Here is a 124,801-nt window from a genome sequence, read left to right as displayed (position 1 = left end):
ACCATCTGAACTCAGGAGATGCAGCTGGTCCAGCTGCACTGTGGACATCCAGCGACAGCCGGACCAGGTCCCTCTACCGAACGCTCTCAAGTTTCTCTGGAAGGAGAAGGGGAGCCCTCGGGTGGATAAACAGCTGGTCAAAAGGGGAAGAGGACCGCCGGAAGGCCACTGTCTCAGTGAAGGAGGTCACCAAGGCAGTGCCAAGAAGCTGGTGCTGGGAGCTGTGCTCCTCCGGACACCCATGCCTGGTCTGAGCCAGGGGCAAGCGGTGGGGCGATGGCTTCGGCAGGGAGCACTACACTGCCGAGGGCATCAGTCCTGGGCACCTGCGGGGCAGAGCTGCCCAGCCTCCTGGGATGAGCAGCTGGGCCGAGGAGGAGTGCTGGGATTCAAGGACGGCCATGCCCATCGATTCCAGGACGAGGACCCTGACTTCACAAGCAAAACGTGAGTGCCGAGCCAGCTATTCCTGCCCAGGCATGGAGCCCTCAGCTGCGATGGGCAGCTCGGCCACAGTCAGACGTGTAATGGCACGGAGGAGGAAGAACAGGGAATGAGACAGAGAGCACCATTACAGCACTGTATAAAATCCATGCTTTATACCCACCCTGAACACCGTGTTCTGGTCCCCAACTCAGTACAGACACGAAGAGCTTCAATGAAACGAAAAGAGAAGGATCTGCCAGCCTAAGGAGGCAGCCGAGGCGGGTGAGACTCCCAGTCTACAGCTGGATCTCCAGAGCACTGCACAGGTGAGTAAGAAACAGTATCTTCCAAGAGAAGAGCTGGGGAAAGTCAGATTAAACTGGTGAGTTTCGAAACAAAGCGAGGCACTTCTTGACATACCGTGCCATCAGCCTGCAGACTCCCTGCCACAGGAGGTTGTGGATACCCAAAGCTGACCCAGTTCCCAAGCAACTAAATGAAATCACAGAAGAAAATCTAACCAGCATTATTAAATCTGCAGACACTACCACTGGCACAGGAGTCCCTCAGCCATATACCACTAGATGCTGGGTCAACCAGGGAAATATTACTATATGCTCCTCTTGGTTTCATCCGATTCCCGAGGCATTTGCTTTCAGCCATCTTCTAAGAAGATACTGGGCTAAACCAAACTTTGGTCTGAATCAGCACAACCTTCCTCAAACGGACCCTCTGACCACCCTCATAACCCATTTCTGCTCCTGTGTCCATCAAAGTCCTCTTCCCCACAGCAGGCATCGTCCAAAGCCTCCTGGAGGAAATCTCAGTCATGCCTTACACAAGGACACTGCTGTTTTCATGTCACATATTCTCCCTATGTAGCGCAGGATTGCACTTGCCATTTTGATGGATACGCCACTCTAAGTCTCTTGCTCCAAGAAATGCCACAGCCTAAACCAACCCAGGCTATGACTTCAGAGTGAAGAGTGCAGCACGACTTCAAGGGAAAATAATACCAAGTAAGCCAAACTCCCATTGCAGTTTATTAGCCTGGAGCTGTAAGTGCACTTTCTCCGCAATCCTGGGAGTCTCAGACCCAGCAGCTACCAGGTAATGAGTTCCTCAGATCCCTCCAGCCCTGGGGATCACCCTGCCCTCACGGTAGCATAAGTTGGATCTGGGCTTTCCAGGAGAGACAGACCAGAGAGGGGCCCAGCAGGAACGTGCCCAGGAAGACGGAGACCACCGGCTGACCAGGGCCATGGACTGTCCAGAGCAGAGGGGAGGAGAAGGCCGGGAAGCCCATCGATCCTCACCCGAGCAGGGCTGCAGAACCAGAGGCTGCAGGAGAGTGGTGCCCGTCGGACAAGGACGATGCGCTCCAGCACTGCACCAGCACAGACCTGTCCCCACAGCCCGGCCAGCCGAGGAGCTCCCCATCTGCTGCTGCTCGGCCAGGGCCCCCTCCGGCAGATGGGGTCCCCAGTCACCCTCGGACCACCCCATCCACAAGCATCTCCCAGCGTCACTCCCAGCTGTCACCCAGGATGGGGAAGTTGAGGAGACCCGAAATCCAGAAGCCGAGCGGTGGTTTCTGGGCAGGGCCCTCCCCTGTGCCTGAGTGAGGCTGGGCTGCCGAAATCCTGCGACCCCCAGGGAAGGGCTGGGGAAGCCCCGGCTCCACGGCAGCTGGGCTCTCCCACGGACGCGTGCCGGGCGCCCCGTGCCAGCGGAGCCTGGCGAGACTCAGACCCCAACGGCAGCGCCCTGCGAGCCTTGTAACAGCGAGACCACGGTGGCTTTTTGAAGGACATCGGAGGGCAGCCGGCACCCTGCTGCTGTTTGTGGCCGGCAGTGAGAAGAGGCGATAAAACACGGGACTAAACACTTATTTAGCTATGCTTTATTTTTTAATCCCGCTTTTACTGTAATCACGATCAGAGTTTTTAATTAAAATGTTTATAATGTCAGTTTGTGAGCGGACACTGACAGCACTCAAGAGCTAACAATTGTTTTGCAGATCAACTCCTGGGGTCTCAGGAATGACCAGTAACAACTCAAACTGTTCCAGATCCTGCACCGTTGCTCCAAGAATGGGAAGAATAACCCTGCTTTCTGGCCAAATTCTAGCTTGTTAATTAAGCCTTCTTCTGCAGGGGCAACTAGCCCAGCCTTTCACGCACTGTCCTCACTGCTTAACGGTTTCCAGCCCCGAAGCAGCTCTCTTCCCAGCCAACTAAACAAATACAGCAAAAACACCACCAGTGTGCCCGAAGCAAGAAAGCATCCAGCATGAGTCTCACCCCAAAGCCACAAGCCATGCTTCAGAGACCCACCGAGCGCCAGGACACTGCCAAGGGCCTTCATGCCTTTCTTTCCGTGGGGCATCAGTGGGGATGGAGGGGACGTGCAGATGGGGCAGAGGCTGCTGAGGAGCAGCATGGCACAGCTCTGTAACAAACAGCAAGCAGCTCAGGAAGACAAGCAGCCTCCCAGGCTCTCTGCTCTGCTCTGGCCTGGCAGCCAAAAAGCTCCCACGACAGCTGGGAGAGCTGCGAACACGAATGCCTCGAGAACAGCTTAGAGCAGATGTGCTCACCCCTTGACACCCTGCAACACCGCAGACCAAGGGGTGTGAGACCCGGCTCACCACCAGCAACCATCAGGAGCCGAGGCAAGACGGGGCAAGCCTCACATAACAGACAGCTTTCCCTTGACCCTGCCCTGGCTGCCGACCTCCTGCAGGGCCCCAAAAACTGGCCCTGCTGTCAGAGAGAGGGAGAGAGAAGCTGCCCCATGCCTCGGTGGGAAGGATCTCCTGCGGGGACCCTGGCAGCGCCCACCATGAGGGGCAGGGAGAGAGGTGGGCTCGGCAGGTCCGGGCAGAGCTGCCCCAGCCAAGGCCAGCCCCACAAGGAACCCGACTTACCCACGCAGAACGGTGCTACCAGCTGCTGGGACCCCCACCCACCAACAGGGCTGGCGAGGGTGGAAATCACCAGAGACTGAGAAGGGAGCTGGGACACCAGGAATATCATTCAACCCTCACCTGCCTGCTCACCAGCCGATCTGCAAACCCACCCTTGTCCTAAGGGACTGCTGTGTCACCCAAACAAAATGCATCCAGCACTACAGGGGATGATCTAACCACCTGAAAGCAGACAGCTGGGAGGCGAGGAAAGGGGTGCAGCCCTCCCCGCCAACTCCAGAGCCCCTTCCCACCCTGGTACAGCACCGCACTGACCTGCCGATAACCGCTGCAGGGCTGGCCGGAGGGGACCCTGCAGATGTTGCTGCAGATGGGCTGAGCAGGGCCGTCCACAGTTTTATTCTGAGCTTATGATAATCCTTAATCACCCGCAGGCTGTAATGCAGCAGCAAGAGAGGAGCTCTGCATCCTTATGCTGACAGAACACTTGGGAGCCGGACACCATAGCCAGCGGACGAGCAAGGGGCTACTGCAGGCAGCCCTCCGGAGAGGGGAGAAGGGGCTCATTCGGGTGGTCAAGCCCCAGTTCCCAGGAGTCAAAAGCGGTGAAGAGAAACACCCTGAAAAAACTCCTTCCTCAAAGACCAAAAGGGGTTACCAAAGGCCCTCCAGTTCTCAGAGGTGAGCTCCCTTCATACCAGCTCATTTCTGGTACAGCTTAGACAGGTGCATTGGAAGATAATTCAGATTCAAGGGGAAGCACTCACGAGCAAGCAGTGCCAGCCCTCCCGTTGCCCATATGACATTACCTCAGGCCTGCATGCACGTGATTTCATCCCGAGTAAGGCAATGCTTTGTGGAAAATATACAAGCACTTAATTAAAGGCTGCATCAAAACTCACATGCAAAAGAGCCCAAATGAGGACATAAAGGCAAATGTAAATTTTCACAAGGTTAGCTTTCGGAACCAAAATAATGTTTGTTTCATTTTAGTGCAGTTTTCCTCTGAGCCATTTCTTATGACTTCTCTCTTTATGTAAAAAAACAAAGTTTCATCTAACTCTGCCAACCCATTTCGCATAATCCAGAGAGCTTGAACTACAAAACTGTGGTACCGTGGTACAGCTGCTGCCAGCTGAGCTGCAGATTTGGATGCTCTCATCAGATGGGGATTGCGACCCAGGAAAAATGGCCATACTGCCAGAGCCCCCAGGCTAGTGTGCTCTTCCTTAATTCCCCCGTACACACACCAGCCCCATCAGCCCCAGTGCGCAAGGCTGTCCTGGAGGAATTCCACCCAAGCGCCTTTACTCCACCGCCTGCATCCCTGCTCTGCAGCAGCAGTGCTCCTGCACGACACAGGGTGTCCGGCGTGGGCTCCCGGGGCAGGAGAGGCTCTGCAGCGTGGGTGGCCAGGCAGGGCGCTCGGCAGGAGGGGAAGGGAAGATGAGGGAAAGCAGACCCCTCCAGCAGCCTCACCACGCGGTCTGTCTCCATCCATGCAGGCCATCACACGCACCAGCACCTGGGCGAGAAGAGCTCTGTCAAACACAGGCATTTTGGGTTTCTCCCCAAGGCCTCTGCACAAAGACCAAACCATCAACCAGATGGGAAAAAAAAAAAAGAAAAAGAAAACGAAAAAAACCCAAGCCACACACAGCAGAAGGTACTGGCCTCCCACCTGCATTCTCATGTTCTCACAGTCCCCCAGAGGCTCCTGCAGCAACCACAGATGCCTCAGCCTGCGGATGGCTCATCCTCCCGAAAGGGAACGTGTGCCGCATCCCACCCACCGGTTCCCTGGGAGGGAGCAGCCTCTGTGCCGCTCTGCCCCGTCCCACACCCCTCTGCCATGCTGACCCTCGCCGCTCTCGGCGTCTCCCCGCCAACGCAAAGTCCCAGCGGAGCCTGACGAGTCCCCGCTGCCTGACCGCAGAGACGTGCAGAGGAAGACTTCAACCACACCGGCACTGATATGAACTTCCCGTGCGGTCAGGGCAGGAGGCGACAGCTTCAGTCGCCGCTCACCACCCCGAAACCAGCTGCTCTTTAGCAGGCAGGACAAGGCAGACATCTTCAGAGCTGAGCTGCTGGGGGGAGCCAGGGGGATGCCGGGATCACCAGCCGTACCGAACCATTCTTCAGGCCAGCAAGAAGACCTTTGTGAGAAGAGCTGTCACCAGCCTGTCCCCCAGCGCACAGACGCGCGTGAGGAGGTTTCCCCCGTTTGCTGCAGAGCGGCTGGTGACTGACAGGCTGTGTGCTGGTGCAGGACAGAAGGGCGTCCACCCGTCCCTCCTTCACACCAAAGTTCAAGGGCTGCTTCTCCTCGGCCCAGAACTGGAGTGCTCCACCAGCACGGGCAGGCACAGAGGGTGCCCACCTGCAAGGGAGGAGGACGACATCTCCCCTCCTCACTTCCCAGCAGTGCCGGGCTGTGCAAACCCGGAGCTGTAACTGCAATGTAATTGCTGCCTGGGCACAGTGAAGATCCTGCCTGCAGCCCAGCCGAGGGGCAGCGGCAGAGGGGGATCGGCGTTATCTCCTTCCGAGCGCCCTGGCGACCTGGAGCTGGGGCAGGCAGCAGACAGCTGCTGCTCCCAGAGCGGCACAAGGCCATTCAGGAAAGATTGAACCCCCATGAGCATCTGCCCTGGCCAGCTCTGCCGCCCCGCACAGCCCCTCACGCAGCCCGGCAGCGCCAGATACTCCCTGGCATCTCCTTCCAGCCGTGCCAGGCGAGCGGCTCCGGCTGCAAACAGCTCCCGCTCCCTCGGCTGGGCTGAGCACCGGGCAGCGTCGCCTCACGGCTCGGCGAAGGAGCGGGAATGGTGGCTCCGTCATGGACCGCCATCCTGCGAACCACACTGGAAGGAGCATTCATTTACGCTCTCCCCAGAGCCAGTCTCTCAAGCTCCCACTAATACACACATCTTCTGAGAGACCCCTGTGCCCAAATCCCCTTCTCTGGACCAGCGCCTGCCCCAAGACCACAGGGCCTCCCAGCCAAATCCTGCTGACTTATCTTTAGAAAATCCCATTTGAGATCCCTCTTTGTCCATGCACCCCATGCTGCTGGTGCCTGGTGAGTCCCACACCAGCCACCCAAAACACCCCTGGCACCCCTGCCACAAGTGGCACACGGGACATCATCTGCCCGCTCACCTCCCACCGTCCCGCTCCGGGGACTGGAGGAAAGAGGTGACCTTCGTATGCCCCCCTCGCCCCTGAATTACTGCCCTCACCTCTTCAAAACACCGGCCTTATTTACAGATGGCATCTTTCAGCTTCAGCCTCTAATCACCCTTTTGTCTGCAAAACAAAGGGACAGCTATCAAAATCCTGCTTCCTTAAAGATATTTGTAAGTCTGATCAAATAGCTTCTCAACCGTCTCTATGATACAGCAGGGCTACTCAATTCCCCTTCTATGGCTACATCCTGCAGTCTGGCCATTAATCCACCAGTCTTTCTGAATTCTCCCTAGTTTCCCAGTGCTTTTCTTCCGCTATAGACACAGCAGAACCAGGCACTGTCCCAGCAGGGATCACCCCGGTGCCACACCTCCTTCTCTCCCGCCGTGTTCCCTGCAGATAACCACACACAGAGAGAATCCACACTACCCCTTCTGTCCTCAGCACTGCACTGGAAACTCATTTTCCATTGATAAAAGAGCATAGTTCCTCAAGTCTTCCCAGTCTCTGGCTCTCCAGACACTGCCCCCCACTCTCCCACCTCACTGCTTGGATTCCTCCCACTTTTGTCAGTTTATATAATCTTTATTAATTCAATCACCATTCTTGATTATTTTTTTCCCAGCAATTGATACAAATGCTAAATGCTACAAGGTGAAGAACAGATCCCACAAAACCCACTGCAAACCTAGCTGCTCAAATACAATTTTTATTTACAACTACGTACTGAGGTCCTAATTCTTACTCCATTTGATGTTTCACGTTGGCCATAGACTCTTCCTAGTTCCTTCATCAGAAGGCCACTCTGTCCTAAACCAAATATCATAAAGAAGTCTAAACTTGTTATTTAATCATTAACACCTGTACCTAAACACTCTGCTCAGGAGTTGTGATCAGCGTTATGGAAAACAGATCTCATCAAACCATGTTACTTGGCACTCATTTCCCCTCCTTTAATTCTTCAGTAATTCAGATTACGTCAGCCACTCCGCTGCTTTCCCAGGGATCGATATCAGGCTAACTGTATCATAAATACCTGAGTCATCCCATTTATCCTATTAAAGGCTGGCACAGTGTTAGCCTGCTCCAGTCTCAGTCATCCTCTCATTTGGGAGCCACCAAGAGGCCAGTGATCAGACAGCTCCACCGCCAGCTCCCCAAGGGCTGCTGGGTTGCAAGCTACCCAAAGCTGGGAATCTTAAAATACCTGATTTTGGTAGCTGCTGTTCAACAGTGAACAACCATTCAAGGGCAAGTATTTCATCTCCTCAAGCATGGGATGGAAATGCTTATTCTGCATGGTTACCGACAACCCGTGCATTTTAGTCAGCCATGGACCAACACTGTAGTTAAAAAACGTTCCTGTTCCTAATAAACCTCACAATTCCTGATTGCCACCACCCAAGCTGGATACAGACTGCTACTTGTGTCTTATTCGTTCAGTTTGCTCACTTTCAGTCTTGGTTTATGTTCTGTAATACCAACTTTTTCTCTGTTAACAATTAATAGATGTGCCACCTCTTTTGTATGCCAGGCTGAATTTTGAAATAGTGCAGCCTTCTTCATTAATTGTGGGATTTGGGTGTTTTGGGCACAAACAAGACATTCTTTAGAAATGAGTAATTATTGCTTGCATTTTTTATTTATCTTCTTTCTCCTAAGTACTTCAGCTCATAATTTTTTTTTCGGCTTTGTGACATCAACCCTTCTAAAACAAATAGTAACAGGCAAGTGTCGCACAACACCATCACCGGAAAGAGCACTGCATCACTACCCAGCCTTTCAGGGAGAAAGAGTCGTGGAGTTACAGAGGGCTGTAAGGCGAAGGGGAACATCCTGCCCTCCTTTCCCCATCCACAGATGATCTGGTACTGAGGAAGGGGCTGGGATGGCTCCCAAGAGATCCTTCTGGTGGAGGTATAGCCGGAAACACTGCTGGGAACCTGCCCCAGGGATGCCCAAGGCTGGCACCATAGTGGTACCACTGGTAATGCCACAACACCAGACCCAATAACTTTGGCATTCACTGTGCGATGCTGCTCACATCTAAAATCAGCGTATGACCAGAGCACCAGAATAGTGTCTGGCACGAGCACCAAGCAGATGCAATGGCGGTTCACACCTCCACCTGATCTCTTTATCTCTTTTGATGTGGTTGGTTCTGTGCTGTGCTGGGGACAAGGTGGGAATGAACAGCACTGAGCCATCAGGGCTGGAGGGAGAGCGCTACCGGGGAGCGAGTGCAACCACCGCCCCACGAACAAAACACTTCTGGACAGCACATGGGGAGGTTTCGTGGGGGGAACGAGGATGCCCAGGGCTGGGGTGCTCACCCTGGAGGAGAGCCTGAGGGAATGGCGCTTGCTCAGCCCAGAGGAGAGCTGCTTTCAGCTCCCCATCACCTACTGGGGTCCTCGAGGTGGACTGAGCCCTGATTTGCACAGGCAGTCAGACTAACGTAGGCATCTAGGAAGAGCTGGCATCGCATTAAATACTGCTGGGCTGCTCAAGGGCCACAGTGAGCTGTGCTTCAAGAGCTGAGTCCCCTCCACCATCTGCATCTGCCCACAGCTACCTTCCAGCTTTCCAGCACTATGGGTGACAAGTGAGCGAGCACACCAGCTCTCTGCTGCCTGGAGAGCTTACTGCAAAACTCGGGAGTTCCAGGTACTGAAGCACTTAGGAAGGCAGGTCTGGATCCCTGCGCTGAAGTCGTCAGAGCAAACACACACACAACTACAACATTCACTCCATCTTTAAACATCTTTGACATCCAAGGCACCCCTGGCCAAACCACAAATCCTCCCTGAGCCGGTGAGCGGCACCGCAGGCTCTGATGCAGGCTGGGAAGTCCTTAAAGCAGGAGAGATGTTCCGCACGGAGCTGTGCGCCAGCACCGCTCAGCTCTTCCCGTGCCTCTGCCACCGAAACCTCACTGTGCCACTCACGCCAGGGAACAGCAGCACCAGAGACCATGGCGTGCTCCCCAGGACCAAGGCTTCCCTCCCTGGGAGAAATCTGCACTGAAAGGAGGCGGCTGCACAGCTCTTGGAGAGGGAACATAAAAGCCGCTGCAAAGGAACCGCAGTGGCGGCGGCACCTCCCAGGACCGGGATCCAGCCCGCAAGCAGGAGCCAGCTGCAGGTCCCATGGCACGGCACGCCGCACTGCCGGAAGGCCAGCAAACAGGAAACCTGCCCGGGCCTCGGACACACAGAGGAACGGCCAGCTGGTTGAAAGGAACTTCAGAGAAAGAATAAATTAAATCAGGCTCAGACAAAAGACTCTGGTTCACAGAGAAACTTTTGCCCAGCCGGATGGACAGAGCGAGTCTCTCAGCAGGCAGCACGTCCTCATTCTGCTGCAGCTCAAGCTGTGGCAGCCCCAGAGCTTCAGGAGGAGGAAGGTGCTAGAACAAGTGCAGTGTTTGCAGGCAAGCACAAAAAGAACCAGGAGAAAAAAAAAAGAAAAAAAAATCAGATCAGCTCCAAAGCATTAGTCAGGATAGCAGAAACAAAGACAAAGCTTTATGAAAGGACCTTAAAATCCTGAGTAACCGGGTGACAGAACAGTAGTTGATCGATGTAAAGTGGCATGCTCAGAAAAAAAATTATTCCACATAAACAATAATGAGCTCCAACTTCTTACCACTCAAATGAAATCTTGAGGTTATTCTAAACAACTCTATGAAAACATCAGTTCGCTGCTCAGCAGCAATCAAAGAGGAAACACAGTACTAGCAATTACTAGGAAAAGGATGAAGCACAAAACTGGGAACATCACGATGCTGTCGCACCGATCCATGGTTTGAAGGCTGTGCACTGCTCGAGTGCCGTTCCTTACCCTCCCCAGCGCTTCTGACCCAGATCTCAAAAACAGATAGAAGGGAACTAGAAAAGGTACTGAAAAGGGCAGGAGATGATCAAAAGGACAGAACAGCTTCTGTACAAGGAACCTGAAAATGAAGATGGCAGAGGGGGAATGAAGTCTTCCATGTCAGGAGAAGAAAGGAGAAGGCCACTAGGGAACAATTTGTTCACTGTTTCTTCCAAAACACAAACGAGGGGACATCAAATCCAATTAATCAGGAGGCAGGTTCAAAACAGAAAGAGATCTCTTCATATAAAACATGGCTAAGCTGTACAATGCCCTGTCAAGAGATGTGGTGGATGCCAAGCTAACACACACTCAGATGATGATTAAGCAAATTCAAGGAGGAATGCTCCATGCAGAACTATGGAAACACGGAGATGCTGCTTTGGGCTCGGGAAATCAGTGACCGACTAATGGCTCCATGCTGGGAGAACAAACAGCCCGCAGTCCGGCTCGTGTCCCAGCCCCCAGGCACAGGCTGGGTGACAGCAGAGGCCAGGGCGATGGGCTGAAGAGCCCACGGAGCCCCTTTTGCGATGGCATGGAGGGCGGACTCGTCTCTCCTCTCCCCTGAGGGCCTCTGCGTGTGCAGGCAGAGCTGCTGGCAGTATCTGTGGTTTAGGTTGTCAAATAGTCACTGCAGCAGCTGAGAATCAGGGCCTTCAAACTTTGCCAAACTAACTATTCGAGCTGAAATTTTCCATGCTTGCTCTCTGTGTTAGGCTGGTATTTTTAGAAGTTTCAGCAAAAGCAACTCAGACATTTCCAAAAATGAGGTTAGGGAAAAATAAGGTAGCTTTGCCAAAGTTGTACATTTTTCCAGCTTTGAGTTACTTGAAGAGCTAATCGACCTCCACAGTTCACAGCTGGAACCGAGGGGCTGGCTTGGGGTCATCCTTCGTTCAAGGAGATGATTTTTGCTGTCTGTAAAGGCACATCCGAACCTGGGGGGGAAACAACCCCTCTGAGAGTTGCTGTTCACACTTCTCAGTTTATGTTGCTGGATGCAAAAGAGACCCCTTGCTCTTAATTCAAACTAATACAGAAGGAACCGGCACACCAGGGAGGCAACTCAGCCTTTGGCTTCCACACGTCAACGACTCAAGCTGAAGATGCACAACAGCCTAAACGTTAGGTTGTGCTACACCAAGATACAGGCTGCACCAGAACAGTTTCTATCTCAATCTGCTCGATGGCTTCCTTGCTGACAGCCTAAAAAAAAGAATTTAAAAATACAAAGAAATACAAAGGCACTTTTGATTTTTAGCACCTCAATTTTTGAGTGCTTGATTTATAATTTTATCGCCATTGCTTAAGTTTATTTGAATGCAATCAGTTGTATTACATACACAGTCAGGCTTTTCAGCTGAGATCGAGGACGACTCCTACTGAATCCTGTATATTTTGTCACTGATAACAGATTACAAAGAGAGCAGAGATCATCCCTGTGCCATTCAGTTGCACTTGCTGCACAGCACAGGTTAGAAAAAAACCCTCAATAAATTCAGCATCAAAATCATCTCTTATACCTGAGCTAGCACAGACTTTTACCTGCAAAGAAACACCAGGCTTTGATTTGAGGCCTTGCAAGTATTTACTGCATCTCTAGCAAAGTTATTGCAATGGTTAGACACTCTCTGACAAAAATGAGTACTTTAAAGCTGAATCTGTGTAGCTTCGGGCTCTGCCCAGTGGGTTACATTCTGTCTTCAGCTTCTAAATTGACCTGATTGTTTTTAAGCCCCTTACTGTATATACTATTAGCCATTTTCCCCAGGCTTTAAATGATTTTATGGCTCTTTTTGTAACTATTCACATTTTTTAAACAATAAAAAAATTATAGGCATCAAAACCACATATAGTACCTGGTGATGGTCTTGTCAAAACCATATAAATGTTAGCCCTCCCTTCCACGTCTGCTAGACAAGTTCCAAGTCATGTCAAAAGCTTGCGTAGCAGCATCCCGCAGAGGGCTTCTCCCAAACTAACACAACCGGGATGTTGCACAATCGAAACACGGCCAAACTCAAATGCATCTTCTACTGGACTATAAATGATCTATCATTTTATGTAATGCCTGGGATGAGTTGGAAGCTAGCAAGGTATGTGTTTAATAACTTCCTTATATTGTATGATGCATAAAATATTGTGCCAGCTTTAAAACTGCTGTGCCTTACAGGAAAGCCAGGAAAGGTAGAAATACAGACAAACTAATTAAGGAACTGAGAGTTTACACGGAAGAGTTTATGCCGAAGTTACACTTCTTACATTTGTGTGATGTCTCAGTGCCCAAAAGACAATGGAGCAAGTCCCAGGAAGGAATGGACTCCTCTTCCCTTCTGACCTTCCACCACAACATAGTCTTCCAAAGTCAGCAAGATGCTATGGCTTAATCTGCAAGCCAAGCAGTAAAGCTCTCTCAAGACAGCAAACAGACCAGTAGGCTCTCTGTGATTCGTGTTTCATGGGACTGAATCCCCCTCCACCCACAGGAGACCATGGTGGCTGTGAGATTTCACTCCATGTCAGCCCAGAGCATTACCTTAGACACGGAAACAGGAGAAACGCCAAGGCCAGGGCACTTGGCGAGGCAAGGCAGCTGGAGGACAGGGAGGGATGGGCTGAAGGTAGCAGCTCTCCAAGCCACCTGAGAATGGGTCTGCTCTGGAGACGCTGGTTTCCATGGGGCAGCTCTGCAGGGAGATGCTCTGCTGAAGCCCACCAGCCCGAGTGCCCCTTCTGCACTAACACCCCGCTCAGGAAGCTATCATAAAAAAAAGTGGGTCCCATCACATCTTTTCCTCCTCCTCTTTTCAAGTTGAACTCAGAGCCATCTGTGTTTTTAGACATCTACATCTGATCTAGTCACCCTCAGCTCTCCTACAGCCAATGGAGAAAAATAAGCACTTTTAGTGCACAAGTCATCCAACCTACTTTGCACTCCTACTTCAGCCCGAGACTGACTACAGAGGAGCCTGGGGGAACTGACTCAGTTGGTGTCACCTCCATCACTGCCACCTAACGCTGAGTTAGATGACTCCCCCAGCTTCTGGATCCCACACCTCCCTTCGATTCCAGCCTGCTTAGCCAACGTGGCATGAGCAACACCATCCCTTGAGGCACCTGAAGATGTTTCTGTCAGGATCCTCGGGGACTAGGCAGGGTTTTCTGGACCACCTTTCTGAAAGCAGGTATCCTTATTTCTGCGTAAGGGCAGGTTTGCGTCTCCCCTCGGGGTCCAGTCAGACAAACACGCACACCGTACTTCGGAGCAGCCATCATGGGAATGAAGCAAGGGCCTGCGGCTCCAAAGGACCAGAGTGCTTGCCACCTCAGCCTTATGTCTTAATCACAAGATCGTTCTATTTCCATGGAAACAGCAGAATTAGAGACTTCAGTTTAAAGACAATTACCAACATCAGCTATTTAACTATTAAACCTGTCAGCTCTCCCGTCTCCAATGCCAGGAAAGGAGACACTGCTTCCCCGCACCACCGCCCCGCTGCAGCCCTGCCGAAGGCTGCGCGGTGGCAACATGGCTGAGCCGCTCTCCGGCCCCACCACCGCGTCTGGCCATGCTCAGGTAGCTCCACCGAGGGCAGGACCATCCCATCTGTATTTACTCTTGCTTCACTTACCAGTCAATTAGGCTTCCAGAGAGCTTACCCTGCATCAGTACATTAGGAGATGGAAGTTCCTGACTGATGGTGGTTGAATCCAGTGCTTGCTTGTACGTCGGCAACTGATCTTGGACGATGTACAGCAACCCTGCTGACCAAGGCTTCCCTGATGCTTCAGCTTTCTGTACTTGTGAGTCACTCAGCGAGTTACTGGATGGCTTCAGGCACTAACATGAGTATCAGCCAGCACAAGAAGAGGCTAATGCCTCCTCTTTCACCTGACACAGCAAAGCACTACAATTGTTATGGTCAACCTGAAGAAAGAGCAGTGCGGAGCCAAGGTGCTAATTACTATCGCTAGCAGAGGGTTACCCTGTCCAACCCTACTGTCGTCACTCCACCTTGCAGCCACAAGCCTTTCTTGAAACCAAAGCTGAGAAGGACCCAGGCAACATCACAAGCCTTCTGAAACAAGTACCTTGGGTTTGCAAAACACAACAATGCAAGCTACGATACTGGTAGCATTATCAAGGCTGTTGAGCTAGATCAGGAGAGCTACCTGCACCCAGGAAGCACTCGGGTAACATGGAGGCATCTCCCATGAGAAGAGCAGAGCTGCCCCTCTGTCTTCTGCCCAGCCAGGGGTCCACTTCAAGGGGTCACCGCCCCAAAATCCCCTCTTGGTGCTCTGATGCCTTGGCATCACTGTGGTCAGCATGACCATTAGCAAACGGGTCCAGGGAGTCTTGCACGAGCCTCTCTCCTCCTGGCCGTTACATCCGAGTCCAAGGACCAAAATTGCTCAGTTCAGCCGTGATCATGTGCCGCCACACACACAAACAGGCAGACAGTGGGTAACAGATGCTAATGGAGACTAACTTTCCATAGCACATGCTATCTGCTGCCTTGCCAATGCCTGGAAGGCACTGGAAACCTGGCCACGAGCCAAATTCCTGCCATGATTATAACCACACTCCTTAAGCCCTTCCTACTGGGTCAGGACAGCAATGTCCCAACCTCTAGGAAAGCAACTTCTCACCCACAGAAATCCTAACCCTGCTCCAAGACAGAGAGCTCAGAATTGGAGAAGACGGAGGGAAGTCATCTTCTACGGCAGAGTCTGTGGGACATGGCAAGCCCGACCTGCTCCAGTGAGAGCTCACACGGAGCCATCTCCACCCTCATGCTGGCAAAGCTCCATATCAAGACACACAAGCATGGCTGAAAAATACATCTACAGCTATCTACCATGAAAGCTGGGTGTGCTTTAGGCCAGGCTCTCCTTCAGCCTCCGGAGAGAACTCCCCAGGGTACAGTTACAGATGCCTGCCAGCCCAAAACTACCTGTAAGGACAAATACGGCAATGGGAAGAGCCTCTCTGACCTCCGGTCCATGCCTGCTGCTCCCAGCACGGAGCACTTGAGCATCCTGCACCCTGCAGTCACCCGAGCTCCTTGTGTCGTACGGGAGGCCCAGCCTGCTTCTCCGCAAAGCCACCACACGTGGGACTGGGGTGCTGATGCGGAGGAGACATGCTGTCAGGACACTCGGCAAGACCACATCTACCCCCGGGGGTCCCCCCGCGTGTACGCCCTCTCCTCCCCACCCCAAGGCTTCAGCAGCCAAGCTGCCGGGCTGCCTCGGTGTACGGTTCCTCGCTCCCTGCTGCTTTGCTCTCCCGCCTGCAGCCTGCCCATCCTCCTCTCTCCCCCTCGTCTGGACGGCCGGGGCTGACACCCCCTCGGTTGGCAGAGGGGAGCAGGCGGCGGGTGCTGCGGCGGGTGCCTCTGCCTGGCAGCGGCAGTGAGTCAGGCGCAGGCAGCACGGCACGTGGGAGTCTGCCGGCTGAGTCACCCAGCGCGGAGACGGGCTGACTCACCCTCAGACACAGCGCTGCGGGACGGATGGATGCTGGCCGGCTGGCCAGCAGATGCTGTCACTGCAGCTCCAGGTGCAGGTTTCCTCCTCGCCGAGCTGTGCCCTTCTGCTGCCAGCGGTTCCCCAAGGACCGCGGCGCCGGGCAAAGCGCCGAACCAGCAGCGCCCTGGGCAGGAGGTCTCCTGGGCCACCAGCGGTGCTCCAGGGACCGCTGACCGGGGGGCCCTGCCTGTTCCCAGACACACGCCAGCGTCCCCACGGTCCAAGGCACGCCGCCCACCCTGCACCCCACGCGCCTCTCCGCCGCCCACCCGCTCCTCGGCCTCCATGCACGCTGCATGGGGCATCCCGACGGCCAGGCTGTGCCAGCAGCGCGGCCTGTCCACGGCATCTTCCCCGGCCCAGGCGGCTGGCAGCGCCAGGGCACGGGGATGTGCCCCTCGAGGCGGGGTGACTGGGGGGACCTCACCTGCCCGGTCCCTCTGACCACCACCACCCTCTTTGGCTAGAGAAAACTGTCCACCACCCACTTCAGCAATAAAGGAACCCAAAATCTCATTAACTGTGCATTTATTTTAGTGTGCCACCTAAATCCAGCACCCGCTGCTGCGGTTTGGGACCGGCACAATTAGCTCAAGGAGAGGAGGGGACATGGGGCTGGGGTCAGCGCTGCTGAGGAGCCCGGCGGACCCGGCGCTGCCGGCAACGGGACAGCCCCAGGCACACAAGATAGCCTGAGACAACAGGGAGAGCGGTGGCACGATGCACCTCTCAAAAAGAAAAGCGGGCACCAGGGTGCAGCAGCGGGGGCTTCGCTCACTGACACGGCCCCAGTCAAACCGCGTGAAGGAGGAAGGGGGACAGCGACGACCCCTTCCTACACCCCATCACCAGCGGTGGGACTGAGGCTGTGGGCGCAAGAGCAGCTTCTTCCCGTTTAACCCAGAGAACAGACGGCAGCAGCGGATGCAGCCAGCTTTCTGAAGGCTGCCAGGCACTGCCCAGGACCGAGGGGCCGTCGGAAGCAGAGCCCACACAGCTCGCAGTTTCAGCTCCAGCGCAGCTCACGGCTGCAAACTCTGAGCCCGCTGGACCTTCACAGGGGCTGCCAAAGCCAGAGCCCGGCCAGGGTCTCTTCCAGACCACCCCACCGACCAGGACAGGCAGGAGCTGCTCCTCAGCTCTGCAGGCACCTCTGTCTGGGCAATGTGCCCGACAGCGGGACTCCAACCAAGGCTGCCTTCCAGCGAGCGCTCTTCACGGAGAGACAGCTTCACCGGGCCGGGAGCCCGCGGGTGCTCAGGGGTCCCTATCCACACGGCAGCAACCTCCAGCAACAGCTCAGCAGCAGCGTGCGCACCTCCTGCAGCAAGCAAGCGGCTGCTCTTTTCCGGTCGTCTTGGATAATGAAAGCACTCGTGAGAAAATTTTACAGAGAAAATGGGGTTTGGCATGCTGCATCTGAAGGGGCTTTATTTGGTTTTTCATTTGTTTGGGCTTTTTGTTGTTGTTTAGGTTTTTTATGTTTTCATGACAATTTATCAGACAGCCAAAAAGCCAATACTCTATAAGAAAAATAAAGACGACAATTTGGCTAAAAGACCTGAACTAGCTTAGAGGCTAGTAACGTCCAAAATACCCAAAAAAGGGTAAGAAGTGGGAAGAAAGAAGAGGAAACAGATGTCAATAAGATCTTGAACACAGGAAGTATCAAAAATTGGTATAGGAAGCTGAAGACTTCAGGAAAAAAAGTTTTTCAACAATGCTAAGTACAACAGGAAGCAGCTTTGCAAAATACGGTACCTCCACACAGCTCCTGCGGGACAGACACAGCAGAAAATCTCTGCAGCAGATATCAGAGAGCAGAAGTGGTCTGTCAGTCCTCACACCAATGCCATTAAAGGAGCAGACTGAAATACTTGTAAAGAGTAAACGCAAAATGTAAAGACAAATGCATAATTTCAAAACCATTAGCAAAAAAACCAAAAAAAAAAGCCATTAAAACAATATAATTTTAAACTAAAAGGCCCAAACAACTTGAATGTAATGGTCTTAGAAAAAGCAAGTTCACAGAAAGGGTCACTTTCCTGCTTATGCTAATTTTCGATAAATATTGAAATAATGGTGATATTCAGGAGTGACTAAAACAGAATGAAGTTACCTCAGTATCCAGAAAAGAGCACACAGACTCCCCCAAGTAACCATCAGCTATCTGGCTTGACATCAGTCCCCCACAAAGTAAGGAGAAGGATTAAATGGAACCGATTTTTTTTAAAACAGAAATTCAAGTTACAGATCTGATTTCATCTTCCAGGTGTTTAAAGCGTTGCTGATAAAGATAATTCTGTCTATATTTTCATGAAAATGTGACTTATTACCATACAATATTCCTATTATAAATTAACCCTTTGCAAAGTCATTAATGATAAATGCAGTAAGAACTGGCTGAATGACTAGTCTCAAAAAACAGCCAGGGAGACTTCACGCTAACGGATAAGAGGATATCTAGTGACACTCTGGAGCCATCCTAGTGATGAGGGGAAGCTCCAGACAACTGGAAAAATGCTCTTGCTATGCCCATCTCTAGGATACCCAAGGTGGCAAATGCCAGAAACGCCCGGACAGCCAGCTCCACCCCAGCACCACCCCCCCCACCAAGGACCACGGAGCACACATCCTTTTGGAGGCCATTTCCAAACACATGAGGAACAAGCGGGTAACCAGGAACCATCGGTATGGATTTACCACGGCAGATCATTCACGATCGACCCGACTGCCTCACGAAATGGGTGGGCTGAGGAAACGCAGGCTGGACAACCAGAGTAAGGATGGGCAGAAACTGCCTGCACCACCAGGCTGAGGGCAGCAATCAACGGCTCAATAACCAGCTGTCAGCCAGTAATGCGCAGAGCAGCCCGTGGGTCAATACTGGGCTGATATTGTGCCATACCTTCATCGGACATCCATGTAATGGCAGAGTGCACCCCAAGCAATCTGCAAATAACACTAACCCAGTAGGGGGCAGGTGGATATGCTGAACAAGAGCTTTAATGCACAAGTTCGTGATAAACTTGGACTGGGTGATGGGAAACCTCATGAAGCTCAGCATGGAGACATGCAGATGTCTGTGTTTGGGACAGAAGGACTGCCGTGCGGCAGTGCCAGCTGGGAAGCTGCTGCCAGAGAAGAGCCCGGGGTCAAGGCGCATGCCAGGTTGAGTACGAGCCAACAGCACGTGCTCACAGCGAGGAAGGCAGACTGCATCCCGGTCACATCAGGAGAAGCACGGTCAGCAGACTGAGGGAGTCTATCTTGTCTCTCTACTCAACACTGGTGAGGCTGCACCAGTTTGGGGCTCCCCAGTTCAAGAGGGATGTTGAAAAACTGGTGAGGGTCCAACAGATGTCTACCAAGCAGTGAGGGGCTTGATTTACATGGTGACACTGAGGAGATGGGCTTCCTCAACCTAGCAAAGTGGAGTCAAAGGGGCAATCTAATAGTGGCCTTCAGCTACACGAAAGATATAGCTGAACCTTTCTAGAACAGCAACAGCAGACAGTGCAACAAGGGATACAAGCCACATCTCATGGCTTTAGACCACAAAGGCTGAATATTAGAAAAACTTCTCCGCTAAGGGAGCAGCACCTGCAGAGACATGGTATAATTTCCATTCTGAAGAGTCTTCTAGACTCAGCCAGAGAAAGTCACAGCCGACTGATATAGTGTTGGTGAGAGTCTGACTTTGAGCAGGCTGGACCAGAGATTTCCAGAGATGCAGACAACACTTCTCAGATGGTACAAACGAATCGGTACCAGACCTGATGCTATTCAATGCCTTCTCTATGTGATGCAATAATTCAAGTAAAAGTAAGATCATGGTTGAAAAACATCTGGTTGATGCTGTAACTTGGAGAATCGGACTAGGATGCGACCGAGTGATCCAATTCATTTTGCAAGCTGAGCCCATTCAGCTAAAGCACCTTTATGTACTGCCCAGCGCAAGGTGTTTTGACCAAGGGTTACCAGCCATCCCCATGGGATGGGGGCTCAAATCCTGGGAAAGGTTGAAAGGTTCGAGCAGATGAGCAGTTCACCATTAGTCCTCAATGCAATGCTGAAGCAAAAGAGCTAAATGATCCTCAGATACTTAAAAAGAACAATCAATAGAGAAAGGAGATGGATTTACAGTAAATGTAGCTGTGGCTGAGACAAATAACAGCATGTTGCCTATAGTCTGACTTTTTTTATTTTAAGAACATTGGGTAATGAAGAGCCATAAAAATTCTTTGAAGGCCACAATAAATGAACTCACAAAGAGACATTTAATGAGCATTATGTGATTAACTTTCCAAAAAGAACATCAAGAGATAATTGATTATAAAGTAAAAGTAAACTTTTCAGGGAATAACGTTCAGGTAACAAAGTTTTATTTAGTCCGATCTAGAGTAAAAAAAAATGGAACTTTAAACCAGATGAATGCAAATTAGAAATTAAATGCTAACTACTAGTAGCTAGAGGAATTAACAACTGGAACAACCAACTGAAGGAAGCAGTGGATTGGGCACCATTGCAACGTGTTGCCCAGGGAGGCTGTGGAACCCCCATCCCTGGAGGTTTTCAACACCTTTTCAGCTGGACAAAGCCCTTTGCAACCTGCTTGGCTGGCAATGCCGACCTCATGTTGAGCAGGACTGCTTGTTGCACCAAGTGACCTCCCAAGGTCCCTTCCAACAGGGACGGGTCTGCCATTCTCCACCTCTTGATGTTTTTCATTCCAACCTACATGTTTGTCCGGGAAATGCTTCAGCCAAACAATTTATTAAGCTAAATAGCGGGGTAATAACGCGAGTTTTATTAGCTCACAATACACGGCAAAATAATTGAACAGACACTCCAGTACTGAATTCTGTGTTTAAAAAACAAAACCCACAAAACCCAGTTGACTGAGCTCAACATACTTTTAGGCATTTTCTCCTCGCAAGAGGAATATACTTTAGTCTCACCCCTCTCACCATCACAATTTCCTCATGCTCTTCCATCCCAAGCTCACTGAACGTCTCATCGCAGCCACATTGCACAATCCTCTCTCCAACAACCCACTTTCAAGCCTGGGCTCCTGAGCAGAAGGGGTTGGGCAGATTCTCCCACACCCATTTCTTACTTGCACCAGGCCACGTGCCATCTTGTCCTCCAATTTTATCTTAGACTCTCTCCAACTTAATTTCCACATCTTACAGTCTACCAAAGTATCCTTCACCAAATCCTCTGAAGAAAGCTGTCAGGAGGAGGCAGAGCAGAAAAAAGACTGTCCACAAGTTCTCATGAGGTATCGGAGGAAGGACAGCAAACTATAAACAAGAGACTCCACCAAGGCAGACATTACTAAACTCCATAGGCAAGATCTTACTGGAGGCAAATCCACAAGGGAAAAAAAAAAAAAAAAATATTACAGAAAGCTGGCAAGTCCTCAAAGCAATGGTACTAATGGCACAAACAGAAATTATCCCAGTGCAAAGCAGTAACAAGTGTGGTAGGATGGTAGGAGACCAACTTGGCTAACTCACATGAGCTCCTCATTGGTCTCAGGCACAGGAAGGCACGCATGTGGAAAGTGGAAATTAGGTCAGATTAATAAGGATAAATACAAAAGAGTGGCATCAGCACAACAGACTGAACTCCAAACAGCTACACAAAGAGTAAGAGGCAACTAGCAAAAAACAGCAAAGACAAGAAGCAATTCTCATGTACATTAGTAATCAACGTAACAACATATTGGTCTGTTACTCAGGGGACAGAAAAAGCAATTGAGAAATTATACTGAGGACAAAGTGGTTTATGCCTTTTTGCATAAGTCTTCACTATAAACAGCAAAGAGGTGTCTAGCACAAAAAGTAGTGGCCAAAGAGTATACCTAAGCTTTCAATAAAAAAATGCAATGTCAGATTTTGATTAAATTGACTCTGGAATGCTTAATTGTCTGGAGCAACCATGGAAGAGCTCAAGCCCTGAGAGCTCTCAGCTGATGGAAGGCAACTGCACTGAAAAAGGGAAGAGTAGTGCCCACCTCTAAAAACAAACAGAGAAGCTAAGAACTCACAGATCACTCTGATTCAAAACATTAAAAAAAGCAACAACAGCAACAACCTGTAAGTCCCTGCAAGACAAGGCAAGCATTAGTACATATGGACTAACTAGGAACAAATGGTGTCTAACCAATGTCAGTTCCTTCTGCAATAGGGTAACAGACCTTCAGCACAGCAGAGAAGCAGATGTTAAGCATCATACATTAAGTAATGTTCCTGACTCTGTTTCACATGGTATTTTCAAAATTAATTTAAGGAGGGATAAACCTAGTACAGGCTCAGAACAATACTGATTTGATAACTGTTCTGAGAATATTTATCAAAGATAACCATACAAATTGAAATGAGTATCAACTTGGATTGGGCAAGGTTTCTCCTAGGTTCAGCTCTGTTCAATATTCTTATTAACCAACCAGATGACGGAAGAAAGTATGCTTATTAAAATTGCAGGTGGCATGAAACTAAGAGTAACTGCAAGGATTAGAATCCTAAATGGCTTTGTCAAATTTGTCTAAAAAGGATTAAATTCCAGATGGGCAGTTGTGAGGGTCTGCACTTATGCAGCATTAATTCTTTGCCCAAGAACATGGCAGAGAGCTGTAGAATAGTTAGCAACTCTTCAGAAAAGGATCTGGGAGTCAAAGCAGATCACAAAACCAACAGGAGTCAGCAATACCGTATTTCTAAGAAAAGGCAACCACTGTGTTGAATCATATGAACAGAGACAAGCCTGCAGAAGTCCTGCTTTGCGCTTTTCTTCCAGCACTGGCTCAGTGCTGCATCCAGCCTTGGGTACCACTTTTCAAGGGGGACGTGATCAAGGGGAGAGAGTCCAGAGGAGCATGAAGATGAACAGAGGACCAGAAAATGTCATGGACAAAGAGCTGAAGTTATTAACCCTGAAGAAGAGGATTCTGCCACAGTTTTCAAGTATGGAAAGAGGCTGCTGCAAAAAGGAAGGGAACGATCTGTTCCCTTTGTCCTCGGTAAGTGGCTGAAATTGGGAGCAAAAAAGATTCAGGTTAAACTTTCTAAGGAAAAAGACAGTTAAACACTGGAAGAGATTTCACAGAATCCTAGAATAGTCTGGGTTGGAAGGGACCTTCAAAGATCATCCAGTCCAACCCTCCTGCCACGGGCAGGGACACCTTTCACTATATCAGGTTGCTCAAAGCCCCATCCAACCTGGTCTTGAACACTTCCAGGGATGGGGCATCCACAACCTCTCTGGGCAACCTGTTCCAGTGCTTCACCACCCTCATTGTACAACATTTCTTCCTTACGTCCAATCTAAACCTACCGTCTTTCCATTTAAAACTGTTGTCCCTTGTCCTGTCACTACAGGACCTGGTAAAAAAGTCTCTCCCCATCTTTCCTGTAGGCCCCCTTTAAGTACTGAAAGGCCACAATAAGGTCTCCCTGGAGCCTTCTCTTCTCCAGGCTGAACAACCCCAACTCTCTCAGCCTGTCCTCACAGCAGAGATGCTCCAGCCCTCTGATCATCTTTGTGGCCTCCTTTGAACCCACTCCAACAGGTCCATGTCTGTCTTGCCCTGTGGACCCCGCAGCTGGACACAGTGCTCCAGATGGTGTCTCAGGAGAGCAGAGTAAAGGGGCACAATCCCTTCCCTCAACCTGCTGGCCACACTGCTTTCGATACAGTCCAGGATACAATCGGCTTTCTGGGCTGCAAGCACACATTACCAGCTCATGTCTAATTTTTCATCTACCAGTATCCCCAAGTCCTTCTCTGCAGAGCTGCTCTCAACCCATTCATCCCCCACTCTGCACTGGTACTGGTGATTGCCTTGACCCATGTGCAGGACCTTGCACTTGGCCTTGTTGAACTTCATGAGGTTCACACGGGCCCACCTCTCAAGCCTGTCAGGGTCCCTCTGGATGGCATCCCTTCCCTCCAGCCTGTCAACTGCACCACTCAGCTTGATGTCACCTGCAAACTTGTTGAGGGTGCACTCAATCCCACTATCGGTGTCATTAATAAAGATATTAAATAGTATTGGTCCCAGTGGGACACCACTCGTTACTGGTTCACATTTGGACATTGAGCTGTTGACTGTAACTCTTTGAATGCAGCCATCCAGCCAATTCCTTACCTACCTAATAGTCCATTCATCAAATCCATCTCTCTCCAGTCTCCTGGGAAGGCTTCAGATGTACTGTCACTGACAGTCTTTTAAAAGCTGGTTAGACAAACATTTCTCAGGAAGGACAGACATCTTGACCCTAGGCAGGAAGGTCGGTAAATGATCTCCCATTGCCCTTTCCCATCTCACCGGGGGATTGCACAAGGTTGTTCCTGCCTCACATGCAGATTCTGGGCTCTTCTGCACGCTGCCAGCTACTTCTTCAAGAACCTAACTGGCCACAACACCTTGTCCTTGTTGGTCCCAGCAATTCTTTTATTCTCTTGGTTCTCCCGCTACTTCTCTACTGGTTCTTTCACCAGCCTCCAAAAAATCGTCCTCACCCCTCACCTTCAGTTTTCCTATGTTTTTCATGTGTCTCACATGGCTCTGCCCATAGCACCTTCTTTTCTCCCTTCATGCTTCTTCTAGCTAGCCTTATGTTTTAATTTAATACCATCTCTCAGCTCTATGTTGATGATTCATAGTTCTGCCTTTCTATTCCTGGACTGTCTACTGTCCAAAATGAAGTCTCAGCTTATTTTCCCCTCCAGCATTTCAAGTGTGTACCCACAAGGCCAAGCTCAACATGATTAAAGAGAGCTGTTACTAATCCCAGCTTTGTCCCCTCTTCCCCCAAGTCCTTGCTGCTCGATGCCTGGGGACATCACTTAGATCCTGTCTGAGAGTTGAGGACACAATTCAGACAGGGAACAGAGTTCACGGACCTAACTCTCCTCTTCTCTCCATATCCTTGTTGCCCCTAAACCCCTACAGAGCTATACAAGTTATAGTCCCTGAAATATAGCCTTTATCACCTGGCCGCACAGTCAAAGACCCCAGGCTTCCACTCTACATCAATCACTATTGCACCCTTCCCCCCAAAATTGTCTACAACACGTAAAATCGTGCCTCATCCATATTCAGTCAGAATGCTGCTGCTAAAATTATTTTCTTAACCTCTCTTTTTTAAGCAGGCCAACCCTCCCTTTGAATCCCCCCTCCAGGTCCTCCTCTTCTGTCACGTCAACTGCAAACTGCTTGTCTTCACCCTCCCAAACTACTCATACCTTAACAACTATCCTTCCTTTGCTGCTGAAGAGCTGACTGTTCTCCCTCCCAAACTATGACAGCAATCTCCACTTCCCAGCTGCTAAATTTCAAGCAAACACCTCTCTATTTTCTCCCATTTGTACTTCATGTTTGAAAAAGAGCTCTCTGTAAACAACCTGAAATCCGCTTTATTACCCTCTTTCAAATTGCTCCTTAAAGCTCTCCTGTGCCTCTGTACTCACCAGAAACATCAAAAACAACACAGGTTAGATGACTGCCATGTTAAGACCATGCCCACAATGCAGGCCATGCTGTCCCACTGTCTCTGTGCGCTCCCCACTTGGTGTCATCTGCATCTGCCCCTCATTTTTAAATAAACTACAAGATCTCTGCGGCAGGGTTCTTTGTCCTGTGTTCTCACAGCATCTTCTGCAGGAGGAACCTGATCAGATAAGGCTCCAGGGTGTGACTGTAATGAAAAAACCAGTAACAGAAGCAGCAGACTCACACCTAACCGTTCCCACACAGAAGAGCCATAGTGCTTTCAACCCTGCAGCACCCATCACCCACCTGAGACAGCACCAGCCCCGGCCACCCGCCCGCCAGCCAGCAGCGCTGCTTCGTTCATGGATTTGCGCTCCATTCGCCCCTGTTCACTCATCTGGAGACTGGGGAAGGGACATGCACTTGCTCGAGGCTGATCTGAAGGTCAAAACCCTTTCCATTAAGCACAGGAGCCACTGCTGGGCTAAATATCAAAAGCTGTCCAAAAAACAACAGCAGGAGGCAACTGAGCGACAAACATGCTATAGGGAGCAAGTGTCAGGGGCTGACAGCCCCTGTTATCCATTGCAGCAAGTTGAGACACGAGATGACGAACCCGAAGCCGGTGGCTCCCAACCCTCCAGGACTACAGCATCAGCACGACAGGACCGGGATTTCGGACGCAGCAGCCAGCAACCAGTTAGCTGTAACTGAGGCGCAGTGCCCTTGATGACTGAGTGGATTTCATCACCACACAGATCACATGGAAGGAACAAGATCTCACACATAACCCCGGGCAAGAACTTCCAGAGTGACTCACGCAAGCCAGAGGTTCCAGTGCTGAGATGCAGCCCCACGGCAGCGAGCCACTGAGGACAGATGTAAACGTCCCTTTCCGTCCATGTGGCACAAGCTGAGTCGCTCTGCTCTGTCTAGATATCTATTTCCTTGGGATTTGTAGGAATTCCGAAGCAGCAAGGGTTTGCCAGGTTTGGCTGAAACTGGACAGCAGGTCTGAAAGTTACTGGGGCAGGAGAGGCAAGCAGACACAGAAGGACACGCCTTAATCATATGAACCTCCTTTCAGTAGGGAAGCAGGCTAAAATTATCTTGATTTTTAGCCTTCCTGCCTCAGAAGACTCCTTGCTCTCACTACAACACTCCAGAAAATCCATTTGAATAGGCACACCCCAGCTTCAGTGCTGCTAGTGATGCCCCGAGCATTGCAGGAGGAGGTAGAAGGAAATAAGACCACAGTTGCCTTTTTCATGCAGGACACTGTAGGCAGAAATAAAACTGATGTGGTTTGTTCACTCCGTGCAGCTGCTATACAGGAGACTCTGGCTCACAGAAAGTCCTGGAGGAGGGTTTAAAAAAATCAGACACCAAAGTAGGAAGGTAGGATCATGAAGAGAAAAGGACTCCTTCTGCCCAGGGAGGGATGCAATAGAAGCATGATGGTATTACTGAGGTGCTCGTCAAGCTTAAAAGCTCTGACCATAGGCACGTTGCTGGGGCAGCTCTTGCATCCCTTAATTTCTAGCAGTTAGGCTTTTGTTTCAGCCCATTGCTGCTTGTTTGAACTCACGGCCATTGCCCACACCCCTCTCCCATTCACCACCAGCTAAGAGAGTGACTGGGATTTCAGCTCAAGGGCTGGCACCCCATCGCCCAGGGGCACCAGGAACACCCAGTCTTCCCCAGGGTTATCTTCTGATGAGGAGAAAAGGTGGGACCCATTTCGTGTCAGCCAGCCCATCTGGAAACACAGCTTAAGGTCCAGATCAGACATAATCTAAACCTAGTTTGGCCACCCAAATTAACCAAAAGTCCTGTCACCAGCTTTGAACAGCCAGCCTGGATGCACAAACGCCTTTAATCCTCATCTTGGTGAAACTCCAGAGGAGGCGAGAACCCAGCGCTGCCCAAGACTTGAAGGTGTCTGCACAGAAAGCGGACACGCTCCGTCAGTTAGCTATTCACAGAGCAATTGCCAAAAACTAACCACACTCAAATTTCTCCTACTGGGTCCTCACCAAACAAAGCCACGGCCACTCCAGACCAAGCACAGAAGGAAAGCGCAAGCGACAATCCCGGCCACAAACCGAGGTCTCGCCCTGCACCAAACGCAGAGGCAGCTCCCGGGGACAGGGTCCCCCCAGCCATCCCTATTCCGACAGAGGCCCGGGCAGCTGCCGGTCAGCAGGACGTCGCTGCTTGGAGCGCCGGTCGGGTGCAGGACTGTCCCTGAACAAGCAAAAGACTCTGTGCAAGCAAACTGCAAAACTGCCTGCTGGGAGAACTCATGAGAGCTACGAGTTTATGTTGGGTCAAGGAAGACTGAACAAGCCAAGGGAAGAGAGCCACCAAGGACTAAACAACACACAGAAACCACACCGAGCTCAGGAAGACCTGCCGACGTCTGGCAAAACACTTGGAGAAAGCATCCCTTAAACAGGCACTGGTTCCCACACTCCTCCCCAGGCGTTTGACTTGTGCTGCTGTCATGGTCAGGATATTCAGCAAACAGACCTTTGCTGTAAGCTGTCTCACACAAGCTCAGAATCAGCAAAATATAGGTCCATTTTGCCTTCCCCCCCAGCCCTGACTATGCATTACTGCCTCCTCGCCTGTGCGCACACTCACATTCATACAGTCGCACCATGCGCCCAGTGAGCAACTGAAAACTGGTCCAACCAAACCCCAGTGCAAAGCTCAGTTTCTACCAGAGCAGTTCCCTGATCCAGCCCACCATGAGCAACCCGTGCTGGCAAAAGGGAGGGCAGGCAAGGAGCTGCCAGGTGGGAAATGTTGCATTGCCCCTTCTAGCAGCAACCACCCTTGTGTCAGATTGAGGTAATTGTGAAACCGCAGCCACAGAAATCTCCGATGCTCTCACCGAGACCACATCCAAATCCCGTTCTTTCCCTGCGGCGTACCTCCATGTCCTCATCTTTTCCTCTTTAGCCACAATGTCAGAGTTCTTGCCCCCGCAGCACCAGAAACCTTCTCTTCCCTCACCATGGCACCTGCAACTTCATCCTTCTCAGTCTTCAGCTATTAAGACCATCTGCCAGTCTTCCTGCTCCAGCTTCATCATCTCCCCCAACTCCTGTCAATCACAGCATCAAGCAGCTTCTTTTTTTGATTTTCCGACTCTCCCACAAGACTTTGTTCTTGAGTTGTAAGCTCTACGAGGTAAGAGCTGCATCTGGCAAAGGTGGCTCCAGATGATTGGGGCCACAATGTAAAACTTCATAAAAACAGTGGATGTATTTGTCCAAGCATGCTACAGGCCTCCTCCAGCCGTGTTTCTGCTCTGCCCATCACTCTCTCAGGGCCAAGGTCTCCCCTCGCACCAGGACCTGCTCCAGGACTCTCCCCATGCACATCTTTCTACTTGTGCCACTCACGCTGGGCATCGGCTCTGGGAGATGCTGAGCAGCATCAGCCCTGCCGACCCCTCTGCCAGGCAAGGACACACACTGTGTTAGAGGACCCAAGGCTTTTCCTTGCCAGCACGTAAGGCAGGCAGCTCAAGAAGCGCTTCCAAGTACCCTCAGGAGTCTCTCCTACGAGTCTTTGCCCTGAGACCCCAGCACCCCCCATCCAAACAAAACAAAGCCTGTGATCAGAACATTTGCCTGATCTCTCATTTTTGTGTTCTTTTAACCACCTTTGCACTTAATTTCCAGCAAAGCTCGAGGCTACAGTGACAGAGGAGTCCTGCCCCGATCCAGCACGCAGAAGGGGCAGCACGTCAGAAGACGCGCAGCCCCCCAGGATGCCCAGCTCCAGCCCCGGGAGCAGAGAAGCGCTGATGGCTCTGAGGTTTTCTGCTCTTGGAGGAGACGGAGCACAGCTCCTCCCACCACACCCCACCACCATTCCCTGTGGTTTCCAAGCCTTCGGGAACTTACAGGCGCACATAAACAGGGCAATTCTGCAGAGGTCATGGAATTAGCAGGAAAAAGCTAGCTAAGCAGAACACTCTCCTTCCCAAAGGGTGTAATTTACTTGAGGCTGATTCAGCTGAGCAAGGACATGCCGGCAAACCCTATGCGCGGCCTGGCAGCACGGGGCTCCCCAGAACCGAGGCAGGATGCTGGGAGGACTCCAGTGAGCTTCATTCTTGTCTTCCTCAAGAAGATACTGCATCAATAGCAACTCCTGCCTCCGATTTTGCTTTGTGAATCAAAGTGACCTCATTAATTGGTACAAGCGGCTTTAAAAACAAAAATACCCAGTATCAAAGGACTACTTACTCTTAGAAAGAAAAAAAAAAAAAAAAAAATCCAGAACGTTGGAGATGCCTGTTGAAAAAAATTACACTAATTATTAACAGCGAGATGGCTAATAATGCAGAAAAACTCCTAGCAAGGCCCTAGACTGTAACTGTATCTCAAAGATATGCCTTAACCAGATGCCTTAGATCTAGCTGATTGGGAAAAGGCTAAAATTCTGGGGTGAAAGTGTTCCTACCAAGTGACCCAACAGTCCATTCTGGTCTTAAACCCACCAAAACAGCTGGGACCTGGAGCAATGCAAAGCCAACATTCAAAGGCAACTCCTGCCCAGCAAAAGCCAGATGCAGAGCCACAGTTAACTGCCAGTCTGCTATCAGCAGATCATTCTCCTGGGCTTTTTTCATCCTGTGCCTCTGCCAGAGAAGCAACAGCTGAAAAATGTAGAGGAAAGCTTTTCCAAACTAATCTCACTTCTTAAAATGCAGAAAGGAACCAAAGCGAGTTTAGAAGTGTGTTGGAGGGGTGTGAAAGGACAATAAATGGAAAAAACACACACTCCGGGTAAATCTCTGACTACCCTCATTCAAACAGGGAGATTCTTGCTCCTGCTATCTGGCCACCAACTCCTCTCACCATGGCTGACAACTTTCTCCAAGCTCTTCCTGAGAGTTGAGCCTTTAGGGGGGCTGCAAGACATGTGCACGACAGCTAACGTCAAGAAAAAATTCCTATCATCTGACAAAAGCTCTGTTGAGGGATCTCACCTACTTCTCCTCACCTATCTTCCACGTCCTCTCTCCTGGCCTTTGTTACTTTATGCACACAGAAGACCTCAGCGTAACCATCTTCTCAGCCCCACACCATGATCCTCCTTCCGCATCTCCACCTTCCCGGCTCACTCTCTCCTGTGTGTCCATGGATCCACGCTGGCTCCTGCTGCCCCATGTAACTCGCAGTCCCTGTCCTGCGCATCCCTCAGGTAATTCTCTGCACCATCGGCATCATTCTCCCTGCCTAGAACCCGCGTTTTGGTCACTTCTATGAAAGAAATTAAGTGCTGTGCAATTACTGTTCTAATTACAAATTCTATTAATATAATTCTGTATATAGTCTGTTCCAGACTAACACAGTTAGAGGTCACATTTATTACAAGCAGGGGTTGTACCAACCTCAGAACTAAAGTTGCGTATCATTTTCCTTTATGCACATATAAAATCTTTTACAGAGCTCAGCAGCTTGCAGCAGTCTCTGAAATTTGGCAAAGAAACAAGCCTGGGATGAGGGAAACGCTTTTTGCTAGCCCCCTGAAAATCTGTCCAAATTTGGCGGTTAGAAACTACTGAAAACCACCGGGTCTTGCCTGTGATTCAGCTGACGCTGGCCACCAGCCAAACCCACCGCCTTCCCCAGCCCTGGGTGCCCAACAGCCCTCTCTCCTGCCACAGCCTCTAAGCGAAGCTCCAGCTACAAGGAGGAGACCAAAATAAAGCAGATTTCCCTTTCCTCCCGCAGCGACACTCTGAACAACACCTCCGTCCGGGCCCGGGAGAGGCTGACTGGCGAGCAGCCGCAGGCTCCGTCCGCACACCGGTTTTGCCCGGTGTTTGACTCCAAGCTCTTCTTGTTCCTCCTCGGGAAAAGGCTCCTTCCCCTCAACCCGGCAGGGCTACCAGGGCTCTCGGCTGCAGCAGCCTACCCGACACCCGCTCTGTCTCCCTCCTTGGCAATGCTGTCTGCAGCATGAGCCACAAAACCACAAGGTTTCTGTACAACACGCCTTCTGCTAACGCCTCCCTCTCCTACCCGCCAACACTGCTCCAAAGGTGAAAACCTGCACGGAAGCGATGGCAACCCCAACTCTGGCCGGAGGGTGGATGGCTCGGGCACACCACTACCGCTGCGGAAAGGAACTGGCCCCTGCCTTTTTCCCTTTTAAAAATAAAGGAATTGCCTGCAGAAAAAGAATCTGGTAAGAGGACGTGAGCAAGTCTTGCAATATCCTGCACTCAGTGTTAGGAAGTTGAATTTGGGATTTCACTGGCAACTTCCATAACAGATTTTAGGACCAGAAGCAGTCGTTACGGTCACACAGTCTAATCTTTGAATCCAGAACATAAACAAACCAACAAATGAAAACCCTCTTCCAGCAATTTCTGTATCAAGCCCAAAACACGCAGTTTAGAAGGATATTCCCTTCCAGACTCAGGCGCTTCAAGAAACGATAACTTCTCCAGCAAAACTCTTCCAGTGGTTAATTACCCCCACCGTTAATGCAGTCTCTCACACACACCTGGTAACGTATTGCCTGTAACTGCACAATCACAGCGCACTTTTCACCAGGATCACGATTTAACCCTGTGCCTAGCAGGTAAGCGGGGAATGCAGCCAAGATAAGGAAATCTGTGGGATTCCCGCTCCGCCAAATCCACAGCTGGAAAGAAAGGAGGGAGGAGGCAGGGAAGGGCCAGAAGAGACAGGACGGGTCTGTGGCTGGAGCAGGCAAAGCCCCTGAGGAGACCTGGCCTCCAGCCCCGTCACACAGCCCTGCATGATGCCAAGCAAGCTCCGCCATGGCCGCCCGCTAGTGTGCTGGTCACTCTTCACGCCTCATCTTCGGGTTAAACGAGACAGCTGCCGTCCAGCTTTGGGAAGCCCTGACCGCTTGCAGCTGCGTGTGAAAGAATTTTGTTTTCACGCCTGCCTTTGAGCAGCAGGAGAAAACACGCACCACGAGTGACGTTGCTAAGAGACGCACCTAAACGCCAACGTACTCCCCATCAGCTTACCCGTGCTCACGTGGCGCAGGACGGGGCGCGGGTGGGCAGCGGCAGGGGAGGACAGACAGCGGCTGGGGAGGGACACACGCACCCGACACCCAGAGGAGCGGCTCTACGTCCCCGCCGTAGAGGGAGGGAGACGAGGTGCGAGGGGCAGGGACGCAGGGAGCCCAGGAGGGTTGGCCAGCCACGCTCTGCCTGCGGAGGTGGCCCTATGAGCGACTCAGGAGTAACAGCCAGGTTTCCTACAGCAGTATTTCAGTTGGTAGCTTCTCTGTCCCACAACACGGGAATCACAAGGAGGATCAGACCACGTCATCACAATTACCAGTCCCTCGGGTCTTCCACTGCAGCCGGCATCAGAGGCACAAACAAGGAAGAGCTGCAGGAGCCCCATGGGAACAGATGCGCGATGGCCTTCCCCCACCAGGACCACCCCGACCTCCCCAGCCAGAGGCTGGCTGGAGCCTGGGTGCGCAGGGCTGAGGCACTGCCATGGCCTGTGCAGCCCTGGGCACTCCCACTGATCTCCAGGACAAATCCTTTCCCTCTTCACTTCATTAAATTCCATTAATTCAATGGCATTCTGTGGCAGGAGACCTCACAGAGCAGTCAGAGAAGTGGAAAAAAGCCTCCTCCTTTTATTGGTTTTACATTTGCCCGGTTCACGATCCCACCGAGCGCCCTTTGTCCTTGCACCGCAAGACCGATGAAACAAATTCTGGAACTTACATTCCCTCGACCATGCAGTCTTTTAGACTTTTGTCACAGTCCCTCTTACTTTTCTTCTTTCCAAAGAAACCACCCCCAAAGACTGAAGCGGGACGCAGGCGCCTCAAGAAGAGCTCCAGGGAAGCCATCCGGCCCAGAATGCCACCCCCGTGCAGCGTCACCTGCCGCGGAGGCCGGTACCACCCGCGTGCTCCCTCCCTGCACCCGCTCTCCAAAACCGGTCCTGCGTGCCACCCGCAGCGACGTTCCTGGCGTGAGTTAGCGGGAGCGGACCTGAGCACCCTGCCAAAATCGAGACGAGACAACAAAAACCACGGCAGGGAAACAGCAACACTCAACAAGCCACCAAGCCAAATCGGGATGCCTCGCACAGACCAAATGGCAGACGTGGCCCCAAGGCTTTCTCTGCTAAGGGGCAAGGCCCGGCTGCAAAAGCCTGAAGGTTTAGGATCACCAAAGCCAGCCAGAGGGACCCTTCGGCCGGGCCGTGGGCCGCCTAGCACCGACCTCAGGGCAGAGCCGTGAATCCTTCCCCCTTCCCTCCTCCATCCCCTCGCTCGGCTCCAGCTCAGCCTTTCAGCTCCGAGTTCCTTGGGCCGGGACTGCAGTTTTCTGCATTTTTAATTTCAGCCGGCTTCGGCGCGTCACGCGCCCCGCCGGATTCCGTTGCCCGCCGATGCCAAGGGCAGGTCCCCTCGCACGCAGAGCTCGGCTCCCCAGCCCGCGGCTCCCCACTGGGAAGGGCGAAGGCGACCGTCCTCCCGCCCTGCGCGGGCTGCCGGGCCGCGACCACCGCCGCTGCAGGCCGCGGCGCCGGGTCGGGACCCCCGGGGCCGGGGGGGGGCGGCTGCGGAGTGCACCGCCCCCCCACCCACCCACCCACCACCACCACCACCTCCCGCCCGGCGCCTGCAGCCCCCCGGGCCCGAGCCCAGCCGGGCCCCGAACGGCTCCCGGCAGCGGGGGCGGGGGGACACGCCGCGCCCCGCAGGCCCCGGCCCGCCTCGGCGCAGGCCGCGGCCCGGCCCCGCCGCCGGCTCCGGCCACCCCCGCGGGCCGGCGCTGCCGCTTCCCACCGCTGCTGCGGGGGGCCCGCCGGGCAGCGCGGCCGGGCCCGGCCCGGCGAGCTGCGGGGCGGGCAGGGCTCCAGCCGGGCCCCGCGGGCAGGCAGCGGGCGAGGCCCGCCGCCCCCGGCGGGCACCGGGAGCAGGTGCAAGGGCCGGCGGGGGACAATGGGCAGCGGCGACGATCCGGCCCGGCCCGGCCGGGTTCGGCGCGGCGCGGTCGGGGCCGGCGCGGCCCCGCTTGGCCCGGCGCGGCCCGTCCCGGTTCGGTTCGCCCCGTCCCGGTTCGGTTCGGTTGGCCCCGGTTCGGCCCGTCCGCCTCACCCTCGATGGAGATGACGTGCTCGCGGATCTGGCTCTGCAGCGCCAGGTCCTCCACGCGCTCGATGAGGTCGTAGATGGCGTAGATGTTGGGGTGCACCGACTCGAAGCGCCCGATCTCGGCCCGGATCGCCGCCGAGTTGGAGAGCCCGAACTGGGGCGGCGGCGGCCCGCCGGGCTGCGGGCCCGAGGGGCCGGGCACCGGCACCGGCACCGGCCCGCCCGGCGCCGCCAGGCTCTGCTGCTGCGGGCTCTGCCCAGGCCCGCCCTGGAAGTTCATGGCGGCGGCGGCGGGGCCGGCGGTCAGCGGCGCGGAGCCGCCGGCAGCCGCTGCATGGCCGCGCTCTGCGGGCTCCGCCGCTCTGCGGGCTCTGCCGCCCCCGCCCCGCCGCCCGCTCCGCTCCGCGCCGCGCCGCCGGCAGCGCGCCCCGCGTCACGCACCGCCCCCGCCCCGCCCGCGCCCGCGTCACGCCGGCGGGAGCGGGACCGGCCCCGGGGCGGGGCGGGGGGGGGGGGGGCTGCGCCGCCGGCGGGCGGGGGGGGGGGGGACGGGACACGACCCCCCCCCCCCCCCCCCCCCCCCCGGCACGGCCCCCTGCCCGCCCGGCCCCACGCGTGGCCCCGTGCCCGCGGCCCCACGTAGTCCTCGCCCCCGGCTCTGCCCGCCGGGCAGCGGTGCTCGGCCCCCGCCCGCTCCCCGGCCCGGCCCCCTCCCACACAGGCGCTGGCGGACACCCGCCCGCCCCACGGGACGGGACGACGCGGCTCCCCGCACCCCCACACACCCCCGGCACCCCTGGCCGTCCCGCAGGCCCCCCCCCCCCCCGGCAGGGCTGCCCCCACCGCCGCGCCGGCATGGAGCTGCCTCCCCTGCCCGCGTGCCCCCCGGGCAGACCCCTCGGCAGCCCACGGGGCGCCGGGCCGGTGCCCCCCAGCCCGGCCTGGGGACCCCTCCGTGCGCCGGCCCCGTTGCCAGCCCACCCACACCCCCTCCAATATGTCGGAGGTAATTTCGTCCTTACGCATGCCATGCCGAGGTCGTTAATGAAGCTGTGAAACACACCTGGTCCCTGGCTGATCGCCAAGCCCTGCCCCGCCGTGGTGGGGGTCCCCTCTCCGGTTGCCCCCTGCCCACAGGGCCCCGCTGCCTCAGAGACCGTGCAGCTGCCGCGGGCAGGACACGAGAGGGGTTGGGGGGTCCCTCTAACGAAGCCGTGGGCGGTCGCACTGGTCGGGCTCTCCGCAGCGGCGACCGTCAGGCTGCCAGCTCCGTCGCTCCTGTTGGGCAGGGCCCGATGAAGCCCACCTCGGCTGTGCTCACCCCAAAAACGGCCTGCAAGGGGTGACCGGGAGAACGGAGAGGCTCTGGCAGGGCACCACGCTGGCAGCACCCGGGGCATGTGCACCCCGGGCATGTGCATCCCGGCCTGCAGGCAGCTGAGCTGCTGGGGAGGTTGAAGGAAACGAGAGAGCATCTTCCGAGAAGCTGAGAAATGAAGAAAACGGGATCGTAAACCCTGGCAGATTAAATGAGAAAGTCTAATTAGGGAGATGAAGAAAGGACTGACAAACGGCCAGCTGAGAGGATCAAGATCCCAATGAATTTCTCCCTCGGTCCCATTGGGACCAAAGCCCCGTGGGGCGGTGATGCCCCAGTGCCCAGGCAGGCCTGGGCCCTGCTGGGGGCAGCTGGGGGCTGGCTCCCACCCACAGCCCTTCTCGGAGGTGATGGTGGGAAGGGCTGGAGGAGGAGGAGGAGGAGGAGGAGGAGAGGGCTCTGCAGGGTTTCTAACCAGAAAGGCCTCCCCGGGCTCAGGAATCCTGCAGGATGCAGGCAGCCGGATGCTGGGGGGGGGGGGGGGGGAAGAAGCACACCCCTGCCCTCCTTGTGTCCCTCTCTTGGACTGCCGGGATTCCTCAGGAGCACGTCCCTGCAGCCCGCACCATGAGAAGGGGTTTGTTAGAAAAAAACTTTGGTGAGGGTTGAGAGCTTTTAGAAAATCCACGTCTGTTACAGTGCCTGCATCAACTTCCCCTGTATGCTCACTGACGCTTTCAAAGACCTCTTAATGGATTTGTGAGTCATAAGTTCGTGCTACAGAAGCCAGGCTGGCTCTTCCCTAGTATGTCAGATGGAACCGGGTCTGCATCTGTTGGGTACTGCAGGCTCTGCTGATGCAGCGGGCGCACAAGTTGCACACCCTGGTCCGCAGTGCCTCGGCTGTGCCCGGACCCTTTTTTGAAGACTGTTTTTTTTATTTTTGTCTTTCTGTTCTTGTTCATGGCAGCTAACTGGAATGGCTGGCTGCAGAGGCCGCCCAGCAGTCCGAGGGTCCCCAGTCCAAATCCCTCCGGAGGTGCTGGGTGGGGGCCTCTGCCCCCGTCAGCCTGTCCCGGAGCAATGACTGTTTTCTGTGTCCTCTCCCACGGACACTTCAGTCTGAGACGTTTCCTTGGGTGTATTGACCATATAAAATGGCTTCACGCACAGTGCCACCAAAGTGGTTGGGTTCGTTTCTTCAGAAAGCTCCTTTGGTATTGCATGCTGAGGGTTTTCCAGTCAACCTAGGCGTGAGGAGACAGAGCAATCTGGCAAGGTTGCCTTGCAGGTATCTCCCAGTTCCTCTAGCATTAAGAACATTTATTTCATCATCTCTGAATGAGACAACCACTTTGATGGTTTGTCTGTCCAAAACAACTGTCTTGGGGCCTTTTTCTCGGTCTCCTGTTTCCTCAGAGGGGAGAGCCAGTGAAAGGCTGCAGGTCCTGGATGTTTCTGAAACGCCTGTGTGGTCCTGCACCATCACCCCATGAAGGCTCCTGGGCAAACGGCCGCATTTTCATTAAGTTAGCACCTGGAAAGCATGAGCTATTGCAGCCTCAGGAATTTCCAGAGGTCCATGGGGAGATTCCTATATTTCTGAAAGGTCTGTGGAGCCCAGGCAGCAGGATTAGTCTTTATTTAATAAATATACGTACATACATACATACACACACACGTGTATATGTTCCAGTATTTTCCCTTTCTTGGAAAAGGAACAAGAGAAAAAAAAGAAAAAAATTCCATGCTTCTGCTTTTCTCCTTATCTTTATGCACCAGCGGAGCACTGAAAGTGAATGCTAACCAAAGCTGGATGAAAAATGAAACCTGAAAAGATGAACCTAAGCAGCCACATTCATCCTGCAGCCCACAGACACCAGTGGGTCTGTTTAAGAAGCAGGCGCCTCGTCAAGCCTACAGGGAGCTGCTCAGCCTGAAACAGCTGCCTTCAGAGCGGGGTCAGAGCACCAATCGATATCGCGGCTGTAGATCTCATGCTGCCCCTCGGTTTGCGTTTGCCTTTGAGGTCAGGATCCTGAGTGAACCCTGTGATTGATGGTCTGAACTGGACGGGTGCTGGTATAATCCGTGAGCGGTCGTCCTACAGTTAGTGATCATAATGGGATTGCAATCAATCCAGACAAATAGGTGATAATCCCAGCCAATAACATGTTTACGCAGTGCTTCAAAAAGCTTAATTTCCTTGAACAGAGGAAAGTCAAGTGAAATCACTGAAAAGGAAAGATTAGACTAAAAAATATAAATTTAAATGCAAATCCCAAGCAGAATTTCTTGGATGACCAAGAAAAAGGGACAGATTTGAAAATCCATCTTGAAAGGACTGGCGTCAGAAGTCTAATTTTGGGCTGTCTGTGTGATGGGCTTGTTTCAGGCAGTGTTTCCCTCTGCTCATCACAGTGGAGATGCGGGCTGTTCTGTGATAGCCAGATTGCTGAGGTCAGCAGAACGTCTCCTGCCCAAGACACGGTGTCACATCAAATTTATTTTCTTCCAGCTTTGCTCCATCATTTCCCCAACTAAATTTAAATGTCAAGGATAATACCCACAGGCTCTTTTTCTGAGTACAGCATCAGTCCAGTGCCACTCTTCCCGAACAACAGCTGCCCCATACCTGGCGCCGCGTCCCCTTCTCCACAGAGTTACGGGACACACCGACTCGAGGGCACTGTGGGATCCCATTCTGCGCTTCACCGGCTGTGAAATCTCACCCAGTGACCTCTGTGGTGAGACCGGTAACTTTTTTTGATTGAAGCACAGACAATGTTTGGCTAAAGCAGGAATTCCCTGGAGGTGCCTGACCAAGACCCACAGGCATCAGGAGGCAGAGAATGGACCAGCACCCCACTGCAGCAGCGCGCCGCGCTGCTACATGTGATGCTCTCGGACGTGTCTTTAGTAAAGCATGGGAAAGAGAGGGGGGGCTGAAGTCTTGTCAGCCTTCTCCCAGCCATAGCAGCCGGCCCAGGAAGGGCAACGCTCCCTCCCCAAACCCTGCCTGCCCCACGCTCTGCCCAAACCCCTGCAGCGCTGATACCCCACCAGCTCTTGTCACAGAACCATACGGTTTGGCATTAGAAACTGACGTTAGTACATCCGCTAGGGAGCTCAGGTGATCAAGTGAATGTAAGCTAATTCTAATAAACATTTTAAACTGATTTTGAATTCTTCAGTCCCTGTGAATATATCCCAAAATTGAGGTTTGTTCTTTTTGCAAGTGACTTAATTAGCACATGTCCCTGTCCCGCTGTTGCCCACCTGGATCCTTCACTGTAGTGATGCTGTCCATAATCCCACATTGCTCTTCCTTCTCTTCTATTTGGGAATTTCTTGCCTGTGGATGTTGCACTTGTCACCAGTCAAAATACCAGGTAGAACTAATTCCCCAACTCTTCTGAGATGTCAGGTGAGGGAGAACCTCACTGCCCTTTGCTGGTGAGATATCAATAAGGTATCTCTGAGACCAGTTTACCAGCAGCTTTGCACCTCCTTCCCAGTGCTGACACCCAAGCCACCTTCTCTCCCTAGAAAGGTGTTTGGGCACCATAATCAAGTCACCACTCAACCTCTGCTCTGACACGATTGTAAGGCTTAGAAAGATCAAAGTAAGGTTTTTTCTCCAAACCTCAGTTAATTTTCATGTTTCTTTTCTGAATCGTCTCAGATGTCTTGATAACTTTTCAAAATACAAAACTTTGGATGCCCTTTTCCAGCACTGTTCTCACCTCTGCCGAATGCCGCAACGCAGTCTCAGTGCTGCCCCTGCGACGCCTTCGCCTCCGCCTTGCACATGCGTCTGGGGGGGGGGGGTCACCTACACCACTGCCTTGCACACGCATCTGGGCGGGTTCCTTGCCTATCTGTGATCCCCCATCTGTGATATAGCTGTAGGTCATCCACATATTTTCAACACCCATGTTTTCTTGCTGCTTTTAGACCACTGAGTAAGATGCTGAATGCCACCAGCACCAGCAGAGGTCTTTTAGGGACCTTTCTAGGAACACACAGAGCCAGAAAAGAAATTCCTGTTGACAAACAGATTTTAAATTCATCAGTGAGGCTTTTAGAGTCATTTAATAGTTCTTTATTAGCACTGTACACTGCTAAGCTTTTAAACCAAAATGTCCCATGACACTAAGTCAATTTTCTTACCAAAGCAGAGCATGTTACATCTGCACTTACCTTTTCAGCACAGTCTTCAAAAACAGAAGACGGGGTTGTTTGAGAGGACCATTCCCAGCAGGTGAGCTCTCAGAAGCAAGCAGAGAGTTGTTCCTGCAAAGCAAAATGGTGTGTTCTTGATTACAAACTGGAGATAGAATTACCGAAAGAGGAAATGAATCACCCCAGTGCAGTCACCGTGGGTCCTGGGCACCAAAGCCCTCTCCCTGTCCCAGTGTTCGGTACTGGGGCACGGTTGTGCCACGGGAAGTGACCCGGCCATGGCCAAGGCTGCTGCCACGTGCCCCACAGTAAGTGCAAGGGAAAGCCCAGCTGGGGGTCCCGGCCCCACACTGCTGGGGCTGCTTGGGACTTACTGGGACCCTCATCCTGCTGCAGCAGGACGTGTCCCCCCAGCTTTGCCTTTGTCCTTGAGTTCACACAGGTGCTCAATGCAGAGGAGCAAGCTGGACCCTGCCCCTGCCCCAGGCTCTTCCCCAGCCCCTTCCCTTTCCCCTTCCCCTTCCCCTTCCCCTGCCCTGCCCCTGCCCCTTCCCCTGCCCCTGCCCCTGCCCCTGGCCCAGCCCCAGCCCCTTCCCCTGTCAGCCACAGGGCTCCCAGCACAGGCTGCTCGTGGCTACTGGACCCACACTCTCCCTCCGGCTTAGGCCACTTGCCCACTGACGACCCTGTTTTCCAGCCTGCTGCAATATTCTGTAAATCAGCAGTGATGCCGATGGCACAGCTCTGTCACTTGAACAGGCCCCAGCTCTTCTTGGAAACTGCATATCATTAATAACACAGAAAACGGCCTCGGCATTTACAGTGCTTCATGTGGCTGCCCCTCTTCTCTGCCGCTCGACAGCTTCAGCCGTTCCTGGCACCTCGTCACCATTGTCAGCCCCACGAGTGGGCTGGGGGTCTGCCCTGGGCTGGGGGGGAGCAGCCAGCCCCTCAGGTGCTAACATGCCCCGCAGCACCCGTCTGCCGGCACGGCAGCCACTCTGGCAGACACGGCGTGGATAGGCGCCGTTATCCCACGGCTCCCGGGCAGCTCCTGCGCGGCCGTTGCCGCTTCCCTGAGGAACTGCAGCGTCAGCAGGCACGTCATCCGCTGTGTGGAAAATGAGTCCATCACTCTGCTGCCTTCCAGCGCAGAGGAGAAACATAAAACTCTTCTCCCGTTTCACAGCCCATTTACAGCATCGGTGCAGAGCCGGACAGGCACACTGCTATTGACAGCTCTCCTGTTCCTAACACGTTCTTACATCTCCCCGCTGTCCTTGGCAGGACCCGACCTTGGTTTCTTCTTGACGCCTCTCACTTCCCTTACCTTTTTCCACTTACCATAAATTCTCATTTACCACGATTTCTGTTTCCTATTAGCTCCATTCATTATGCATTGCTTTGTGTCCCGAGTTCCTAAGGAAACAAGTTACAGATACTGCAGTGGGGATTATCCAAGCGTCCGCCTCTAACGAAGCTCTAATGAGCCTCCAACACGCATTCGGGGGAGTTCACACAGCGACTTCACCTCTGCAGCTCCTCCGTGGGGGCCCGAATCCTCCTGCTCTCCCCACAGCGCTGGCTGCACCCCAAAGGCTGCTTCCTGTGGCAGTGGAGAAGGCAGTGCCTCAAAGATGGCTCCGATGGAGCTGTTCATGCCAAATTTAGGCTCCACCAAAGAACAAGGTCCTACGATGCCTGAAAATAGCGGATTGCTTCAGAAACCTTTCTACAACCTGGTGGAAAGACCAAAGTCCTTCTTTAAGATGGTGTAAATCCAAAATACCTACCGAGTGGACTTTAAGCAACCTGAAAGAGAGACCTGGCTTTTTGTCATCGTTTGCTTTAATTCTGGGAAGAAATCTCACACTTCCATTACAGAAGTAAGCAGAGGAGCCATCACCAGGCTGGATGCCACAGACGCCAGCCAGCCAGGCTGACGGGGCCTCAGGGGACTCTGCTCCAACCTCCAGCTCAAAACCTCACAGTCCTTCAGCCGATCACCTTCTGCATTACACCAGACATCCCGCAAAGCAAAGCAGCTGCCTTACACTTTCAGGACGGACCCCCGTCTCCAGCATAGGCAGCACAGGCAGCTGGTCCCAGGGTGACAGATTTTATCGAAAGTCACCGCAAGGAAACCTGCAGAGGCGGCAGGAGTTTGTGCCTCCGGGCATGGGAAGCCCTGCCATAGGTGCTGCCTGCAGCACACCTGGGCCCACAGGACCAGCAGTGTCTCATCCCAGCCGAAAAGCACTTTGCGTAAAAGGCAAGTCGGAGAAAACGTGTAAATGAGCTTTCCTGAGCTTGGAATTAAAATCAGCATAAGGAAAATGCGAGCTTGGAAGGAGAAACTCTGGCAGATTAGTGGGCTTCTCGAGGAAGGAAATGGATTTCAGGGGTCCCCGGGGGCAGAGCGCGAAGAGGACGACATTGTTCTCCTGGTGGGGACACAGCACTCGGAGGGGCTGCTATCGCCATGGCGGGGGGAGAGTCACCCCACTTCGCGGGGCAGTGGCTCCAGAGGTTCGGTTGCCGGGGGGCTGGATGGATGCCCCTGCACCAGGACACAGGTCAGACGCCTCGAAGCAGGGACAAGCTTGGTCGATTATGGTGGCTGCTGGGGTGGCACACGCTTCGTCGGCCAAGCATCTGATGGGGATCCCTGTGATGGGTGATGGCTGGGAGCATTTTTTGCAAAACCTGGAAATCCCCAGAGGAGGGCTCTGGCCCAGCACTAATCCTGACCACCTGCAAAGCGCAAAGGCTTTGACACCGGTGCCGCAGGGGCACAGACCAAGTGTCAGGATGCCGGGCTCTCTCTCAGGCAGCTGGGGATGCAAAGAGTTTACCTGTGTTCAGGACATGGCCCCGCAAACGGCTGCCAGCTGCAGGGGCACCCCCCGGCACCCAGTGAGCCGCCTCACCACTGGCCTTGAGCACGGGACCGTGCTGTGGGACAGCATCACCATACACGTGCCACCTTCTCCCATGTGGCCACGGGCACAGCTGCCCCACTGCTGGAGACCTGGTGGGGGGACAGATACGTCTGTCCCGGCTCTGCTCATCCTACGCCTTGTGCCTCCCAGGTCGGGAGATGTGAGCCAGCTGGTCTGCTGGAGCACCGATCCCCGATGCCTCGCTGCTGTGCGAAACCCGGATTTCCAGGTAGAGGAACTCAGATGTAGTTTAAAATGCATCAGCCTTTCCCAGTCACTGGTGAAGCTTGAGTTCCCCTTCCTTGTGTCACTCCTTTTGGAAATGCTGACACCTCTTCTGCAGGCAAGTTCTTCATGAGACGGGTACCCGAGGAGAGAGTGGGAAAGTCTGGACCATGACGTGCACCACCCGCTTGTCAGCGCTTGCAGACAGCAAAGCCCAGAGAGCATTCAAAGTTAGCCCAGAAAAAGTGCTGAGCTGGGGAGAAATGCGGGGAAAATGGAGTTGCAGTTCCCTGTCCTTTGTGCTGTCTGCGGCTTAAACAAGGAGACCGAGAATGGGAGAAAACTGAGCAAGGCAGAACTTCTCTTGGAAGGGGAATTTGGGATGCCTCAAAACCACTGGACTTCCTCCTCAAAGGAAGCATTTCGTCAGTCCAATACCAAAAACATCCTGAGCCACAGACTGTCAGCAGGGAAACCCAGGGACTGCAGGCAGCGTGTCCTCTACCACCTCTGGCGTGGCGGCTGAGCGGACACCCAGCCCGGCAGCACCCCGAGGCGCCCGTACAGCACGTTTTGGTGCCAGCTGACTTTGTGAGGGTGAGGGACCACAAGCAGAAACCCAACATCTGCATCTGTCCGAGCACTTTGAGTACAGTTGGATGCCCAAACTTGCAATCTAACCGGGAAAACGTTTTCCAGTGACACTGTAACCGTGGCTGAAGTTGTCTGTTGAGGGAACCATCTTGGTCGTCTTCCTTCAGTTACAGCAATGCCGCCGGTGAGGGGGGTGAGGCACAGGCATGGCGTGGTACCCCATGGGAATGTGGGGTCCCTGCTGGTCTTGAGGAGATCTTGAGGTGCTGCAAAATACCCGTGAGGCCACACTTGCTGCAGGAGCGCGCGGGAGAGACCGTTCCCGCAGGACAGGCAGGCGCTGCCCATAGCCCCCAGCTTGGCTGGACTGGGGCCGGCTGTGAGGGGCCGAGCATCCCGGCCAGCGGGTGAAGGTGACAAAGCTGGGAGAGATGCCCCTTTTCACACGTTAATCCAACATGGGGCAAACTGCCAGTGGGGGCTGCGGAGGGACACGGCGGGAAGCAATTCCGGCCCATCGCTCACAGCGTCCCGTCAGCCTGGGGCTGTGGGGACCCCCCAGTGCGTCCCTTGCAGAGCCGGGGGAGAGCAGACGTCTTGGCTCTGCCGGCATGGCGGGGGCAGCCGCGGCGGTCTGCAGTCACCGTCGTGGTGCGGACGTGCATGGAGACAGGCGCTCAGCACAGCGGTGCCGGGGAGGTGCCTCCACCCATCCTCGGGCCTGATCCAGCCCACAGCAACATCCCAGTCTTGTGCAACTGCTCATTAGCGCACACCTTCCAGACCTTGTAATTTATTTTATCGGCACCCTCAGAGGAAGCAGGGATATCTTCAGCATAGGTGCCTACGTCCTGCGCTTTTATCTGAGGCAGCCCTCTCCAGCAAGCCCTGAACAGCCACATTACCTTCCCAGCCATGGAAATCACCCCGATTCACTGCCACCACTTGCATCGTCTTACTCATTTCTGACAGAAACCTTCATCCCCCCTGCTCGCCCCCGGGTCCCAGGGATGTGCAGTACCGGGACTGTGAGCTGTGCCGAGATCGGCACAGCCAGGGTGGCACAAAGAGTGCTGGGGTGTGCCAACATCACCCCTGTACATCCATTTTCATTTGTACTTACACACTGGTTTCCACGTCCTTAAGCTCAGAGCGGATTCACGTGACACTGAGAAACTTTTTGTGTCATTAGTGTTTAAGCTCTTTTATTTATAACGTCTTGCAACAGCCCTGAAAGCGACGCGACTGGCAAAAAGAGCATTTACACTCGAAGGAACGGGCTGAGCAGAAAGTGGCACTGCTCAGTGAAAAGTGGCTGGATTCAGCCCAGTCCAGAGCGGGGAGAGAGCCCTGGCAGGGACTGGCCTGTCACGAGCAGCTGTGACTTGTGATAATGATTGATAAAATCCCCCTTGTTATAAAAGCTACAGCCAATGGGATGTGTCACCCCGCAGCCTCCCCCACACCCCAGGCACTGACCCCCCCAGCCTGTCCCAGAACTTCTCCCAGTGTCCCCTCCCGACGGGTGTCACCCCTGGCTGGGGGCTGTGGCTCCCTGGGACGACCCAGGGGGGTCTGGAAGGGGGGGTCCATAATCCGGCTGCCCACCTGCTGTTGTGCCCCTGTGGTCCCCTGGTTGGGTGGAGATGGGCTGGGACGGGCTGTGGCTGCCGGACAGGGGGGTGTAATTTGGCTTGTCCCTCCATTGCTTCTCGGTGGGTGTGCAGAGGGGGGTTTATCACTGAAAAGCAGAATCAAACTTCCTTCAAATGCTCGTCTGCCATAGCTGGAGTGTTCCCCCAGCAGTGCCGCAGACCCCAGATGCTGAAAGCTTTGACCCAGCGTGCAGAGGGACTGCAAATTCATAAGATGAGAGGGTTTCCTCATCAGAGTCCAGGCTACCCTTGGTGCCGCACCTGCGCTTGGCCGTCTCGTCTGGGGCATGGGGCGGCAGCTGGAGCCAGGACTGAGCAAGACCTCCGCGGCATCAAGGATGTTCTTCCCACCACGCTGGATGTGCTTCTCACCGTGCTGGATGTGCTTCTCACCGTGCTGGATGTGCTTCCAACTATGCTGGATGTGCTTCCCACCATGTTGGATGTGCTTTCCACCGCACTGGATGTGCTTCCCACCCTGATCCCAGGCCAGGCGATGAGGGGGGCTACGTGCAGGGAAAGCTGCCCGGCAGGTGTTTGCCTGCACCCCGACAGCAGAAGCAGCAGACTGGGAAGATGCTGTTCCCCCCCCCAAGACTGTTGACACCTGTCCCTGCGCCGCAGAGCAGTGCCCGGTGCGTTAGGGAGCCTGCTTCACCCATCTTTCTTCACCAGGCAGAGGTGCCACTGCTATTTTGAGGCCGTGAGTGCAGCTGAGGAAACAGGTCAAACTTCAGACTTTCCTTTGGTGCTTTCTGCTTATTTTGAATAACGCAGCTGAGGACACAGCAACTGAATACAAGCCCCGGCACAAATAGGAGCTGTTCACAGACATGCATTTGCTGGACTCCTAAGGAGGACCGCTGCTGGGAGGACAGCCTTGCCTGCAAAGTGAACGCAGGAAAGCCAGTCTAACCAGCATTCCCATGGTAGAGATCTGCAGGCAGAGATAATGCTGAACCAAGACACCTTGACTGCCAAAGCCAGAGCCAAAGACCAAAGCTCCAGAAAGCAAGGTGGGAGGATGTGAAGGCAGGGATTCAGAGCGGAGGATGCAGTGGACTCATCTCACCCAGCTTTGGATGCCTGCAGAGGAGATGACTGCGCTGGTGATGCCTTCTCCACCATGGGCAGAGGGTGAGCCCCTGTGGCCAGGGCGGCCAGAGACGGGGTGACCCTCATGCCGAGCGTGACAGCCCTGAGGGAGAAGCTGGGGTCGGCCAACGCTCGTGATGCAAAACCAAGTCAGGGCAGCAAAGGCTGAGAAGGGACCTGCTGCGGGAGCTCAGCGTGGGGCAGGAACGACCCCACCTTGGCAGGCTGCTGCAGCCCCCCACCCAGGGCAGGGGGGGCACCGGCCCCCATGCTGTGGGCCAGCCACGGAGCACCCGGCCCCCAATGGCGGGAGGCGAAGGGGAGTCAAGCAGAGGGCACCCACCCGAGCCCGGAGCAGCGTCTGGCACGGGCCAACATGGTGCCAAGGCGACAGCGGCAGTTTGGCCTCGCAAAGCCCCCCAAAACCTCGGTGCTCCGACACAGGGGGGACGCGAGAGCAGAACCTCTGCACAGACAGCGGGGAGGGACCAGCGTTAAAGTACGCTGAGCGACAGCCCATCACCCAAACCGCGGTGCACCGTGGGGTTCCTGTGCAAAGCGTGTGGCGAAGCCGAGGGCGTCAGCCTGTTGATGTGGACATAGGGGACATACGTACGACAGATCTCCCGGGCTGATCTGCCCATTTCAGTATCGCTTTAAAACATGACACAAACAGGGAAAAACACGTGCGAAGGCTGAGCCGGGAAGACAGACGTGATGAGCGAGGCTGGAGAGGAAGGGGAGCAGTGAGCGGCTCCTGCCCGATGCAGGATCCCCCAGCACCACGACAGACCCTACGGGGCCAGAACTCCTCGGGATGGGGTAGCGCAGCGGGGGCTCCCGTGGCAGCAGGGAGAGGCAGCGGTGTCCCGGGCTGTCCGTGACGCGGGAGCAGGAGCCCCACGGCCACGGGACACCCGAGCACAGTGGTCCCCGCCGCAGCAGGAGCCCCGGAGCTGGTGACAGCAACTGGGGGAGCCCCGTTATCGAGGCCTGTCCAGATCCCCATGCTCTTGCCTGCTGCTCCTCTGTTTCCATTATTGCAGGGTGTGTTTGTACCCTTAGCACATGAGATGAGAGCTCATTCCTATTCACCTCTTAAATCTTGTCTGGTAAGACATCATCTGAGAGTGATCATGAAATCACTGCTGATAAAATTGGTGGACTTCACAAAAAAGGAGTGGATGAACAGCAGCTATAGAGCAGACACAGAGAGATCCAGCTAACTTGGCAAGCTGGTCCCACTCAAAGAACATATATTTAAATAGTCAAAAATAATCATCTCCCTGGTAATAAAAACTGTAGCCCCAAGCCGAAGAAACAAGGTCTTTGCTCTAGGAAGGAAAACATCCGAGAAGGATTCAGGGATCACACGGTAACCAAAGACGGTGCAAAACTGCCCTGAGAGGGGCCAGTGCAACCGCTGAGGGTTTAAAGGAGGATGCGATGAAGAGGTATGGCCGCAGAAGATGGATCTTTCCTCCAGCCACGGCACCAGCAAGATCTGCACCGACACAACACCTCCGGCTCCGGTGGAGACACTCTGAAGGACGGAGAGGCTGCACAGAAGGGAATTTTTGCACCACAGAGCTGGAAAAGGATTTTCAGCTCGTGACTGAAAAAATCTGTGCCTGCGTAGCTTGTCAGAAAGGTTCAAGGACTGGCAATTATGGCAGACAAGCACATTCAGGAGAGAAAATACCGAGATCTAAGGATTCCTCCTTTCAGAAGAACAACAAGAACTGCTGGCTGCTGTGGAAACGGCACAAACACAAATAAGCAGCAAGACATATTTTTAGTAGTGGTTTAGGAAGGTTTGCTATCAGAACATCCTCAATGCGTATAAAACCAAGCGGAGCTTTTCTGGAAGGCAAGACTCATCTGAAGGACAATTCGAAATCTCGTTTCAGTGCCAGGAGGGACCCTGGCTGTGCTATCCAGGCCCTGACTCCGGGCTCCTCCAACACTTCACCACCTCCTTGTGGCCAAGCAGCTCCTCCCGTGCCAGGACACTGCTTGTCCTCCGCTCGCCACTTCCTTCCTCTCCCTCCTGCTTTGCCACCCTCTGTGGCATCCCAGGACAAGGTCAAGGGCACAGTCCCCATCGTCCAGGACAGGTGGCCTCTATCCAGGACCTCTTACAGAAGAAAAGCATCAAGGACCAGAGTTACAGCTGCAATACACCATTTTTGTGCAACCGAACTTTTCCCCATAACAGCTCCCTGAGCAGCTTTGCCTGGGGCTGATCTAAAAAATGCATATAAAAATGTACAGGAATTGTACAACATTAACAGCTCAGCCCATGGCTGTCACTGAACTGTGGCTGTCACCTCTGCTTGTCTCCCACCTTCTCTATCCTGCCTTGGCCAAGATAAACAGATTTGCATACTTACATTAATTTTAAAAATAAACTAGTAAAATACTTCTTAGAGAAGAATGAAAAATAAGAAGGAACTAGACAAAGGTGCTGGAAAGGGCTGCAAAAGGCCGTTTTTGTTCACCCCTTTGTCCCAGGCCAGGCTCCGTTACCTGACAGGGTTCCTGAGAATATTTAGCCTGCCCTTACAAACTGCCAGGGGCGGAGATCTGACAACTTTTGCTCTATTCCTGGTGCTCAATTATTCTTAGAAAATCATCAAACTTTGAGTTTCCTTTCTGGAGCTTCAGCAGATGATTCCTTTTCCCTTCTAAATTATTCCCTCCCTCTTTTCATCAGTTTTCTCCATATTTCAATGCATGCAAAGTCATTGCAATTGACTCCTTTCTCAGCTGAAACAAGCCCAAGCTTTCAAGCTTTTCTCATGAACCAGGAGCTCGTGGCCTCTGACCAGTTTGGCTGATCTTGTATGGACTCTCCCATTTCTCCAGATCCTCCTTGTCACACAGGGTCCCACTCTCCCGGTGACACCTTCTTCATACTGTTGAACCTTACCCAACGAGACTCCTGCTTATGCAGCCCCACAGCGGGTTTGTGGTTCAGCCTCCAACATGCCGTTGGTGCCTTGTGATCAGCTCTGACTGGTGAGCTCCGGTAAAGCCCCACCAGTCGTTTGTCTATAAACATTTATAAATCGCCTCCATTTCAGACCCTTTTGATGTATCAACATCCCAAGTGCTTGCAGCCCCCCTCCACGGCATCACTTTCTGTCCAGTCCCGGTACGGGTGTCCTCGCCCCGACCCAAGCCGGCGGGGAAGGGCACAGCAGCACCCGGCTGGGCTCTGTGCCGACGCGGCAGGCTTGGCTCCCCCGGTGCACGCACCCAGGCTGGCGGCCAGGTCCGGCACCCTCCATGCAGGTGGCACCCGGCCCTTCCCTGCACCCTCTGCACAGCCCGTTCACCAGCACCCACGGGTGGCTGCCGAGACGTGACGAGAGACAGCGTCGGGATTTATCCTCGGCAAGCGATGGGACGTCCTTCATTCCTCCTTCACCCCCTCGCCTGGCCAAGAAGCCAGCTGAGATGGTTTGATGTGACTTTCTCCTGACAAATGGGCATTCACCGCCCCCACCTTACCTGCTGCTCGCACCGTCTTGCTTTCCACACACTCACAGAAAGTTTCTTGGTTGTTTATGGCGTTTTCTGGACTGGAGGTTGGGCTGGCCTGTATGGTCCCAGCTGGCCTACCGCTCTTCCTGTAGAGACATACCACGCTCGCCCCTCAGCAGCCCCTGCGGAGCGGGACCCCGCAGCCGCCCACCACCACCCCGCGCCATGGTGCAGTCAGGACAGCTACGGCACCGGTTCCCATGGTGCTGCCGGCGCTACAAAATCAGAGCCCAAAGTTACTGCAAAGGCAGACGAGATCAGGGAGAGAGGAGCCCACGTTAATTGCGGGCAAACAGATGGAGCTGGTACTTATCACAGATAAGGAAGAAAAAAATCATGAGAGAACTTAAATGTACCGAGAGGCCGCATCGCATGACTTCAGAACAGGGGAAGTGGGGGAGGAAGGCGAGAGCTTGCGGGGGGAGATGAGCCCGGGGCTTTCTGGAATAAAAATGCACTCAAGGATGGTCAGATGGACGCTTTCTGTGGACAGTGGCCATGGGGAAATGGAAACCGTTTTTTTAGGGTGAATTTCACGCTCAGAACCCCAACTTTCTCAGCTCAGAGGCGCTCTCCATCTGCAGCACTTCCATCTGATGCTGCCGTTCGCAAGTGCCTCAAACTGGCACCGCTGCCAAGAGGAGAGATGCCTCCTCCTCCTCCTCCTCCTCTTCCTCCTCCTCCTCCTCCTCCTCCCACTGCTCCCACCCCCAGACCAGCCGCTCCAGCTCCTCGGAGGCTGTGGACCGAACTGGCTGGAAACCGCCCCGGCAGAAGGGTTGGCTCAACATCAGCTTGGCCAGCACTGGACCCAGCTCGCCACGTGGCTGCTGCCGGAGCAGGGAGGGAGCCCACCGCCTGCCCCGTGGGGCCACGGGCCCTACATGGACACGGGACGGTGCCGCAGCCTGCGTGGGGCGTCAGGAGGGTCCCCACCACCCCAGAGCTCCTCGCGAGCATCGATCCAGATGGGACGGGAGCAGGGGACTCGCTGCTCTCTTCCGAACCCGGCTGGTGGCGGGGAAGCTGCCAGATCTGGCGTGCTGGGAGGCGGCCCTGGCAGCCGGGGGGGTGAAGCAGAAGACAGTCATCTGCTGCCAGCCCAGCAGGCAGAGCAGAGTCTTTTTCCAGCCCCCAGCCTGCTGCGGGTAACAGTCCCCACCGACAGGCAGGAGGGGATGGTTGAGGGGGATGCAGCGGTGCGGGGCCCTTCCAGGGGTCCAGGCTGGAGCAGAAGGAGCCAGGGATGGAGAAAAGCCACCGGGAACAGACCCCCAGGGTCCACCCAGGATGCGGGGCTGGAGAGCAGCACCCCCACAACAGCTGGTGACGGCTGAGGCCCAGGGCTGAGCTTAAACGGGTGTCCTGGCCCCGTGGGCTGAGGGTATGGGTACCCAGCCAGCTCACCAAGGGCTTTAAGGCTTCTTGGTGCACTTGGGACCCTGGGGTGCTTAATCACGCTTGCTGTTAAAAACTGGCGCTTCATTCCTGCAGGGATGTCTCTGTGCCGGAGAGCTGGCTTGTGCAGGGCATGGCTGGGAGACACCTCGTCTTTCCAGGGACCAAAGGGGGAGCAGGAAACCTTGTCCCCTGCTCAGGCTGCCCTGTCCTCCTCGCACACCCTGTAGGGTTAGCGGCTCCTTTTCCCAAACCCATCAAGACTTTCCTCTGCTGTGGCTCCTGCTAGAAAGCAAGCAGTTAGCGGCAGTAGCTTGGTGAGGAGGGAGGTGTTTAATAAAGAGATGTCACCTTCGAGTCACAGTAACTGTTCTCTTTGGGCTGGGGATCAGCTTTTCCCCAGAATAGCTGCAGCTCTTTAATCTTACTCTGGAGCTTGGAGGTAACTGCATGTATTAATCCCATCCATATCTGTGCAAAGTATGGTTGTCAGGCAGCAGGCAAACTGCAAATCCAAAATACATAGTTCAGCATATGAAGCTGTTTCACTCTGAGACCTGCATAGAGCCTTAGAGGTGAGAAAAAGCATTTACCATCGCTGTGCTAATGATTTGCTAATGCTTTATTTAAGCACAGGAGATGGCCACCAGCCTGGCAAGGCCACAGTAGTATTTGCAGAGTGCTAAGGACAAGCCCCGACCCAGTGAGAAGCTGAGACTAGAGGGGTGCAGGGTGAAGGAGCCCCCCGAGCCTGGCAAGGGGGTGTCTGGTGCTGGTGGCACGCTCCCACCCCACTCCCTGCACGGGGCCATGCCGGGAAAGGCTCCCTGCGTTCGGGCAGCGTGGCCGTGGGTGAGCACATGCAGGCTTGGCTCTTCTTTTAGAGAAGTGGTGAACCATCGTTTGCTTTCCCTTTGTTGTCTGCGTCTCTCACTGTGACCCACCTCTAAGTGATCGGCCATTTCAAGACACCCCATGGGTATCCAGTGACCAGCTGGCACACATCCTGCTCTTGCAGGAGTCTGGTCACAAATCGAGGTGAGCAACACCCCAGTATCTTCTCCTTGGCTGAGGTGCGGGTGGTTGGACAGGTCCTGCCTTCACCAGGAGCAGGGATACCCCACGGTGCACGGCCAGTCACGGGGCAGAGCACCCCAGTCCCGCCAGTGCCCCACAGCTGGACCCTCTCCTGTGGGGTCAGGATCCCTCTCTTTGGTTAGAGACTGCTGGTCCACAGGAGGTGAACCGTGCAAGCATGCATGTGGTTGTTAAAAAGACGCTAAAAATGTCAGCAAGGTGAATTAAACCCTTTCCGGCATCGTGGAGGTACCGCCCCAGGGGCACAGGGCCAGTGAGCCCCAGCAAGGACGCAAGGACTGCTGATGAGCAGGGAGGGAGCTGGCACAGCCCAGCAGCAGGGTGGCAGACACAAGTAGAAACATTGAGGCATCCTCTGGAAAGGTGACATTGTGAGTAAAGGAGGAAATGGAGGGGACCGTAAACCCTGGCAGATTAAATGCATAAACATAACAAGGCAGTGAGAGCGCTCTGAGGAACAACTAACAAAGAGATTAGACCCAACAATAAATCTTTCTTCAGATGCCTTGGGAGCAGGATGCCTTCCAGATGCCTGCAGGGCCAACAGATGCCCGGGCACGAAAGGTAAACTGAGAGGACAGGGCTGCTGCAGAGGAGCTAAATCCATTTTTTGCATCGGTATTCACTGGGAAGAAATTGGAGGGGGTTACTCCGCAGGGACCCCTCTTCACAGGGTCACAGCAGAGGATCTGTTCGGAAAGGCAGTGGCTGCAGAGGACACCAGAGGAGCAGAGCTGATGGGATGGTGCTGACCCATGCCGCAGAGACCCCAGGATGTATGACCTGAGTTATTAAGATCTTTTACTTGCAGCTGTCTCCATACCTGGTAGGTACCTGGGTGGTGGAGGGTCCCAAGAGTGATGCCATCCATGAAGGGCTCAAGGGAGCTCTTGGGAAATCCAGCTCGGGAAATCCTGTAGGTTCGGCAGCTGCAAGGAGCAAACGAGTAGGAGCTGTGGCGAGTAAAACTAATGCAGGCTGCACAGGTATGATCCACGTGGGGATGATGGGGATGGCTGTTGTGCAGAGAAGTCCTGCCCTTGCAGAGAGCCCTGAAGAGAGAACAGGCAGATTACACGCGAGTAAGATGGTCGAAGGGTGAAGTCTGCTTTGATTCCCAAAGGGCTTTAAGGAAAGCAGGCAGCCGTGGGACAAGCAGGACGGCCACGGGGTAGGCAGCCAGTTTCCTAGAAGACTGCATGTGTAAGCGCAGACGTCAGCTCTTGCCATGGAGGAGGTCACTGGTGCAGCCCCACACGGCTGTGGGCTCTTCAGCACGTTCCCCAGCCCCAGGAGAGGGCAGAGCTGCAGGAAGGGGTCACAGCACCCTTTGGGGTGCCGGCTGCCCAAGGTGCGGCGGCTCGCTGCACCCTCTGCGGTGCCGTCCACCCCTGCTGACCCCAGAGACCACCTTGCTCCTGTGGGCAGGTCTCTTCCAGAAGGAAAAGGGGCAGTTTTTCTGTCTCTGGGCTGACCTCCCCCAAAATGTGTGGCACCCAGAGCCGCATCGGGTACCGCAACCTGCCACCTGCCCGCCCAGGTGATGCCCTGCAGCCTGCGAGCAGCTCTCCCCTCATCCATCCCATCGCTCTCTGTAATGGGAGCAGAGGCAGCGCGGTGGGCAGGATGGGCTCAGAGAGAGAAGCAGAAAGTGGAGAGGGAAGCCCCTGCTCACACCGGCGCTGGCACACAACACTGCACTGCGGGGCGAGGGGCCAGCATCCGCGAGTGCCTGGCCTGTGAAGCCGTGATGTCTCGTCCCGGCACTGTGCCGGAGGCACCACCGGGCTCTGCACCGTCGCCCTGCCCTACCCCAAGCCTGGCTGGCAACACAAGCAACGCAACAGCGAGCACTTTTGGCATGTTTTCCATTTCCATCGCATGTATTCAGACGAATGGCACAAACATGCGGCAGGGGCCGGCCGGCGGAGGCGAGCTCCCAGCCCAGCGCAGGGTGGAATGGGCCGATGCTCTGAGGGGCACAGGGAGCCCCAGGAAGGGGAGGGGGTGATCTCACCTCTATCTCGCTAGAGCAGCAGTGCTCTAGAACTGGGCATCGCTGTATATTAACAATATTTTAGAAGAATATTGAAAAATCAAAGAGATTCTGAAAAGACCCACGCAGAATGATTTGAGGGCTAGAGCAAGTGCCTTACAGCAGAAGATTTAAAGAGCACAATCTGTTCAGCTTATCCAAAAGAAGATTGAGGGGTGACTTGATTACACTGTAGAAGTACTTTCATAGGGAAATATTAAATGGCTCTTTAATCGAGCCAGGAAAGATATAAAAAGACTCAATCTCTGGAAGCTGAAGCCAGACAAATCCACACTGAAAATTAGACACAAAATTTGATCGGTGAGGGTGATTAACCACTGGATAAAATGCATTAAATTTGAACAGTCGTAACCACTCAAATGATTTTGTTCAGACATGGCTTATTTTCTACATCCTGAAAGTTATAAATCCTGTTTCTGCTTCCTACACAGTATACATATTTTTTAAATCTGCTGCTTCTTTTGCATCCTTGCATCCAGCACTCTTACATCCTTGGGATCTTCTTTTCCATTTTTGCAGCAGCCTCTTCTCCAGTCTTGGAGACTTGCTTTGCCTTACCTCCAGCAGGTCTCCAAAGCTGCATCCTTTACCTGTGCCTTTAGCTGAATCATCATTGCTGAAATCACTCCTTTTACCCTCCTTGAGGTGTGCATCAAGTTTAAGTGATTTCTTCCCACCTTCCAGGTCCCAGAGACTCTTCCAAACATCGTGTGCTGGGGCTCAACTCACTCCGCATCACTCTCCCTCTCCATACGTCCACTTTTCCAACAGCTCCTGCTTGACACTCATTGCCTCTTCCTGGGTCACCCTTACACACAGCCTGCTCTATAAAGTCTTGCCAGCATTCTGTCTAAAACCTTTGTTCTAAAAACTGTGCCATAGAATCTCTAAGTCAAGGGCTTAGCTTTTGAAAGTTTTAATTTGAACTACCAAGATTATGAGATTTTTTAATCAGTATTTGTTATTCTCTTTTTCTCTTCAGACCACGTTTAAGCTTTGTGTTGTGTTGCATGTCTGGATCCAGGCCCCGATTCTAGAAATCGCTTGGGTAGGGGTCCACCCTCACCCAGCTGGTTGCAGGACAGGAACCACAGGTGGTATTTTAAGGTTATTACACAAGAGGAAAAGATCCCCACTTGGTTTTCTGCTGCTGGTGTCTCATAGCCAAGGAGTGAGAAAATCTCAGTTCCTTGTCCTACAGGACCTATAGGTGTCCTGTAAGACCTTGTCGGGTTAGTAAAGCCCCAACAGCATCACCAGCATGCCAGTCATCCAGAGCCTGGTCAACAAAACTTCAGGAGCCTGCTGCTCTCGCTAGGAGCTTGTCAAAACGGCCGTGCTCTGGTTCTGTGAATCTGCACCTCCCCAAGACAGTTTGTCAGAAATGCCTCTGCAAGCTCTGGCATCCAGGGCTTTTGTGCCCCAGAGGCAAACCTGTGGTCATCACCCTCTGCTAACTACAGCTTATTTAAATAATTTACTAGCAGCTAATAATAAACTTTGATTCTTCCGTGCGTTTTTTCTTGTCTTCCTCAGCGGGTGCTCTGCTGCCCTCAAAGCCTTGCCTTTTCTTTAGTGATTTCTTCAGCTCAGAATAACATGGGTCCTACCTCTCCCTGGTGCAAGTGCACGTCCCCATCCTTGTCCTCCCTTATGTCTGTACTAACTGCTCTCCCCATCCTTGTCCTCCCTTATGTCTGTACTAACTGCTCTCCCCATCCTTGTCCTCCCTTATGTCTGTACTAACTGCTCTCTGCCCCTTTTCTGTGGCAGGAGCAGTGACCCCAGCTGTCGGCTGTGGTCACCAGTGACTGTGGACAGATTGGCTCTATGGCCACTGGAGGTCCAGGGCCACTCGATGACAGCAGTGACCGTGACTGGGCAGGTCTGCAGTGCTGCTTCATCCGAGTGCCAGTTACTGCGTGGGGGCTGGCATGAAAAAAATTCGGGAAGAGAAAATCAGGGAACCATCCTCCCTCTCCGGCCATCTCTGTGCCCGGCTTCCTCCCTCCCTCTGGGCCAGTCTCTGGCCAGCACTGGGGTCCCCCCTGCAGCCACCCGGCCCCAGCCTCACTCCTTGTTTCTCCCGAGCCTCCATGGGACACCCCCCAGGCACAGACCCGGGCTTTGCCCAGCACTTTCTGCATCAGCCTTAGTGACCCAGGGAAGGGGCAGCTCTTCCCCACCAGCTTCTCGCCTCTGCCCCCTGCACCACGCTCATGGCTTAGTGCTGTGGGGGAGAGCAGCACACCCACCACCCCCATGGAACCTTGGGGCAGGGGGTCCTGCCTGCCCGCACCTCCCTGCCCGAGTGTCCTGGGCAGATCGAGCAGCACGACCTGCTCCCCAGCAGCCTCTGCAACCACGGGTGTTGCCCACTTCCATGGCTGGGAGCCCCAGCTTGCCCAGCAGCTGCCCACCTCCTCCAGCCCCTCAGCTTGCGGCACGGGGGACCCTCCTTGGCCCTTCCCCACAGGGACAATGCTGTGCTACAGGGCTGTGGTGTGGAGGGGTGACTTCTTGGAGTCTTGTCGCAGACCCCTTGCTCGTGACAGGGACAGGGTGTTTCACGGCCTGGTTCTCTGCAGTCCTTTGTAAATGCAGAGCTCATCCTCGCCTAGAGATGCTGCAGCTCAGCATCCCCAGCTCCCCACGCTCCCACCCTCAAGCTCTTTTTTCTGGCCCAACTGCTTTCCCCACAACATGTCTCCAAGTCTTTGACTGGGGCTGACACCTCTCGCTGTTGGTGGGAGCTTCTGAAGAGCAGTTTCAGCTGCAGAGGCGTTCATCTCTCCCGTGTCTCTACTCCCACATGTGCTGAGCTTCGCTGAAGGCGCTGACGATGCTAAGCTAAAGGGACTCCTCGTTCCCACTGGGATGGCAGCGCCATTGGGAAAGGGGGTGTCTGCCCGGTGCCCCCCGCCACCTCGCTGCTCTGGGGAGAGGAGTCAGCGCCCAGCGCAGACCTGGAGCTGGAAATGATGCAGGCAATGATCAGGGATGCTCAGGTGTAAAATGACTGAATCCGCAACTTTCCGCTCTGCAGCGTAGATGCCGAGGCAAGTTACGTCAGGGGACTGCGTCTCTCCTCTGCTGGAGAGCCATCCTCCCCGTGGGCTTCCAGGAACGACGGGTAAGCGAGAACGCCAGCAGCAGCCTATTTTTAAATTCTGCTGTGCATGCGAGAGCTCTGCTTTGGCAGCCCCACTTTTCAGCTCTCTCGGTGCTATTTGCAGGTCATTAAAGACTTTGCTCCCTGTGATCGCAGGACGAGTTCTGCTCTTGAGTTCTGCAAGACAGCTGTACGCAGAAAATAAATTTTATGTTTGCAATGCCTCCTGCTAATGCTAATATTACAATTACACTGCCTGGAGCCTTAAGCTCTCCTACCACACATCTCATCAATCTGCATTGCTGCAGTCTAATGATAAGCTGAAAACAGTGATGAAGAATGCAGATCAGGATTGAAGGAGGCAGCTGAGAGAATCACCACCTCAGGGTCCACGCCCCGACTCTGGGACTCCTGGTCACCAGCCTGAACTGGGATTTCAACTGGGGCTGGAGCCAGGAGGCCCAGCCCACCCCCAGCCCCACGAACCAGCCAGTCCTTCCGACTTCGAGACAGTTCAGACACAGAAGCCCAAAAGGGAAAATAATGAATTCCTCAGAACCACCCTTGGTGGTCCTGGAATCACTGCTGCTCTCAGAGCCACCTCAGCAGAAAGGATGCTGCAGCTTGTGCAATGCTGCCCTTAGCAGATTCCTCCCGATTTTCTATAGGAAATGTCTTGTGCTGTCAAGGTGAGGGACACCTGGAGGTGATGCCCTGGGGAAAGGGGATATTGTCATCCAAAGATCTCCCTTTCAGCTTCGTTCCTTTACAGGCACTGTAGTTTTTTTCCTTCCACAAGTCTCCCAGCCCACTATCTCATTGTGATGGTACAAGCCTTTTCACCTAAAAATATGGAAATTTTGATCAAACCATTTTTGACCACGTTCACAATTATCTGAATGTTTTTCAGGAACACAGAAAAGCTGAGTGTCCAGCATTAAGGTTTAATACCAGATACTAATCAGCCAGGAGAGATTTTAGGATAAGTTATTTGAAATGTCTTTGAATATCAAAACCAAGTTGCAGACAAAAACTACTCCACACTAATTTTTTTCATCTATCTTTCAAACTTTCCTTCTTTATAAAGCCTCCAGGTAGGTTTAAATGCATCTGGGGAATCACAGTCACCCAAAGGACCACTGGAGCTCAGTCAGTTTTAGTCTGCAGCTTCTCCCATTCCCCGTGTTATCTCTGTGCTGCATAATCCACTTACTCCCTGCCAGAGACCACGTCTTCACCAGAGCACGGCCCTTCCAGTGACAGGCTCTGCCCGTGGAATTTGCTGCCTTTCACCAATTGCCCACCTTGTTTTAGAATCACAGAATCATTCAGAATCACAGAACCACTGAGGTTGGAAAAGACCTTCAGGACCATCGAGTCCAACCATCAACCTAACACTGCCAAATCCACCACTAAACCATGCTCCTAAGTGCCCAGGGATGGTGACTCAACCCCTTCCCTGGGCAGCCGGTTTCAGTGCTTGAGAACCCTTTCGGTGAAGAAATTTTCCTAATACCCAATCTAAACCTCCCCTGGCTGTAACTTGAGGTCATTTCCTCTCATACTATTGCTTGTTACTCGGGAAAAGGGACCGAGCCCCACTCCACTACAACTTCCTTTCAGGTAGTTGTATAGAGCGATAAGGTCTCCCCTCAGCCTCCTTTTCTGCAGACTAAACAGCCCCAGGTCCCTCAGAGGCTCCTCATAAGACTTGTTCTTTAGTCTTGACCACGTTTCTATATATAAAGCGAAGAACAGGATATCGATTAAATGATAAAAATATTTTTGCTCTTAAGCAGAACTGACGACTTCATGCTCCTTCAGTTGCATGAGAAATTTCATCTGGAGGGTTTCATAGAATCATCCTAGAATGGTTTGGGTTGGAAGGGACCTTTAAAGGTCATCTAGTCCAACCCTCCTGCCATGAGCAGGGACATCTTCAACGAGATCAGGTTGCTCAGAGCCCCATCCAACCTGACCTGGAATGTTTCCAGGGATGGGGCATCTACCACCTCTCTGGGCAACCTGTGCCAGTGTTTCACCACCCTCATAATCAAAAATGTCTTCCTTGTATCTAGTATGAATCTGCCCTCTTTCAGTTTAAAACTGTTGTCCCTTGTCCTGTCACTACAGGCCCTGGTAAAAAAGCTTCCCTCTGTCTTTCTTATAAGCCCCCTTTAAGTACTGAAAGGCCGCAGTAAGGTGTCCCCAGAGCCTTCTTTTCTCCAGGCTGAACAACCCCAACTCTCTCAGCCTGTCCTCACAGGAGAGGTGTTCCAGCCCTCGGATCAATTTTGTGGCCTCCTCTGGACCTGCTCCAACAGGTTTCCAAGGACGTCCCATAAACTGGGAGAGGAGTGGCTGGAGAGCAGCCCTGCAGAAAGGGACCTGGGGGTGCTGGTCCGCAGCAGCTCAGCAGGAGCCGGCAGCGTGCCCTGGCAGCCAAGAGGGCAAACCGCATCCTGGGGGCCATCAAAGACAGCGTGACCAGCCAGTCCGAGAGAGGGGATTGTCCTGCTGTATTCAGTGTTGGTGTGACCTCACCTGGAGCACTGCGTGCAGTTCTGGGCCCCACTATTTGAGGAGGACGTGAACATCCTCGAATGCACCCAGAGGAAGGTGACAACACTGGTGACAGGGCTGGAAGGCATGTTCTGTGAGAAGTGGCTGAGGACTCTAGGTTTGTCTCGTTTGGAGAAAAGGAGGCTGATGGGCGACCTCATTGCTCTCTGCAGCTTCCTGAAGAGGGGATGTGGATAGAGAGGTGCTGAGCTCTTCCCCCTGGGATCCGGGGACAGGACGCCTGGGAATGGTTCAAAGCCATGCATGGGGAGGTTTAGCCTGGACATTAGGAGGCATTTCTTTACGGAGAAGGTGGTCATGCACTGGAGCAGGCTTCCTAGAGAGGTGGTCGATGCCCCAAGCCTGTCACTGTTTAAGAGGCGTTTGGACAATGCCCTTAACAACACGCTTTCGCTTTTGGTCAGCCCTGAAGCGGTCAGGCAGTTGGACTAAATGATGGTTGTAGGTCCCTCCCAACTGAAATTAGTCTAGTCTATTCTTGCCCCCGACAGCAATCCTTTCCTCCTAGGCCTCGCCAAACACCACCGCATTAACGCCCACACCCTTTGAACCTAGGCCCAGCTGCCGCCCCTTCCTCCGGCCACCCCGGAGCACCACGTCTCCTCAGGCTGCAGGGGCCGGCACTTTCTCAAACCCATAATGGCGGATGAGGGAAGGGCCCTGGCCCAGGAAGCCCGACTGCGCAGGCTCAGCCTGGCGCGGGGTACGCCGGGAGCTGTAGTCCCGCCCACGGCGCTGGACGTGCCGGAGGCACACCCAGCGCCGTGGGCGGGACTACAGCTCCCGGCGTGCCCCGCGGGGGCCGGCCTCCACGCATGCGCAGACTAGGACTACAGCTCCCGACGCCTCGCTGGTGCGCCTCCACGCATGCGCAGCACCGAACTACAGCTCCCGCCGTGCCTTGCGGCGAGGCGGAAGCGGCGCGATGGCGGCAGGTGAGGGGCTCGGGCCGACGGCGGCTCCGGTCGCCCGCGACCCGGCGGGTTGACGGTCCCGCTCTATGCCCGCAGGTCGGTAGCCGCGTGCCGCCGCCATGGCGCTGATCGAGGGCGTCGGCGATGAGGTGACTGTGCTCTTCGCGTTGCTGCTGGTCGCCCTGGTGCTGGGGTTGGCCTGGGCCTCCACCCGCGCCCCCGAGCCCGCCGCGCCGCCCCGCGCCGCCGAGCCGCTGCCCGAGGAGGGGCCGAGCGCTGCCCCGAACCCCGTCGAGCACAAGGCCCCGGCGGCGGCAGCGGCGGCGGCCGGAGCGGTCCCCGATGGGGCGGGAGGGCTGGCGGCGGGCCTGCGGCCCCGGGCCGCCCCCACAGCCGCTCAGGGTCCCCTCGGTGAGGGGGACGGCGGCCCCGCCGAGCCCACCATGGTGCTGCGGTTGAAGTTCCTCAACGACACGGAGCGCCTGGCCCGGGTGCGCCCCGGCGACACCGTCGGGGCCCTGAAGAGGTGAGGGGCAGGGCAGGCTGGTTCTCCCGCGGCACCCCTGGGGGCGACCCCGAGCCCCGCCGGCGGCTCTGTCCCTCCCCCTGGAGCAGCCGGGAGCTGCCGCTCTTGCCCTGGCGCGGGTGGCGTGCGCCCGTGCCCCTTGGACACCTCCGCTTGTGGTAACGCCTGGGGCAGCTGACGGCGAGGCGCGGGCGCAGGGCAGCGGGCGGTCAGGGCTGGTGCCTTCGCAGCCTGCTCCTGGGGGGGTGGACGGAGGGGATGCTGTCCTGGCGGGAGCGTGACCTCTCCCTCCTCGTCCCCCGCCCCAGGGCCTATTTCCCCGGGCAGGAGCAGCAAGTGCGGCTGATCTACCAGGGCCAGCTGCTGCGCGATGACGCCCAGAGCCTGGCCGCCCTGCACCTCGCCCACAACAGCGTCCTGCACTGCCACATCTCCCAGCACAGCCCGGCCCCCGCACCCACCGGCCCCCACGCCTCCGCCGACCCCGTGCACGCCGCCCTCAACGTGGGCAGCCTCATGCTGCCGCTCTTCGTCCTGATGCTGGCCGTGCTCTGGTACTTCCAGCTGCAGTACCGCCACGTCTTCACCGCCACCGCCACCACCTTCCTAGCCGGCCTCACCCTCCTCTTCAGCTTCATGGCCTTCACCATGTACCGCAGATAGCACGGCCCCGCGCCCTGAGAGGAGCCGCTGCACCCGGAACACGCGAGGTCCCGGGTGGAGACCGCCTGCTGCCGCTGGACCTGGGGGGGGGGGGCTGAGCTGTGGACTGTGTCCCCCGGGGGCTGCAGGACCTGCCGGTGGCCGGGCAGGTGGCCCGCACGCTGAGTGCCTGGGGCCAGCCGGCACCGCAACCGGAGCCGGAGCCGGGCTCACTGCAGGAGGGAGTGCTGTGCTACCTCTGGGGGGGAAAGGGGTGTCCCAGTGCCACCCCCAGGCCCTGCACGGAGCGTCCTCCTGGCCCCCCCTCCGGCCCGCCAGCCGCCTCTGCCCGGGCCGTGGATGGGGTCCGCTGCCCCGGGGAGGGGGCTGCCTCCCCACGGGAGGACGGGTCCGGCCGCCCGGCCCCTCCCTGGGGGTGCTGGTGCCGGCGGGGGAGAGGCGGTCCCCGCCGCTCTGTTACAATTAAAGAGGAAGGACTGTGAACGGTCGCGGCGTCTCGGTTCTGCTGCGCCGCGGAGGGGGGGGGAACGGGACCGGAGCGGGGGGAAGGGCGGGGCTCCGGGGCGGGGGGGGGGGGGCTGCGGGGCGAGGGGCGGGGCTTCCCCGCGGCGCGCTCCCAGCGGGCGGGGCGGGGCCTGCGCCTCCGGCCACGCGTTCCGCATGGCGGCAGCGCGCCTGCGCCGGCGGAGCCGCCCCCCGCCCCCTTCGCGAGGCGCTCGCTTATTGGAGGACGGCTAGAGGCTATTTACATATGCCGCCAGGCGCGCGCGGCCGGGGCTCGCGTGCCGGGCCCCGCCCCCGGAAGTGTGGGCCGCACGGGGAGGGGGGGCGGGGCCGCGGCCTCCTTCGGCCCTGCGGGGGCTGTCGGGAAGATGGCGGACTCGGTGTCCGGGCGGTGCTGAGCGGCCGGGGCGGCGGCGGGTCCCAGCGCGGCCGCGAGCGCCATGTAGGGCCGGGACCGGGACCGGGACCGGGACCGGGACCGGTGGGACGAGGGGTGGGGTGCGGGCCGGGCAACGCGGGGCCCGTCTAGGCCGGAGGGGTGGGGATGGGGGCCTGGGTGGGACGGGTGTCGCGGTCCCGGTGCGGCCCAGCCCGGCGCGGGGGTCTCGGTGGCGGAGGAGGGGAAGATCGGGGCGGCCCTGGGCGTCCCGGTACCGGACGGAGGATCTGTCTGTGCCGGCCGTCCTAGGAGAAGGGGGATCTGCGAGCTGGGGGGGGGCGGGAGAGGGGAGGGGGCCTTGTGGGCCAGGGGACATCAGGCTGGGGACGCCTGTGCAGGCCGGGGGTCCCGGGACAACGAGGCTCGTGTGGGCCGGGGGACCTCGGGCCGGGCAGCCCGTCCAGGGCGGGGGTCACGATACCGAGTGGGTCCCTGTGGGCAGGGGGACCTCCAAACAGGGGGCTGTGTGGGGCAGGTACCCCTGCACTGGGGCAGGTCCGTGCTGGGGGGGGGGTTCCCGACATGGGCTCTGCGCATCCCTCGCAGGCTCTTGCTGTCCCAAAGGCAGGAGCTCACTGCCCCCCTCACCCCCCTCTCGTCCCCAGGGTCTCCCGGTTCTCCGAAGCCTCTCGAGCCGCCCTGCCCTCGCCATGCTGCGCCTGCTGCCATGGCTCCGTGCTCTGACCCGGGAGAGTGTGCGGCCGGGAGTCCTGCAGGGCCTGGCTGCTGGTGACAGGAGCAGGGCCGGGATGTATCCCGCCTGCTACTGTGCAGGCAAAGCGAAGCAGCGGGCTGTGCTGCTCCCCCTGGACCCCTACGGCCATGGGCTGCTGCACACCTTTCCCCCGGATGCCTACAGGACTCGAGGCCATGGCAAGAGGAAGAGCTGGAACTTCATCCACGAGAAGATGAGTTATGATACCTTCTTCACAATGAAGCGTCTGATAGAGCGCTCGCGCAGCGTGGGGGAAGTGCTGCGGTGGGTCACGCAGAACCCCAGCAAGGTGTCTGCCAGCCACTACCCTATCGCCCTGCACAAGCTGGGCCAGCTCTTGCAGCAGCAGGGCCAGGCCACGGTGAACGGGGAGAGCCGCGGGCCTGGCCAGATGCTGGAGCAGCCAGAGTTTCAGACTCTCTGTCAGGCCATCATCAGCGGCTGCTCCAAGTTTGATAACTTCAGCATTGTCAACTGCCTGTACGCTGCTGCCGCGCTGGGTGAGTGTCCCGGGCTGCCGGCGTCTGCCTGCGCGGGGTCACCGGTGGAGGATGGGGGAGGTGGACAGGGCAGTGGGACACAGGCTGGTGCTTGGGTTTGTGAGGTGAAAGGAGAGCTTGCTGGTCCAGCTGCCATGGAAGGAGGAAGGACGTACCAGAACAGGTGCCGGTGTCTGGGTTTGTGTGTGGATTTATGTGTGATGGTGGCTTTGTGGCAGATGGAGCTGTGCCCTTCGAAGGAGGAGGCTCTGCTTGGGGTACGCAGCAGGAAGGGAGTCAGGTGGACTGACTGCTCCAAGGGGACTCAGCTGGCTGGAGCACTCGGCACACTGGCCCGAAGGGCAGCTGAAGCGGTGGCCAGCACTGCCTGGCAGGATGCGGGATAAACAGCTCCTTGAGTTTTGTTCCAGTTCCTGAAAATCGTCAAACATCTGAGTGTGGAAGTGTGAGACGCGAGACCTTGGCTAAACCCTTCGCAAGCCATGAGCCCTGTGTCATTGCAGGTTTAATACTCAAAAGAGGGTCAAGCTGGTTTGGATTCCTGCGCAGCAGCAGTGGTCTCTGGGCCGGCCAGCAGGCCATGCCCTGGGGGGCTCCCCCTTCGCTGGGCTGAGGGCCCTCAAGGGCCCTGCGGATTCTCCTGCCTTCGAGGAAAGGGATCAGGTCTGGCTGTTGCCTGCGGCAGCAGGTGCCTGCCCTCCCCACCCCAGTGGTTCCTGCCAGCCCTGCGCTCCTCTGTCCCGCGCGCACGTCTCCTGCCATTCTGTTTGCTTTTTTTATTCCACCGCAGCTGCACGCTGGGCTGAGGCCTCGGCTCAGCCGCGTATGGAGACGCCCGGTGCCGGCCGTGGGTTGATGCAGTAACTCTAGATCCCGCTGAAGGGGGGAGGGGAGAAGTTTCTGCTCTTCCCCCCTCTGTCTCATGGCGCCTTGTGTTTGTTGACACTGAACTCTGGGCTGCCAGGCGCCTCTCCCCTCAGCTGGGCTCCCCCCGGCCTGCTCTGGTTTTGACCCACACTTTGTTCTCCGTCAGTCGCCCTTCCCTGCTCACCACGCTCAGCCGCTCATTAATAAAAATGCTAACCCGCCTTTTTGAGGCCTTTTTTAAGGAACAAAGCAACTGCTCAGACCAATTCTTCACTTTCCACCTCTGACTCATTTTTGATTAATGATAAAACGCAGCAGCTTACCCCATGCTGCCTTAGTTGCTTTAAAGCCCTTTTGAAAATTGAAATCTTGTCAGCTGGCTTAGGAGACCAGTGGGCTACCAGGGCCTCATACAGTGCCTAATGCTTCATGCATCTCCTGAAAATATCTCTCCTGACACACAAGGGATGGCCTTTGCCTTTTTTCGTAACCACACTGTGCGCCTGGCCTCTTGTCTTTCCATGGTTGAATAATACGTCCAGAGTTGGAGGAAAGTATTTTCCCCAGGAGCCGAGTTTGAAAGATTAAAGCTAAACTAGAAAATGGGAGAAGATTGGAAATGTGAAAGGATTAGTTCCTGTCATACACGGACAGTTTTTATTTTGGTAATGTGTTGATGTCTTATTTATTTTCTAACCAAAACTTTTTTTAAAGTACTTTTTGAGGTGTATCATTTGTCCATAAGAAGTTTGAGACTTAAGAAATAAACCTTGCTTTTGCAGATGAGCTAAAGGACTTCCATTTTGGTGGAGTGAGTGGGAATAATCCAACAGCTCCACATGACTTTCTCTGGGGTGCAGATGCACTGATGTTCTGGTCAGGCTTTGCCAAACCGGTCCTCTTCGGTTTGATCACCGATACGGCAGAGCTGTCGTTCTCTGGCTGTAGCCTCATGCCTGAGCTTATGAGGACAGTTGTGCCTAGTGAAGATGAGAGGTGGGATCCGGGCATCCCTAATCCCTTCTCTGTCGCAGGCCTACCGGGGGAATCGCCGCTGGTGCGAGTGCTGGAGGATGAATCCCGGAGCCGCCTGGGCCGCTTCAACCAGAAGGATGTCTCCATGGTCTTCAGCAGCGTGATGAGGCTCCATCCGTCCAGCCCACACCCCCTGGTCGAGTCTTGCCTCAGCAGTTTGGAGCGGCACCTGGAGAAGGAGCGTCACCCCCAGACTCTCTTCCTGCTCCTCTCCTACTACCGGCTGCGGGCGCAGGCGCTGCAGGGACACCCGGCCTCCGACCAGCAGCTGATCAACAACCGCAAGATCCTGCGCCTCGTCAGGCACACGCTGGGGCAAGTGAGTGCCATGCGGGAGCACGAGCTGGCCCTCTTGGACGAGATGCTGGCTCTGTGCGCCCAGGAGGCGAACAACAAGGCCCTGGAGGCCATCTTCAGCTCTCAGCTCTTCTACGAGAACCGCCAAGAGCGATTCATCCGCAGTATGGCAGGTGAGGGCAGGGTCTGCCCAGGCAGGGTCCCAGCCTTGCCCACTGTGTGAGCCTCCTCCCCGGTGCGGGGTGCGCTGGGCTCTGTCCGTGCGCTTGGCAGCCTTGGAGCCTCCTTTCCTGGTCCCAGAGGACATCTGGGTTTGTGACAGCACCAGCTGGGGCCTTGTTGAGCAGCAGGGCCTGCAGCAGTGAGGCTGGAGCAGGAGATGCTCTGCATTGTGGCCACCCTGTCACTGCCTTCCCAGCCTAGCCCTTCCAGGGGCTGTGAGCCTACCTTACCTCAAAACTGGGAGCAGGTTGGTTTTGGTGGGGTTTTGACAGAAGGGTGCCCATTCTGTGCACGTTCCGGCTGCGCTCCAGCTGTGCCTTCTGGGTGCATGGGACGGGCATCTGCCCCAGCCTCTCACAAACCATGTAACTTGATGGTTTCTGGAAGCCTTCTGGGTTTCAGGAGATACGGCTTTGCTGCCCAGGTCTTGTTATCTCCTACCTGCCTGCACTGCCTTTCCTGCCCAGGCTGTAGTGGCTTCTGGAGAGCTGCAGTTCGGACAGAGCCAGGCCTCTCTGACGGATACCCTGCTGTGGTTTGCTCTGTGCAGAGTGGCTCCCCAGGAAGGCAGAGAACCTTACCCCCTACACCATGGCCCTCATTGCCAAGTACGTGGCCCGGCACCGGCTGCGTGAGCCACGGCTGCTTGATACCATCGCAAACTTTCTCCTGAAGCGTGGGGAGCAGCTTGACAGCAAGGTGAGTGTTCTCCCCAGTCTGTGGGGGATGCCTGGGGCTGGCTCTGGGGCTACCCCGGTGCTGGGGGGAACCATGTCCCTTCTCTGCCATCGGGCTGGGGCATCTCACTGGGGACTGACTGGGATGTGCCCTGATCCTTATGGGTTGCCGGCTCTGGGCAGGCCTGGGCCTGACCTGTCCTTCATCCCGACTCCCTTTCCTCCTGCCTGCAGGTGATCCAGAAGCTGGTGTTTCCCTTCAGCCGCATGAATTACCGCCCATCCAACCACAGCGAGCTCTTCCCCAAGCTGGAAGCCATCCTGGAGCAGAAAGCCAGCAGCTCACCCCTGGCAACTGTCAACATCCTCATGTCCATGTTTCAGCTTAGCCATTTCCCCCAGTCCGTCCTGCACCAAGTCTTCTCCCCAGCCTTTATCACCAATGTTATGAGTATGTCGGGCCTTTTCCGGGGTAAACCCAACTGTTAAAGCTCAGGGCTGGGGTGGAGGTGGATTTTGAAAGCATTGGGCAGAACAGACTCCCCCTGGGAGTGCAGGACCACCTCGCTGGCAGTCAGCCCCCCCCCAGGAGTGTGGCTGGGTGAGGACGGGCTGCCAGGCGGTGTCTAGCCAGCCGTCCTCTCCCCGCAGGCAGCCCCTACGCGCTGATTGTGCGCCGCTACCTCTCGCTGCTGGACGCGGCGGTGGAGCTGGAGTTCCGCGATTACAGTGGCCCGCGCCTTGACCCACGCTACCGTGTCCTCATGTTCGAGCATGCCCTGACGGCTGACGAGGCTAACAGAAAGTACAGGTCAGTGGCGGGGGCAGGCGGTGTGCCGGGGAGGGGAGGGCTGCCCCAGCGGGGGAAGAGCACGGCTGGGAGCACGGTGTGCTGGGCACCCCACTGCTTATCCCTTGCAGGTGGGCAGTGCGGCATCACTTGCGATATGGGGTCTGTGGCCTTGTTCTGGCAAGATCCCAGCCGGAGGATGGTGCCGGGGTAAAGGCCAGTATATGAGCTCTGAAGCCTGTAGAGGAGCAATATAGAATCATAGAACCATTGAGGTTGGAAAAGACCCTTAAGATCATCGAGTCCAACCGCAAACCTAACACTGCCAAGTCCACCACTAAACCATGTCCCTGAGTGCCACATCTACACAGCTTCTAAATACCTTCATGGATGGTGACTCAACCCCTTCCCTGGGCACCCTGGTCCAGTGCTTGACAACCCTTTCCGTGAAGAAGAGCATGCTGTTGGTGTAGTGATATTGGGAGGAGCTTTTCTGCTGAATGAGCTGAAGCATGTCCCCTCCTTGCTGCTGAACAGCAGAGACCAAAGCTAAAGGCTCTCCTTGCTCCCAGGGGCCTTCAGATCTCTGCGCAGATGTGCTCAGAGAACCCGGGTCAGCAGTGCTTGAGTGGGCAGGCTGTGGGCCCTCCCTAGTGCGTCCTCTGACTCTTCTTTTTCCCCTCAGTTACAAGGGGCTGGTGGCTGAGGCCCTGCGGCAGCTGGTGGGAGAAGAGTGCTATCGGCAGGACGAGGTGCTGCCCCCGGGATACTGCACAGGTAGTCTGGCTGGGCGCCCCACTTTGGGGTAGGGCTGTGGCTCCAGAGAGGGGGCTGGCAGGTGGGATTTGGGGGGCTGTGGGTGGAGCAGAAGCCCTGCGGCTGCCTGGGTGCTTGCGGGAGGCCCAAGGGTGGGAGGTTATTCAGGGCAGAACTAGGTTTGGCTGCTTTGTCACCACCTTCCCCATGATGGTGCCTTCCCCCAGCGCTTTGGGATGAAGCTCCCTGAGCCGCCCCTGCCACAGGAGGGCTCAGCTGGGCCAGTGCAGCCAGGGGTTCTCTCTGTGCTCCTGTCTGCTGGGCTGGCTGGCACAGTCTCCCAGCCTGGGGCACATGGGGTCCCCAAGCCCATGTCCTATCAATAAGGGGGTCTCGAGGCCCGGTGCTGATCTGTGTTCTCTCTCCACAGACTTCTTGCTGTGGATTAACCGCTCGGGCACTGTGCTGCCTCTCTCCCGTGTTCCTGCGGCTTCCAAGGCTCCCCCTGCCCACACTACAACGTCCCCTGCCGCCATTTCCTTGCGCTCGAGCGTCCTGGCCCTCACCTCGGACTTGCAGGACTTTGCCCCATTTGCTCCAGAGACACCAAGCAGCCCCCCGGGCTCCCGGGAGAGCAACCTGGCTGGGCGGTTCCTGCCCACGCTTTGCCCTGCCCCGGGGGGCCCCTGCTACCAGCCCTCCTCGGACTATTACTGCGGCCTGAGTAAAGAGTCTTCCCTGGAGAGCCAGGGCAGCTCCACGTTAAGCAGCCCTTCCGAGTGCCTCTCTGCGCAGCCGGCTGGCACCCCCGACTGCTCCCCCAGGGGCACCTCCACAGCCACCCTCTTCCAGTTCCCCATCGGCAAGATTCTGGAGGAGGAGGAGGAGACTACCGCTGGCTGCCCTGGGCACGATCACAACTGCTTCCAAGGGGAGCAGGCCCAGGAGGAACCGGAGGAAAGGAGCCCACCCCCCAGCGAGGATGCCTGCCCTCCGCCCTCTCCGTGCCGGCCCAGTCCCAAGCGAGGGCCAGGCAATGGACTGCAGGGAGCCGAAGAGATTCAGAGGTACCGAGCAGAGCCGGTCCGCGTCCCCGCTCCCTCCCGGCAGGACAGCCGCCCCGGGCACTGCCTTCAGCTCCTGCCCTCCCCGGCAGTCAGCCCCGGCCCCCTCCTGCCCTGCGCTGCCAGGTGCCCGGCAGCAGCCCAGGCTGTGCTGCGGAGACCCCCCCCAGGCCCCGGGGTGCAGCACGTCCCGGCCCGGGTACGGCTGCCCCTGCCACCAGCTGGGCACGGGGCGGGTGGGGGTGCTGCCCTTCATCCGCTGCTGTTCGGGGGACCAGGCGTGGGCGACGCTGCTGCCCGACCTGCCCGCAGGATCTGCAGTGTGGGGTAACGCTGCCCTCCTCCCCCTGCTCTGTCCTCTGCAGGGTGGTGCTGTCGGTCAACGACAAATGGCATTACTGCCAGAACTCCGACATACTGGTGGGCTCTCGAGCCATGAGGGACAGGCACTTGCGACTGCTGGGCTACTGTCTGGTTCAGGTAAGCTGAGGGCTGCCCCCTTCCCCTCCTACCCCCGGGCAGAAACCACTCGCACTGGCTGTGTGGTGAGACGGACGACAGGCTGTGGGCTGGAGAGCCGGCGTCCCCACTGTAAACGCTCCTGATGGGAGCCGTCCTTCCACGCTTGCTGCTTGTGAGAGGAAGCGGTGACTCATCCTCACGGCTCCTTTTTGCCCTCCTCCACCCCACCCTGAGACTTTTTCCAGGTGGCTGGCAGGCAATGCCAGCCCCAGTGCCACAGTGGAAAGCACGGGCACGGGCGAGGGGATGGCCCCTCCTGTTTGCGTCTGCTGGTCCGGCAGGAATCCCATCCTGTGGGTCTGCTGCCTGGAGCCAAGACCCGACGGGTGCGCTGGGCAGGGAGGGGAGAAGGGGAAGCTGGCTCAGCCTGGGCCCGGCAGACACATCGGGAGTCATGGTGTTGGCTGCAGGGCCTCGGGGTGGAAATCAAGTGGGGACGTAGCTCGGCCTGATACCCGGCGCTGCCATCCTGGCTGTCGGTTCTGCAGCGTGCCTCTTCCCGCTGTGGGTGGAGGCGAGGCGAGGCAAGCCTCCCTTCGGTGCCTGTTTCGGAGCCCTGGCCTCTTTGGTTGCAGCCTCTGGCTGGTCTGCGGTGAGAGCTGCAAATGGAGAAGCCCTTGAGGCTTCACCGCTGCCTTTGCAATTGTCTTCTGAGTTCTTTGGAAACTTCAGCTGTTGTTTTAAGGTGTGCAGCTTCTACAAGACTATTTGTGGCGTGATTTTTAGCTTGAGGATAGATCTTTGTGAGGAAAACAACTTAGAAATGCAGGCCTTTTATTCTGTTTACTTCTCCACTTCAGAGGTCACCTGAATTACAGTCATAGATCTACCAAGCAGTCCCATAACCATTTTTTAAAGCTTCTTACCTCCCCTGCTACTGATAGCGCGGCATGCCAACACAAAGCTCCTCCTAATTTCATAATTTGCAACGTACATAGTTCAGAAGCCCTTTGTTTATGCATAGCTTTGGCGGTCCTGTGACTCGAATTGCGGTATTTCCTTGGAGATCCCAAATTGCAGAGCTGTGGAGCAGGACCAGCTCTCCTGTGCAGTGCGCCCTGGGTATCCCTTGTGCTGGCGTTCAGGACAGGCTGCCCAGGGCCGGCCGTGTCCCCAGACAGCAGTGGGGCCAAGCAGCTTTGTTGTGCGGAGGAGGAGGGCTCCCCAGTGCCTGCTGCTGGGCTTGAGGCCAGTGCCACAGGCTCTCGCTGTGTGTCTGGGCTCCGGGATGCCCTCAGCTGAGGAGGGCACTTGGCACAAGCTGCCTCCACTCCCAGCTTCGTGCCACCACGTCCGAGAGTCGAGGGCTGTCCTTGCCTGCCTGCCCTGTGCCCAGCGCACCCACAGCGGCCAGGAACTGTGCTCACCCTGCACTTGGCTCAGCTGGGGGGTCTGTGCCCCATCTCAAACCGGCTCTGGTAACCGTTACTGCTCAGGTCTGCACCCCTGGTGTGAGTCAGGGCTGCTGTGGGAGGCTGAGGCTGCTGACCAGCAGCCTGATGGGGTCTTTGAGGAGCAAGGCGGAATGGGCAGGGGTGCGGGCAAGCAAGAGTGTGCTCTTGTTCCCAGTGTGCACAGGATAAGGTGCTCTGTCCAGCAGCACGCAGTTAGGTGTCAGGACCCGCACGACCGAGGTCGGAGGAGCTCTTCACCGCTGCTCAGTGTGCCTGATAGTCGTGCAGCTGCTAGTGCAGTTAGCTCCCTTTGGGTGCCAGGTGCTCTGGTCCCATCCCCTCTATTCCCTCTCTAGCAGCAGACAGTGGCAGATCGTTAGAAAATGAGTTGGAAGTGGATCACGGATAGTCCAAGGACTCCTGCACCGGAGCATGTGTCTGGACAGCTGTGTTTAATCGCCCCGTTGGACCTCTTCTCCATGAGCGTTTTATTCCTCTTTGAGCCTGTTCGTTCTTCCACACCCACAACAACTGGTGCCAACAAGCTCCAGGCAGTACTACCTGCAACAAGCTCTGTTTGTTTTAAACCTGCTGTCTGGTCAGCCGATGTAGTGCTGCTGGGTCTGGTACCGTGAGGGAGTGAAGAGTAGCTCTGCGGTTACCTTCTTCTACGCTTGTGGTTCCAGAGGTCGCATCCCTTTGGCCACCCCTTTGAGACGAAGAGCCCCAGGCAATTCAGCTTCTTCCTCAGTTGAAGCTGCTTCAGAGCTTGGTTGTTGTTCTTGCTCTTCTCTTTTGAGATTCATTTCCTCTTCTTCTGACACATTTACAGAATCACAGAGTAGTTGAGGTTGGCAGGCGCTTCTGGAGATCATCCAGTCCAACCCCAGCTCAGCTAGAGCTGGTTGCTCAGTTCCACGTCCAGTCAAGTTTTGAATGTCTCATAGCTAGGTTGCTTTCTGGGTACCCTCACAGTGAAAGAGGTTTTTCTTGTGTTTGGGCGGGCGGTGTTTGTGTGTGTGTAGCTTTTTCTTAAATTTAAATGGTATTTCCAGTATTTTAGGTTTGTGCCCACTGCCTCGCTCTCTGTTACTGGGCACTGCTAAGAGTCTGGCTCTGTCTTATTTACAGCCTCCTGTCAGGTATTTGTACATGTAGATAAGATGTCCCAATCCTTTTCCTCTCCAGCTCCGTCAACCTCTTCTCACGTATCACATGCTTTAGTTCTGTAATCATCCTTGTGGCCCTGCACTGGACATGCTCCAGTATGTCCATATCTTGTTCTGGGGAGCCCAGCACTGGATGCTCCAGGTGTGTCTCACCAGTGCTGAGTAGCAGAGAAGGATCGGCTCCCCCGACCTGCTCGCTGTGCTCTTCCTAAGGCAGCCCGGGATGCTGTTGGCCTCCTTTGCTGCAAGGGAGCACTGCTGACCAGTGTTCAGCTTGTCCGTCAGGACCCTTAGTCCCTCTTCTGCAAAGCCACTTTCCAGCTTGTTGGCCCCAGCCTGTCCTGGTGCATGGGGTTATTCCTCCCTAGGCTCAGGACTTGCGCCTTCCCTGCCCGGGGGCCGTTTCTCCAGCCTGTTTAGGTCCTTCTGAATGGCAGCACAACAGTCTGGTGTGTCAGCCACTGCTCCGCGTTTCATACTGTCTGCAGCCTCGCTGGGGGTGTGCTCTGTCCCACTGTCCAGGTCACTAATGAGGATACTAAACGGCGTTGGCCCCTGTACTGACTCCTGGAGTATGTGGCTTGTGACTTGGTCCAGCTGGATATCATGCCTCTGTTCGCAGCTCTTTGAGCCTGGCAGTTCAGCCCTCTTTATAGTTAATTTAAGGCCTTCTCTTGTTGGCTGTTGCATTGCCGTATGTCTGCTCAATCGGCGCTGGACTGCCCGTTGTGCCTGGCACGCTGCTAAGCTGTCTGGGTTAGTCTGTGTGACTGTGCCAGGGCCGTGCTCCTCCTTGGATGCCGTTGATCTGTAGCAGCAGCAGGTGTGGATTTGTCAGTGCCTCTGAACGGGGCTTCCTTCCGAGAGAGCCTGTTCCTTCCGTGGCACAGCGAGCAGGGGCTGCCCACGGTGACTGCAGAGGACATCGCCAGGTCTGGCACTCGCGCCCTTCCTTGCCTCTGTCCTCCAGTTGGACCCGTGTGTTGCTTCCACCCTTCTGGCAGGTGGTGAGACTGCTGTTGCAGGGTCACCCACCTCAGACCCTCTGCTCTGCCCACAGATGCTCTGGGTCTCGGCTGTTTCCAAAGTAGATGCTCTTTTCCCTGGTGGTCCTGACCTTTTATTGACAGCCAGCTCTTTTCCCTCAGAAGTTTCTGAGTAAAGATGCACTCCTTCCTTCCCAGGATCCTGCCCTGAATAATGGCCAGATTTGATGTTCCCACAAACCCTGTCCTGGCTCTGGCACTACTCACTTCCAGCCTGTTTGGTTGAAGGAGCTTTCTGTGCTGTTGATCCTTCCGTAGTGTCGGAAGGGCAAGCCCACCGGGGAGGCAGACCCTGCAGAGCCAGGCAGTGAGGAAAGGAGCATGAAGCAGTGGAAGGAGGTGGCTCCATACCAGAGCTGCCAGAAATCTTTGATTCAAACCCACTGCAGCCAGAGGGCCTGGTTCCTTCTCCCCAGAGATTTAGTAACCTTCTTCACCCCTGGCCTGTGTGAGACTATTGGAGAACAGTGCCTGTCTGCAGCCTGTTCACTGTCCTGGGGGCAGCGTGCGGTTTGTCTGTCTTTCCCGTCCCACTTGCTCATCTGTGATGGTCGCAAACAGGTCCTGGACCCTGTGTAGCACCCCATGTCAGGATCTAGCTTACCAGGGAGTCCCTGTGTCATCTGTGCCAAGTTTTCCCACCTTGCTCCTTTACGATGCCTACTGTTAGCCCTCTTTCTCAATGAGCTGGTGAGAAAAAGCTTCCTCCTTTGCAGGCAAAATCCTATGTTCTCATGATCTGCAACTCCTGAGGGATGGCAGTGGCCTCTCCAAGCAGCCTTGGATGCTTCTGGTATAGTAGACCACCCCCTTGCCATGCATGGAGCGCTTCCTGACCGACAGCTCTCCTGCAGACCTGGCTCCGTGCCGGCTCCTCCAGAGGCCAGGCTCCAGCCCTGCTCTGAGGACGTGTCTTCACAAATGCAGCCCCTCGGGTCTCCTGGTATCCGTGAAGGGTGGAGGGCCAGATTAGCAGCACGGAGCTGAGCGGTGTGTCACTTCCCCACAGAGGGACGTTTTCCCCCTTGCCGTGTCCTAGGCACTGTCTCTCGGAGCAGGTTGCAGTGCAGCTAGAGCTGCTGCTCTTCAGGTGCAGAGCTCGTCTGCTCAGCTCCGAGGGCTGGAAAGGGCAGCTGAAGTTCTCGCTGAAAAACTCCCCTGCGTAGCTCCAGCCCTGTGTCACTGCCTCTCTTAGCAGGATCTCCAAGCCTGAGGGAGAGTTTTTATTGTACTTCCATATTCCCAGGAGTGATGGGACAGGACTCCTCTTGTGCCTGAGTAGCAAAATGCACCAAGGGCTGGACTGCAGCTGGGGTGAGCGCACAGGTCCTGTTGCCACAGTGTAATGCCTTTAGCCGTCTCCTGTGCTGCCAGACAGGGCTGGAGTGTGGGTCACAGTTACCCTTTGTCCTGCTCCACAGGCACTGGTGGTGCCTTCAGGGATGTTGGACCAGCAGAGCTTTCAGCCAGCCCAACAAGTTTTGGCCCCCAGTTGCTGATACCCATGTGGAGGGAACACTGGTGGTAGCTGGAGTCTCCTGTTCTTGTCCCTGCGGATCCCTTCCCGCACAGCTGCTGCAGTGCAGGTTTGCTCGATTCCTTTGGTGCTTCCAGCCTAGTGCAGGGATGGGTGTGCGTCTGCACAGCCCTGTGCGCAGGCTGCAGCGGGGGCTGTCACTGCAAGGTGACAAGCCCTGAGCAGGAGGGCCTTGAGCTGTGAACGGCTGTTTTTAGAGATCAGGTGTTTTTAGAAAAGTGCCTGCCGGGTTGTCCCCAGACAGTGACTGGTACCAAGAGGAGGGACAGGGCAAGGGCCCAGACCCCCCTCGGCTCTGACATGGCTGGGTGCATCTGTCTCACGGTTGGGGTGGCCCAGGGCCCGTGGCCCTTCAGCGGCGTGTTTAGTCTCAGGTGGTATTTGCCGTTCGGGGCAGAGAGCACTCCTGGCTCTGCAGACTGTTCAGCTTTCCCGGTGGGGTCTCCACTCTCCCCGGCACCCCGTACCAGCTCCGCTGGGCAAAGGGAGGCCGGTTTTCTGGTTTTGTCAGTGCTGGTGCCTTCTTTCCTTAGCAGACTGTGGTTAAAATGATGTGTTGGGGAAGAAACTGTTAGCTGAGCTCGGCCCACTCCCGCAGCCCTTCTGTTGGGAGGCTGCTGAGGGGTGACTAACGAGCCCTGGGCTCCCCGACGCCGTGCGCTGGCAGGGCGGCTGGGTTTTGCTCTTCATCCCTCCCCGGTGTTTGGCGACTGGGGTTCAAGGTTGGGATGAGGCTTGAGAAGCTCCCCTGGCCCTGCAGCCGCCGCGTGTCCTCCCCGTGTGCGTGCTGGACTCGTCCCATCCACGGTGGGGATGGGGGACGGGGCTGCTTGCGGGTGCTCTCCGCTGTTGGCAGCGGGCAGCCAGGCTCAGGGCTGAAGCGCTGGGAGGGCAGAGGCGGTGCGGACGGGCGCTCGGGGACTTGTGCCCCCCCTCCCCAGGAGGCAGCAAGGGGTCGGTGGGACACGGAGCTGGGGCTTGTCCGCTCCTCCTGTGCCGGCCCTCCCCTTGGAAGGAACAGCACTGTCTTCCTTCCCCCTGGGAAGGGTCCCGAGTCCTGGTTCTTCCCCCCGCTGCCGCCACGGACGGCTGTCCCGGGCAGCCTCGGGCTGGGTTGCTGGTGGTGGAGCTGCTCTGACGGTTTCTCCCCGTCCCCTTTCAGCTGCCCTACACGGAGCTGGAGAAGGTGAGTGGCATCGAGGAGGCCAAGCACTACCTGCGGCAGAAGCTGAGGGAGCTGCGCTTCTGAGGGACAGACGCCCCGAGTCCCGGGCCCTGGGCGGGGAGGGGGCAGAGTGGGGTGGGCGCAGGCGGGTGCTGCCAGCGCCTTGCCCCTGGGGAGGGGGGAGACGGAGCTGCCCCCCATCCCAGGGGGATACAGGGCCAGACTGTGGGCGCCTGCTCCTTGATATGGGGCTGGGGTAGTGTGAGATTATTTATTGCCGTTAGTGGGGGGGGGAAGGGGTGTGACTTGACTGGTGCGTAGGGGAGTGTTTGGGTGCTGGGGGGGGGGGGTCACTCGCTGCCCCCCCCCTGCCCTGGCCCTGCCACCCCAGCTCTGTCTGCAGGAGTCGCTGCAGGGATGCCTGGCCTGGCCTCCTGGCGGTACTGGGGGGTTGTCCCTGTGTCCCCAACACCGCTGCTGGGAAGGAGGGCTGGGCCTGGTCCCCACCTACGGGGTCCTGCAGGGTCTGGGGGGGGCTGTGGCAGACCCCGCACAGGGCAGGGAGCGGGTTGGGAAGGGCCAGCTGTTTGCACAGGGGCTGCTCCCCGGGCCGGGAGGAGGGGGGGTGCTTGGGAAGTGGGGGTTAACTTTACAATAAAACTGGTGAAAAGTGTGCAAAGTCCATTCTGTTTATTAGTACAAGGCAGGGGCTGGCCCCAGCACAAGGCCACCCCCCGTGCCCCCACCCCGGCAGCCCAGGGCACAGCCCCCCAGCTGTCTGCCCTGGGGGTGACAGGCAGGTACGGCCCCCCCCCTCGGCGGCAGCAGGGCCAGCACCCGGCCCTGGCAGCGCACAGTGCATGGGATGCTGCTGCCTGCAGCCCTGCCATGGCGCGGGCAGGGGTGCATGGGGCTCACCCCCCCCACCCCAGCACCTTCAGCCTCAACCGCCTCCGTGCCCCTCAGCCTGGCGTGCTCGTTATAAAGCCATTTATTGCCATTTAAATTACTGTTAAATAAAACACGGTGGAATTTAGGCAACACCTGATTGTCTGGCAGGAGCCCAGGGTTGGGGCTGGGGCAGGGCCAGGACCTGCAGCTCTGCTGGGGGGTGACAGGGGGGCTCTGCCCCGTGGCGTGGTCAGGATGTGCCCGAGGGGGACCAAAGGCATGGCCCGGCCCTGTACCGTGTGGGAGAGGTGTGGGGGGGTCCCCAGCAGGGTGAGGCTGCGGGCCAGCGTCTCTTTGGCAGGTGTCCCCCCAAAGGCACGGGGACCGTGGGGTGCCTGTCCCTGGCTGGGCACGGCTGCGCAGCCGCTGCCCCCGACCCCAGCGCAGGGTGGCAGCGTGGGGGGGGGCCCGGCCGTGCCCGGCCCCGCAGCCGTGGGTGGTTTGCTGGCTGGCGTGCGGTCACACCGGCATCGGCATTTCGTTGTACTCGTCCACACCTTCCCGCTCATCAAAGATGGGCTCGGCCTCGTCTGCGTCCAGCTGCGGGGAGACGGCGGCTGGGTGGGCAGCGAGGGGCTCCCCCTCCCTCATCGCCCACCCACGTGGGTCCAGCCATCACGGACCCGAGCACCCACGGGGACGAGGGACGCAGCTGGCCACCAACCGCGGAGCAGGTACTTACACACTTCATCTCACGGTCGGTGAAGATGCGGCTGAGCAGGCACATGCGGAGTGGCACCGTGAGGATGAGGATGAAGGGGAAGGCCAGGGAGGCCACCGTGGACATGACGGCCCAGAGCACGGCCAGACACGCCAGCTGCAGCCCGGTGAAGAGGTGCATGCGCAGCGTGCGCACCTGCGTGGGGACAGGTGTCAGTGCCAGGGGCACAACCGCGCCGGACCCCTGCGTCCCCCTCCCGCTCTGGCACAGCCTGGCCCCAGCAGTGCCCCCTCACCGGGACACAGCTCCCCACAGCCCTGCCGGAGTCTGGCTGCCCCAGAGGAACTGCCCGGGCCCCCCCCCCCCCCCGCCGACCCCCTAAACGAGGCTTTGCCAGAGTCTGTCCCGCAGACTCCCCGGTGCCCCCAACCCAAGGGTGCCCCAGGCTGGCTGCTGGCCCAGACGAGGGTCCCACCCCTTAGGGCCCCCCCCAAGTCCCCCCCTGACCTTTTTGACGTAGGTGACGTCAGGATGGTGCTTGGGGGGCATCAGCAGCAGCTGCAGGCGCTCATAGAACTGGATGCCGTTGAGGGAGGTGACACCCATGTAGAGGAAGATCCCGAAGAGCACGGCCAGCGGGATCTGCCGCAGCAGGTCCCCGATGACAATGGACAAGCCTGGGCCAGAGTGCAGTCAGCTACGGTGCCCGGGGAAGGGGCACCCGGAGTCCCGGCTGCGGCCGGGGATCACAGCAGCCCCCCGGCCCCACTCCTCCCTGCCCGGTCACCCCCCCACGCTTGGGGAGGGACCTGTGTCACTGATGCCCACGTGGGACAGGATGGCCACGCCAATTTGGCCAGGGCTCAGGGCACCCCAGCTCTTGTGGGCACAGCCCCCCCTCCCCATGCTGCTCCCTGCACCGCCACAGCTCCCCACGGCTGCCCGGCCCCCCCCGTGGCCACACAGGAAGGAGCAGGGCTGGACCTACCGACGAGCACGGCCACCAGCAGCCCCGTGACCCGCTGCTCCTTCACCTCCTGGATTTTGGGCTTGTCCCCGGGCGCCACAGCCTTGCTCATGACGGTGAGGGCATTGGCATGCGTGACAGAGCGCACCGTGGCCGCAGCGAGCCACGGCAGCCCGAAGAGCGCGAAGAAGCCACCCATGGCCACGATGAGCAGGAGGTCAAGGTGGAACCCAGAGCCCTTCTGCAGCATCCGCTCCTTCTTGCTGATGATCAGCCTGGGCACAAGGGCAGACCGTCGGCATGGCTTGACAGGGCTTGGCACGGCACGGCACTGCAAAGCTTGGCATGGCTCAGCATGGCACAGCACAGTTCAGGGTGGCACAGCACAGCTTGGCATGGCTCAGCCTGGCACAGCATGGCACTGCACAGCTTGGCACAGCTCAGCATGGCTCGGCACGGCACAGCTCAGCATGGCATGGCATGGCATGGCACGGCACAGCTTGACACGGCACGGCACAGCACGGCACACCCTGCCCCACTCGTGCCCCGCGCTGCCCTGCTGGGCCCCCAGCCCTGCCCCGCTGCGCTCACGTGGTGATCTGCGTCTCCATGAAGATGAGGATGAAGACGAGGATGGCGGGGAGGCCGCTGGCTACCATCATCCAGACGGGGAAGTCGCTCTTCTCGCCCAGGGGGTTGATCACCCAGCCCCGCTTGTCTGTGGCCGTCACCGAGAACCCGCTGGGCACGCTCAGCTTCTGCAGGAGGGGGGCAAGAAACGGTGGGGTGGGGGCACTGGCTTTGCCCCCCCGTGCACAGCTCCCCCAGAGCGAGGAGTGGCGTAGGGTGAGCCGCGGAGGCACCGGGACCTGCCGCAAACAGACTCAAAGGGCTCCTGGCAAAGCGGGGGGAGGAAAGGTGAGATGCCAGGAGCCGGCGGCGGCCGAGCGCCGCGGCAGCCATGGCGGGGACGGACGGTGCCGCACGTGCTGGGAGCCGCTGACCTGCAGCCAGGATGGCGGCAGGCGAGTGGGACTGGGGCTGGGTGGGCTGCGGCCCCGCAGGAGGGTGCGGGGTGGGGGGTCCTGCCCGGGACGAGTGGTTGGGTGCTAACCTGCGTGTAGGTGTCCTGGATGCTGTAGTCCACCAGCACCATCACCAGGATGGCAATGGGCACCCCAAAGTCCCCGATGAGCCGCCGGATCTGGGGGAAGAGCAGCGTCAGCCCGGCCCCAGCCCCCCCGCCTGGCCCCCCCCCCCCCAGCTCAGCCCTGCCCCCAAAGCTGGGCTCACCCCAGGGCCCCACGCAGCGCCCGAGCCGCCGTCCCGCCTGCCCCACGCACCCGTCCGGGGAAGAATCGGCTGTTCTTGAATTTGCGCAGGAAGAAGGCGATGAAGAAGGTGCCGGCCATGAGCACCAGCGAGAGCAGCGCCGTGTTGGGCTGCCCCGTCACCTTGGTTGCGGCTCGGCCGGCCGTGCCGTTGGCGGGGGCTGCGCTGGTGTTCCTCCACGCCTCTGCCTCCGCGCCCGTGCCGTTCACCCGCAGGCAGCCGTGCAGGGGGTGCTCCTGGAAGATCTGCAGCAGCGCGACACTCAGGCCGGTCCTGCCTGCCTCTGCCCCGCAGACGCCCCAGCTCCGGCCCCGCCAGCTCACCTTGGCCAACTTGGAGAAGGTCTCATAGATGAAGATGAGGGAGATGAGGAAAGCGAAGATCTCCTGGGTGAAGCGGGACACGAAGCGCACCAGGAAGCTGCCCTCGAAGGCCACCATGACCAGCACGATGAGAATGAGCCAGAAGCCAATCCAGACGCGCCCCACCAGGTACTCCAGCTCGTTGGACGTGCAGAACTGCCGGTGCCGTGCAGACAGACCGACAGGTGCAGAGATAGACATGCGTCAGCACGAAGGGAGGCTGCGGGGCTGGGGCAGAGCCCCGGGCAGTGGGGCAGGGAGGGCTCCGGCAGGAGCAGTGGGGCCGAGGGGGGATGTCTGCCCCACAGCACCTGGGAATGTCCACCCACCCCACGCCCACCCACAGGGGCTCGCCCCGCTCTCACCGTGAAGAAAGCCTCCTCAAAGACGAGTAGGGGCCCCGAGAAGCCGATGATGAGCAGGGGCTGGGCACCCAGCAGGCAGAAAAGCACGCCCTGCAGCGACGTGGAGATGATCAGCTCAGACACCCCGATCAGCTCCTGCGTCTTCTCCCCTGCGGGCAGGACAGGCTCAGGCACACCCGACAGGACGGGGCCCTTCCTCCCCTGCGTCACAGCCGATGGCCCCAGGCAGCAGCTCCTACCCGCTCCCTCCCACAGTGCACGCACGGGGCAGCACACAGCACCCACACCTGCAGTGACCCCGTTGCAGTGCACCGCTCCAGCCCCCCGGTGCAGTGCCGTGCCCCCCCAGCACTCACCCAGCAACCCTCCAAAGGTGATGGCCGGTGACAGCGCGGCGAAGTAGATGAAGATGACGGCCGCGATACACTGGGGGTTCAGCGCATCCTTGAAGTCGCTCAGGTACTTGGGGTACCGCCGCCGCACATCCCGGATCAGCCCCCCGAAGGGCCGGCCCGTGCGCCGCAGAGGGTCATCCTCCTCCTCGCCCTCGCCCTCCACCACCTTCAGCTTTAGCAGCGCTGCACCCCGCAGACAGACAGACGGATGGACAGTGAGACCCCACCAGCCGGGTGCCCCCACCCAGACCCTGCCCTGGTCCTGCCCCGCCGGCACCTTTCTCCTCGGGGGACTTGGGCTCCAGCAGCAGCCGCCGCTCCTGCTCCTCTCTCTTCTTCAGCATCTCGCGCTGGAAGTGGGCGACGCTGCGCAGCAGCTCCTCGCCCTGCACCTCGGAGGGCGGCAGCACCACGCTGCAGTCCAGGAACTCGTTGATGGCGTTAAGGAGGTCGTGGCGGTCGTCGGCCAGGTACGCGGCCTCGTGGAATTGCTGGCGTGGTGACAGCAGGGTCAGAGTGCCCATCCAGGGGCACCACGGGGCGCTGAGCCCGGCTGAGGGGGCACGGTGCCGGCAGGGATGCGGCACTCACCTTGTCGGACATGAGGGTGGAGATGGAGCGCCCGATCTCGTGGTAGTCCATGTGGGTGCTGCTGGGCCCCAGCAGCACGAAGAGGAACCGCACGGGGACGGGCACCTCCAGCACCGAGTCCAGCTCCACCGCCTCCTGCAGCCGCACGAAGGCCATGGTGGGCTGGTCCAGGAACTCCACGCAGCCTGGGGGGCACAGGGGGTCACCACGGGAGCCCGGCATGCGGTCCCCAGCCCCCCCACCCCCTTCCACCCCTCCGTACCCACAAGCACCACTGTGGCCTCGGCATTGTCCGGGATCTTCTCCAGCAGCTTCAGCTCATGCTTGGACTTGGAGCGAGTGATGCCGGCCGGGGGCGTGGGGGTGAGGACCTCCCTCTGCGGGGACAGAGCGCGCAGCAGGGCTGGGGTCAGGGCCCTCCCGAGGATGAGGAGCGGTGGCAGGCTGGGAGGAAGGCACGGGCAGAGGGCTGGGGACCGTGTGGTGCGGCCACTGGAGCCGGGCTCACCTCCCGCTCCACGTCAACCCGCGTGTCGTGCTCCACGGCGTGGCCAGCGATGAGGGGCTCGGTGACGGCCGGCTCGCTGCCCTCGGCCACGTGGTTGGTGCTGTGGTGGTGCACGAGCAGGGAGCCCAGGCTGCCAGCTGAGATGTTTCGGGGGAAGGAGAAGTCCTTCTCGTCACTCGGGTGGCTGCGGGACAAAGCCGTGGCTGTCTGGTGGCCCGATGGGAGAGCGGCCAGCAGCCTCGCACAGCCATGCCTGCTGGCACACCGCACACCAGCGATCCCGGGGACAGCGCTGTCCCCACGGCTGTGGGGAGCAGAGCCCGGCGGAGGGGGGGCTGCGGGTTGCTGCCCCCCACGCTCACCTGTGCTTGAGCAGCAGCGCCCGCAGCACGTTGGCACGGTCCTCGGCCCGGATCTGGTCGGTGATGACCATCTGCTCCACCACCTGGTGAGCCACCCCCGGCAGCGTCTTCTGGTCCAGGTCAAGGAGCACAGCCCCTGGGCGAGGGAGGGGGGGCTGAGGCGAGCAGGGCCGGGGATGCCCCCCCGCAACTCGGGTCCCATGGGGCCAGCCCTGCCTCCCTACCGTGGGACAGGGTCTTGCGCAGCTCCAGGAGGCTGCGGAAGGACAGGGACGCCACATGGGGCTTGCCCCAGCGGTCCGTCTCCTCCTCCACGTCCTCCTCAAACTTGATCCAGCGCGCCGTCTCCTTCCATTGCAGCTCCTGGTTCTTGTCCACCACCAGCTCGTTCAGCTCCACGAACACCTGCCACCATGGCCAGGTCAGTGCCGGGACAGCGGGGACCCCCCCCCGAGTGATGGGGCTGCGCACAGGCAGCCCCCCTCCACAGCGCCCCGGGCAAGACGCGCCCACCCAGCCGCACCCCCGGTCCTGCGCCACGCTCCGGCTCCTCTGCTGCGCCAGGACTCCCAACCCTGCCCACCCCCCTGGGTGCCGGGACCCCGCACCTCGTGGGGCTGCCGGTCCTGCTTGCGGTGCCGCGTGCTGGGCTCCTTGTGGTCCTTGCTGACGTGGACCACCTGCGCCTTGGCACTCTTCCGGACGAGGTGCCGGCGCACCCCCGGCACATCCTCGAAGCGGTGACCTGCCGGAGACAGGGAGGACAGCGACGGCGGCGGGTGGGTGATGTGCAGAGCTTGCAGCCCTGCGCCCCGAGCCCCGGCCCGGGGAGACCACCAAGCCCCCCCCCACGGGGGGCCAGGGAGCTGTGGGCTAGCAACCTGCCTGGGGCAGCTCAGAGCAGAGGTGCCCGAGCCGGGGCTGAGCAAGGACCATCACAGCCCCGGGGTCCACGAGCACGACGAGGCAGCACTCGGCGTGGGAGGGGGGAACGGGGTCTGCGTGCTGGCGAGCGCTGCAGCACCAGGAGGGGTCCCCCGGTCGCTGCTTCTCTGCTGCCGAGCAGGAGCCGAGGTGGCTCCTCGCACCGGGGTCACCCGAGCCCCCCCGCGCCAAAGGCTGCGCGTGCCCATTGGCACACGGGCTCTGCTGCGGGCAGCGCTCCCCAGGGAGCTCTGAGGCAAAAGCATCACCCGCCGCCCTGGGAGTCCCGAAGCTGCAAATCGCCAGGGGCTAGCGAGCACCCAGGGGAGGCACCGCCGCCGCCGCTGGCTCCAGCCACCCTGGGCACTCCACTCCAGCTCCTGGCCGCGCTCCACGTGGATGCTGACCCAGCCCAACCCCGGCAGCCTGGGAAGCGGTCCCCTGTGGCCGTACCCAGCGCCTGGAGCAGGTTCGGATACCGCACCCAGCCCAGCTCTGCTGCAGCCGCAGGGCGACCCGGCACTGCCAGACCCGCCGGCCTCAGCCCCGCTCACCCCACGCACAGCTCGGCTTCTGCTGCGCCGACAGCCGCTGCCAGCGCGGCCCCCGGGGCGCAGGGTGCCCCCCACTCACTCTTCATGTAGTCCAGGTCAGCCGAAGCCAGCGTCTGGGCCTCCGACTCGTCTGTCGGCATCTTCTGGTACCGGGCCTGCTCCGCACCCGTCATGCTGCCGATCCGCCGCCGCTCGTGCAGGTTGTAGCTGCGGTGCCCCGGCTGCGACTTGGGAACGGGGCGACCGGGGGAGCCAGCCTCGGCAGCGGCCGCTCCCTCCTCCACCGAATCTCCCTCCTCCACATCGGGGCTGTGAGGCAGGTGCCTGCCTCAGAGCTGAGCCCCAGCCCTGCCATGGGGCAGCCCAAGGGGGCTGCCTGCCCCCCAGGACCCCCAGCCCTGCCCAAGTTCCGGGTGAGCCCCGGCACTGCCGGGCCCCGGCCCCCCGCTCACCTGGCTGCCCGGGCTTCCCTGGGGGACGTGGACCCACGGGGCTCCGGTGGGGAGCCGGGCAGTGCCGCGGGTGCCGCCGGCTCCTCTGCCCGGCGGTCGGTCACCTCATCTTCCTGCAGGAAGAACTGAGACGGGGCATGGGAGGAACCGGCTGCTGTGGAGCTGTGTCCCCCGGCCGCAGGTGCCACCCACCGGCTCCGGCTCGTCTCCAGCTCCGGCGCCCCAGCCGCTCGCCCCAAGAGCCCCCAGAGCTGGGGGGCACAGCGCTGCCCCCCGCACCCAGCCCTCCCCTCACCTGCACTGCCTCAGGCTGGCCGGGCTGCAGGAGCTCCTCCGCCGACCGCTCCGTCTCCGTGTCGCACGCCTCGTCCTCATCCTCTTCGGCCTCCTCGATGGTGGGGGTCTCGCCAGGGACAGAGGCACGGCGGTGCTTCTTCTTGCCCTTTTTCGGCACCCCCTTCTTGCGGCGGGTGTCGGGGGGCAGGTGCGTGGAGAGCGGGTGGTGGATGTGGTGGGACGACTGGCGGTGGTCTGCAGGGGACGGGGTGGGGTTGGTGCCCTGCCTGCTGCCTGCCCGCTGCCTGCCCGCTGCCCCCCAGACCCCACTCACACTCGAAGTCCTCCTCGCCATAGCTGCGCCCGGCCTCCTCCGCGTTGCGAGGGTGCGCGTCGCACAGGATCTCCTCGAAGCGCTCCACGCCCAGCGCCTTGTTCAGGTCCTTCTCCTCCTCCTCCTCCTCGAACACGGGCGAGCCGGCGCCCAGCGCCTCCTGCTCAGGCTGTGGGCCGGCAGCGGGGCTGAGCAGGCACCCGGCACCGCCGGCACCACCACCCGCCAGGTCACCGGCCCCCAGCGCGCCCCGGTCACGGTGCCCCGCACGATGGGCGCCCCAGATGGTGGCTCTCCGGGGTCCCCAAAGGCCCTGCACGTAAGGGGCATGCCCGCCGGTGCACCGTGGGCCGTGCACCCGCCACGCCATTTGCACCCAGTGCACCCCGCGCCCCGCTACGCTCCAGTGCTGCGCTCCCCCCCTGTGTACCCCAGCACCCCGGTGCCCTGCTCCCCAGCGCAGCCCCGACCTGGCAGCCCCAGTGCTGCACCCTGGTGCTGTGCACCCCTGTGTACCCCCAGCACCCCCACTGCCGTGCCCAGGTGCCGTGCACCCCTGTGTACCCCCAGCACCCCCATTGCCGTGCCCCAGCGCCATGCACCCCTGTGTGCCCCCAGTACCCCCACTGCCGTGCCCAGGTGCTGTGCACCCCTGTGTACCCCCAGCACCCCCACTGCCATGCCCTGGTGCCATGCCCCCACCATGTACCCCAGAGCCTGCAGCCGCGGTGCCCCTGGTGCTGTGCCCCCATCCCAGCGCTGCTGGGAGCTGCTGGTGTGTCCCAGCTGCGGGTGCTGGGGTGCAAGGGGGGGGGAAGGTGGCTGAGGGGGGGGCGAGGGGGCTGCGGGGGTGCAGGGGGGTACAGGGGTGCGGGGCTGGGGAGGGCCGGGGCAGGCAGGGGGTGCAGGAGGGGCATGGGGGGGGGTGCGGGGCTGGGGGGGTACGGGGGGGGCGCGTCCCCGCCCGGCCGGTCCTACCTGAGTCATGGCGGAGCCGCGCTCCCGCCGCAGCTCCCGCAGCGCTTTATCGGGGCGGCGCGGCCCGGCCCGGCCGGGGATGGGGGCGGCGGGGGCGGGGGGGGGGGGGGGGGGCCGGGGGGCGGCGGCTCCTTCCCCGGCCTCGCCAAATATTGACGGAGCCGCCCCGCGCCCGCCTCAAGGTGACAGCGGCCCGCAGAGGGCACCGGCTGCGCCCGCAGCATCGCCCTGCGCCGGCCCCCCCCCGGCAAGGCAACGACCCCCCCCGGCCGAGCTCCGAGCCACCCGGGAACGCACCGACCCGCCGGTAATGCACCGACCCGCTCCCCCTCCGCCCCGTCCTGGGGCGATGCACCGACCCCCCCCCCGGGAATGCACGGACACCCCGTGGCAACGCACCCACCCCCCCCCGGCGATACGCTGATCTTCTCCGGTAATGCACGGACCCCCGCCGGCAACGCACCGACCCCCGCCGTGCTGCAAAGCCCCCGGCACACACAGCCCCCCCCACCCCGGTGCTGCACGGCCCCCCCCGGAACGCTGCTCGCGGCCGCACGACCACCCCACCGCCCCCCCCCGGTGCTGCACGGGTCGCGTCGGGTCGCAACCCCCCCGGTAATGCAAGGCTTTCCCCCGGTAATGTGCCGCCCCCCCCCCCGCGGTAGGGCGGGAGCTTTGCCCCCCCCCCCCCAGGCCCTGCTGGAGCTGTGCTGCCAAGACCCCACCACCACCACGGCCCCCCCAGACCAGCCCGCAGTGCTCAGCTTGGGGGGGGGGGGGGGGGACGGTCCCTGCCCTGCCCCAGCCACACCCGATAACCCCCCCCGGGACGAGGCAGCTCCCAGACCCCCAGGGTGGGGGCACCGGGAGGAGGGGGACAGGCACGGACAGGGAGGACGGTGCCGCCCAGATGTGGCAGGGGGCCGGGGTGGGGACAGGGGCACCCCGGGCACCGTCCCCTGCCGGGGCGGCGGGTGCCAGGCCCTGCCTGCCGGGACATCCCCCGGGCAGCGGCGGTGGGGGCTGCCACCCTCCCTGGGGACAGCCCGGCACCCCGAGTCACTGCCCCACAGCGCGTGCCCGGCCGGGGCTGTGCCACAGCCCCAAAACTGCCCCAGCTCCAGGCCGGCACATCCCGGCCCAGAGGTCGTGTCCTCGGACCGAGCCGTGGTGCCCCAGCCCCTGTCCCCACCGCGGGGTGACCCCAACCCCCCCCGGGCCCTGCCCAGGATGGGGGTGACAGGGAACAGGCAGACCCTTGCCATCCCATCGCACCCACCACCCACGGCATCGAGGCTGCCACGTGACGACGGCAGCGCCAGTCCGCATCTTCTGCCCGCATCCACCCGCTCCTGCCACGTCCCCTCCGCCAGCCGGTGACCACCTTCTGACACCCCACGGCCCCCCTGGGCCCTCTGGCCACAGCCCAGTGCCCGCAGCGCTGCACCCCATGAACCCGCTGGTCTCCGTCCTCCAGCCCCGGCAGCACCCCGGATGCTCCTGCGGCACCCGGCGAGGCAGCCCCCGGCCAGCCCCCAAACCTCCCTGCCCTGACCCCCCCGCACCCGCATGGCCCCGACCCCAGGATCCTGCCAGCCCCAAAATGACCTTGGACTCCTCATCAGCTGCCCACACCGTGACCGCACCACATGTCCCTGCTGGTCTCCTCCGGCCCCCGGCCGCTGACCCTGCCCATGGTGACACCCAGGATCCCCTCACCGAACCCGCCTCGTCCGCAGCCCGGCGTGACCGAGTGCCTGCGTCCCCACGTGCGCCGTGGCCAGCTCCCTGTCCCAGGGCGATGCCCCGCGTCCCTGCATGCCCCGGCACGCTCCCTCGCCCGTGGGACACCCGTGGCTCCGCCGGGCCCAGCTTTGGCCTCAGGACAGGTGGGGACGGGTGCCTCCGGCCGGGTGCTGGTGGGATGAGGGACCTGCCAGCCCTGGCAAGGCCATGGCTTACCCGGTAGCCCAGAAGGAAATCCATGGGTGGCGGAGCCGCGGGGAAGTGGCCACAGGTCCCATCCCCGGTCACGTGCGCGGCGATGGGGACTTGCCCAACGGCACCGGGCAGCCGCGCACCGCGACGCAAAGGTTTTAATCATTAACTCCGCTCCGGGGCAGCCCCACGAACCCACACCGAGCTCAGTGCTGGCACCACGCGCAGCTGGGGCAGGCGAGCGGCACCGGCAGAGCCGGCGGCCCCGGCCCAACACGCCCCGGCAGCACCTGCCTCAAGGGCACCCACCGCCCCGGCACAGTTGGCTCAGCCTGCCCCAGGGTGGCTGCTGTGGGGCACAGCCCTGCCCCACGGCCGTGCAACGGGGTGGGTGCCACGAAGCCCTGCCGGCACCCCGCAGCCCTGCCCCACGGCCGTGCAACGGGGCACCACGCCGCGGTGCAGCACGGCGGGAGGGCCGTGCCGCGGGACCCCTCACCCGGCCAGGCAGCGGCGGGGGGTACAGCCCCACCATCCCCCCCAGCAGCCGTGGGGCCGTGCCCGCCGTGGCACTTACGCTCTGGAAGGCGGAGGAGACGATGTGGTGGATCTCGGAAGACACCTGGGAGTGGGTCATGGCGCCGGCGTGGCACCCCGGGACGGCCGGCTTAGCCCTTCTCCTTCTCGCGGGGGCTCAGGGGACGCTGTCGGGGCAGCATAACCTGGGGGCAAAGAGGGGTGCTCAGGGGCGGCAGCGGCGATGCCCCGAGGGGCTGCACGGCTGCCAGCTGTCCTCTCCCCCCAGGCACCGGGTGCCACCGCCATCCCCGCGGCAGATCTGCGGGCAGGGGGTCGGGGTCTGCCCCTCCTCGGCCGCCCGGGGGGAGGCACGGGCAGGGCTGGCCCCGGGGCCGGCTCCGGGCTGGTTTGTCTTGGCTGCTGGTGGGAGCGGGAGAGCAGGGGCCAAGACAAACGCCGGGAGGGGAGCGGAGCCGGGGCAGCGGGATGGGGCCCAGCCCCCCCGGCGGGACCCCGGGCACCCGCCCAGCTCCGTGGGGTGCAGGCAGGGCGGACAGCGAGCCAGACCCCAGGGGGCAGTGGCAGAGAGTGCCCCCCCAGACAGACACCGGGTGAACGACCCCCCCCCCCAGCCCTGCGAGCCCCCCAGCACCCCCATCCCAGCCCCCCACACCTGCCCACCGGCCATCTTCGCCCCACACTTGCCCCTCGGCAGCTCCCCGGGCACCAGGCTGACCCCTCCGGCACCGGCGTGCCGGGTTTATTGGCGCGGGAGGTGGCCCCACGTGACGGCAGGGACTGAGGAGGGTGGTGATGGATGACTGCGTCTCACATGGGTGGCTCACCATCACCGTCCTCGTCACCATCACTGGCACCCCTCCCGCCACACCGTTCCCCCACGGGCACGCTGTGGTACAAGCACGGTGGCCGCGGCCAGGCTCGAGGAGCCGCGGCCTCGGCATCTGCCGAGGCCGCGGCTCCTCGAGCCTGGCCGCGGCACCGGATCATACCTTCTCCTAGGTTCGGTGCTACCCGGCTCCGGCTGCTCCCTAATCCCCGCTCCCCATCCGGGGCCAGAGCCAGCACATCCACATTCCAGCCGAGCGAGCGCAGATTAGCCAACCTGCCACGCCGCTCTCCCGGGGCTCCCGCCAAGCTGAAGCCAGGAGCCAAAACTCCCCCCCTACTCTGGATGGGGACCCTGCCATGCCCGAGGGGGGCTGGCTGCAGGCCCCCCACAAGTGGCACAGGTAGCAGGGAGCCAATCCGGCACAGCTCCAGTCTCACCAGTGCACCTGCCTGACTTGGAATTGGGGGGGGGAACAAGCCGGCGCCTCCACTCCCCCTCCCCAAATGGAGCCCGGACCCACAAACCGCCCTTGCTGGGTGACTCGAGGGGGGAAGTGCCAAGGGGTCCCCTCCCTGCACGGGGCACCCAGCACCCTGTGTTCTCGGGGTCCCATGCAGCTGCATCCCCCCCCCCAGCCCCGAGGACTGGGACCAGCAAGTGGGGTCCGGGGGCTCCCTGGTGCCAGTGAGAGCAGCTGCCAGGAGCGGGGGGCTCCGGGGCAGCAGGGTGGGGGGCAGAGCCCACGGGGAGTGTCGACGGCATTGAGTGACCAGCCGGGCACAGCCAGCACTTCCGTGCCATCCTGGCCGCACCATATGGGCCCCGCTGGCGTCACGCCTGGGCCGAGCTCCCCGCAGGACGGTGCCACCATCCCACCCATCGCGGGGATGCGGCGCTGGGCCACCACGGCCGGCAGGTGCCGGGGCTCCGGCGCGGGAAGGTGCTCACCACTCCCGACCCTAAGCAGCTTTTTGGGTTTAATCTCGTTGGCAGCTTGCAGGGATTAGAGCCCCGGGAACACACTTGGGATTGTTCTTGGGGAACGCCAAGCTGGGAAGCAGCCCCAAGCCGCGCTCTCACCGGCTCTCGGTGCAGGGGAGCCGGGTGCCTGCCCATCACCCAAAAAGGAGGGCTCCCGGCCCCCCGACCCCCAAAGGCCCCGCCAGCTCCTCACCCCCAGGCTTTGGCGGTGCCACCGCGGGGACCCGGCAGGACCGTGCCAGGGCAGGCGAGCCTGCAGTGCCAGGCCTGGCTGCGCAGGGGACATGTGGCGCCCGGGAGCCTGTGGCCTGACCCTGCTGGAAAGGGTGACGGGCACCCGGCGGGGGGGGGACTTCTGCTTTCCATGGTGGCGGCTGAGTCAGCCAGCAGGCATGGCTGGGCAGCTGGCCGGGAACTGCTCAGCGGCTCGTGCCATCCCTGCAGAGAGGAGCCCGGAGCCAGCCCGCACCAGGAGCTCCCACGGCTGCCCCGGGCACCGCGCTGGGTCGGCGCCTGCCTGCCCTGCCCGTGGCCAGCCCCGCTCCCCAGGGAGCTCCTGCCCCGCTGCAGCTCTGCCGGTGTCGGTGCTCAGCACCGCGCCGCCGACGCCACGTGGCTCCAGGCACCGGCACGGCTGCGGTGCCACCGCCTCGCCCCGCTCCGGTCCCAGCCGCGGGCCAGGAGGGTCTGGCCGCGTGCTCCGGCTGCGCCACGCGGGGCCAGGCCAGCAGGTGGGCCGGGGCGGTGGCAGCGCCGGTGGCGGCGGTGGCAGCGCCGGCCGTGCCGTACCGCACCGCGCCCCGCGCGCGGCCTCCCCGGTCCGGCGGCGCAGCACAATGGCCCCTTGTGCAAAGGAACAGGCCGCTCCGATAAGCGGGGCAGGTCCACAGATACGGCCACGGGTTGCCAACACCGCGCCGCGCCGCTAATTACCGGCTGGCTCCCATCAGCGCCTGTGCGCGAGCCGGCTCGGCGGCTCCCACCGGTGCCGGAGTCGCATTCCTGGGACCGGCCCCGGCCTGCCCGCCTGATCCGCTGAGGCGATTAGAGGGCCCAGCCCCACGCCCCGCACCGTGGGGGCTGCCCCACGGGGCCCGCGCGCCCCAGGACCCACCGCCAGCACCGCGCGGGCCGGGAGGCGAGGCCGGGCTGGCGGCGGGTTGAGCAAGGTGGGAAGTGAGGCAATGCCGCCACCAGCCCTTCCGCAACCGGGGCGTCCCCGTCCCGGGCAGCCTGTCCGCAGCGGGACGTCCCTGTCCGCAGCACGGACCCAAAAGCCTGCGACGGGGACGGGACAGGGAGTGGGGGAGCCCCGGGGCAGCGGGGGCCGGCCAGAGCCCGGCTGCCCGCTCCCCTGTGCCGGTGCCGCCGGCAGCGCTGTGCCTCCTCACACCACGTCACCCGGGCTGGGGACAGGTCAGCAGCGGCAGTGCCGGGAGCAGGTCCCCGATGCGGGATCAGCACACACACACACACACGCGTGTGTCATGTGCGTTTGTGCCCGCAGCCAGAGGTGAGGCTGGCGGTGCCACGTCTGGTCAGGAGCCGGAGCCATATCTGCAGCCCCGGTGCCCGGTGCCGGAGAAGGCACTGCGTCCCTTGCCGCCCTCCCACTGGCAGCTGCCCCCCGGGAACCGCTTGTGCCCAATTTCCAGGCGAAACTGCAGCAGGGTGAGCCTGGCGCAGGTCAGGCTGGGCCCATCATGCCGGGCAGATGTGCCCCGCGCTCCCCAGGGTGCCCGGCACGGCGAGGCTGCGCGCCGGCCCCACAGAAAGCTGGAGCGAGGGGCCCTGGCCACGCAGCCCCCCTGCCCCACAGCCCAGCCCAGGGATGAGGACGGCTGCCCCAGGGGTCTCTGTGCCCCCCCAGGCCTGTCGTCCCCCCCCCCGTTCTACCACTGCCGTCTTTACCCACTGCCAGCGGTGATGCTGCAGCAGCTCCCAGCTCCCCGGCAGGCACAGGAGCATCCCTGGGCTCCTCAGCCAGGGCTGGGGACACCGGCACGGGCCACCCTGCCCTGCTGCGGGCACTTGCCGCAGCCTGTCCTGCTGCAGCGCGGGGTCCTGGAGCACCCGAGCAGGGGAGGTGCACGGTCACTGTGCTCAGCCACCATGGGGTGACACTCCCTGCCCACAGGCTGGCAGGATGGGCTCCCCCCGTTGCCACCAGCCGCTGTCGGGAGCACGGCCCGCAGGCTTTGCCCAGGCTAAAGCCAGCACCCACGACGGCTCCTCATCCACAGCCGGCTCCCCCAGGCCCGTACCGCAGTGGCAGAGGGGAGCAGAGCCCTGTCCCCATGTGCCGTTCAGACCCGCTGCCTGCACAGACCCTCACCGCGGCAGGGACTGCCTGGAACCCGGGCTCCCACCGGGATGGCTTCCTCAGGCACAGCCCAGTCTTCGCCAGCAGAAGGGAGAGGATGATCTGGCACAGCCACGCTCACCCCGCTGCTCCTCGGGGGTCCCATGTCCCGGGTGTGGGAGCCCAGAGCCGGCCCCAGCAGAGCCGCCCCGGCACCGTCACTGCCCCTGCGGCTGCACCAGCACCCGCTCCCCCATGGGCAGCGCCCCGAGGCAGAGCTGCATCCGCACCCCGATGGTGCCCAGGTGCCGCTGCACCACCGGGCAGCTCCAGCACGCGCTGCCGGCACCCATGGTGGCCGTACACCAGCCGTGCACCGGCCTCCCGCCTGCACGGGCATAGCACAAGCCCCAGCTCCAGCTCCCTGCACCCCAAAATAGGGAGCAGTGCCAAGGGGGGGCCCAGTGGCGTGCTCGAGCTCCCCTGCCTGTCCACCAAGGACCGGAGACCACCCAGAGCCCCCAGCAGCCCCTTGCTTCCCGGGCAGCACCCGTGCCCAGGGACCGGAGGCTGCCGAAGGCGGGGTGGCTGCGGGCAGGTGGTGCAGCCAACCCCACACAGCCGGGGAGCCCAGCGCCAGTCCCCCCACCCGGCTCCGCGGGGTCTGCACGGCACGGGCCAGCTGCTCCCGCTCCCTCCTGCCCCGCTCACTTGGCTGCTCCGGGACACCCCCGGGAGATCCCACCGCCCCGAGCGCCTCCCAGATGCCCACCTGGCAGAGGGGGGCCGGGGTCCTGCACCCCCCTAATTGCCACGGCAGCCACCGTGGGACACAGCTGGACCAGGACAACGCCGCCCGTGGCACGGCTCCCGACCCGGCAGAGGTTTTCTAGACACTGCAACTTTAGAAGCCGCCACCAAAAATATCCTTCCCCCAACCCCCCCCCCCCCATGACCTCGAAACCGCCGGATCCGGGAGATGAATCACGGCACTGCGCGGCTCCACGCCCACGCCGGTGCCACCGCCGCACCCGGGGACCGGCCCGGGAGGGGGGGATGGCAGGCAGGGCAGGCACAACAGCCCCAGGCAGGGGCTGCCCCACGGACCCCGCAGGATGTGGCCTGGCAGCGTGCTCCCTCCCACCACGGCTGCCAGCCCCCCATCACCCCACCGCCGCGGCACGCTCGGCACAGCCCCGGAGAGGCCAGGACCCCCCGTGCGGCACCAGACCCCCGTGAGAGGCTCCTGCTGCCCCAGCCGGCGGTCCCCACTGCCGTCCCCATGCCAGCCCTGGGAAGGGGCAGGCACAGCTGCCTCCCCCCCACCGACCCGCTGCCCCCGTGCCGCGGTGCGGGGCTCCGTGTGCCACCCCGGGGACACGCGCCGGCACCGACCCCTTGGTCCCTGGCGGCTGCCGTGGGGGTCCTGGGGCCCCGGGGAGGTCCGGGCGCAGCCCTCCACGCTGTCACCCACGGCAGGGCTGGGAGCCATACACCCACCCACCCACGGCTGCCCGGGGACCGGGGAGGTGTGAGCCCGGCAGCACCGCTCCCCGTCCCCCACCGGCCTCGGCACGGGCAGGCGGCTCTGCCCCACTCACCCCATCGCCCGCCAACGCGGCGAGGCTGCGGCTCCAGCTGCGCTCCCGCTGCTGCCGGCTTCCCGCGGAGGCTGCCGGGCGTCTGTCCGGCCGGAGCGTGTCCCCCCGGGTTGGGGACCTGCACCAGCGGGAGACGAAGAGGGGCCCTCGGCCAGCGTGGCCGCTCCGGCTCCCTCTCCCGTGGGCCGAGCTCCTGCCTTCTGCTGTGGGGCTGGAGCAGGGCCGGGGGCAGCGGGCAGCCGTGCTCTGCCCCACTGTGCCGTGAGCAGCCGAGCACCGGCCGCTGCCGGGAGCTTTTATACCGGCACAGAAGAAAAAAAATCAGCAGCGGCGGTGGCAGCAGCGAGAGTCTTTGTTTCGGCAAGCCTGCACCAGGCCACTTTATCCAAACAGAGCAGCGGTGCCAAGTCCCGGAACGGCTCCTCGGGCAGCCCCACCTCTGCGCCGCGGCTCCCGCTGGGCACGGGGGCAGCCAGCGGCGAGTGCCGGCGGCCGGGGACAGGCAAGCGCCAACGGAGAGGCCGCGCTCCTGCCCCATGGAGCGGCCGGCTCAGGGTGTCAGGGGGGTCACAGGGGAGGGTGGGGGACACAACCCCACAGCCCCATGAGCGCAGGCAGGAGCGGGCGCCGGGGGCTTCACCTGCGCGCGCACGGGGCTCAGGGTCCTGCAAGGGGACAGGCAGCGGGACACGCTGGGCGAGGGCTGTGGGGCAGGCAGACGTGGGGCAGAGAGCGAGGAGGACCTGGGGGCAGCTCATGTGCCCCCGCCAGCCTCGGCGCCCCTAGCAAGCCCCACTGCGGCGTCCTCGGGCAGCCAGCCTGGTCCCTGCGGCCACCCGGTCCCCTCTAATGACAGGGCTGCACTTGAGAGGGCTGTACAGAGGACGGCAGCCAGACCCCCCCCCCCTCACCCCGCAGCTCAGCACGGGGACCCGGCCAGGCAGCGGCTCCCACGGCCCCCTCCCTTCCGCTGGCCGGGCCAGCATCCCTGGGCAGGGGGTCACTGCTGCAGGGCTGAGCTGGGCCACCCCCCATCCCGTCACTGGGATGTTGCAGGGGACGTCCTAGGGATAGGATGGGGGACGCTCCTGTCACCCCTGTCCCCCTGCAATGTCCCTGCCTGCCCTGGGGACCCCCGAGCCCACCCTGCAGCGCTCTCACTGCTCTCGCTGCAGCGGTGTGGAGCAAAGCAGGGCAGGGGGAGGCAGCAAGCCACGGGGTGTCCCTCACCGGTGCAAGGACCCCCCCAGAGCTGGCCTCGCCGTACGTCTTCACCTACAGACACCGACAGCAGCGTCCCTGGGGAGGGCACGTAGCCGGGCAGGACCCAGCACCTGCCAGGTACAGGCAGGAGGGCAGCGGGCAGCGAGGGAGGGGGCACCCGGAATCCTCCCTCAGCAGCGCAGGGCAGGACCCAGCGGGCTGGGGGGCAGTGAGGGGGCACGGGGCAGAGCCCACCCGGTGCAGCCCCTGCCTGGGCTCGGGGCCAGCCCTGCTCCTGGCCCCCGGTCCCGAAGGAGGCCAGGCCCCGCGGGGGCCGGGGCGGAAGGGCTGCCTGCGGGGAGGCGCAGGCGCCGGTGCCAGGAGGGTTGTTAGGGCGATCAAATCCCGCGCTCCTGGCAGCCGCTTGAAGCGGTGCAGCGACCCCGAAGGGCACGACAGCGGGGCCGGGTGGCCCCCACCAGCCTCGGGGCTGATCCCCCGGCGGGACCCTGCAGCCCATGCCCAAAGCTGCTGCATGGGGGGGGGGAGACAGACCCCTCCCCGCAGCCCTGGGAACCACCACCGAGCCGCCGACGCAATTCCCCGCCAGAGCAATCCTGTCTCCTGATGCCAGATCAGACGCCAGGGGGTCTCTCCGGCAGGAGGGGTGTGGGGCAGCCCCGTTTGCCCCTGGGGACAGGCTCTGCCCGCCTCCCTGCCTGCCCCAAGTGGCTCAGGGGCAACCATAGGCGCCGTGACCCCCCGGACCTGCTGCTCCCCCCGCCCCAGGGACCTGACTCAGGGCAGCGCGGTCCCTGCTCCGGGGCCGTGGGAGCCTACACCAGCGTGTGAGTGGGAGAGCAGCGGGGCTGGACCCGTGCCTGGCGTTGCTCAACCCCTGGCAGCGTTTCGCAAGCGGGCAGCACCGCTCACCACCCAGCCCAGCGCATGGCGGCTCCTGGCAAGCGCCGCGCGGGCGCGAACCCCTCGGCGGCAGCTCTGCACCGCGAGGCAGGGCCGCCCGCGGGGACGTGCCGGGACGGGGCAGAGCCCCAGGATGCTCCCTCCGCTCGGAGGGAGCTGGTGGGTGCAGGATGGCTGCGGCCAGCCAGCCGATGGGGCCGCAGACACAGGGTCTGCTCCCCAGGCCCGCGTTTCTCACCTGCTGAGGGTCGCCGGTGGGTTCAGGTGCTGGGAGGGAAGGGCATGGAGCTGCCTCGTGTCGTTCTGGCACCCGCTGGAAAACAAAAAGACACCAAGGGCTGAAGCATGGCAGCAGCATGATCCCACCTCCCGCGGCATCCTGGGGCAATCGCCACCCCGACAGCTGTGGCCGGCGCAGGCACGCTGCCAGGGCCACATGGGAATGCCCTCGCACGCTGGTCTGGCCCCGGTGGTGCAGCCGGCAGGGACAGCGGGGCGGCGGGAAGGGGCCGAGGCGCGACGCCCTGGCCGGCAGAGCTGCGGGACCTGGGTGCGAGTTGGCAGGAGCAGGGTCTGGGGGGGGTCCGGGGGGGAATGCCAGCAGGTGGGGGTGCTGCTTCTACCCTGGCCAAAGGAGCTGGGGGACCCAGGAGGGTGCACCGGGCAGCACGGAGCCCCGCAGCCCCCTGCCCGGGACGCGGTGCGGGGTCCCCAACCCCCGGCTCCCCCCATCCCGTGGCTGGGCCCCACTGGGGGGTCCCCGAAGTGGCAGCCGGGGGGCAGCTGGGCCGCGGCCGGGCCGGGACTCAGCACCCCGGGAGGAGCCGCCGGGGCGGTGGAGTACCCCGGGGGTCACCGTTGCCTGCGGGGGCGGTGGCGGCCGGGCGGGGGGGGGGGGAAGCAGCGGGGGGCTGTGACCGGGACTCCCGTGCCCGGTCGGGCCGTGCCCGCACGGGATGGGACAGGACGGGACGGGACGGGACGGGAAGAGAACGGAGCGGCGGGGGCTCGTGGGGGGGGTTGGGTGGGGGGGGGGGGGGGGGGGGGGGGGGGGGGGCCGGGGAGCAGCGTGCGGGGCACAGCGGGGAGGGAGCGGGGGACAGCGGGGAGGGGAGCGAGGACCGGCACCGGGACGGGACGGGCCCTGTGCCGTGACCCGCCCGCCCCGCCGCCTTCAGCGGGCGCCAGCGCGGCTGCGGCTCCAGCTCCCGCTGCCGGCCCCGGCCCCGCCGCTTACCGGAGAGTCCCGCCGCGCCGGGCGGGTCTGCGCGGTCCCGCGGGGCGGAGCGGCAGCGGGAGCGCGCCGGGGCGGGGCGGCACCGGGCGGCACCGGGCGGGTCCGCACGGGTCCTAGCACGGGTCCCGGCACCGTCGCCGGCGGGCGCGGTTACCGTTCCCCCGCGTACCCCACAGAGGACCCCGCAGCGGCCGGGCCCGGTGCCACGGTGTCCCGGGGCGGGGCGGGCGGACGCGGGGATCGAACCCGGAACCACGGCGGTCGGGCGGGGCGAGGGGGGAAGGTGCGGCTGGGGGCGTGGCCGGCGCCGGGAGGTGTGGTGGAGGGTGCCGGGGCGTGGCCGGCGCGGTGGCTGCCGGGAGGTGTGGCGGAGTGGGGCGTGGCGGTCGCGGGGGCTGCCGGGAGGTGTGGTGAAGGGGGCGTGGCGATCGCGGGGGCTGCCGGGAGGTGTGGCGGTCGCGCGGTGTGCTGCCGGGAGGTGTGGCGGAGTGGGGCGTGGCGGTCGCGGGGGCTGCCGGGAGGTGTGGCGGAGTGGGGCGTGGCCGTCGCGGGGGCTGCCGGGAGGTGTGGCGGAGGGGGGCGTGGCGGTCGCGGGGGCTGCCGGGAGGTGTGGCGGAGTGGGGCGTGGCGGTCGCGGGGGCTGCCGGGAGGTGTGGCGGAGGGGGCGTGGCGATCGCGGGGCTGCCGGGAGGTGTGGCGGCGGCGGCGGCGGCGGGGCCGGGGCCGGGGCGGCGGGGCCGGGGCGGTGGGCCCGGAGCGGAGCGCGTCGCGATGCAGAAATACGAGAAGCTGGAGAAGATCGGGGAAGGTGCGGACGGGACGGGACGAGGCGGGGCAGGGCCGGGCCGGGCCGGGCCGCGTGGGAAGGCCCGGCCGGGACCGGCACCGGGGAACCGGGGCCGGGGGGGCCGGTGCGGCAGTGACCCGGCTGCCCGCAGGCACCTACGGGACCGTGTTCAAGGCCAAGAACCGGGAGACGCACGAGATCGTGGCGCTGAAGCGGGTGCGGCTGGATGATGATGATGAGGTGAGGGGAGGTGAGGGGAGGGGGGCTGGGGCAGGTACAGGTGCCCCCCCCCCCCGAGCCCCCCCGAGCGCTCCCCTCTCTCGGCAGGGCGTGCCCAGCTCGGCGCTGCGGGAGATCTGCCTGCTCAAGGAGCTGAAGCACAAGAACATCGTCAGGCAAGGGGCGGGGGGGGAGGCTGCGAGGCTGGGGGGTGGCAGGGGGGGGCTGCCCCCCTCCTCGGGCGCCCCCGGGGCCGGGGGAGACCCGTCCCCCTCTCCGAGGCTGGTCTCGCTCCGTGGGCTCGGCCGGGCTGTGCGGGGGCCTCAGGGTTCCCCCCTTCCCCTCGCAGGCTCCACGATGTCCTGCACAGCGACAAGAAGCTGACCCTGGTGTTCGAGTTCTGCGACCAGGCGAGTGCCGGGACCGGTGCCGGGGCAGTGCCGGGGCCGGGGTCACTGCTCCCGGCACCTGACACGGCCTCCGCTTGCTTCTTCCCAGGACCTGAAGAAATACTTCGATAGCTGCAACGGGGACTTGGACCCAGAGATCGTCAAGGTGCGTTTGGGGGGGCTCTGGAAGCCCTCGGGGACATGGCGCTCGTCCTGCCCTGGCTGCGGCATCGCGGGCCATCACAAGAAGTGGACCGCAGCATCGAGGGGCTGATGCATCCCACGCATCGGGCCCATGCTCTTTCCCGTAGTCGTTCATGTACCAGCTGCTGAAGGGCCTTGCCTTCTGCCACAGCCGCAACGTCTTGCACCGAGACCTTAAACCCCAGAACCTCCTCATCAACAGGGTGAGGGCCAGGGAGTGGGCAAAAGCCGGGGCTGCGTGCTGGCGTGAGTTGCCCTGGCTGAGTCCGGTTGGGGTGGTTATGCCGGGGAGCCGGTGGCTGGCTGTCCCCAGCTTGCTGCTCTGTCTCTCCCTTGTTTTTCTGGTCAATGGGAGAGGGTGAAGGGTCCGGAGCAGTGGCTGCTGTCGGCCCCGAGGTGTGGGGTGGGCAGCAGGACGGGGCATCCCCTGTGTTGTCCTGCTGATGCGGTGCTTTCACTGCAGAACGGGGAACTCAAACTGGCCGACTTTTGGCCTGGCCCGGGCCTTTGGCATCCCCGTGCGCTGTTACTCGGCAGAGGTGAGCTGGGAGATCTGCGCTTTCGCTGGAAGCCTTCTCCTGGACGGGGGCTCAGCCGTCCCGTCCCCCGGCCAGCTGAGCATCTCCCCCGTCCCTCCACGCAGGTCGTCACGCTGTGGTATCGGCCCCCAGATGTCCTCTTCGGCGCCAAGCTCTACTCCACCTCCATCGATATGTGGTCAGCTGGCTGCATCTTTGCAGGTAGTGCCGGCACAGGGGGCTGCCGGCACAGGGGGCTGCGGCTGGCAGGGCCATGGGACCGCAGGGCTCATCCCTTCTCTCTTCCCTAGAGCTGGCCAACGCGGGGCGGCCCCTGTTCCCAGGGAACGATGTGGACGACCAGCTGAAAAGGATTTTCCGATATCCTTCCGGTGCCGCGTGGGAGCTGCGGTGGGAGGGGGGCTACCCTTCTCTCCTGGGCAAGGGAGCAGGAGGGGGCTCTGCCTGGGTTAGGTGGGGGTGGGCTGGGTGACGGGTGACTCCTGCGCTGGCCACAGCGGTGGGCCCTTGACCACTGCCGTCCCCACGCTGCTGGGAACCCCTACCGAGGAGCAGTGGCCGGCCATGGCCAAGCTGCCGGACTACAAGGTGAGGTGGGGGTGGGCCGGGGTGGGGGGGGCTGGGGCGGGTGGGTGGACAGTCTGTGGTCACCTCTCTGTCCCCAGCCCTACCCCATGTACCCTGCCACCACCTCCCTGGTCAACGTGGTCCCCAAGCTGAACGCGACCGGCCGGGACCTGCTGCAGGTGAGCGCTCTGTCCGTCCCTCCTGCCCGTCCCTCCTGCCTGCACTCTGGGGCTTCCCCGGGAGGGAAGGGGGCTTTGCCTTCTTGGCGTGGGTGCCCTCTCCCCTTGCAGCCCCACACCTGTTTTGGGGGGGCTGTGGAGCGGGGTGGGGAGCCCATGGCTCACCTCACCTCCTGCCTCCCCCACCCCCAGAACCTGCTGAAGTGCAACCCAGTGCAGCGGATATCGGCGGAGGAGGCTCTCCAGCACCCCTACTTCACAGACTTCTGCCCTCCCTAGGGACCCCCCCAGCGCTGGCCAGGCCCCGCGCTGAGCCGGGGGGCAGCACCCCGGTTCCTGGCACACTCCTGGCAGCGGCAGGGAGGGGACAGGCCCCCAGGGCGGTGGGGAGGGACACGAGGTGAGGATTGCGGTGCCAGCACCCCGGAACTGCACACACCCCCCCCCCCCCCCCGTATTTATTAGGTTTTTAACCCAATGCCACCCGGGTTCTGCCCCGGCTGCGGGGTGCTGGTGCAGCCCCCCCCCCTGCCCCTACCCCCCCCAACCCCGCTGGGGGGCCAGGGCAGCTCCTGGGACTGGCTGAGAGGGCACAGAGCCCTCCCCGGGGACACGGGGCCATGGTGCTGGTGGAGGGGCAGGACACTCCGGGACCAGGCGTGGGGACCCTGGTGGGGGGGATCCCCCCACCCCTCCTCTTCCTGCTCCCCCCCCCCCGGCCCCTTCCCTGGCAGGGGAGGGGGTCCTGGGTGCCAGCTCCCTGGGGGGGGGGGGGGGTGCGCCCTAATTTCTTTTCTACCGTGCTGCTGTACGTGGGTGAATGTGCGTGTTTGTTACCTCCATAAAGAGCTTCCCTCTCCCCAGCGCCTGCCGCCTCCTTCCTGGGCCACTGGGGACCCCCCGCTGCCATGCACCAGCCCCCCCCCGCCACCCCCAGCCCCCCGGCACGGGCCTGCCCTGCGCTGCACGGCCCCTGCCTGTGTGTCGCCCCCCCCAGCAGCACAGGAGCCAGGGCTTGGGGCAGGTCTTTAATGGGGTGGGGGGCCGCAGCGAGCGGGCATCGCATGTACAGCGCAGCAGGGAGGGGCGCGGGCGCAAGCAGCACATGCAGGTACATGGGAGCAGGACCGGGGGGGGCCCTGCCGCCCCCAGCCCCCTGCCACCCCCTCAGTTGTGGGGGGGGGGCGCAGAGCGGGGCACCTCAGGGCCCGGTGCCAGCCCCGCAGCCGCGTGGGGTCCCCAGGTCCCAGGGTGGCAGGGGTGCCCGGGTCTGCTGCCAGTGGCCCCCCCAGTCGTTCCCCCCCCCCCCGGCCCGGCCGGGGGGCGTGGGGCTGGCCCCTCAGCAGGCAAACTCCTCGAAAGCGCCTAGAGCCGGGTGACGAGGTAGCACGTTCGTGGCGAAGCTGAGACTGTCCGTGTGGCAGCGCAGGGGGGGACGGGTGCTCTGGGGGGGCGGGGGGGGTGTCGGTCGGGGGCGGCTGGGGGCTCCAGGCGGCCGTGCCCCGGCCGTGCTGCAGCCGCTGTCCTTCCTCCCCTGTGCCAGCCCATGCCGGGGGGCTCTGCCCCCTGTTCCCACCCCACACGCCCCTCGGGCTGCCCCGGGAGCCCCCCCATGTCCGGGGGGGCCCAGCGCGCAGACCCTGCAGAGCAAGGCTGTCCCCGTCCCCCCTGTCCCCGAGCGGCCAGCTTCCCCCAGGACTGGGGCTCCCTCCTGCCCCGCAGCGTCCTGGGGGGGAGGCTGGGGTGGCCCCTGGCCAGTGGGGGTATGGGGGGGGGCCCTGGGCAGGGGGGACCCGGGGGACACAGTGCCAGGGAGCGATGCATGAGGATGGGAGCGGAGCCGGCGGGGGGTGGCCCCCACACACCGGCTCCAGGGATGATGCCAAGAAAAGCCTGGGATGGAGGGAGAGGGGTGCGGACCCCCAGGGCCTGCTTGCGGGGAACGGGGGGGGGGGGGGGGGGCGGGTCGCAGCCCCCCTGCGGGGCCGTGGCCACGTCCTCCTCGCCCCTTGCTGCGCCCCGGCCGGGGACCCCCGTCCTCCCCCTGGGGGGGACGCAGCCCCACGGCCCCCCCCCCCGTGCCGGCATTGCGGCGGTGGGGGCTCTGGGCGCTGACCCCCCCCCCCGGGTGTAGAGCGGGGATCTCTACCTGGGCCCCGGCGGGAGCGGGACAGCGGGGCTGCCCGGGACCGCTGGATGCTCCTGGCGGGCGGCGAGGCCGCAGGACGGACGGACGGACGGACGGACAGAGAGGAGCGAATGAGCGCGCGGGGTCCGAGCGGGAGATGGTGCCGGTCCCGGGGCGGGATGAGGCCGAGCAGCAGATGGGTGGGATGAGGTGCGAGGCCCCCCCTTGCCGGCTGTGCCAGGGGAGGGGGGACGGGGCGGCCGGGTCGCAGCCCGGGGGGGTTGGAGGGGTGCTGGGGGGGGGGGGGGGTGCAGCCCCCAGCGGGGCAGGGCCGGGCGGGCTGGGGGGGTTACCAGGGTGCTGCTGTCGCTCCTGGGCGTCCTCCTCTTCTCCTTGTAGAAGCTGAGGAGTTTGTCCCGGAACACCTGGGGGAGACGGGTTAGAGCCCCCGGCCGCGGGCCTGAGCACCCCCCGGCCGGGGGGCAGCGTGGGGGGCCGGGGGGGGCCGGGCGGGCGCTCACCTCGTACAGGTAGTCGAAGATCTCCAGGATGGTGAGGAGGCTGGCACCGATGAAGAGCCCCATCTGCCCCCCGATGTCGCCTGGGCAGGAAGGCAGTGTTAGAGGGGGGCTGCCCCCCCCCCCCCCCCCCCCCCAGTCCCCCCGGGAGCTCACCCAGCAGCCCCGCCACCTCGTACGCCTTCTTCTGCTCTATCATCTCGTAGTTCAGGGCCTCAAAGAAGATGTCCAGGACCAGCACGTTGTCCCTGGGGGGGGGACAGATGGGTGCGGGACGGACGGATGAGCCATCAGGTGGCATCCCCAGCTGTGGGGGGGCCGTGCCGTGCCACGGTGTGCTGGTGGGACGGGGTGGAGGGGTCTGCCCTGTGCTGGGGTGGCACAAGGACGTACTGTGCCATGCTGTGCTGTGCCATGCCGTGCCATGTTGTGCTGTGCTGTGCCATGCCGTGTGGTTTTCCCTGTGCTGGGGCAGATTTGCACAGGGGAGGCAGTGCCGTGTCGTGCCAGTTCACGTATGCTGGGGCATGCTGTGTGGCCGTGCCGTGCCATGCCATATCACATCATCACGCCGTGCCGTGCCGGTTCATGTATGCTGGGGGTGCCGTGTGGTCATGCCATGCTGTATCACACCGTCATGCTGGGCCGTGCCGTATCACACCATCATGCCGTGCCGTGCCAGTTCAGGTATACTGCGGGATGCCGTGTGGCTGTGCCGTATCACACCGTCACGCTGTGCTGTGCCGTGTGCTGGCAGGGCCGTGGGTCAGCGCGGTGGTGGCACTCACGCGATGTACTGCTCCGTCTTGTTGAACTTCTTGGCCAGGTACCTGGCGGATGCCTTGCTGGGGATCTTCACCATGGAGAGCTCTTTGCCGTAGCGCACCATGGCGCAGGGCGTGCGGCAGGCGCAGTACTCGCTGTCCTTCTTCACCAGGAAGTCTGGGGAGGGCACGCGTGGGACGGGGACCACCGGGACCGCGTGGCCGTGACCCCTGCCCGGGTGGGGGGGGTCAGGCTGCTCTGAGAATGGAGCCCGGGCCCTGGCCAAAGCCCGGGTGGTGGCGGGTGCCGGTGGCACAGGAAAAGCACGCTGTGAGCGCTGCAGGCAGCGCACAGAGGGGAGCCCAGACCTGCGTGTCTGGGGGTCTGAGCAGGCAGGGACAGCAGTGACCCCCCCTCCCCAGCGAGGGCACGGGGATGCCGGTGCCACATTCGCAGCGATGGAGCCTGGCAGGGGAGGCGAGGGGGGTCCCAGGGACGAGGCTGAGGGTGTCGATGGAGCGCGGCTCCCAGGGCGAGACCCGGGGCTGGGTCGGGGACACCAGAGACAGCAGGGCCGGGGTGGGGGCCGGGGCGGGCAGGGTGCCGCCGGTACGTACCCAGCGCAGGGTCGGCGCACTCCTTGTACTGCTCTGGGGTGCAGACGTTGGCGTTGCCTGCGGGGGAGGCAGGAGTTGCAGGGGCAGGAGGGTCTCCCCATCGCCCCGGCCCCGCGGTGGCCGCCCCCATCCCCGGCTCACCCGGCATGTGCACCATGCGGCAGTTTTGCAGTTCTCAGCCAGGTAGCGGGTCTCGCAGTCCAAGCGGCAGGCGGTGATGCTGTAGTTGGTGAAGAATTCAGACTCGATGGGGGTGGCCTTGCAGTCCCCCCAGGGTGGGGGCAGGTACACCAGCTGCCGGCCGTGGCTAAGGAAAACACGGCGTCCCCCATGTCCCCGGCCCACAGCCCCCACCTCCCAACCCACCGTGGTGCCCTGTCCCTTGGGCAGAGCTAGTCCTGTGTAGCCAGTGCGGGGGGGGGGGGTCACACCACCCTGGAGACCCCCCCACTCTCACTCCTGCTCCCTTCTTGCTGGATACAAGGATGGGCATCAGGGCCGGCATCGCCCGCAGCCAGCGCAGCAGCGGGATGGAAGGGGCCAGGCGAGGGACAGCATGTGGCGCCAGCTGGGAGCATGTGGGAGCCAGATGTGCCGGGGGGTCGGCACAGACCCCTGCGCTCCCCGAGATGGGCAGCACCCAGAGGGGCTGTGGGAGACCGTGCCATGGCCAGCGCCGGGAGCGTGCTTGGTGGGGGAGCGGCGGGGCTCGGCAGGGCGCCCATGGGTGCCGAAGGTCACGCTCCCGCCGTCGCTGCACTCCCTGCCGCCCACGCCACGAGTGCCGGCACACATGGAGACACCCACTCGAGACACCTAAATTTAGGTGTCTGGCTGCGCGAGCTGGCTGCCGCCCCTGCCGACGGTCTGTTCGGCAGGAGGCTGCGGGGGGGGGGGGGGGGGGGGGGTCGCTGCTGAGAGCCAGTGCCTGCGGCAGGACCGAGTGGTCCCAGCGTGGGGCTGCCCCACGCCGTGCCACGGTGATCCTGGCCGCTGCGGTGGCAAAGCTGCCACACCGGTGGTTCAGTACCTGCCGTGCAGCACAGCTCGGCACGGGATGTCCCCGTGGGGACGGCTGTTGGCCGTGCCGGGACTGCCCGAGCCCCGGGGGGGTCTGCATGCCCACAGCCCTCTCCCTGCACCGCCCGGGCAGAGCGGCCGGATACCCGCTGCTGCTGGCAGGACACGAAGGTCTGGAAGCCGGGCGCCACGCCGAAGCCCAGCTGGTCGATGAAGGGGGGCTCCTCCTGGCTGTGGATCTGCACCTTCACCCCCGCCTCGTAGGAGGTCTCGTCTGCAAGGCAGGGTGGGCGTCAGGGGTGCGGGGCAGCAGCCGGGCCGTGGGCAGGGCTGCAGGGGGGGGGGGCTCACCCGTGTCCCCCCAGACGGGCAGGTATTCCTCTTGTTGGACATTGAGCATCAGCTCCAGGCCGTTCCCCGCGCCGCCCTGCAGCGTGGTCAGCACCTCCCGGCCCGGTCCCCCCGAGTTGAAGGTGTAGCACTTGCCAAGGCGGGTGAAGATCTGCAGGGACAGGGCAGGACCCTCAGCGCCCGCCGCGGGGGCTGCCCGTGGGACGGTGGCATTCGGGGTGCTGGGGGATGGGAGCTGGGCGCCCGCCTGCCCTGCGCCCACTGAGCAGGGCTGGGGGGGGGGGGAATGCAGTGCCCGGGGACCCAGCACAGCCCCGGGGCAGGATCCCAGTGCTCCCCGTGCAGGATCCCATCACCCCACCAGTCAGTGCACAGGGAGGGGGCTGGTGCGTCCATCCCTTCCCCTTTGGGGCCAGCGTGGGGCTGCAGATGGGGCCATGGGGCGACTGCTGCTGTCCCTGCCCCAGCGTGGTGTCCTCAGCTCTGCTGGGTCCCCATGGCCCTGGGGGACCCCCGCCCCATGGCCTGCCCCACAGACCCCAGCGCTCACTGCGGCAGAGGGATGGTCCCTCCCCAGTCCCAGCCAGGCGGGATACAGGACCCCGACCCCTTGGAAGGCCCCCACAGACCCCCTACCTGGGGCTGACCCTCCTCTTCCCACAGCCCCCCAGCACAGAAAAAGCCCCCACAGCCCTCCACTGCCACTTCTCAGCGAGCAGAGACTGCCTGCCCTTGCCCTGCCATGGCACCCTTGCCCCCACAGCCCCACGTCCCCTCCCCACGGCCAGCTCTCCTGTGGGGAGCGGGGCCGAGAGCTGCACACTCCGGCCATTGCCCCCCGACCCCGGTCCGCCCATGCCTGCACTGCAGCCACAGCTCCACATCCCCCCCCGTGACTCCCCATCTCCACCACGCTTCCCCACGGCCCTGCATCTCCCCACGGCCCCATGGGTGCAGGGTGGGCAAAAGGAGCCGCCCCAGGGCAGCGTGGTGGGAGCTTTGCCAAGCGCCTGGGGCTGGGGGACAGCGGGGCGGGCAGGTGCCGTGCCCCCACCCCACCATCACCCCACAGCCTGCGCAACCCCGCAGACGACCACCCCACAGCCTGCACACCCCGTGGCCCCAAAACCTGCTCAGCCCTGGGGGTCCTGCCCAAGCCCTGCCCAGGGCAGAGCCAGCCGGGGCTGGGGCTGCTGTGGGTCCTGCCCTGGGCAGAGCCAGCCGTGGCGGTGGCCATGGCCATGGCGGTGGTGCTGGCACTCACGGCGGTGAAGTTCTCGGGGCCGCAGTCCCGGCCGCGGGAGCGGCAGTGCAGCAGCATCTCATGGATGGGGTGCCCGGCGCGCTGGTAGAAGGCGCCCAGGTCGTAGCTCTTGCTGGGGAAGAAGCCGGCGAGGTCGGGGGGCCGCCCCAGCGCCCGCAGGTAGCGGGGGAAATCCTCTCTCCCCACCGCCGGCAGCTCCCTGCCCAGCCAGAACAGGTCGTTGGGGGTGAGCTGGGAGCGCCGGACGCAGTTCTAGTTGCAGAGGGTGACGGCAGGGAAGACGAGGACGCGGCCCTCCGCCTCGTCCAGCATCGTGACGCGGGGATACGCGGCGTGGTGCCGGACCCGCTCCCTGACCTTCAGCAGGAAGGTGCCCGGTGAGGCCAGGAAAGCGCCAGCCCAGAGCAGGCGGCAGGGTGCCGGCACCGTGGGCACAAAGACGCGCCCCAGCCCGTGCAGCTCTGCCGGGGCTCTGCAGGGGGATTGGGTTTCAGCACGGCTCTGGGGGGACGTGGGGCTGCACGGGGACACGTGAGTGGGAGGACACGAGCCAGGACGGTGACAGGGACCAGGGCTGGGCTTAGCCACGGTGGCAGAGGCCATCATCCCCACCAGGACCTGGGAGCCTGCCCCATGCCAGGGACCCCAGGGACCAGAACCCACAGCCAGGGCCCCCAATGCCCCCAGGGACCAGCGCCCGGGGGCAGAGACCCTGCCCAGAGCCCCCAGCGTGACCCTGAACTTAACAACCCTGAGCCGCCCCCCCCCCAGACCCCCGACCCCCATTCCCCCTGACCTAGCCCCTGCTTCGTGCCCCCGGGGCAGAGCCCCATCCCATGCAGGGGCCCATGGCCCCCACCCCACAGAGGGGCTGCCCCGGGCGCAGGGGGCTGCAGCCATGGCCCCCCCCAAGTCCCGTCACTGACCCATGGCCTGGGGGCGGGGGGTGGCCCAGGGGGGCCGTAACTGCCCCATGGGGTCAGGGCCCCCCCCCCACTATAAGGTGTCCCCCCCCATCCTGCCCCACTGGTGGCGGGGGGGGGGACGGACGGGACGCTGCTGTGGCAACGGGCTGCTCCCAAAGAGGGGAGCCGTCACCATGGCAACGTGCTGCCCAAGGAGGAAGGGGGGGCGGCTGCCATGGCAACGGCTGCCCGGCACAGGGATGTGCTGGGCCCGGCAGCAGCTGGGGGGGGGGACACAGGGATGGGGACGGGGACAGGGACACGGCCCCGGCACTGCCAGCCCTCCTGGTCCCCACGCTCGGGGTGAACCACCATCAAGCCCCCCCCCAGCCCTACAGCTCGAGGACCCCCAGCCCTGCCGGCCCCGGGGGGGGGAAGCAACAGGGGGGCACAGCCCCAGCCCAGATGAAGCAACAGGGGGGCACAGCCCGGATGGCCCTTGCTTTGGACACTTGCGACGTGCCTGGGGATCTCGGGGACCCCAGGGATGGGGCTGGGACAAGACGCCGCGCACAGCCGACCTCTCCAGCCCCGGCACAGGATGGGAGCCCCGGCAACCCCAGAGCCCACGGCCGCTGGACGGGACACGGTGCCGGGAGCTGCCGGCTCAGCGCTGAGGCCCAGGGCAGAGGATCATGATCTGTGGCTAAGCCCCAGCATTAGCTCTGTATTTTTAGCCGGCAAAGTTGCAGCGGGTGCAGTCGGAGGCAGGACTGAGCCGGGCTGAGCCGGGCCAGGGCCGTCCCGTGGGGGGGGGGCTCTGTGTGCCGGGGACCACCACAGCTGCTCAGGCAGAAGTTTCTCACCACCCGTCGGAGACGAGGCGGCAGCAGGACCGGTCGTGCGGCACACGTGGGCAGAGTGAGACCCTCCCGGCAGTGACCATGACCCTGGGGGCAGCGGGAGCAGCACAGCACAGCGCGCACATGCCAAGATCATCGGCACAGGAGCAAAGACGGGTTCCCGCGCACCCCTGGGGCAGGCACCGGCACCCCACACCGGCGGCACGCCAAGGCCCCGGTGGCTCAGCCACACTCCTTGGAGAGGTGCCGGCTTTCAAGCTGCAGCAAGCTGCCGCCATGCAGCATGTGCCACCCTGGGTCCTGCTCTGGGGACCCTCGACCCTCCCACGGCACATCCCAGCCCTCAACCCCGGGGACTGCTGCCGCCTGGCCCTGCCACAGGGGCACCGGCAGAGCTGGTCCAGCAAAGGGCACGGGGAGCGCGGAGCTGCCAAAAGGGATGCTTTTCAACTGAGCTCCCAAGGAAAATTAATTTCGCGCACTAAAGAGTCTTAAGCTGACGGTAATTGCTGTTGTGATAGCGCAGCCAAGCCCACGGTGATGGCGATGGGGACCGAGCAGAGCTGTGCACAGCGGGCGCAGGCTGCCCAGCTCCACCGAGCACGCTGCTTCCCTGGCGCTGTCGCAGCACGAAGGATGCGCCTGTCCTGCCCGTGCCACCGCCCCTGCCCGTCCCTCCCGGGCAGGCACTGCCCCAGGTGGGTCTTGCAGAACCCAGCACAGGCTGCCCGTGGCCAAGGTTTGCCTGGGGGAGCCGAGCCCTGGGTTAGGGGTCCCTGTGCCCACCTGGGGCTGCACGGACGGGGCAGGGAGGGCACCTCCTCCCACGGCTGCCCCGCTGCCCACAGCAGCCCATGCCTGCAGAGGGACGTGGCAGCCCTGCTCCCCCCGCCATGCTCTGGCAGCTGCCAGCACCCTGCATGTCACCCGGGGGTGAACATGCAGCCCAGGGGACGCAGCTCGGCCCCGCTGGCATGCCACCGGGGCATGGCAGGTGTGGTGGGAGCGCGCGGGCACCGGCAATCCCCCAGGTTGAGAGCAGAGCGGGTGCAGCCCCAGGAGCAGCAGGGGGTGCTGGGGGCAGCACCGGGGCCAGGCACCCACGGTCTGTGGGGGGACAGCTCTGGCACAGGGGACCCCCATCTGCACCAGGGCAGGCTGCGCGGAGGAGCTGCGGGCGTGGGAGCCTGTGTGCAAACAGAGCCTGGGAGAAACAGCTGCTGCTGCCGGTGCCCGGGTGGCATCCAGGGCTGGCGCAGGGAGCGGAGCTATGGGCTGTACCCGTGAGCATCCCGTACCCACCAGCATCCCCTGCCCGAGCGGCTGCATGCAGGCAGAGCCACCCGGCCTGGCACAGGGCCCCCGGCTCAGCATGGCTCCAGCCTGGGCGCCCGTTCCCAGCCGCCTGGCACCCCTGCAGCGAGTGCGGGGTGGGGGCACCCCTGGCTGGCAACCAGCCCACCGCAGTGCCCGGGGAGGTGGGCAGGGGCTGACGTGCTGCGGGCGATGGGACGCGCCGGCGGGACGGCCGCGGGTCGGGAGAAGGGGCTCACCCTGGCAGGACACCCGCGTCCATTCGCGGTTCCCGGCGGGCGCGTGGCCACCCCGCCCCGGTGCAGCCCCCTCCTCCAGCCGGGCACCGCGCCCCGGGGCCAGCACTCACCACGGTGAAGTTGCGGGCGGTGCAGTTGGCGCCGCGGAAGGAGCACTGCAGCAGCATGTCGGCCAGGTCGTGGCCGGTGCGGTTGTAGAACTCGGCCATGCTGAAGGGCTTCGCCTTGAAGTTCTTGAAGTTGGCCTTGTCGCGCAGGGCGGCCAGGACGTGGGGCTCGGCCAGCTGCGGGTTGCTGATCTCGTAGCGGTCGTTGAGCAGCGCCAGCAGCTCGCCCACGTGGTACATGTCGTTGCGGGTGATCTTGGAGAAGCGGAACTCGTTGAGGTTGCAGATGGTGATGGCCGGGAAGGTGAGGTTGTGGGCGGCCACCTCGTCCAGCTTGGTGACGTGGGGGTAGGTGAGGAAGTAGGCGACGCGCTCGGCGCAGACCAGCAGCAGCAGGCCCAGCGAGCCCAGGAAGAAGGCGCCCCACAGCACGCGGCGCAGCGACACGGCCCCGTAGGCGAAGACGTGGCTGATGCCGTGCAGCGAGGAGCTGTGGGCGAAGGCCCGCAGGCTGGAGAGACCCTCGCCCTCCCCGCTGCCCTCCGAGCCCGCCCTCATCCTTGCCGCCGGGCCCCCGCGCTCCCCGCCGCCCTCAGCCCCCCAGCAGCCCCCCCCCGGGCCATCGCCGCGCTCAGGGTGCTGCGGGCAGGGAGAGGCAGGGCAAGGGCAGGGCAAGGGAGGGCAGGGCAGGACCGGCCGCTCCGCCCCCCCCGCGCTGCCGGTGCCGCCCGGCCGGTGCCGCCGGCCAGCACGGCCCCGCTCCCGCTCCCGGTCCCGGTCCCAGTCCCGCTCCCGGTCCCGGCTCCGCTGCCGCTGCCGCGGCGCAGCCGCTGCCGCTGCCGGTCTGCGGCCGCCCCCCGCCCCCGCCCCTCCCGCGGCGGCTCCACCCGCCGCCACCCCCCGGCGAACACGGAGGGGGGGGGGGGATCGGCGAGGAGCCGGGGGGCCGGGCAGGGCTGGGGGGCTGCCCCACTGCAGCCCCGCTCCTCTCCCTGCCTCCCCCCGCCTCCCGCCCGGCCCTGGGCTCGGAGCCCCCGCTCAGCCCGGCGCGGCTGGGGGGGGGGGTCCCGGCTGGGGGCACTGCCCGGGCGGCGGCTGCAGGACCCCCCCCCCCCCCGCCCCGGGCCCCGCTGGGCCCCCGCACCGGCGGCTGCAGACCCGCGTCCGGCCCGGAGCCCCTCCCGGGGCGGTTGGGGTACGGGGGGCACAGAGCCCGGGGGCGGGGGTCGGCTCGGCAGGCAGCAGTGCCGGGGGGGGTCGCCCCATGGGCCGTGCCAGCCCCAGCCCCGCCACGGTGGCCCCCGGGACAGGGGACACGCAGCGAGTGACACCGCGACTGACCCGGCACGGCGGGGGCACAGCCACCCGCTCCCCTTTCCCGGGGCGACCCAGGGGACCCCTACCCCGGGGGGTGACACAGGGGACACCCCCCCCCTTCCCACGCAGGACACTGCCATCCCCGTGGGCAGCAGAGCCGGAGCCGCCACAGCCGGCCTGCAGGCAGCTGCCCGTCCCCGGGAATGTGCAGGCAGGGAGAGGCGAGGTCAGCCCCGCCAGCCCCGCCCCCAAATCAAACGTCACCCCTTGGGGGTGCAGCGGGGGGCGAGTGGGGCCGGTGCCCCCCCCCCCGCTGCCCGGTCCGGTCCCCGCTTGGCCCGCCCCCCCCCCCAGCACTACACCACACAGCAGAGCCTCCACAGCCGCCTTCCAGCTCCGGTTTATTGGGGAGCAGCAGGGGGCCACCCCCGGAGCAGGCAGGCACCGCCCCCCCCCCGGTCTGCCCCACGCTCAGGACCGGTCCTTGGTCTGCTGGCGGATGAGCTCGGCGTAAAGACCCCCCCGTCGCACCAGCTCCTCGTGGGTCCCTGCCTGTGGGGATGGCGGAGACGGTGTCACCCATGGGGCTGCCCACCCCCTGCCCGCCCCTGCCCACCCACCCCCGGCACTGGGCACTGCTCACCTCGGCCACCCGGCCCTGCGCCAGCACCACGATGAGGTCGGCACCCTGGATGGTGCTGAGGCGGTGGGCGATGAGCAGCACCGTGCGGCCCGAGACGGCGCGGTCCAGAGCCTCCTGCACCACCTTCTCTGACTGGGCGTCCAGCGCGCTCGTGGCCTCGTCCAGGATCAGGACGGCGGGGTCCTTCAGCAGGGCCCGGGCGATGGCGATGCGCTGCTTCTGACCCCCCGAGAGCGCCGTGCCACGCTCACCTGACGGCGACAACCGCGGGGATGCCGGTGTCACCCCAGCCCAGGGAGAGACCCCTGCCCCGAGGATGAGAGTGGAGGGGCGCAGGCGTGTTCCCACACCGCCTCCTGTGCCAGAGCCAGGGAACCCCCCAGGAACGCCAGGACCCTCCTTCCTGCGGGGAGCCTGGCACAGCCTTGTGCGGGCAGTGACTGGCAGCCGGTGTCCCCGAGGGGACTTGGGCTGCATTGGCCAGGGTCTCACGCTCGTCCATCTGTCCCGAGGGGTGGCTGGGCCGGCTCGGGGGTGCCTGCCTGCCTCCCACCCCTGCCATACCCCACTCCGTGGCACAGAGCCCGGCACGTACCCACAATGGTGTTGTAGCCCTCAGGGAAGCTGCGGATGAAGCCATCGGCGTTGGCGAGCTGGGCCGCGGCATACACCTCCGCATCAGAGGCTCCCGGCTTCCCGAAGCGGATGTTCTCCATGATGGTTGTTCCGAAGAGCACCGGCTCCTGGGGCAGCGTCCGGCCCGTCAGCACCGAGCCCCAGACGGGTTCCCTGTATGGCACCTGGGGGAAGCACCCCCTGGCAGCCCCGCACCCCACGGCAGCCCCGAACCTGGCTGATGAAGCCGATGACCTGCCCTCGCAGCCAGGAGGGGTCCAGGGAGGAGATGTCGTGGCCGTCCAGGGTGATGGTGCCCTGCGTGGGCTCGTAGAACCGCTCCAGCAGCGCCGCCACTGTCGACTTGCCTGCAGAGCGGAGCCCTCAGCCCCACGGCACTGCCCGGCTGCCCACCCCCGTGCGCCCCGGCTCCAGCCATGAGCCCTGGCCTCACGGAGAGCTGCTGGGCAGGTAGGAAGCACAGAAGCCGGTTCCCAGTCCCTGGCGCCCGCTGGGCTCACTGGGCAGAGGACTGGGGTGCAGGAGGATGCGCCTGGGGACTGGCGAAGGGCTGAGCTGGCGTCCCCGGGGAGGCCAGGCTGGCTCCTGTGCCTGCGGTTGGGACGTGCTGGCCAGGGGGTCCCCTGCCCTGGGGGTGTGGGGAGGGCCGGGGGGCCACGGCCAGGCCGGTACCTCCTCCGGACGGTCCCACGATGGCCACCGTCTTGCAGGGGGGCAGGGTGAGGCTGAAGTCCCGCAGGACCGGGTAGCTGGGGCGGGTGGGGTAGCTGTGGGGAGAGGAGCGGGAGGCTGCGGGAGCACGGTGCCAGCCCCCCAGCCCGTGGGGTGGCTCAAGGGGCCAGGGCGGCTCACCTGAAGGAGACGTGGTGGAAGCAGATGCGCCCGAGCAGGGAATGGCTGGGGATGGAGGCCCCCCCCCCGCAGCGCCACGCTGGGCTCCAGCGTCAGCAACTCGAAGACGCGGGCGCCGGCGCTCAGACCTCGCACCACCTGCGGGGACGGCGGCGGGAGCAACCCCGGCCCCTGCCCCCCAGCCCTGGGGGACCAGCGGGAGCCCCCGCCCCACCTACCTGCCCAAACAGGATGGAGATGTTGGCCATGGACCTGCGGTGCACAAGGGGAAAGGCCGAACTCAGGGCTGCGCCCCGGGCGGGCTGCGGCACGCCGGGGGAGGCACTGTGCCGGGCCCTGCCCTTACCTTTGCATGGTCTGCGAGGCCACCAGGAAGGACATGAGGTCGCCTGGCGAAAGCTCATCCCCGGCCATCAGGGAGCCTCCCACGAAGATGGTTCCCAGGACGATACCTGTGGGGCGCAGGGTGGAGGTAGGACCCGGAGGGGGTCCTGCCCCACGGCACCACCGGGTCCTGCCCCACGGGACCCACTCACCGTTGAGCGCCAGGTTGGAGAGCCCCTGGAAGGCGGCGATGCCCATCCCCAGCCGCTCGTTCAGCCAGCCAGCGCGGTCCACCTCGGCGCAGTACAGCCTGCGGGCAGGGACGGGGCTGATGCCTCCCCAGCCCCCCACCACCCCCACCAGGGGAGAGCCCCCGCCGCCCCCTTACCCTGCCTGCTGGTCCTCCATGGCGAAGGCGCGCACCGTCCGGACGTTTCCCAGCACCTCGTCTGCCACGCCGGTGGCCTTGGCCACCTGCAGGGAGAGGGATGGAGAGGGGGGCTGGTGCGGGACACCCCCTGCTCCGGCCCCGCGGGGATGGCGGGGTCCCTTGGGGGGCTGGTAGGGCTGGGGGGGGGGTTCAAGCGCAGGGTTACCTGCTCCTGTGCCTGGCGGGAGAGGCTGCGGAGAGCAGCGCCGATGAGGGCCCCGGCACCCACCAGCGTGGGCAGTGCCACGAGCAGGAGGCCGGTCAGCTTGGGTGAGAGCAGGTAGAGCGAGACGAAGCAGCCTGCCGTCTGGGTGCCGCTGCGCAGGCCCTGGGTGGGGGCGGGCAGGGGTGGGTTCTGGGGGCTGGGGCAGGGCCGGGGTGGGGGGCCAGTACCGCCGGCTGGCAGCCTTACCTGGGAGATGGCCAACTTGAAGGAGGACTTGAACTCCTGGATGTCGGCCGTCAGCCGGTTCACCAGCTGCCCCGTCCGGTTGGCGTCAAAGAACGCTACGTCCTGCCTGCCAGGGAGGGAGTGGCGGTGGGCTGGGGTGGTGGGTTGAGGGTCCCCCCGTGCACGCCATCCCCTGGGGCATTTTACCGTAGCAGGGAGATGAAGAGCGCCTTGCGCATGCTGCCCGCCACCTGCTCCCCGACCCGTGCCAGCAGCGCGATGTACCCGAAGGTCAGCAGCCCCTGCGGAGGAGAGGGGCTCGGGAAGGGAGCAGGGACAGCCCCCCGGCACCCCCTGCCCGGCTCGGGGTGCCAGCACCCACCTGCAGGCAGTAGACGGTGAGCAGGCGCAGGGCCGGGCACCGGGCCTCCTGCAAGTAGCCGGTGATGCGGCCACGGGCACAGCGAGCCACCACGTTCACCAGTTGCCCCAGCAGCACGGGGATGCGGACGTTGAGCAGGGCTGCGCCCAGCGCCAGCTGCGGGGACAGCGGTCGTCATGCCGGGTCGTCACACCGGGGCACGGGGACCCCAGGCACGAGGGGGACCGTGGCTGCCCACGCACCCCTGCTCACCACCACGGCCGCCGAGAGGGCCAGGAGCTGGGGGCGCAGGAAGGTCCAGAATGCCGTCCAGTCGAAGGCGGGCTCCGGCCGGGGCTGCGCGGGCTCCGGGGTGACAGGGACGGCCAGGACGGGGACGGTGGCCTCCTGGCAGCGCGCGGCCGTGCCCAGCAAGCCAAACACCAAGCAGCCCGTGGCCGGGCCGGCCAGGAGCAGGCAGCGCACGGCCGGTGGCACGGGGCGGGGGGGGGGGGGAGGGGGGCTGGCGAGCGCCAGGCGCCCCCCTCCATACCTGAAACTGGGGAGAGGGGTGAACACGGGGCACCTGAACGGGGGGCCAGCCCCTGGGACATGGGGGGACCCGGTGAGGGCTGTCCCGCCCCTCGGCACGGCCAGCCTCCCCGTGCCACCCTGGGCTGTCCCGGGGCAGGAGTCGCCCTCGTCCCCCTCCTGGCACTCCTGGGGTCCCCACTACAGGACTCCCTGCAAGCTGAGCGCCAGCACCCAGACCCCTCCGCTCTCCCCCCGTCCCCCATACCTGCGTTTGGGATCCCACCGCCCCCAGCCCCGCTGCCCCGAGGTGCCCGCGTACCCCCGTGTCCTCCCGGGAGCCCCAATCCCCCCGCACTCCTGTCCCCGGGGACCCCGGAGTTCGGGCTCCCCCCAGCGCACCCCCAACCCCCCAAAGGACCCAAGATTTCGGGATCTCCCCCCACCCAAGGGACCCAGGAGTCCGGGCTCCCCGGTCGCCTCCCCCCCACCAAAGCCCCCGGCTCCCCGGTACCTTCGCCCCGGGGCGGGGGGCGGCCGCAGCGCAGCGGGGACCGAGCGAAGCCCGGCCCGAGCGCCGAGCGCCCGCAGCAGCAGCAGCGGCATGGCGGCCCGCCGAGCCCGGCCACCCCGCGGGGCGGCACCGGGGCGGCACCGGGGCCGGAGGGGGCGGGACCGGGGCGGCACCGGCGGCGGCGGGCGGAGCCCCAGCACCGCGGCCCGGGCCCTGCGCCGGCCCCGACCCGCACCAGCCCCCCCCCGGGGCCTCGAACCCGCCCCCCGACACCCCTCCACCCCCCGGGGCCCGCGCCCCGTCCCTCCTCGGAGCCTCCTCCGGTACCCCGGGCCCGCCGGGGGCCTCGCTCCTCCCCAGGCCCCGCTCCGGGAGCCCGGGCCCTGTACGGTGTGTCCCCCCTCCCGGGACCGGCACCCCCCGCTCCGGGACCCCGCACCGGTCCCGCCCTACCCGCGCTCGAACCCCGCTCCCTACTGCGGGGAACACACCCCCCCCCCCGAGACCCCTCCCCGCCCCCCCGGTGCCGGTGCCGGTGCCGCTGCGGCCATGCCCGGCGGCGGGACGCGGTCCCGGACCCGGTCCCGGGGCGGGTGCGGGACCAGGTGAGCGCCCGGCACCGGGGACACCGGCCCCGCGGGGACCGCGCCAGCGCCGAGCCAAGAGGTGAGCCGGGGCGGGGGCACGGGGGGGGCAGTGGGGGCCGGGGCGCTGAGCACCAGGGACGGGGGTCACCGGGGGACGGGGACACGGGAGCGGCCGCCCCAGCGCGGCCCCAGGCAGTCGCGGTGCCCCGGAGCCCCCGGTGCGGGGTCACCCCGCTCCTCCCCGGGGTCCCCCGGCCTGACCACCACGGGGTCGCTGCACCTGGGACCCCCCCACACCCGTGCCTGGCCCGGCTGGGGGGACACCGGGGCACCGGCTGCCGGTGCCCGCACGTGGCAGATGTGTCCCCACGGGGTCATCAGGGTGCCCACGTCCCCACGGGGTGCGTGTGGGTCCATGGGGTCCGGGTGACTCCATCGAGGTGCTGCTGTCTGTCTGTGTGTGGGGCTGTCCCCACGGGAGCGTCCCCACGGGGTGGCTGTGTCCCTGCGGCGTGTGTGTCACCACGGTGCTATTGGGGTACGTGTCACCTCGGGGTGTGTGTCACCGTGGGGCTGTCACGCTGCCTGTGTTCCTATGTGGGTGCCTGCGTCCCCACCGAGGTGCGCGTATCCCTGCGGGGACATGGGGGTCCCCGTGTGACACAAGTGGCACCGTGGGGACACTGGGGCATGCGTGTCCTCACAGGGGTCACTGGGGTCCTTGCCAGGGGTGCGTGTCCCTGTGGGGCCCCCCTGTCCCCACGGGTGCCCGTGTCCCCTGGGGCCGTGCCAGGGCGTGCAGGGGAGCAGCGTGCCGAGGGGGGGGGTCCTGGGCTGCCCTGCCCAGGCACTGGGGTCCCCTCGCCGGCCCTTGGCCCCCCCGGCTGTTTACACCGCCCGGGCTATTTTCAGGCACCCCGGCCCCGCGGGTATTTTTGGCCACCCGGTGCAGGGCACGTGGGGGAAGGGCCATGCCGGCATCACCAGCCGGGACACCCGATCCTGGGGGACACGGTGGCTCTGTCCCCAACGGGGAGTTGCACAAGGCCGGGGGTCAGTACAGGGACGGTGTGTCCAGCAGTGCCTGGGTCTCTGCTGGCCACGGCCGCGTCCCTCCTGCTGAATCACTGCCCCGGGGCTCCCTCGTGCCTGCGGCCTCGCCGCACCGGCCCCGGTGCCGTGAGTCAGGCCCCGGCAGTGCCGTGGCAGGGTGGGGCTGGACAGCATCACCCACCTGCGGCCGCCGGCCTGGCCGGGCACTGGCACCGGCCACGGGAGGGGACACTGGTGACGTGCGGGGCTGCGGGAGCATCGGCCGGCGGCGGTAAGGGGAGGGCAGCGGGGGCCGGACGCGGGGGTCCCGTCCTACCCCAGGGGGTGGGGGTCCCATCCTGTCCTGAGAGTTCAGGGGTCCCATCCTGTGCTGAGGGGTGGGGGCTCTTGTCCTTCCCCAGGGGGTGGGGGTCCCTTCCTGCCCTGAGGAGAGGGGGGTCCTGTTTTTCCCCAGGGCAGTGGGAGTCCTGTCTTGCCCTGGGTGCTGGGGGTCCTGTCCTTCCCCAAGGGGCTGAGGGTCCTGTCCTGCCACGAGAGGAGGGGGGTCCTGTCCTGAGAGTTCAGGGGTCCCATCCTGGCCCCAGGGGAGGGGGGGCATGTTCTTCCCCAAGGGGTTGAGGGTCCCATCCTGCCCCGGGGGCCGGGGGTGCTGCCCTTCTCCGGGGGGGGGGGGGCATCCCATCCTGCTCCAGGGGGTTGGGGGTCCCAAAGTTCTCCAGGGGAACTGGGGTCCTGTGTTGCCCGAAGGGGCTGGGGCTCCTGTCCCAAGAGTTTGGGGTCCCTCCTGCCCCAGGGCCCAGGGATCCTGCTCTGCCCAAAGGGGTTGGGGTCCTGTCCTTCCTCATGGCTGGGGGTCCCCGGGGAATTACAAGGCCACCGGGGCTCAAGAGCTGGCCCTGAGCTCGGTCCCACACCCCAGCTCTGGGCTGCTCACTGCCCCATGGCTCTGGCCCCAGGGTGGGCTCCGTGAGGTGGGGGTCCGTGGGGAGGGGGCTCCATGGGGATGGGGGTCCACTCCACTCGGACTGTGGGGGGCCAGCACAGCATGGCCCAAGGGGCAGACGCGGGGTGAAGCGGGGGTCTCAGGGGGGCCGGGCAGGGGTCTCTCCCCGGGGAGCTCTGGCCCCACGGGGGGCGGACATGGCCGGGCACTGGCGGTGATCCAGCCGGCGGGCCTGCGTGTCGTGGCCGTGCCCGGGGCCGTGGCCGTGGCTGCGGCGCGAGAGGCCAGCTCAGGTCGCCCGAATTCGGGGCACGCGGGCGGCTCTGCGTGACCTCGCCGGCATTTCCGGCTCCCGGCCGCGGGGCAGACAGCTCAGCCCGGCTCGCCCTGGCTCGGCACGGCATCCCCGTGCCCCGCGACCGGGCTCTGGCTGCCCCGCGGCCCATGGGGCTGGGTGGGGGGCTCCGTCCCCCCAGGCACCGCCGCTGCCAGGGTCCGTGCCAGGCGGGGGTCCCTGGGTCGCGGCGGCGGGTGCCGATGGGGGTCCCTGGTAGGCGGCGTGGTGGGCGATGGCGGCTCAGGGGGAGTACCGGCGCCTGGAGGACTTCGAGGAGGACTCACCCCCCGGCGAGGAGGAGCTGCTGGTGCATGTCACCGAGGGGCTGCAAGGTAGCGGGGGTCCAGGCTCTGCCGGGGGCGGGGGGGTCCGGGCTGCTGAGGGGGAGCAGTTGCTGCCCTGAGGGGTGGGGGGTCACAGCGGGTGGTCTGGGGGGTCCTGGCCCTGCCATGGGGTGCGGGCTGGGGGGGCTTGACCGGAGGGGAGGCAGGGCAGCCTGCCCAGGGTGTGCAGGCAGGGGGGGCAGGCCCAGCCCTGCTGCCTGTGGGGTGGGGGCACCGGCCGCCCCACGGCCCTCCAGCTGGTCACAGGTGGGGGGGATCGTGGGTCCCAGGCAGGGGTGCCCATGGATGGGGGGCGTGGGGGGCTGGGGTGTGGCGTGCCATAGCCCCAGCTCAGCCCCCGCTGTTTTTCTCTCCTCGACAGACTCCTGGCACCACATCAAGAACCTGGATAATTTCTTCACCAAGATATCCTTGCAGGGCCCCTGCCTGGCCGCTGCCCAGCCCTGCCCGCGGCCAGCACTGCGGCGGGGAGGGTGGGGGGAACCCCGGTGCCGAGGGGGGTCCGGGGGGGTCTGGCACAACAGGCAGACACTCCTTAACACGGCCCCAACATCTACCACTTCCACCAGAAGAATGGCTTTGCCTGCATGATGCTGTCCGATATCTTTGAGCTGGTGTAAGTGCCGGCGGGACACCCACCCCCACCCACTGTGCCGTGCCACGCCGTGCCGTGCCGGGCGGTTGCGGGGCGAGGGGCCGTGCTGATCCTCCGCCACCCCCAGGCAGTTCCTGTTCGTTGTCACCTTCACCACCTTCCTGCTGTGCTGCGTGGAGTACGACGTCCTCTTCGCCAACCGGCCGCTCAACCACAGCCACGCCGGGGGAGCAGCCCCTGACCGCAGCAAGGTGACGCTGCCCGACGCCGTCCTGCCCGCCCCGCAGTGCGCCCAGAGGTGAGGAGCGGGGCCGGGAGCCGCTGGCACGGCCACGCAGGTGTCCCAGCGCCGCCGGGTCCCCGCCTGACACGCGTCCCCTGCCAGGATCCGGGCCAGCGGCTGGATCATCTTCCTGCTGGTGATGGCGGCCGTCTTCTGGCTGTACCGGCTGGTGAAGGTGCTCTGCAGCCTGCTGAGCTACTGGGAGATCCGCACCTTCTACATCAAAGCCCTCAACATCCCCTCGGTGAGCGGGGCCACAGGGAGCGGGCTGGCTGGGCAGGGGCCGGCAGCGCGGTGCCGTGCCGACGTTGATCGGTGTGTTGTTGGTGCAGGAGGGGCTGTGCAACTACAGCTGGCAGGAGGTGCAGGCGCGGCTGATCTCGCTGCAGCGCCGGCAGCAGATGTGCGTGCACAAGAAGGAGCTGACGGAGCTGGACATCTACCACCGCATCCTGCGCTTCAAGAACTACACGGTGGCCATGGTCAACAAGTCGCTGCTGCCCGTCCGCTTCCACCTGCCGCTGCTCGGCCCCGTCGTCTTCCTCACCCAGGGCCTCAAGTACAACCTGGAGCTGCTCCTCTTCTGGGGGCCCGGCTCCCTCTTCCAGAACAAGTGGAGCCTGCGGCCACAGTGCAAGCGGGTGGGCGCCCGGCGGGAGCTGGCCCGGCGCCTGGCACGTGCCATGGTGTTGCTGGGGCTGGCCAACCTGCTGCTCTGCCCCTGCGTGCTGGTCTGGCAGCTCCTCTACGCCTTCTTCAGCTACGCCGAGGTGATCAAGCGGGAGCCGGGCAGCCTGGGCGCCCGCCGCTGGTCCCTCTACGGCCGCCACTACCTGCGCCACTTCAACGAGCTCAACCACGAGCTGCAGGCGCGGCTGAGCCGCGGCTACAAACCGGCCACCAAGTACATGAACTCCTTCACCAGCCCGCTGCTCACCGTGCTGGCCAAGAACGTCGGCTTCTTCGCCGGCTCCATCCTGGCCGTGCTCATCGTCCTGACCGTCTACGACGAGGATGTGCTGACGGTGCAGCACATCCTCACCGCTATCACGCTGCTGGGGCTGGTGGTCACTCTGGCCAGGTGGGTGTGCTGGGCTGGGCCGGCGGCGGGCATGGTGGGCCACAGGGTGGCCGAACGGGAGGTAGAACGCCTGCCCTGCCCGCAGGTCCTTCATCCCCGACGAGCACACGGTGTGGTGCCCGGAGCAGCTGCTGCAGCGCGTCCTGGCCCACGTCCACTACATGCCCGACCACTGGCAGGGCAACGCCAGCCGGTCGGAGACGCGCAGCGAGATGGCACAGCTCTTCCAGTACAAGGCGGTGAGCGCAGGCAGAGCCGGCCGGGTGGGCGGTGGGACTCCCTCCAGACACACCCTGACACCCCCATCACCCGCAGGTCTTCATCCTGGAGGAGCTGCTAAGCCCCATCCTCACCCCCCTCATCCTCATCTTCGCCCTGCCCGCCCGTGCCCTGGACATCGTCGACTTCTTCCGCAACTTCACGGTGGAGGTGGTGGGGGTGGGCGACATCTGCTCCTTCGCCCAGCTCGATGTCCGCAACCACGGCAATCCCCAGGTGGGGGGGGTCCTGGGGCTGGGGGGGTCTCAGGAGTGGGGGGGTCCCGGAGGTGGCGGCCCCGCTCACCCCCCTGCCCCACAGTGGCTGTCGGCCGGGCAGACGGAGGCCTCTGTGTACCAGCAAGCGGAGAATGGGAAGACGGAGCTGTCGCTGATGCACTTCGCCATCACCAACCCACGCTGGCAGCCGCCGCCGCCGAGCGAGCTCTTCCTCAGTCAGCTGAAGGAGAAGGTGCAGCAGGACGCGGCCGCCGCGCCGCCCGCCCAGCGCATCCTGGCCGAGGGGCCGCTGGGCGCTTCCCTCCTCTCCGACGACTCGGCAGTGGCGGTGAGCGGGATGGGCGGTGGGGCAGGGGGCACGGGGGTCTCCAGCCGGGGCTACCCTGACCTGTGTCTCCGCAGCCGGACGGCTTGCTGGCCAGCGTCCTGGCCCGGCCCATCCTCTCGGCCAGCGGGCTGGTGTCCTGGGACCGGCGCTTCGCCCAGCCCTGCAGCACCGCCAGCGCCGCCGCCAGCGTCCTGGCCTCCCTGGCGTCACCGCTGCCCGGGCGGACACGCGGCACCTCTGCCGAAAGCCCCGGCTGCCACAGCGACCGCCCGCTCACCGAGGAGAGGTCCTGCCGTTGGGGGCTCTGGGGGTGGCCCGGGGGCTCTGCACCCCCATGGACTGGTGCTGGGAGGCTGGGGGGGGCAATGGAGGCGGCGGGGGCGTGGGGAGGGGGTGTCATGGTGGGGAGGGGGTGTCGTGGCGGGGTCCCGCGTGCCAGCGCGGTGCTTACCAGCTCTGCCCGCAGCCTGCTCCTGAGTGAGTCGCGGCTGCGCAGCTTGAGCCGCTCGGCGCTGCTCTCCGAGGTGGCCTCGGCCGAGATGAGCCTCCACGCCATCTACCTGCACGAGGTGCGTCCCCCGGCGTCCCCCTGGCCACGCGCCCCCGGCTCCCCTGCCCGCGGCACCCCTGGGACACGGGTCCCCAGCCGTGCCCGGCTGCGCCCGTCCGGGTGCTCTGCCCACCACCCACCACGGGTCTTGCCTGGCCCTGGCACTGGTCCCCAGTCCCTTGTTCCCGGTCCCCAGTCCCGTGCCGGGCTGGCCCCTGCGCTCCCTGCTCTGCTGTGTGACCCCCCCCCCTCCCCGCCCTGGTTTTGGCCGGGGACCCCACGGCTGCTGCCAGACCAGGTGCTGGGGGCGAGGCACCGTGGCCGGTGTCACCGCAGCCATGTACCCCCTTCTTTGGGGGCAGGGGTGGTGTCCTGCGCTGGGAGCCCCCCTCCCCGCTGCCCCAGGGGGAGGCAGCTTGCCATGATGTGGGGCTCTGACCACCTCT

At 61.9% G+C, this 124,801-nt stretch overlaps 8 protein-coding genes across 13 annotated transcripts in view; 4 read left to right on the top strand and 4 right to left on the bottom strand.

Annotated features, from left to right (window-relative positions):
- The first annotated feature begins 61,302 nt into the window (after positions 1 to 61,302).
- On the top strand, positions 61,303 to 63,000 carry TMUB1 (transmembrane and ubiquitin like domain containing 1). Its single transcript, XM_030010619.2, has 3 exons — positions 61,303 to 61,349; positions 61,425 to 61,854; positions 62,163 to 63,000. The coding sequence occupies exons 2-3, from the start codon at positions 61,448 to 61,450 to the stop codon at positions 62,515 to 62,517; spliced, it is 762 nt and encodes a 253-aa protein (XP_029866479.1). The 5' UTR covers positions 61,303 to 61,349; positions 61,425 to 61,447; the 3' UTR covers positions 62,518 to 63,000.
- Positions 63,001 to 63,347: 347 nt separating this feature from the next.
- FASTK (Fas activated serine/threonine kinase) lies at positions 63,348 to 77,886 on the top strand. Its single transcript, XM_030008427.2, has 10 exons — positions 63,348 to 63,463; positions 64,066 to 64,675; positions 66,577 to 67,047; positions 67,647 to 67,795; positions 68,008 to 68,224; positions 68,425 to 68,584; positions 69,249 to 69,340; positions 69,750 to 70,386; positions 70,749 to 70,863; positions 77,214 to 77,886. The coding sequence occupies exons 2-10, from the start codon at positions 64,111 to 64,113 to the stop codon at positions 77,298 to 77,300; spliced, it is 2,493 nt and encodes an 830-aa protein (XP_029864287.1). The 5' UTR covers positions 63,348 to 63,463; positions 64,066 to 64,110; the 3' UTR covers positions 77,301 to 77,886.
- Positions 77,887 to 78,191: 305 nt separating this feature from the next.
- SLC4A2 (solute carrier family 4 member 2) lies at positions 78,192 to 99,048 on the bottom strand. 6 transcript variants are annotated; one of them, XM_030008420.2, is made up of 24 exons: positions 98,784 to 99,048; positions 97,785 to 97,859; positions 89,744 to 89,888; positions 86,251 to 86,419; positions 85,936 to 86,171; positions 85,641 to 85,765; positions 85,268 to 85,497; positions 84,319 to 84,455; positions 83,935 to 84,115; positions 83,711 to 83,846; positions 83,349 to 83,532; positions 83,103 to 83,217; positions 82,841 to 83,025; positions 82,527 to 82,740; positions 82,211 to 82,432; positions 81,855 to 82,003; positions 81,451 to 81,645; positions 81,139 to 81,372; positions 80,910 to 80,999; positions 80,387 to 80,553; positions 79,817 to 80,070; positions 79,336 to 79,505; positions 78,850 to 79,023; positions 78,192 to 78,707 (listed from the first exon to the last, which is right to left on the bottom strand). In XM_030008420.2, exons 3-24 carry the CDS (start codon positions 89,801 to 89,803, stop codon positions 78,627 to 78,629), a joined length of 3,708 nt encoding a protein of 1,235 aa, XP_029864280.1. In that variant the 5' UTR covers positions 89,804 to 89,888; positions 97,785 to 97,859; positions 98,784 to 99,048; the 3' UTR covers positions 78,192 to 78,626. The 6 variants fall into 6 exon arrangements, with proteins under 6 accessions (XP_029864280.1, XP_029864281.1, XP_029864282.1 ...); XM_030008421.2 differs by lacking the exon at positions 98,784 to 99,048 and having other exon boundaries at positions 97,785 to 98,295; XM_030008422.2 differs by lacking the exons at positions 97,785 to 97,859; positions 98,784 to 99,048 and adding an exon at positions 95,420 to 95,803.
- Positions 99,049 to 99,466: 418 nt separating this feature from the next.
- CDK5 (cyclin dependent kinase 5) lies at positions 99,467 to 102,070 on the top strand. The gene is given in 13 exon segments (XM_030010490.2): positions 99,467 to 99,591; positions 99,722 to 99,810; positions 99,898 to 99,965; positions 100,139 to 100,199; positions 100,288 to 100,344; positions 100,490 to 100,585; positions 100,846 to 100,869; positions 100,871 to 100,921; positions 101,026 to 101,122; positions 101,212 to 101,281; positions 101,449 to 101,509; positions 101,587 to 101,667; positions 101,860 to 102,070. Coding segments are annotated over 13 exon segments (879 nt in total). The 5' UTR covers positions 99,467 to 99,554; the 3' UTR covers positions 101,947 to 102,070.
- A 612-nt stretch (positions 102,071 to 102,682) lies between these two features.
- On the bottom strand, positions 102,683 to 112,348 carry ASIC3 (acid sensing ion channel subunit 3). Its single transcript, XM_041122729.1, is given in 12 exon segments — positions 102,683 to 103,111; positions 103,817 to 103,869; positions 104,149 to 104,220; positions 104,317 to 104,396; positions 104,470 to 104,561; positions 105,102 to 105,255; positions 105,696 to 105,752; positions 105,837 to 105,861; positions 105,864 to 105,989; positions 106,862 to 106,989; positions 107,067 to 107,217; positions 111,762 to 112,348. Coding segments are annotated over 12 exon segments (1,572 nt in total). The 5' UTR covers positions 112,317 to 112,348; the 3' UTR covers positions 102,683 to 103,032.
- A 1,111-nt stretch (positions 112,349 to 113,459) lies between these two features.
- Positions 113,460 to 117,881, bottom strand: ABCB8 (ATP binding cassette subfamily B member 8). Its single transcript, XM_030008129.2, is given in 17 exon segments — positions 113,460 to 113,627; positions 113,719 to 113,969; positions 114,314 to 114,461; positions 114,568 to 114,701; positions 115,027 to 115,121; positions 115,207 to 115,274; positions 115,276 to 115,344; positions 115,425 to 115,458; positions 115,553 to 115,658; positions 115,743 to 115,840; positions 115,919 to 116,004; positions 116,127 to 116,288; positions 116,373 to 116,478; positions 116,559 to 116,653; positions 116,734 to 116,889; positions 116,986 to 117,271; positions 117,758 to 117,881. Coding segments are annotated over 17 exon segments (2,067 nt in total). The 5' UTR covers positions 117,850 to 117,881; the 3' UTR covers positions 113,460 to 113,546.
- Positions 117,882 to 120,909: 3,028 nt separating this feature from the next.
- On the top strand, positions 120,910 to 124,595 carry ATG9B (autophagy related 9B). Its single transcript, XM_030009015.1, has 11 exons — positions 120,910 to 121,009; positions 121,383 to 121,494; positions 121,744 to 121,914; positions 122,002 to 122,143; positions 122,232 to 122,980; positions 123,066 to 123,219; positions 123,296 to 123,475; positions 123,560 to 123,805; positions 123,880 to 124,091; positions 124,272 to 124,465; positions 124,552 to 124,595. The coding sequence occupies exons 1-11, from the start codon at positions 120,910 to 120,912 to the stop codon at positions 124,593 to 124,595; spliced, it is 2,304 nt and encodes a 767-aa protein (XP_029864875.1).
- An 87-nt stretch (positions 124,596 to 124,682) lies between these two features.
- LOC115339292 (BCL-6 corepressor-like protein 1) overlaps positions 124,683 to 124,801 on the bottom strand; it is a 3,220-nt gene continuing 3,101 nt past the window's right edge. The window contains exon 5 of the mRNA XM_030009014.1: positions 124,683 to 124,705. Coding sequence (XP_029864874.1) covers positions 124,683 to 124,705 — 23 coding nt within the window. The remainder of the gene's footprint in view (positions 124,706 to 124,801) is intronic.

This window comes from Aquila chrysaetos, chromosome 3 (genome assembly GCF_900496995.4).
Source record: "Aquila chrysaetos chrysaetos chromosome 3, bAquChr1.4, whole genome shotgun sequence".
Taxonomy (NCBI): domain Eukaryota; kingdom Metazoa; phylum Chordata; class Aves; order Accipitriformes; family Accipitridae; genus Aquila; species Aquila chrysaetos.
Note: the sequence above shows the minus strand (reverse complement) of the source record. Positions and strands in the feature narration are given on the sequence as shown.

Coding starts and splice junctions, on each gene's coding strand:
- TMUB1 (XM_030010619.2), top strand. CDS start 61,448: ATGGCGCTGATCGAGGGCGTCGGCGATGAGGTGACTGTGCTCTTCGCG. Junction 61,855..62,162: donor ACCGTCGGGGCCCTGAAGAG/GTGAGGGGCAGG, acceptor CCCCCGCCCCAG/GGCCTATTTCCCCGGGCAGG.
- FASTK (XM_030008427.2), top strand. CDS start 64,111: ATGCTGCGCCTGCTGCCATGGCTCCGTGCTCTGACCCGGGAGAGTGTG. Junction 68,585..69,248: donor GAGGCTAACAGAAAGTACAG/GTCAGTGGCGGG, acceptor TTTTCCCCTCAG/TTACAAGGGGCTGGTGGCTG. Junction 70,387..70,748: donor GGAGCCGAAGAGATTCAGAG/GTACCGAGCAGA, acceptor TGTCCTCTGCAG/GGTGGTGCTGTCGGTCAACG.
- SLC4A2 (XM_030008420.2), bottom strand. CDS start 89,803: ATGACCCACTCCCAGGTGTCTTCCGAGATCCACCACATCGTCTCCTCC. Junction 81,373..81,450: donor CCTTCTCCAAGTTGGCCAAG/GTGAGCTGGCGG, acceptor GCGCTGCTGCAG/ATCTTCCAGGAGCACCCCCT. Junction 79,506..79,816: donor GCTGGTGGCCGTGCTCGTCG/GTAGGTCCAGCC, acceptor ACTCTGGCCCAG/GCTTGTCCATTGTCATCGGG.
- ATG9B (XM_030009015.1), top strand. CDS start 120,910: ATGGCGGCTCAGGGGGAGTACCGGCGCCTGGAGGACTTCGAGGAGGAC. Junction 123,220..123,295: donor AGCTCTTCCAGTACAAGGCG/GTGAGCGCAGGC, acceptor CATCACCCGCAG/GTCTTCATCCTGGAGGAGCT. Junction 123,806..123,879: donor CCGACGACTCGGCAGTGGCG/GTGAGCGGGATG, acceptor GTGTCTCCGCAG/CCGGACGGCTTGCTGGCCAG.